This window comes from Adiantum capillus-veneris, chromosome 21 (genome assembly GCF_014529385.1).
Source record: "Adiantum capillus-veneris isolate H3 chromosome 21, ASM1452938v2, whole genome shotgun sequence".
Classification (NCBI taxonomy): Eukaryota; Viridiplantae; Streptophyta; class Polypodiopsida; order Polypodiales; family Pteridaceae; genus Adiantum; species Adiantum capillus-veneris.
The window spans coordinates 148000504-148131113 of NC_140951.1; the positions used below are offsets into that span (position 1 = coordinate 148000504).

The 130610-nt window shown below is 41.0% G+C and overlaps 1 protein-coding gene and 1 pseudogene across 1 annotated transcript; both read right to left on the bottom strand.

Annotated features, from left to right (window-relative positions):
• Positions 1 to 9536: 9536 nt before the first annotated feature.
• Positions 9537 to 13400, bottom strand: LOC147431930 (pentatricopeptide repeat-containing protein At4g13650-like). Its single transcript, XM_086494379.1, has one exon. The coding sequence runs from the start codon at positions 12683 to 12685 to the stop codon at positions 10430 to 10432; it is 2256 nt and encodes a 751-aa protein (XP_086350505.1). The 5' UTR covers positions 12686 to 13400; the 3' UTR covers positions 9537 to 10429.
• A 13120-nt stretch (positions 13401 to 26520) lies between these two features.
• Positions 26521 to 85452, bottom strand: LOC147431931 (uncharacterized; annotated as a pseudogene).
• Between the last annotated feature and the right edge of the window lie 45158 nt (positions 85453 to 130610).

Here is a 130610-nt window from a genome sequence, read left to right on the forward strand (position 1 = left end):
ATTCTTCTTCTACAAAGGATTCAACCTTTTCTATAGCACACATTGGTTCTCACAAAGAATTCAAAAGAGATGACACCACTCTAACTTTTGATTTGTGGGAGATGAAGAAAAGCTAAGTCCCAGCGTGGGCACAAAATAACCAACAAAGATTTTGGCAAATTTTCGATGGGGAATCTTGACAAAGCGGAGTACAAACATCAATTGCATGTTGAGATATGTAAAAATAATGATCAAGTACTCCAAAGTTCCAAAATATGTGAATCACTTAAAGGATTACCTTCTTGATGAGATTCACTTGAGATGGCAAGAGTCCGTCGATTCTTCTCTCAAGACAATAAAGAAGCAAAAAGAAAAGACAAGTGCAGAAGAGCAAAAATTGTACTTGCAGAAAGAGTTTGCTAAAGCTCTTGAAAAGAAGACAAAGTGGTTGATGAAAAGCTTAAAGCACTCTGAGAAGAAGAGGAAATCAACAGATTTCTCTAGCTATTTGGGCTGAATATCAACTTGCGAGGTGGCTAGAAGATCCAAGAAGCGTGTTTATTTTGTGGATGACCCAAATTTTTCTTCATCTTCAAAGAGTTTGACACTTTCTCATCCTCTATTTCTAGAGAGGATGAGAAAAAGCATAAGAAGGGGGGGAAACTCAAGAAAAGCCGATCTAAGAACAAGTCTAAAAAGCACAAAAGCCAATCTAGCAGTTCAAAGAAGGAGATTGCATCCTCTTTTGACAATGAGAAAAGTAAGAAAAAGAACAACAAGACCATGGAGTTTAAGGATGGGGGTCAAGCAATCAAGTTTGACATGTTTTTAGGCTTCTTGGACACCCATGTAGTTTGACATCGCCTTCTCGGGAGGTCGTTTCTTGGAACACTTAAAGGTACAAAGGGCATCATCTTACTTGAAAGAAAATGCACGAACATGGTGTTTCACGGCTTGGCATCATCTGAGAATGAATAAGCAAGACACTTTGGATGACTACTGCAAGAGATTTTGGATTACCTATTTGCTAGTGTCCTCATTTTAGAGGATCACTTTAAAGGACTAGAGTGAGCGGTTCTGTAGTAGATTGCCAAAAGAAATTTGATGGTATTGTTTGTAAACTTTTGACTCCATTCAAAGACTTATGGGACATGCCAAGCAAGGTTTTGGTATGCATGTTGGCTCATTGACCTATCTTATGGACAAGTTAGTGTCCACCTCAATGGGATAAGAGTTTGCCAAGAAAAAGAAAGAACCAAGGAAACTGGATGATAGTTCATTAGAGGAATCCAAAGAAGTAAGGGAATCGGTTCATAGTGCATCTAAGGGTTCCAAAGAAGCAAGGGAATCAGTAGATGGTTTATCAAAGAATTCCAATGATTCACATTGAGGTGCCAATGGATAGGGGAGGCTAGTGAGATTACCAAAACAGGTCACTTGACACAAGAAAATAACAAAAAGGTAAGCTAGGTCCACCTGATAATTTGGTTAATGGCACTTTTTGGCTCTCGATGCAAAGTGGATGGGGGAGGAGAAAATTGCAGATTCTCTTTAGTTTTGAGTTGTACCTTGAAGCTTTTGGATTATTACCATTGTCTAAGCCAAAATTTATTGATGAATTGGTAGGATGAATCTTGTGCAGTGTGGATTGTAGAAGTGAAACATCTTACAAAACATCACCTGTCTCTCTAAAAATTTTAGAATTCTTCTTCAAATGCAATGGGCGACTATTGAAACCCATTTGAGAGAGTAAGGTTTTGCATTTTCCTATGCACTCATCTGCAAGTTTAGTTGGCTTAATACAGTATGCATGATCAAGATGCAAACAAAGCATTTTGCCCAAGATGCTAATATCTACATGCAATATACATATATGTACATTTTTCAGGTCTATAAAAAAAATGGGATTCCAAATCAAAACACACAAGGGGTAGTTGACAACATTCACATTATTCCTGGATGGTTGTTTTCCAGCTTCATATTCCACAAGGCATCGAATAAAAACATGGATACTTGGTAATGGCACCCCGACATACACCAAACATGCTCTTCAATGCTTCGAGATTGGCACTTAAGTTCCATTCCATTATGAAAACACCCATGTCATCTACATGGATTTTTTCAACTACATTTTGGCTCCGTATAACAAAGGAGATGTCAGTTTGTAAAAAGAGCCACTTTAATATATCATGGCTCTCTATTGGAACTTGAGTCGAGCCAATCCACCATAGTTCCATTTATTATTGAGGTATGGGGAATCAAGCTTACCTCTTGACTATAGTTCAATGCTCTATTCATTTTTACGAATCTAGATAATCTTTCCATTTTTCGAACATTTTGAATTTGAGCCTCATCCAATTTCATAACAAATTTAAGTTTTTCTTCACAATTATCTTCTCTCATTTTATAATATCTCACCATAGCTAAGTGGATTTTTTTTATATTCATCCAAATACGATTAAATACATTGTACTCAAAAGAGGGTTTCTTTTTTTGTTTCTCATATGGGATTGTTTCCTCAATGTGGTAATATTATTCAAAATGTTTGGGTATTATTCAATTAGTATAGTTCTCACTTTCTCAACATTGTGAGGCCTTGGAAACCCAATTTGATTTTATAATACTTAAGGACCCAAAACTAGGTATTAGAGATAGTTGTATGCCCCCTTCTACTCATCCCCAATGTGCCACAAACCTCTTGCAAATATTTGGGTTGGACCAATAAGTCCATATCTTTTAGTAGATGTTGAAAGACCAGTTTCTTTTGGGTTCAATTTTTGAGAAGTTTTAGAAGTTTCAAAGCATTTGACCTATTCATTAGCTCATTCAAGAATCTTATTCTTTCTTGAGAGCATTAGACATGTAGAATCCTAGGAGGCTAGTTACATGTTCTCTAGAAATTTTCAACCTTCATCTTCACTCACTTGTTTAAAAGAGGCTATTTTGTTTCAAGTTCTATAAATCTTGCAGCATTGAAATACAAGGTATTCTGAAGATAATGAATGTATTGTGCATGGTTAATGTGTGACTGAGATAGCCTATAACTATATCCTCAACCCCATATCCAACAAATCTCATCAAATCATGGGGTGTGTGAAAAGATGGATACCTTTCAGTTCTGGAATCCAATGGATTCAAACAACCATCTATCCATAGGTCAATTGGCTTCTTTCCCTCACTGCAAAGTTGTTTTGCTTCATTGTTGTTTTTGTAAGTGGCCTTTGATAAACACTTTTCATAGTCGCATACTCCTAGTTGAGCTTAATGTTCAGGTGGAACTTGCAATTACATATGGAAGATGTATCACTCATTGCAAGGAGTGAATAGCATACAATAGAAGATTAAAGGAGCTAAAACACCAATAGAGCTATTAGCATTAGCAGAGTAGAGAGAAAGCTTGTGAAGGTGAGCAGGGTGAGAGAGAGGGGCAATGAAATCCATCAAAAGTGATGAGACCTCTATTTTCCACCAAGTCTCACTTAAATGAAGACAAAAATTGAGGTGAAATGCAAAGGAATAGTGTGAAAATGATAATTTCATAAGTATTTAGAGATTTGTACCTAGATATGCTTTAAATCCCATAGATATGCTTTAAATACCAAAAATCACCAAATTTGGAGCAATGTTGACCGTCAAAGGATCCACTAAATAGCAAGTTAACCAATTCCTTGTATAGATCTTTTTAAGCCATTTTTGGCCCTAATGTTGTTAATGATATTATGTAAAGTAGTAAGTAGCACTGATCTAATCATAAGAAAGGGGGAATGTTGAATTAGAGGGATAGCCTCAAGCAGGGGGCCAACTTCACAAGGAGAGGGCTAGCTTGTAGAGCATAGGGCAAGCTCCTCTAAGCATAGGGTTTGCTTGCCGACACACACATCAGATGAGTCCTACACATATACACACATTCTAACATACACATTTTTGAGCTTTCATTCCCACACATACTCCCTCCTCATGCTCACATGTGAGAGAGGGAAGTCACTTACAATTGAACACTCCCATGAAATCAAGCAAGAAGGTAGCAAAGGACGACAAGATGACGAGGGAGGAGGTGGAATAAGTCTTCAAGAAAGCCATTTTGGCCAAGAAGAAAGAGATGGATATTACTCTCGACATCGTCAATACAACCCTAACAGAGAAGATCATAGCTCTAGAGGTGGAGCGTGCCTCTCTCAAAATCAAAGTGGAGGCATGAGACGAAGAAATCGACAAACTAAAGGAGGAGTTGGAGGACATGTGCTCCTGGACCAAGCTTGAAGAAGGAGAAATTTAGCCATCCATGCACAAGAGCTGAAATTTAACCATCCAAGCGGTATAGGAGAAGAAGGCAAGGGAAAACTCTTCATGGGTATAGATGCTCACCCGCACCAAAAAGCAAGTAGAGGAAGAGGACCAGTGGATCCAAGTGACCAGAAAAGGTAAACATGAAACGCCCATCCCACCTCTATCATCAACAAGACAATTGAGGAAGAGAAAAGGAGGAAAGCACGTGACTTGTACATGAAAAGCACGTGCTCTACATGTACGAGTCACGTGTGTGGACACGAACAATGTGGATGAGGAAGTGAAAAGCCTCTATGCATGTATGGATATCATGGAGCCAAAACACATCGGAGTCTGGAGAGTGGGCAAGAAAGGAGGAGGTGATGGGAGAACCTCCAAGGAATGTGCTCTAATCATTAGTTTTTCTACCATAAAAGAGAGGAAGGACTTCTCCAAAAAGAGATCTACACTAAAGCAAACAGGGATTTTATTAGGATATGATCTTTCATTGTCTCAACTAACACACATGAAAGAATGCATGTGCGAGATCCTCGCTACCAGAGAGAAGGTATAAATTGCCTTCTATAGAGGAGTCCAAGTGACAAACGCACCGCATGACGATGTGCAACCTATTGGACCAACCTGAAGCTTGCGACATGGAATTGCAACGGCTCCTTCCGTTTGGATGCCGGAGCCTTCAAGGATTCCTTAAAGAGAGGGAAATCATTTTCTAATCAGAGATTCGTAAGAGCCCAAAGAGCACATGCTTGAGGGTGATTGGATCTAGATCGGAGAGCACATGTAGACAAGCGGCTTGTATAATGAGCACAATAGCAGAGGAGCAAGAGGGGTAGCACTGATATTAGGGGGGAGTTACACAATATCATCTAGGTGGTTTGTAGAGATGAGAGTGATCGCTATATGTGGGTTAGAGTTAGAGTGGAGGAGGGCAGAGTTCTCTACATTGCCATATGCTATTTCCCTCCTCCTAGCACATCTCATTATGCTTCACCTAAGGGGACAATCATCATACATGATACTAGATAAGGATCACTTTTGCAGAGAGACAAATGGAATGTATCTAGAAGAGCTGCATAGTCTTCTAGTAGGGGAGAACCCCCATAGGCCCTTTTCATAGCTCACCCAGATATTGACAGAGATTATACACACAACAGCAGTCACTGCTTTCCCACACTCTCAGCCTATCGGTAGACCACGCTTTGGTAGCACGCCTTAGAATAGTTGGTATGATGATGAGTGGCAAGAGAGGAGATCCGACTAGAGAGAGAGGTGGAAATATGCATCCTCTCTCTACACAGTAGAAGAGTAGTTACCATTGCCAGACCCTTCAGAGCCGTGTCCTCCGACTTCTACTTTCTTCACAGTAGAGACGATGAGGCAAGCTATTGACAAATTGCACACATGGAGGGCTCATGATCATGATGGTATAGTGGTAGATAATTTCATACATACTAGAGATTATATTGATGGTTAGTTGGCCTTCATTTTAAACATGGCCATGTGTGAGGGGTTTCTAGAGAATTGGAGTACGTCTACGATGTACCACTACTCAAGTGTAGGGATCCAACCCTGCTAAGTAACTATCACACTATCATGATTGGCCACTCATTGACCAAGCTATATGCATTTATACTTGAGCATGAATTGAGGAGATGGGCAGAGAGGGGGGGGGTGTATGAGCTTCAGGGCAGGCTAGATTCAGGAGGGGATTCTCTACACTTGATCATATCTTCATGCTTAGAGTGATCATTGAGGAGGACACAACACATGGAAGAAAGATTTATTGTAGCTTTCTGGAATTCCGCAAAGCCTTTGACAGAGTTTCGAGAACCAGGTTGACTACGTGACTTGGGAGTCCCACAAGAGCTTATATGGGGTATCATGGCATTGTATGAGATAGTTATAGGGAGCGTACAGACAACAAAGAGTCTTCCAGACCCTATTCACGCTACTATTGGGGTGAAATAGGGATGCCCACTCCGACTGTTTTTGGATTGTATAATGATGAGATTTTTGAGTATATTGAGACTGCAAGGGATTAAGGAGCATAGTTTCTAGGTACATGAATACCTCTATCGCTTTATGATGATGATATTGTGATTATTTCACACCCTCTAGAGGGTATGCATAGACATCTACAAGTGTTTAATGCGTATTCACATGCTAGTGGGGTCTCCATCAACCTTGGCACAACCAAGATGATGGTATTCAATACTACAACACAGCTGGTTAGAAGATCGGGACCTATTTTTACATATAGACATGAGATAATCAAGTAGTCAAACTCTTATACATATCTTTGTGTTGTATTCAGTGGACCTACTTTCTCGATGAGAGGTCTTGAAGAGGTGAGATTGACAAGGGGATATGCACCATTAGGAAGACTAGAGAGGACATGTTCAACAAGTTCAGTTTCAGGAGCCACGCACTAAGGTGTGGCTATTTGACACATTGATCACTTCCATCATGCTTTATGGAATGCAGATATAGGGGCCTAGCCTGGATCATCAAAGTAGATCATGATGCACATATGATGGATGGAAATCCATGGAAAGAACACTTGTATCCATGATCCCTAGGCTGATTGGGATGAAAGCCTCAATGCCACATGAGATTATCAGAGCTGAGATGAGTGCACCACCGATTGTAGTGGAGGCTCTTCTAGATTAGTGCTTTTCATTCGTAGCACATGGGAGCTACCACACAATAGATATGCATAGCTAGCACTTGAGTCATCGCGATAACTGACCAGTGAGGTTGATATTGGATGTTGGTTTGCATAGATATCATCTTGGTTTGAGCTACATGGATTTAGTATGGACATGATGCCCCCTTTTTAGTATTCCCTGGGTGCACTATCCCTCACCCTTATACATTCAGAGACTAGAAGGATTATCAAACATGATCTCATTCAGCTGGATACTAGAAAAACTTGGCTGTCTCCACCATCACATGAGTTGGAGACCAAGATGGCTTTTTATTGAGACCATCGTCTCTACATGGAAGATGATGGGTTTATCTCATGCCCCAAGTATATGGACACCCACCTATCTCATGGCATTAGACGTGTTATTGGTCAACTACGCTATGCACATCATCTTACCAGTTAGAGATAGAGACTAGCCAATATAGAGGTATAATCCCAAAGGAGAGATTATGCCAGGTTTGCCAGAGAGAACCAAAGATAGAGGAGCACTATATCTACAACATAATAAGAGATCGTGGGCATTTTCATTGCTTATTCTGAGAGGGCTTTGGCCCCTTATCCCATCATGGATTACTGTGATGAAAGGTACCTAGCTCTCTTCTTGCTATTATTGCTAGAGATCCATACACTCAGAGAGACTACCCTTAGGAGTAGAGGACCTACACATAGAGGATCCATACAGAGACATATCACTACCTTTTTTTATAGAGGGACTACTCGAGATGGACCACCACAGGTCACCTAGTCACACCCTCAGGCATTCTTCTTGATCGAGCCATCCAGCTTGGCAGCTCATAATAACCAAGGATGTGAGGATCTTCACACCGTAGACAAGGTCTACATCGCAGGCTACAGAGCATCATTGACCCCCCCCCCCCCCCCCCCCCCCCCCGACCCGCGCGCGGACCATGGAGGACATTGAGGCCATGCTACATAGACCCATGAGAGAGTTTATGGGATTATCACTGTCGTCTCCTTTCTCCATTGTGCACCCCATTAGCCCTCATGTGATTGTACCCTTCCCCATATGTTTTGAGCTGATGTATTATGTGATGAGGACGTTTATGATGATGAGGATGTAGGTTAGGCTTACATATCTACCCACTCTAGGTAGCCTTGTTTATTTTTATCTTTATGTCCTTGTGACAATGTACTAGAGTCGCACATGGATGTAGCCTTTTGGTCTCATATGTCATTTTGGCCTTTTGAAGATGTTAACACTAATTTTGTAATAGTCAAGTGTCCTGAGACACTAAAGTGTCTTGTTTTTTCAGCAACTTGTCACAATTATTTGGTGAAGCTAGAAAAAAATTACAGGTCATGTGCATACCTTAGGTTAGTTATGATGTGTAGAATATAGCCAAATTTTAATTTTGACAAAATTAATATCAACTTAAGATTATGGTGATAAGTTTTAAGATGAAAAAATCATAAAAAGTTAGTACAGCTTTAACAAAATTACCATAGATTGAATATAACTTCTTATCCAAATAGGATTTTGCATAGATTTTAAGGTATATGAATAGAAAAAAACTTATAATATCAAGAAATTTAGCTTTATAACTTGTGAGAGTAAATGAGTAGATTTTTGTTATAACCCAAAAAATTCAAATTTTGAAAACGTTGACAAAGCAAAAAAATTTGGTCGTTCAAGGCGTCTTTCATTAACATGATGAGTTTATGGAACAAAACTAAGGTCTATAATGTATCTATAGGCCAATATCCATCAACTAACCATTTTTCAAGGTTTCAAACTCACATGCATCTTGTTATTTAAGCTCATTTTTAATAAAAAAAGTAGTGCATAATTTCTTGCAAAAAAAAACTTTGCTATGAAAAACTAACAAAAGTCTATATATAAATTTCCCAATTGTGTCCATATTTGGTATTTGTATATAAATAAGTGAGATGAATGAAAAAATCCAAAGATGGACTTTATTTTATGACTAATCTTTGATAAATAAAAAATAAGAATTACAACATGCGCAATTTTTAAGATATGACCATCAAATAGTATCACTTTACATAATGAAGTCATAGATCTAATATATATACATCATAAGACGTTGCAAATTTAGATGAACTGAATGTTTATGTGATCGTTATTTGAATTCATAAACATTGCATATTTGACCACACGAATTTCTATGTTTAATTTTAGCCACTAAGATTATTTTTTTTCACGTGACAATTGCAAAAATGTCAAGCACATATGTAAGTAGTTATCATGTATTATTACATGCACCTTGCTAATTTTTTTCTTAGACTAGAGTATAAATTTTAGTGAAAGATGGACTATTGGTTTGTGTAGGTGCTTTTCATGACTATTGAGGTTGTGTACAAAAGTGACGGTTTATAATTTTTACGAGTGCTTTGGATAACATTTTATAAGTTTGTAAATGCATTTTTCTGGATTTCATGTACCATGTTATTTAAACTCCTAAAAAAAAGACACCAAAGTGTCCTTTTTGGTAACTAGTGTTAATATTTCATTTCATCTCATCTCTATCTCTCTCTCTCTCTCTCTCTCTCTCTCTCTCTCTCTCTCTCGTTGGCTTCGCCCTAAGTGATAAAGACATGCTTCACTCGAAGCCTCTTAAGAATTGCCTAGATACACACTCCATTTTACCATTACTCTTAACGGATCCAAGCTCCATCAGAGCAGGTGCTTAGGAAGCTTGTAACAAGGTGGAAAAAAAGCTTCCTGTTTGAGGGGTTACATTTGGCGGTACTCACACTAGGTTATTGTTTAAATAACTAGAGATTAAAGATATTGCAGAGTAGAAAGGCAGTACTGGCAAGCTTGTCTTCTCCTCCCCTAATTGGTTACCACGTGTCTCCTTTCTTGGTTGACGGTGTGTCTCTGCCACCTACTCCACATTTTTGATCTGGTGCGATCAATGATCATATTAATCATTCTGTAAACACTGTTGGGAGTTTTTGAAAAGAAAACTCCTCTGATAGAAGCCCATTTAATTCATGGGTATCCTTTGACTTACACAAGAGTGTGCAAGTAGCGCACACATATGAATGGTGGAAACTGCAACATTGAATCATGAGACACAAGTCCGCCCTCTCCTTTGCTCCAAAGTCAAGAGCTCGTGCAACTTTTGAATGTGATTTGCTCATTGAGCTTTACTGCAAGTCATTTAATTTACATTTCACCTCATACCTTTGGTTGACTACCTATCTTTGGTTGGCCTTGAAAATTGACAGAGGACCATTCAATCCACATGACTGTACAGTATACAAATGCCGGCCAATTCTACCTTGAGCTGATCGATGTGGTGTAAGAGGTCAGAATGGGATTAAAACTCCAGCAGCTGGTAACTTATAGCCTTGGGATGAGCATGACAGAGAAACCACTGTATTTCTTTCATGTAAAGTCCAAATTGTTGCAAAGGTGCCTCAGAAGATAGAGCCAATTAAGCCGTCTTGCATCACTGAGATCACACACTACGCCACTGAAGTGACCGAGTCAGATTTCTCCATCCTCTCTACATCCTCAAGCAAGCCAGCGTCAGCATATATGTTATACATAGAAATACAAGACGCCACTTCGTTGTCATCAAGTTGGAGTGCTTGCTCATATGCTTGTTTGGCAAGCTCTACATCATGCCACTTTCGACATGCGCCCAACAAAGTCCGCCACATGACAATATTGTCATAGAATGGTGTTTGTTTCATTGTTGCTACTGCCTTGCCTAGTTGGCCTGCACGACCAAAGAGATCAACAATGCATGTGTAGTGCTCAAAGGAAGGAGAAATACCAAAATTTCTTATCATGGCCTGAAAGTATGCCTGGCCCATTTCTATGAGACCAGCGTGGCTGCAAGCATTGAGAACACTGATAAATGTGATTGAATTTGGGCTCATGGCTTGTCTCATTCTATCAAAAAATGTTAGAACACTTTCAATCTCACCTTGTTGAGCATATCCTGTGATCAGGGCTGTCCAGGCTATTACATCATGAGCTGGTATGCTGTCAAATAATTCTTGTGCCTGCATCACCATTCCGGACTTGGCATACATGTCAACCAAAGCACTCTTAAGATAATTATCTGCTTCAATCATCCCATTTCGGACCACCTCAGCATGTAGCTCTTGGCCTTTGTCAGCAAGTCCACTGCTGCCACAAGCTTTTAAGCTACAAGCAAATGTAACCGAATCTGGGAGGATGCCCTCTACTTGCATTTGCTCAAAACAGACAAGCGCTTCCTCATCATATTCATGTTGAGCAAGACCTGCAATCAGTGCCGTCCAGGCAACTTCATCTTGAACAAGAAGCTTGTCAAACTCTTCTTGCGCTCTGTCCAAAAAGCCCCATTTGGCATATAAATCTACGAGTTGGCTACCCAAACTAGGATCTCCTTCAAAGAATCCCTTCTGCTCATATCGTCTATGTATGTTGATACCTTGCACACAATCCCCGACGCAACCACAGGCTTTCATGGCAGAGACAACAGTGATAGCGTCTGGAGTGACACCCTCATTTTGCATCCGTCTAAAACATTGGAGTGCCTCCCATCCGGAGTCAGTTTCTACATAGCCTACAATTAATGCATTCCACGCAACTAAATGGCGAACAGGAAGCTTGTCAAACACCTCTAGCGCTTCTGCAAGGAAACCACATTTAGCGTACATGTCAACCAAGGCATTGCAGACAAATTGGTTAGTACGTAGTAGTCCTTTTCTCCTAATCTCAGAATGTATTTCTCTCCCCTTAGCTACTGCTTTTACAGCAGCACAAGCTTTCAAAATGCTCGTGAAAGTAACAGCATCTGCAGGAACTCCCTCCAATTGCATTTGTTCGTAACAGTCTAGCGCTTCCTTAGCAAAGTCATGCTGTGCAAATCCAGAAATCAGTGTGTTCCAGGTCACTACGTCGCGAACAGCAAGCACTTCGGACACTTCCTGGGCTTTAGTAAGCAGGCCACACTTGACATACATGTCAACCAATGCATTGCCAATGATCAAATTTGTTTCGAGCAGACCCTCTCTTTTGATTTGGGCATCAATTTCCTTGCCTCTGTCTATTGCTCCAATGCTGCCACAAGCTTTCAAGGTGCATGTGTATGTGACAACATTTGGTTGAATTCCAGCCTCCTGCATCTGCTGGTACAACTTGAGTGCTTGTTCTCCATAATTGTGTTGTGCATACCCAGCTATCAAGGCAGTCCACGTTACTACATCTCGTGTAGGAAGCACATCAAACACTTCACGCGCTTTTACAAGAAGCCCGCACTTGCCATACATGTCAACCAAAGCATTGCCAATGAATTTATTCGACATCATCAAACCCTTGGCAGCAATTTCAACATAAAGTCCATCTCCCCTCTTCACATCTTTCAATCTACTACAAGCATTTAACAGGGCAACATACACTGTGTCGTTTGGTTGTAAAGAATTTTCTGTCATCCTATTGTACAAACTGAAAGCCTGGCTTGATTCTCCAAGTTTGAAATATGCACTAATCAGAGAACTCCATGAGCATTCCATCTTCAATACCAACTTATCAAACACCTTTTGAGCACGAATCACTTCTCCAGCATCACCCAGCAAAGAAACTATCAGATTCCCAACTATTGTATGGCCTTCTAGCCCGTTCTTGCCTATGTATGAATATAATTGCAAAGCTTTGGCCACAGTCTTCTCTCTCGAGAAGTGATTCACATGATTGGACAGAGTTTCAATAGAAATCTGCACCGGCATTGTTTTTTAAAGGAACCTACTCTTGGGCTTTGAATGTCTCTGTTTACTGAAAGGTGGGAAGGGGTTGTACCATGGAGAGCTATAAAGAACTCCCAAAACACTGGAAATGAACATGCTCTGTAAGGGAGCAAAACTGATTAAGGTTTTCAGCCAATGCTCGCTGTGCCTCTTGCGAGCACAAGAAGAAGTTGGGCATACATACCAACCAACCAGTGCAGGGCATAATGATGCTTTTAAAGAGCTCCTTGCTAGCAGTCTCATCAGGAATTTGTTCGCACTGGTCGACGACATTTGAAGTGCTACAGGATTTTGACATGCAAGGCGGAGAGACTGAGACTGGGCCAATGGCTTTCTTACAGTTTTCTACAAAATAATGCTACGACTTTTGTGAGCTCAACACACATAGCATACATCAAAACTTCTTGGATCCGGCCGAAGAGCTAGGGTTCAGCCAGTAGCTGTCCTCTGGCAAATCCCTCCTCTCACGAGCTCACAAAAAGCAGCTTTTGTAGTTGAGTTTCTTCTTGTCTGTATGTGCGCATCAGATGGTTGCTGCTTCCGCATAAGTTGCCAAGAGAAAGTTGAACTGCCCTTTCCATCACCCAAGTGTGGTAGATTGGTTTTCCCAGATTCGTTTTGAGTTCAGGACTCCTCGGATAGACCTGCAAGGCTGCAATGTACTTTATTAGCCTAAGGCGAAGACCTTTGAGGTCTGCCAGAGTTCAAGACTCGCTGAGGACTCTTGGGATTTTTCCAACTTCCTACTACATTAAAACTACTCTTCTTCTAATCTCTCTTTTCTCTTGAATATGAGTTCAAAACTCATGTCTTTGAGGTCTCTTGGGATTGTTCCCATGAGAAGCGAAGTTTTAACATCCTAGGAGCAATTCTAAGAGACGTCAAAGATCCATCTGACAAGTCTTGAGCTCATGATGTGTAGAGAGAGAGAGAGAGAGAGAGAGAGAGAGAGAGAGAGAGAGAATTAAAGTGTCTAATTATATTACAATAAATTCTTGTAGATTTTCTTACCTCTTAATTCAAATTTTGGAGGCAAATATCAATGTTTATGATTGGAACTACTCTAAACTTGATTCATGATCCCTCTCATGGTGGGAAGATTGAACTCTACAAGGGTGAGTTGTGGAACAAACTAATAGGTGTAATTCTTGTACAATGTGTGTGTTTGGGTCTCCTTCCATGTGGACAACCTGATTGAGCTTGCCACTCCTCTATCTACAGTAGTACGGGGACGATTAAGGAGCGAGCTCAGCGAAGCGAGCTTTGGAGCGAGCTTTTTTTTTTTTTCATCCCACCACCACTACCTCCCATTGCCGCCCCTTAGCAACCATCACCACCCACCACCCTAGCCCACCACTGGTGGTTAGTGATGCTAACTTACTACCACCATGTGCCGCCCTCACTCCTACCACCACCGCCAATTGCCGCCCCTCTCTCCAGTGGAGTGGGCCAAGGACCTCCTCTCTCTCTCTCTCTCTCTCTCCCCTGCTGTCTTCCCTCTGTGCATGTGTCTCTCTCTTGCCCGCCACCCCTCTCTCTTGTTGTCTCCCCCCCACCCCCACCCCCTACCCCCCCCCCCCCCCCCCCTCTCTCTCTCTCTCTCTCTCCCCCCCCCCCTCTTCCCCTCTCTCCCTCTCTCCCATTGCCTTTCCTCCCTTCGTGGAGTGAGCTCCACCCCTCTCTCCCCCATGTCTCTCTCTCTCTCTCTCTCTCTCTCTCTCTCTCTCTCTCTCTCTCTCTCTCTCTCTCTCTATATATATATATATATATATATATATATATATATATATATATATATATATATATATATATATATATATATGTACTTTTCTATAACGTTAAAATTCTCCTCTCTTTCTCTCTGTCTCTCTAAAAAAACCTAAAACATTAGCGATTTTGCTAGTGCCTTTGGTTTTTTTTTTTTAAATCAGACCCTCTCATCGCTCCCCTTCTCGCCCTCTCATGGTCCCTCCAACCCATTCCCCTCTCTCTCTCTCTCTCTCTCTCTCCAACCCACCTCTTTCCTCTCTTTGGCCCCCACCTCTTGCTCTACATCCGCCCTCTTTCCTAGCTCCGATCCTTCCCCCCCTTCTCTCTCTCTCTCTCTCTCTCTCTCTCTCTCTCTATATATATATATATATATATATATATATATATATATGTCCTCCTATCTTGCTCTCCCTATCCCTCTTTCTCTCTGCCCCCCTCCACTTGCCACCTCTCTCCCCACCCCCTATTCCTTTTTTCTCTCTTTACTCCCACCACACCATCCCCCCCTTGAGTCCCTCCAACCCTGGAGAGAAATGAAACGAAATGGAATGAAATGTTGTATTAAGGATTTTCATAAGGTAAAAATGACATATGAGACCAAATTGATACAATCTTGGTGGATATAATACAATGCATGGGTACAAAGGAAAATGAGAGAGAAAGAGGGGGGGGAGAGAGAGAGAGAGAGAGAGAGAGAGAGAGAGAGAGAGAGAGAGAGAGAGAGAGGGAAGGAAGGGAGGGGCCAGCGGGGGAAGGAGAGGTAGATAGATAGATTTGTTTATCGTATGACATATGGGACCAAAGTTACTTGTGATGTAGTATTTGTGTCGCTGATGAGTGATTCTTGATGGTCCAAAATTGTGGTGATGAGAGTCGCAATGGAGAGCCCACACTATGGCTGGGATTCTGTCTCCGGCTCCATTCTGCATAACTTGCAAATTCTGCTCTTAGGTGGGATTCCCCTAAATCTGCCAAATTCAATTTCTAGTTGGTGTGAGGATATACGAATCTGACCAATAGCACATCTCAAACCATGAGACAAGTGGATATCCATGTAGCTCGCGCGAATCACATATCCATCTTCAGATAGCTGTAGGAAGTTTTCTTTGTAGTCGGCCATCTTCGTGCCCAATTCTTGTGTAGGGTCTACCCATGTCCTCTTAGTATCCAGCTATATAAGATCCTGACGGATGATTTTATTAATCTCCGTTCGTGTAATTGCCAGTGATGGAGCCACAAGAGAGTATTGGAAGAGAGAGAGAGAGAGAGAGAGAGAGAGAGAGAGAGAGAGAGAAGGGGGGAGAGGGGTCCGCAAGGGAAGGGAAGGTTTGGGCACACGCGGGGGGGGGGGGGGGGGGGGGGGGGGGATTGGGAGGGGAGAGAGTGGAGTGCAGGTTTTTTTTTAAAAAAAGGGAAAGAAAGGGAGAGAGAGGAGTGCTTAGGCGACCTCGCTATTGCTTTGCATGTTTTTTTTTTTTTGGGGGGGGGGGGCCTAAGCACTCCTCTCTCTCCCTTTCTTTTCCTTAAAAAAAAAAAAAAAAAAAAAACTACACTCCCCTCTCCCCTCTCACAATCCCCCCCGGTGTGCCCAAACCTTCCCTTCCCTTGCGGACCCCTCTCCCCCCTTCTCTCTCTCTCTCTCTCTCTCTCTCTCTCTCTCTCTCTCTCTCTTCCAATACTCTCTTGCGGCTCCATCACTAGCAATTACACGAACGGAGATTAATAAAATCATTCGTCAGGATCTTATACAGCTGGATACGAAGAGGACATGGGTAGACCCTACACAAGAATTGGGCATGAAGATGGCCGACTACAAAGAAAACTCTGTACAGCTATCTGAAGATGGATTTGTGATTCGCCCGAGCTACATGGATACCCACCTGTCTCATGGTTTGAGATGTGCTATTGGTCAGATTCGTACATCCTCACACCAACTGGAAATTGAATTTGGCAGATTTAGGGGAATCCCACCTGAGAGTAGAATTTGCAAGTTATGCGGAATGGAGCCGGAGACAGAATTACACTACATATGCCATTGCACCGTATACTATGAGATACGTGGGCGTTTCCATTGCCTATTTAAAGAAGGCTTTGGACCTCTAGATAGAGTCATGCAATACCAAGATCAAAGATGCTTAGGCTTGTACCTACTGGAACTACATCGGCACAGGGATAATCTAATGAGAAGACAAAGATCACTACAGCCTCAGAGGCAGATCACAGATTTCTTCGGATCGAGAGAAGCAGGAGTGGAAGGAGAAGCAAGAGGCCAGCAGCCAGCACAAAGGAGTACCCACATTCATACCAAAGACACCCTCATTGATAGGGCGATTGAGCTTAGGAAATCGAGACGACCACGACCGAGATGCAGAAGCACACTTCACCGGAGGAGACTACAACAAAGGATTCGAAGCATTCTAGCCAGACACCCAGAATGCTCCTAAGAAGTTTATTTAATACTTTGTATTTCGTTTTTCACATTTATTTTCACACTTTCACACTTTTGACACTTAGTACTTTGGTACTAAGGTACCCAAACATTGTAACAGATTCACCACTTTTATAATAGTTCGGTCTCATAGGTCATTCTGTCCTTTTGAAGACGTTAATATAACATTTCATTTCTCTCTCTCTCTCTCTCTCTCTCTCTCTCTCTCTCTCTCTCTCTCTCTCTCTCTCTCTCTCTCTCTCTCTCTCTCTCTCCCCCCCCCCCCCCCCCCCCCCCTTCTTTCTCATTTTTTTTTGTACCCAGACATTGTATTAGATCCACCAAGAATGTATCATTTTGGTCGCATGGGTCATTTTGGCCTTTTGATGGCAGTTAACATAGCATTTAATTTCATTTGTCATTAGGATTGGAGCGACTCAAAAAGTGATCGATAAGGGGAGGGGGAGAGAGAGAGAGAGAGAGAGAGAGAGAGAGAGAGAGAGAGAGAGAGAGAGAGAGAGATTTTAGATAGATAGATTTTATTATCGTCCTCGGAGGTCAAATATGACCTATGGGACCAAAGTTACATGTGATGTAGTATGTGTATGGCTGATGAGTGACTCTCGATGCTCCAAAATTGTAGTGATGAGAGTCGCAATGGAGAGCCCACACTTTGGCTGGGAGAGGAAAGTGTGGAGGTCTAAGTTATGGCTGAAAATGTGAGAGAAGCAAGTTCGGATGTGATCAAAAGCTGAGCACTCTAGTAGTGTGTGGTACTCAGACTCTCGAACTTGCAGTGAGCATAATGTGCACAATCGATTTGACTCTTCTCCATTGCCCCAACGCCCTATCTCGCATCGAAGGAATTGGGAGCTAAGCCGAATTTCTGCGATAGTGCGTATCGCGGACAAGGGAATAGGCTCAAGCATGTAAGTGTGAGTACGGTTTCCTCTCTCAGCGAAGAACATGGTTTTGTAGTTGGGGGCAATATAGGTGGTGTAATGTATGAAGCGTGACCCACCGGATTTCTCCCAAGCCGTAATACATTGGCGTTGTAGAAAAGCTTCATTCACTTGAGAGTCAATTGAAGCATCATGTAGCAAGTGTAATGCATCCCATCTCCCAAACCACTTCTTTATGTCTTGCATCCATCCCGTGCTCAAGATCTTGCTTTTATGCGTCTTTTGAACGTTTTTGCTTGCTTCCCATGCAATTGTAGGAAGTCAATGTGAGGGGTTTTGACGCATCTTTATCATGTACTCCACAACCCTTTCCATGCCCATAACCTCAATTGGAAGAGATCCCGACTCAAGAAGTAGGAGCATATATGGTGTTTGTGTCTTGACTTGGAGAAAGTTTGTAAGAAAACGCTTTTGGACATTCTCAAACTCTTTCCAAGTAGACTTTGAGATGCTCCCGCCCCACACTTCAACTCCATAAAGAAGAACCGGTGTCACCAATGCATCAAAAAGATACTTCTTGAGAACCCAACATTTGATGTTTCCCGCAACAAAGAGGGAGAGAGAGAGGGGGAGAGAGAGAAGGGGGCGACAAAATTATGAGGAAGAGAGGTGAAGTGTATTGTTTTTTTTAAAAAGAAAGACGGGCTCACCCTGTACAACCACCCCCCCCCCCCCGCGCTTGCTTTCTTTCTCCCTCCCAGTCTCCTACTCTCTCTCCACCTGCCACCCCTCTTCTCTTGATCTCTCTCTCCCTCCCAATGCCCCCCCTCTCTCTTCCCCTCCCGCTATCACTCTCTCTTTCTCTCCCCCTCTCTCCCTCTTTCACAAAAAAACAGAGGCACTAGAGATACTGCTAGTGCTTTGTTTTTTTTAAATAGCTCTCTGCACCCCCCCCCCCTCTCTCTCTACCCTTGCCACCCTTCCCTCTCATCCTAGTGTGTGTATATGTGTGCGTGTCAGAGAGAGAGAGTCTACCCTTGCCACCCTTCCCGCTCGTCCTAGTGTGTGTGTGTGTGTGTGTGACAGAGAGAGAGAGAGAGAGAGAGAGAAGACATGGGGGAGAGATGGGTGAAGCTCACTCCAGGAAGGGAGGGAAGGCAAGGGGGAGAGAGAGAGAGCGGGAAAGAGAGAGAGAGAGAGAGAGAGAGAGAGAGAGAGAGAGAGAGAGAGAGAGGGGAGCGGGGGGGGGGGGGTAGGGGGTGGGAGGGGAGACAACGAGAGAGAGAGGTGGCAGGCGAGAGAGAGACACACGCACAGAGGGAAGACAACACAAGAGAGGGGTAGAGAGAGAGAGAGAGAGGGATAAGGAGAGGGGTTATAGAGCGACTAAGAAAAGAGAGAGGAAGAAGGGAGTAGGAGATAGGAGGACTTTAGGGAAGGGATGGTGGTTTCTAGAGGAGGAGCTGAAGGAAGGGAAGGTGGTTAGAGGAGTAGATGGAGAGAGGAGGTGGAGGAGAGGAAAGATTTTGGAGGAGGAGGCTGTGGAGGAGGAGGAAGGGAAGAGGAGGAAGCACATGGGCGGCAAGAGGAGGAAGGGGAGGTAGAGAGGGCGGCACTCCAAAAAAAAAAAAAAATCTCGCTCCAAAGCTTGCTCTGTTGAGCTCGCTCGAAGACCTAACTCCAGTAGTACTTCTCACAAAAGGAGGCCTTCAATATGTTAGTGAAGTTAACGTGGTTTGGTAACATTGCTCTCCATCTTGAAACTCATTTAGGAAGTTAGGCAATTCCAACTCCTCTTTAGTTTCACTTCTTATCTCTTCAAGAACACATGTATCTTCCTTGGACTCTTTGAAAAAAACCATGTGACAAGAAAGAGAACTTTTCATTACCTTGTCCAAAGCTTGAGTCAGTACAAGCGCTATAGTGTTACCTGCACTATTTATATCAAGTGAAAAATTCTTGCCCATATAGGAAAAGAAGACTTTTCTTTCATGAAACTTCAAAGTGGCAGCCATGCGATCAAACCGTGGTGCACCTAGGATAGCATCTTCATGTTTGAGTGGGAAGATAAAGGAATCTTATTTGCCTGCATAGCTTTGTACAAAGAGACTTAGCTTCCCAATCAACATAGTGACTAAGGCCTCTTACCCTTTGAAAGCTCCATTTGCTTTCACAACATCCCCCACTCAAAGTCATGGATTCCTAGCTTATTAGCTAGCTAGCTCAGTGTTGGGGTAAAGGCGTTGTACCTTTGCCTAGGGCAAGACGTCTGGTGTGCCCCTTATTCTTGTATATATACGTGAATAAGGAGCTCCCCACTTCTTGGAGGTTATCTCCACCCACACAATAGTGCACTCTCTCCTTCTTCTCTTCCCCGCACCACACCATGCACACACATACTCCATGCACCACGCACTCTTTCAAGTGGTATCAAAGTCATGGCGGCAACTAAGACGGCATACTCCACTTCCCCTCTCTAGTGAGCTCTCGATAGTGGCGTCAAGCTCGTTGCTCGATAGCAGTAGATCCAACAAGGAAAAGGCATATCAAAAGACATCTAGTGGAGTTTGGAGCTATGGCATGTGCACCCCCTCTGAAAGGCTTGGAAGCACAATCGAGAATTGGGCACCGACTTGATCGAGCAATAGAGCTTGAATTGAGAAAGGCAAGCACACAGGGGAAATCAAGCAGTGGCCTTGGCCAAGCAAACTGAGGCACTTTGGGAATGGCAATGCTTGGCTGAGTGCAAAGCAAGTGGGTGTGTAGCATAGCAGGGGAGGTCGTGTGTGTCATCCACACACGCACACTCACTCACAAAGTTTGGATACAACAGAGAATCTATTTTTCTTTGTGACATTAAAAGGAAGATATTTTTTAAACCTTTCAAAGCCCCCCTTCATGTAGTGGGAAAAGCGACTCAAACACATGCAAAATGCAAGTGCCCGTGGCACGTCGCATCGACGACATCAAAACAGAGCAAGGAGCGGAGAGAGAGCATATTGGCTCTCCTCTTGGTGGAGATTTGGCATCACAAGTGTCTGGATAGCACAGGTTCACACGAACAAGTAAGCATGTGTCCAGCTAACATAGGTTCATATAGGCAAGTAAGCCTGGACATCACCTAGCATCGGCATCCCCAGTGATGACGCTTCTCGACTTTGACACCAACTCGATGGCTATGGCTTCGATGACCTCAATTACAGGTAGAGAGAGAGAGAGAGAGAGAGAGAGAGAGAGAGAGAGAGAGAGAGAGAGAGAGAGAGAGAGAGAGAGAGAGAGAGAGAGAGAGGCATTAGCTCTCGGTTTGGTTTTGGCTTCAACGAGCACACTTTCTATGGCTTTTTTCTTTTGGCTTCAACATTCACATCGGCTTGACCATCGATGACTATGGCATCGACCATTTTTTTATCGGCTTTGACATAGCGAACACAAGCGAGAGTAGTTTGGCTCTCCTCTAGCGTAGCCTGGCCATTGACTTTCCTCCCATGCCCATTTCAGAGAGATTTTGCTCCAACAAATTCCCCCCATCTTTTGGACCTTGATTTAGTAGGAGACAAATGAGAGAGAGTGGCATCCGCTCTCCTCTGGCCCACATCTGGAGCGGCTCCGCTCCGCAATGTCTCCTCGACGACCCACCCCCCCCCCCCCCCCCCCCCCCCCCCCCCCCACACACACACACACACACATCAACAATGAATTGGCTTTGAAGATTTTCCATTAGGATAGTGTTTATAACCATAGGTAGTAGGTTGTGCTATGTGTCTAGATTTTGGTCGATGAGCTTTCTGACCGATGAGGTAGTGTGTGCCAGATTCCAAGCATTTTGCTCAAAAATTGCGTATTCTTTTGGTTGCATACTATGTGGCATAGGTAGTGCTCATGGGGTCATCCCAAAGAGGGTTTTAGCACGGTTTTTTGTTATTATTCTATGAATGCATATGTGAATATAGGGTGAGCTAGCTACAACTCACATGTGGCAGATTCATAGGTTTACAAGATTTTTTGGACAGACGTTGGCATCCATAGAGCCATTTGTTTAGGAGTGAGCTTCATTGCTAGGGTTTTGATATTTCTATGTATGTCGTATGTGGTTTTGCAACTAAGGTACTGAGTGTTTGTACATGCTTTATGTGATTTTGGTGAGATTTTTGAGTTTTTACTTAGTCTACAGAGAAACCTATGCCAGATTTTTCACAAATTATTGCCATGTTTTGTGCATATTTACACTTTACTCTCTGATGGTCTAGTGATCAAGTGAGACTCCCACTTGACAGTGATCAAGTTCAAACTCTCATTTTTAATAGATTTTGTCAGACGCATATGATCGTGTGGCTACAGATTATAGGCAGTCAAAAGTTTTAGAGGTCTTTGCAGACAACTTTCTTGTGGGATTCATTTTGAGCAGTATTTGCTTGCTACTTGTGTATATGGTTATGAGCTTTACACTCGGTTGAGTTGTTTGACCGATTTGTCTCACTTGGTTTAGTGATAGTGTTTATGCCTACAGATTGTGGAGCTATTTTACGCATATGTACGTAATAGTTTTGATACATTGATCATGGTTTTTATGATTGTGTAGTGGTTGAGTTGATCTCCCACTTTGACATTTACTTATGGCAATTGAAATGTGTGACATTTCAGAGTCAACAGTCATGACTCGTGAGAGACGGCGGTCTCATAGTTGTCGATATATGCGATGTTGGCATTGTGGTCACATAAGGTACATTAGGTGTTGTTGTTTCAGACGTATGAGGCAACATTGAAGATGTATGCATGATGTAGATGAGGTTTTGACACATGCTAGAGTAGTGGCTTCATATGCAAGTGATGGTGATGTCACATTTACCTTTAGCATTCCTCATGCTTACATGTCTTCTAGAGGTGACACTTCTCCCAGTTGGTTGCTAGATGAGGATGTAGTTTTCCATGTCACACCATCTTGTGAGTGGTTTATCACTTTCTCTAGTGGGAGATTTGGTTGTGTACGCTTAGTTGATGGTTCTACGTTTGACATTGCAGGTGTAGGAGATGTTTACTTGTCATTACCTAGTGGCGCATCATGTATGCTACGACATGTGTTCTATGTTCCTCAGTTGAGATAGAGTCTTATCTCAGTGAGACAGTTAGCAGATTGTGGGTGTTAGATACTGCATAGAGAGCACTCTTTCTAGATGCATTGTGAATCACTAGTGATTGCCAGAGGAGCCCACAATGGCTTGGTATATCCTATGCACATAGCTAAGGTATGAGACGACATAGTCTCCGTTTTTATTATGGCATTGAGTGAGGGATGAGACGTGTCTCCTTTACAAGTGAGCTCCACTGGAGCATTTAGTTGTGCAAGACATGTCAATAGACTCTATAGACATAGAGGTGGAGCAAGATTACTCGAGTTAAACACAACAAGTGTTGTTAGAGTCTATTCAGGCAAAGGTAGAGCATGTCTACTCCCTAGAGACATAGGCAAAGATGATGGACATGGAGTTCTTTGATATGCTCATGCTAGAAGCTGATAAGTTGATGCCAGGACACATAGCTCCCCCTTTGGGGGATAAGAGGGACGTAGCCATCCTAGTGTCGGCCATGACACATCTATACGCGATGAGTAGTCATGATGATGTAGTACATGCAGATAGGGCAGGGAAGGATAGTACAACCAGGCTTGTGTAGATTTTGCAGTGTTCAAGTGTCTCATGTACGACCTACTAGTATCGAGGCCTGACCTAGCAGCTGCAGTGGAGAATTTGCAGTAGGGATTGCCACATGTACAGTGACTAACACTAGCATGATGCATGAAGAGCTATGGAGACAAAGTTATCTACAGGATTTACATGCAAGCTCTAGCATGGATACGCATGCTCGCCTATCACTAGAGCTAACAGGCTGCATGTAGATTGATTGAGCGAGGCAATGGGCATAGGTTGAGAGAGTCTCTCACCTAGTTTCTTGTATATACTAGTAGTTTAGCTAGTAGCACCCAATTGTTGGTGCATTTTTCTTTAAGTGGGAGGTTTTTGGGATAAAGGTGTTGTGCCTTTTCCTTGAGTGATCGGTCGCCCACTGCCCATACACATACCATTACTTATATATACACATGAATAATGAGCTCCCCACTTCTTGGAGGTTGGGTCCACCCACACACTAATGCACTCTCTCCTTCTCCCCTTTTGCGCATCGCACCACGCACACACGCATCCCTCACACCACGCACTGTTTCACTCAATATAGATAAAATTGTGATCATAGTCGTGGATTCCCTAGCTAGCTCAATAGAGATAAAATTGTGAGCAAATACAGGATCAAAAAGTATGAAAGAATCATGTTTTCTTAATTTTTCCCAGGCACAAGAGAGTGGTGATCCTTTGCAAAGGCCTTCCCCTTTTGGAGCTTCCACCATAGTAGCTCTAGGAGGGTCATTACATTCACTTCTCTTAGGACATACAGTGATACCCATGAACCATATCCTTAGTCCCCACACTTGAAGCACTTGTTATCCTTACAAGAATGCTCTACTCCTTCAGGTGAAAGATTTTTTTAACCTTTGTAGCCCTTATCCTTTACCTTTGCTTTGTTGTTGTTGTTAGCCTTGGAAGAATTTCGTGTCGCATTAGTCTTCCCCTTTGGTTCAATTAGCTCCTTAGCTTCCATAGACTTGGAGCCTTTCTCAGTCCCCTATTGGAAGTGAATCCTTGAGATGACCATCGTATGATGTATAACCACCAAGATAGTTTGGTCCTTTAAGGGTTGGTGTACTCACTCATCTCTTCATATAGGTTGGCAAATAATTGTTGCTTTTGTTTTGCTAAGTCTATTTCCTTGTAGACAATGGCTTTGCGATGTAACTCCCAAAACTTATCCACATATTTTTGAATAGACTCCTAGGGTGCCATCTTCAAGCTTTTCCATTCCATAAGTACTTTGTCTTTGGCATCTCTTGAGAGGGAGTGCTTCATGATAGAAATCCTCAAGGCCTTCCATGTCTTTGGAGCTTCACCTTGGGCATGTAGGCATGCTTGCTAGTGACGGGGGACTGACTTTTGGAAATGCATGGATACATTTCATAGCTTTGAAGATTCTGAGAAATCTTCATCTCCAAAAGCCGTGTCAAATTGTTGGATAAAATCCAACACATAAGCCAACACTTTATCAATTACTTCAGAATCTCCATAAAGAAGGGGATGGGAATGGAGAGAGCTTTTGGAGGGAGCTTTTTCCAGATTTTTGCTCAATTGAGCAAAAATAAAAAAAAGCTCCCTCCCTCCAAAATAGAGCGAGCTTTTTGGAGCGAGTTTTTTTCCTTCTCTCCTTCTCTCTCTCTCTCTCTCTCTCTCTCTCTCTCTCTCTCTCTCCCCCCCCCCCCCCCCCCCCCCCCCCCCCAATTTCCTTTCTCCTTAGTGTTAGTTCTTTGTAACTTTGTAATTTCCGTACTCAGACATGGTCTCAGATTTACCAATTCTCTCTCTCTCTCTCTCTCTCTCCCCCCCCCCCCCCCCCCCCCCCCCCCCCCCAATTTCCTTTCTCCTTAGTGTTAGTTCTTTGTAACTTTGTAATTTTCGTACTCAGACATGGTCTCAAATTTACCAATTCTCTCTCTCTCTCTCTCTCTCTCTATATATATATATATATATATATATATATATATACACACACACACACATATATATATATGTGTGTGTGTGTGTGTGTAATAATAATAATAATTGGAGAGAAAGAGAGAGATGTAGAGAGAGGGGGGGGGGAGCATAGCCCCTCTCTCTCTCTCTCTCTCAATTCATGTCACTCTCTCTACCTCTATCCTTTTCCCCTTTTTATATACCTCTCTCTCCCTTTGTCCTTCTCTCTCTATCTCTCTCTCTCTCCCCTAAAAAAAGATAGTTCATCTTTCATTGCCACCGTGGCATGCACTACTCGGTTGCTTGTGTCCATGTCAATAAATAGTTCAATGTGGAGCTGGATCAACAACACTGTAGATAGAGAGCACTTTGAGATCATGATTTAGAGACAGACAACATTATAGAGAATGCAAAATCCACAGAATCTATCTCGGGTAGAACTCTTCTTTGATGTGTCTTGCATTCACCTTCTAAGGAATATCTAGGTGCATCACTTGCAATCAAAGAGCGCCTTTCATAGCTGCCATTGATGAAAGATCCTCTTTCCTCCTCTGCGAGCTCTGGAAGGCTCGAGAGCGGACTGCATGATTTGCTACTCTGATGAGGTTTGTCCATGGAAAATTATACATGCTAAACCCATCGAGACTGATTTTGGATTGACTTGCACTAATTGACTTGCCTCATATTCTCTTCCTTGCCATTGCCAACCAAAACATAACAATTCAAATGAGCTCCAGTTTACCATACTAGATTAGACGAAGCCACAATCGAGGCACATAATACGGTTGTGGATGGAAGCCTGATTATAAAAGATGATGGGCAACCTAGCAATGAGGACCACCTTTTGAATGCAACATTATATACCAGCATGGTGGTGCTGCCAGGAAGGACAAGGTAGATAGTCTTGTCCCTGTCGGTTGTTACACAAAAATCAATGCCGTGAAAACTTGCAATGACATCCTCCAAAAGATCTTGAGGTACCACAGAGACAGGCCATCCCCACTTATCGAAATCACCAAAATCTGAAGCATCAAGCTCCCAAATGGCCACCAACCTATGGCTAGCCCAAGGAAATTGACTAGAGATGGTGGCATCTTCCATTCATCACCCAAAGGAATTTAACTGGGGCCATTGGTCCGATGAAGAGTCCGATGAAGAGTCATACATCCAAGAGGTATTAACTTTCCACAAAAACTTTGTAGCTGCCCCGCGCCTGGTCAGCGCACATGGTGCAAGCTACAGTGTTGCGAAAACTCTTCCCTTTCTCTATCAAAGATTGCCAAGCATGAAGAGTGGTTCGAAGAAGATGTCTGAATGACCAAGTGAGGGCGATCAAAATCCGAATTCTATACGACACAAGGAAGATGAAGTGGTGACGAGAGAGTTTGGTGCCACAATTGGAACACTGCGCGTGCGTGAAAGACATCCATGAGTGGGAGGTGAGGCAGCACCATAGAGAAAAGGAGCTAATAATGGGAAGAGATACAACATCGGGTGGAATTTGCTCCAACAGGGCCGGAGGGGGTCACTCCGTGTTTGGGTTGCCATCGAAATCAGTGCGTCTCTGGGTCTTGGCAGCCTCAACGAGATGGGGACCCAACATCCAGTTCTGGCTGGGCCCGAAGGTAGGGTTGTGTGCCAAAATTCGCAGAGCTGGTAAGTCCCGATGCTATTGCTCGATAGCTCGAAGGGGTGAGGGGATTGGGTTTGAGGACCGAGATTCCATGAGTGCTAGCACTCACTAGACCTTTAGCTTGAGAAGAAGAAGAAGAAGAGTATTTTAACTTTGTAGGAGTATTTTATCCTTTAGCTTGAGTGAGAGTGAGAGTGAGAGTGAGAGAGAGAGAGAGGCAGTGTTCTAATACAAAATTCCTTTCCTTGATTTTGTCAAGAGGAAATTATAAAAAATCAAGTTTTTTTTTGGGTTTTTATACTATTTTTCTCTATTTTGGGGCGGAATTTTTCCTTTTCTTCTTGCCCTTAACCGACATCTTTGAAATTGAAATTGGCACCATATTAAACTGAGACACATTTTTGCCAAACATTGGAGAGAGGGGATGAGTTTTTTTTCCCATAAATACAAAGAAATTATATTAGGTAAGGTCGGGAATTACATCAAAAGGCAGCCAAGGCAGCCTCGGGATAACAAAAAACAATAGAGGGTTTGAGCTTGGGTCGCCCTCTCTCTTAGTTGGATGTGAAGAGGATTTAAAGGCATTCTCTCAATAGCCCTCACATCTTCTACACTGGATTATTAACAATGTTGAGTCAAAGCATGCTGTTACCTCGGGCTTCCTTTACATGGAATTTTGTCTCTTGAATGCATCGGTTGCATGATATGATCACTATGGAAAAGAAGCTCTGGTTGTTTTCTACAGAGGCAAAGTGAAGATTGTTTATGCGTTGTCGAGAAATTTGCGGTCTTGCCAGGAAAGCACTGGTCTTTTGGCTGTGAGAGTTTGTGAGAGAACTCCAAAAAACTATATGAAGGAGTTAAACCATAGATGCCATGAAGATTAGGGTTTGGAAGGAAGTGCAATCAAAGAAGCCCCACTCTTCTCTCTTGCACTCACACACAAAGAACGAACACAAAAGAGAATATCAAAACAACACAAAGATGAAAACATGAAGGCTATGGTCATATCGTATCATGGGTAATATGAAAGGGTTAATAGATGAGTAAATGGCGTTCAATATTTGTCGACCAAATAGGCTACGAATTGTTCTTTGGAATTGTAATTTTGTGCTTACCATAATATATATGTTTTGTCTAATGATTGGGATTAATCGTGTGTACAAATCCTCTTGGTTCATAGCAAGATAATTACACTTACATCAAAAGAAATGTTATAATCTATAAGAGGTAGTATGATGGGATCCGGCGAAAGAAGTATTTCATTGAGCCTTTTTGGGCCAAAGAGAAACACTATACGTTGTTGAAAGTGTATTTTATGGCTAATCCATACGTTAATTCTAATAGATCGCACAGAGTGGAAGCGATAGAAATTCTCATCATGTGGATTATTCATCTAAGATAGTATATGAGAAATGTAGATATGAGAGAAGTGAAGAGATGAGAAGTTTCCCTCCCAAGCCCTATTCTTGCCCGTAGGCAATAAGGATACTGCGGGGAGAGATGTACCTGTAGCAAGGAGAACCTAGAATTTGTAGAGAGAATGAATTTCTAAGAGTGAGAGAGATAGGTTTGGTTAAGGAGACAAGATTAGATATATATATATATATGTTGGATTAGAGATGAAAAAGAAAACAACAAGAAATCAACAAAATATCAATGTAGAACACATCTTACTTGTCAAACCCTTCAGCACCATTTTTGATGGAGAGAGAAGAAGAGGGAAGAACTCAACTTTGATTGATACACCAAGTCCAAGACCTTCTTTGATTAGAGTTGATCTTCCAAGGATAGCTTACAAGGATGGCTTGTCTTCCTCTAGGAGAAAGTGTAGGCTTAGGCTTGTGTTAATGGCTAAGTACAATTAGGCATTGCTACACACATTCTCATGAATTCCTCCCATCAATGGCATGAATGCTTCAATGGCTTTCAAGGAAGAAGAGGTTCCCTTTTATAGGTGAAGGGAATCCCCAAGGATTTACACAAGAAGAGAAAAGCCAGTGTGAACAGAAACTGGAAAAGTTGGAAATGAGTTATCCCTGCATGATGTGGACAGTTTAGGGTCCAATATTTTGATCATATCTCCTCAACCGTAGCTCCAAATAAAAAAGTAAAAATATGGACAAAAAATTCAGCTCATTACCTACGACCTTCATTTTATATGCATTTTCCAATTCTGATTGGAACCTTGTGTAAAAATATCATCAAGATAGGGTACAGTTTTGGCAGCAAAAGTCTTCTTGTGGTCCCCTTAGCCTAGAATTTCATTTGATTCCAATGGACACCTCATGCAATATGAAAGCACGACATTGCTCCTTGACAAAGTTTTGTAATCATGCTTGCAATAATGCATTAAAATAAGTGTATCTTTGAAATCATGCCACCTAGTGTCCCACTAGGATTTGATTCCCTCCTAGTAGCTATTTAAAAAGAAATATACATAGAATATATATATATTGGAAATTACCCTAGATATAGAATCTAATTAGGGTGTGAGATAATAATGAGATGTAGAAAGAAAGAATCAATGCTTTTTGCCCCAAGTTAAAGAGGCGGAGCTATTGACGCTTTTCCCATAGTACTTTTTGACGGTAAAGTAAGAATATGTTACCCTTGAGATAAATGATGAGAGAGAGAGAGAGAAGAAAAAAAGCTTGCTCCATTTTGGAGGAGAGGGAGCTCTTTTTCATTTTTGTTGAGTTGAGCAAAATTCTGGAAAACGCTCCCTCCAAAGCTGTTGGAATTAGGGTTGCAGAGAAACGCACACAGCTTGGAGAAGACGAAGGAAGCTCAAGGCACACAATAGAGAGTGTGTTACTTAGTGTGCAATGGAAAGATAGACAGCCCTAGAGTGATGGGAGTATAAACAATGCTCGGGGGGAAAAACCTCCTAAAGAGGGAAAAAATGCCCCGGTGGTCCTGGTGTGTTCACACACATCACTACCACATGTATATGGTAACAAATCCCCCCTGGAGTGATGCGGTGAATGAGAGGTGGCACATCAGTAAAGGGAAGTGCCATGCCCTGAGGACATGATCAGCCCACAAAGGGGAGTAAGCCCAAAGCTTTGCAGAAAGCTTCAAGCTTCTCACGAGACAATGCCTTTGTGAAAAGATCTGCAAGGTTGTCCTACGTTGGCACATAAGCCAAGTTGATCTCTCCTGCTGAGAGCCTCTTTCTGACATAGTGGTAATGCACCTCAATGTGCTTTGTGCGAGCATGAAAAAATGGGTTCCTAGCAACTGCCAATGCGCTCTGACTGTTAGTGTCTATAGTGTTGGAATGTCCTATCCAACACCCAAATCAGTCATAAGGCGTCTGAGCCATACACACTCAACCGTAGTTGTGAAGACTGCCCTGTACTCAGCCTCACAACTCAAAGTGGCCACAGTAGGTAGCTTCTTGCTCAACCATGATATACATGAACTGCCAAGCATGAAACAAAAACCACTTGTGGACACTCGCATGTCAAAACAACCAGCCCAATCCGAGTCAGAAAAAGCATGTAAGTCTGGCGGCAATGATCCCCCCTTAGGATAAAACAAGCCAAGATGTAAAGTGCCACTATGGTAGCGAAAAATCCTCTTGACAGCCTGCCAATGCTTAGACCCTGGGCTATGCATAAATCTGCTTACCTGTGTGGCTGCAAACTGAATATCTGGCCTCGTGTTGCATACATAAATGAGGCAGCCAACAACAGTTTGGTAAAGCGTGACATCAACAGGATTGCCAGCATCATGTAGACTCAACTTCAAACCTGTTTCCATGGGAGTGGCAATAGGTTTGCAATCCTCAAGTCCAAACTTACATAGCAATGTCTCTATGTAACTTTTCTGACACAAGGCAATACCACCATCACACTACTTAAACTGTATACCCAAGTAATGATGCAACAGCCCCAAATCTTTCATCTTGAAAGTAGCATTCAAATCAGCCTTAAATTCAACAATATGTCTCTCATTTGGTCCAGTGATCAGCAAATCATCGACATAAAGAACCACAATGAGAAGTACATCACCCTCACGCTTTACATACAATGTGCTTTTTGTTGGACTGTTTTCAAAGCCTCGTTTAACCAAATAAGTGTCAGCTTTCTCATGCCAAGCACGAGGAGATTGCTTCAACCCATACAAAGCCTTCTTACATCTGCAAACTTTGTCCTCTTGTCCTTTTATGACAAAACCGCGAAGCTGCATTACATAAACTTCCTCAAATATGTCACCATTCAAGAAAGCAATAACAATGTCTGATTGATGTACATCCCAACCAAAATGAGCTACCAATGCACATAGAAAACGTACAGTAGTCATACGACAAGTGGGAGAAAAAGTCTCTTCATAATCTATGCCTTTTTGCTGTGCATAACCTTTTGCAACAAGTCGAGCCTTATGGCGATCGATCTCACCATCCGGCTTGCGTTTCAACTTGTAAACCCACTTCGTACGAATGGCCTTTTTGCTAGGAGGCAAATCACATAAATTCCATGTGTCATTTTCTATAAGTGCATCATATTCTGATTGCATGGCAGCCATCCAATTTTTTGAATTCTGTGCTTCATCAAAAGACAGAGGCTCCTCAACATCATGTAAGCTAGAAACAACCAAAGCATAACAATTTGATGCATAAGATGCATGGTGAGAGCCTGAACGAGTACGACTAGACAAAGGTGCATCCAATTTACTGCCATGCAAAGTGTGCACCAGCCATTTTGGCATACCTCTAGCCTGCTCATTTTCAACCCTTTCCTCACCAAGTACATCATGTACATCTGCATTAGTAATAGGCTGATCTGTAACATTTTCAGAAACCCCCATAGGCTGTACATTTGCCTCATTGGAAATTACATTCTTATTTCCATTACTGAAAAGAGGCAACAAAGTGTCATAAATGTCCCGTGAGCTTACATTACTGTCTCTAGTACATGACAGCAAGGGCTGAACAGAATCTTCCACAAACACTACATCCCGTGAAACCAGAATACACTTTGTTTGTAGATAATATAACCTGTAACCTTTTCTTTCAGCACTATAACCAACAAAAATACATTTGACAGCCTTATCATCCAATTTTCTACACTGTGTTTGTGGCACCAAGGCATATGCCAAACAGCCAAAAACACGCATGTGCTCAATAGAAGGCTTTCTATCATGCCATGTTTCATATGGAGTAATAGACTGCAAAGCTTTCATAGGACACCTGTTAAGTACATAAGTGGCACACATGATGGCCTCAAGCCAAAAAGAATGCGGCAAAGCTTGACTTTTGACCATATATTGTGCCATTTCCGTCAGTGACCTGTTTTTCCTCTCAGCAACACCATTTTGCTGAGGTGTATAAGGAACTGTACATTGGTGTTTTATCTCACGACTAGCCAGAAATGCATTAAATTCATGAGACATATACTCCCCCCCTCGATCGGAACGGAGGGTGCCCATAGTACATTTCGAGACATTTTCAGCCATAGCCAGAAATTGTTTGAAGCACATAAAAACTTCGGACTTCACTATAAGCAGAAATACCCATGCATGCCTGGAGTAATCATCAATGAAAGTCACGAAGTAGAGGTAATTGCCCAAGGACGGAGTTTGCATGGGCCCACAAATATCACTATGCACAAGCTGCAACGTGCATGTGGCCCGAACTGAACCATCCTTTGGAAATTTAGAACGCTGCATCTTACCCAAAATACAGCCTTCACAAACATGTTTGACAGGTGCTTCAAGAGGCGGCAAAGAAGCAACCATATCAGATTTCTGCAAACGCAGCAAACTGGCAAAATTCAGATGACCAAAACGTGCATGCCAAAGTTTTGCATCTAAAATAGCTCTTGAATCTGCAACAGCATTTGCAAAATTTTGTCCACACTTGTCATACAAAATGAGCTTATACATTCCACAACACAAAAGGCCAGATGGAACAATTTGATCACCAAAACTGAGATCATGAACTGTACATCTGTCATTCACAAATTTGACTACAAGTCCAAGTCTAGCAAGTGCGAATACAGACAAGAGATTATTTTTGATCCCAGGTGCATAAAGTGCATCAACAACCGGATAAGAGGCATTGTTGGCACAAGTGACTGAATTCCCATGAGGGACAGACTCGAGAGAGGTAAACAATTCACGATGTGAGGTAATGTGCTTTGTAGCACCACTGTCAAAATACCACACATGTGAATCTGCAACAACTGACAAGCATGCATCATGGACAACAGGATTGTAAGTGCACTCTACGCTAAAAGCCCATTCTGCGTCAACATCAGCAACACAGTCTCCTTTCACAGAAGACTCAACAATAGCTGCATTTGTAGTGGAACTAGCATTTGCAGTGGAACCACCCTCTTTCTTCTTAGCCTCTTTGGCTTTCAACTTAGGACACGACTTGATCAAGTGTTCATTAGCTTTACAGTAATGGCAACGCATCTTATTTTTGCCCTTATCACCAGAATTTCCAAATGAAGTGCTTCCGATAGAAGCATTAGGAACATAATTATGTTTTGCCACTCGCAGCAGAACCATAAGAAGTGGCCGCATTGTTGTTACCACCCTTTCTTCGAGAAGCAATAAAAGCCTGTTCAAGTGCACGCTGCCTAGTTCTATTCTTTCTGCAAAGTGACTCTTGCAACAGCAATGTGCATAATGCATCAAACTTGACAACTTCAGGATTTACTTCGGTCATCAGTCTCCAAGTACTAGCAAAAGTCTGGTAAGAATCTGGTAAGGCATCAAGAACAATGTGCACAATGGAACTGTCTGAAATGACTTCACCTGTAGAAATAAGCTGCTCATTGATATCCTTGACACTAGCAAGGAAAGTGTCCATATCATCTTCCTCATGCATAATCTTCGACTCCAGCTCTTTACGTAGCAAAGCAATTTTAGCCTTATTGCGACTTGCATAAAGACCAGGAAACATATCCCAAGCCTGTTTTGCAGGTTTTGCTGAACGAATGTGAGGAACAATGGTGCACTTCACAGACAACACAATCAATGCATGAGCCTGCGCATCCTTTACATCCCAACAAGATTGTTCTGCCGTAGGCAAAACAACTTTAATAGCAGCAATCCTTGCAGCAAGACCTGCAACATCCTCAACATCGCCTGTATCCTCAGAACCAGGACATACATCAATTGTTAGGAATTGGATCGTGCTAGCTATGGTGGATGAAAGAGAAACATAGCATCAATGCATGAGTGTGTGTGTAAGCAAGGTTATCACTCAAGTGAATTAGGTTCCAAGATAGAATTAGCTTGGACTCATAAACACAATCTTGAGTATTGACTTAGCTTAGCACAAGCTCACCATAGACAAGCATGTAGTGCAAAATGGAGTTGTTGTTTATTCATTCATGAAATGAGCTTTAAGTAGCTCTACAACCTTGATAGACAGTATGTGGGATAAATCCACTCTCCTCTCCTTGACTCACACCTTAGGACAAAGCTCACACTTTACAATCCTCCCCTTGAGGTTTGGACTAAGATAAGATACTGAAGATGCATGATCCACACAAGCTAACAAAATCCACATAGGATGATGATATCCACACAGGAAAATAAAGTCCACAAAGGATAGTGATATCCACACAGGATGGTAAAATCCACACAAGAAAAATCCACAAAGGATGGTGATGTCCGCACAGGATGATAAGATCCACACAGGAACAAGTCCTCCCCTACAAGTAGAGAGTTTGCATCTTCAAAATGGGTCTTCATAAAAGACAACGTTGCTCTCTTCTTCATCCTTTTTGTCTTCTACTATGTGAGATGATCCTCTGTCAGGTCTCTTGCCTTCGTTGCTTCTGTTGTTGCTTTCAACTGCTTCATGGTCTGACTTCGTATCCTCCCCTCGAACGAGTGCTTCTGTCCCCCTTTCTGTTGTGCAATCAGGCTTTATTCCATGCGTCAGAATGACATGCAACAATATGCTAAAATATCCTATGAAAAGGTTTATGCAAAAATTAATGCTCTCTTCCATCTTGGTCATACTCCGAGAGCCCAAGCATGCGGAATTTCTCATACAATTTGTCACAAAGTCTTCACACATGGAGAGATTTTAGCAACTTGGAGACTCTCCAATGCCAATGTCTATCCCATTACAAAAGCACGTAATGTCATCCATGTAAACAAATACAATTACATACATTGCAAGATGTTGTTGTGCTTGGCTGCAAGATTTCAATTTGTACTTTGGATTTTCCCTTCAATGTGAAGCTCCTCTTCATCGTCAGTGAAGCCCCTCTTCACAGATAAGGGAAATAACTCTTTATTTTTGCTTTTGATGCTCGAAAGAACTCCTTGAAGCTTGGTAATGCCGCGGTCGGTGAGAACGGCCCCCTTGGCAGCCCTTGGATGCTCGATAAAAGTTTGAAGTTTCACCCTCCCTTAAATTGGTTGGAAATGCCTTTTGAAGCTCGATGAGATCCGCCTTTGAATGCCTTTTGGAAGGCTTTGAAAGCTTTGGTTTATTTCCCTTGGGGAAGCCCTTGAAGCTTGGCAAGGTGCTTTGCTACAGTTTGCAAGCCCTTAAAGGGCTCTCGGAGGCTTGAGGCAGTAGCGTGGGATTGCCCCCTTGAGGGAGTTGATGGTGAGCTCTTGAGGCTTCTTGAGGCAGCGCAGAAGGGGCCCCCGAGAAGGGGCTTATCTTGGTGCAACCGGGTTGTGGGAACCGGCGCTAGTGCCAATGGGCAAGGCCGGGCAGTAGGGCAGGCGCAGGCAAGGCGGTCAAGCTCCGGGCAGCGGGCAGCGCATCCGGGCAAGCGCGGGCACACCGGTCAGGCGCCGAAAACCTCCGCGTGTGATTGCTCTCCAGCCGACCCGCCCCGTTCAAAAGGTATTTTGCATGAGATTTTGGGTCCGCCCATAAAGCCCACCTTCCAATTTCGGTAATGGACCACACGTCTCCACACACTACCCCCTTAATAGGGTTAATGAGCTAAGCCAAGGGGCCCCACGGGCCTTCGTGTGAGGTAAAGCCGAAAAAACTTTACTTATGCCAGGTTCCATAGTCCCTTTCCCACAAAAACTCACACACACACCTAAATATAGGCAAAATTGAGGATGAAGCTTAAGAAGTTTTAGAGCTCGGATTTGAGTGCTTGCAGGCTCTATGGAAAGCTTGTGAGGAGAGCTTCAAGATGAGGTGATTAAAGCTTGATAAGTACAAAATAGGGAAGATTAATTGAAGATGCAAACAACTAGAAAATTGACACAAAAATGGATACTAATCTTCTCCCTAATCAAGCCTATTTAGCCATGGAGGGTGGTGGCCTCTTGGGTGTGCCAAGGACATGCCCACACATAACTAGATTAGTGCTTAATTAGTGAGATGCAACTAGTTATGAAAATGTCAATGGGCCGCAACAATGCTAATCGATCTAATGGAGATGCTAATGATTAACCCACACTAATGCATAATGACAATCCTAGCTAGCACACCATGGCTCTGATACCATATGTTAGGAATTGGATCGTGCTAGCTATGGTGGATGAAAGAGAAACATAGTGTTAATGCGTGAGTGTGTGTGTGTAAGCAAGGTTATCACTCAAGTGAATTAAAGATAGAATTAGCTTGGACTCATAAACACAATCTTGAGTATTTACTTAGCTTAGCACAAGCTCACCATAGACAAGCATGTAGTGCAAAATGGAGTTGTTGTTTATTCATTCATGAAATGAGCTTTAAGTAGCTCTACAGCCTTGCTCCACAGTATGTGGGATAAATCCACTCTCCTCTCCTTGACTCACACCTTAGGACAAAGCTCACACTTTACATCAATGCCTTGCACAATATTCCAGACGCCCTTTGACACAAGAACATGTTGCATCATATAAGCCCACATAGGGTAGTTGTCCCCATCCAACCTGTCCTCACGAGCAAACATCTTGAACACATCTGTGTTGTTGTCAGCCATGGTAAATGCTGCACCTGATGTGAAAATTGCCCAAAAATAGGAGAAACAGAGCGGGAACAACATGTGCTATATAGCACAAACCGTAGTAGACTATGAGGCACCTATTATGCAGAAAATGGCATTGATAAAAATTCTGCACAAAATGGCGAAATAGCATGTGCAGTATTGCCTGTAGTGGAAACGAAGGCCGAAATGAGCCCGAATCAAAAATCTGAGCAGACTGAGCTCTACGAGCTCATCCGAAATTTTTGTCGACTTGCGAACGCTTGCCAAAGCTCACTAAAATTGGAGAAAGTGAGCAGGCGTGTGCTGGAGCAGCTGGCAACTAAGCCCGGGAGGACGCAACCTGCTTTGATACCAATTGTTGGAATTAGGGTTGCAGAGAAACGCACACAGCTTGGAGAAGATGAAGGAAGCTCAAGGCACACAATAGAGAGTGTGGTACTTAGTGTGCAATGGAAATATGGATAGCCCTAGAGTGATGGGCGTATATACAATGCTCGTGGGAAAAAACCTCCTAAAGAGGGAAAAAATGCCCCGGCGGTCCTAGTGTGTTCACACACATCACTACCACATGTATATGGTAACAAAAGCTCCCTCCAAACCTCAACTCGGTAACGAAAGTGATATGATTTCCTCCCTCTTTGAACTTTATAAGCTTGTGTGACCTCTTCCATGTCGCATAGCTTCTTCTTTTACCTCTCCCTTTTGCATTCTTGGATGATGAGTCACTACTCTCCTTATAGGAAGATGATGATGACAAAGAGGAAGAATAAGAATAAGGAGAGGATGGTGATCGCTTCCTCCGCTTCTTCGTTCTTGGGTTTTTTTCTCCCTTATTAGGCTTGGAATTGAAGAGTGTGCTTGACGACTTTCTCATCTTCCTAGGTGGCCACCTTACCGGTCGCCTTCTTGGGAGCCGCATCACTTTTAGAGGTAATGGGGGTGTCACTTTTATATATCTCCCTTGAAAGTTCTTGACGCTTGACTTCTTCTTGGACAATTTCCCTCGGAGATCTCTCCGGCATTTTCTCTTCATCACCCAAAGAGTTTCTTCTTTTGGAGGCCTCACATGAACTCTCTCTTCTTGGGCACATGAAGGAACTTGAAGAGATATTTGGCTTTGAACCGTCACTTACAAATTAGGGTTTCCAATAGATTCTTGAAGCTTGCCAACATGATAGTTGACAATTTTTTGACGATCATCATTGGTTACACCATGTGGTAAATCTAAGGTGTCAATATTGATCCTAATCTCTTTATGTTGTGTCATGATTAGATTTCCTTATATGTGTATGCTAGCTCTTTCCTTGGAACTTTTAAGACCTTGGCTACTACTCCTCTTTTACTTGAAAATAAGTGCTCCATCCTTCCTTGATCTATACCTTTGACCTCAGAGAATTAAATAGAAATGATCTTTGCTCTTTTATAGACTTATGTCCTTTGGTCCCAAGCCTTTGACTTAACTAAGTCTATAAGCACTTTAATCAATTTCACTTGTTCTCTTTTATTTTCTCCGAACTTACTTGACCAATTCAAGATGGAAAATGCTTTTAGAAAGCTAGAAATTAATTTTCATGACAAGTTCTATTTGCAAAAAAAAGAGTTATATTTTACAAATACTTGAATAAAAAGAATAGACTTTTGGAGGGATGATCATAGTAAATACTTGAATAAATGAGATGGCTGATCATAGTAAATACACTCTCCAACTCATCTTCAACAAGTATTTTTCTTGTGGGATTTTGCATGAGCCAATTGTTTCTCTTATGTCAACAACTTTATCTATATCCTTTAATTTTATATGGCTACCAAAATACTCTATGCCAAGCTTAATAAGATTGTTCTCAAAATCTTAATCTTTTAGGGAAGGTTTTTGTTCTTCCACTCTTTTTATGCACAAAGCAAGTGCATTAGTAGTACGAAGAAATAAGTGGTCAGATGTTTGCAAATGTAGAGCTAGGAAGTCCTCATTTGACTCTTCTTCTATGTCAAAAAAGTCTTAGGCCACCTCTAAAGCTTCAAGTTGCAAGACAGTAGTCCACCTGATATTAAGTAGACATTGAATATGATGGATAGGGATATGTTCTTTCTCATTGATATATAAGAAGGGAAGGCATAGTATAGTGAGAGAGGCCTCATAAATCTCTATCTCCTCTGTAGGTTCATCAATGATAGTACTAGCCCTGAGTTGAGAAACATCAAGGTTTTTAGTTTTCTTCTCCTTTGCCACAAAATCAATCTCTTCCTCCTCCATAACTTCAATTTTCTCAAGATGTAAGATTGTGGAAACATTAGCGTTTGTTTCCTATTTGTCTACATCTTGGTCTTTACCTTTTGCATTTCAACTTTCAGAAACAAGAAGAAAATAAGGAAACTTCCTTTGGAACTTGTCACAAGGCTTCACATGGACATGACAACGTATTGTTGGTGGGAAAATGAACGATGACTTCTTGGAAAATTTTCTTAGTCTCCTTGTAACTTTTCTCTTCTCAACTGGGTATTTAGAGAATGCACATAATCTTTGCCCTCTAATAGAGAGAGCTTTCCCTCAACTGCCTCTTCAAATTCTTTCACCTTCTCTGTTAGATTGTCTTCCAACTTATCCAACATGGTTACAAGATCAAATCATGGATTAAAGATTTTAAATACCTCAGTGTAGACTCACATGTCACCACCATCCTTTAGGATATGATCCAACAATTTTTCACTTGGGTCCGTATTAACAATTTCCACTCTGCCTTGGGGAAGTTCACTCATCATATTGTCAAGCATCTTCTTTCGCATTGTAGAAGAAGAGGGGATGTGGTGCAAGCTGATTCTGAATGACATAATGGGAAGGGTTGAGAATGTAAGAATTAGTCCTATCGCACCATGCAAGAGAATAGTGTTTGACCGATGAGGCTGACGAGCACCCTCCTAGTTGACCACACCTTGTCCAAGCCCATTTTTGATGTAATTATGCTATTTTTCCGAGAAGCCTTGTAATTCCATGAGCCCAAAGCCATGTGAGCCAGCCATTGGCTATTTGAAAAGCCTTAGGTACATATTCCAAAAGTGTTAGTTTGAAAGAGACACTTTCTCTTGTTATCATATACATGTGGTAGTGATGTGTGTGAACACACTTAGGACCGCCGGGGCATGGGCATTTTTTCCCTCACTAGGAGGTTTTCTCCCTCGTGCATTGTATATACGCCTATCACTCTAGGGATATCTTATCTTTCCATTGCACACTAAGTAATACTCTCTCTATTGTGTGCCTTGAGCTTCCTTCGTCTTCTTCAAGCTATGTGTGTTTTCCTACAACCCTAATTCGAGCAATTGGTATCAGAGCAGGTTGCATCCTCCCGGGCTTAGTTGCCAATAGCTAGAGCACACGCCTGCTCACTTTCTTTGATTTTTGTGAGCTTTGGTAAGCATCAATAGCTCAACAAATACTTCGGGTAAGGTTATAGAGCTTGGTCTATTCATATTTTTCATTTGGGCTCATTTTGGCCTCTGTTTCCACTACAGGCAGTACAATACATGCTATTTTATCATTTTGTGAAGAATATTTGTTAGTGCAATTGTTCGCATAACAAATCCCTTACAGTCTTCTACAGTTTGTGCTATATAGCATGTGTTGTTTCCCCTTTGTTTCTCCTCTTTTCATGAAGTTTTCACATCAGGTGCAACATTTGCCATGGCTAACAACGACACAGAGGTGTTCAAGATGTTTGTTGCTGTGTTCCTTGTGTCAAAGGGCTTGGAATATTTCTAGGGCATTGATGTATGTCTTGGTTCTAAGGGTGTAGGCGATGTTGACAAGGTTGCAGGTTTTGGTGGTAGGATTGTTGGTGCCATAGCTGTTTTGCCTACGACTGAGCAAGCTTGTTAGGATGTAAAAGATGCACAGAGGCTCATGCATTGATTGCATTGTCTGTGAAGCGCACTATTACTCCTCACATTTGTTCTGCAAAATCTACAAAACAGGCTTGGGATATTTTGGCTTGTCTTTATACAAGTCGCCCATGAGGCAAAAATTCCATTGCTGGGTAAAGAGCTGGAGTCGAAGATTATGCATGAGGAAGATGAAATGGACACTTTCCTTGCTGGTGTCAAGGATACAAATGAGCAACTTATTTCTATAGGCGATGCCATTTCTAACAGTTCCCGTTCTTGATTCTTTGTCAAATTTGTACCAGACTTTTGCTAGTACTTGGGGACTTATGACCCAAGGAAATCTAGAAGTTGTCAAGTTTGATGCATTATGCACATTGCTGTTGCAATAGTCACTTTCCAAAAAAAAAAGGGCTAAACAATGTGTAGTTGAACATGCTTTTATTGCTACTCAAAGAAAAGGTGGTAACAACAATGTAACCACTTCTCATGGTTCTTCTGTGGGTGAGTGAAAAATCTTCTATTCCTAATGATTTTGCTGGCAGCACTTTGTCTAGGAATTATGGTGATAAGGGCAAAAAGAAGATGCATTGCCATTATTGTAAAGCTAATGATCACTTGATCAAGTAGGGTTGAAAATTGAAGGCAAAAGAGGCTAAGAAGAAAGAGGTTGGATCAACTACAAGGTCCAATACAAGTGCTGCTATTGCAGAGTCTTCTGCTGTGAAAGGAGATTGTGATGCTGATGTAGATGCAGAGTGGGATTTTAGTGCAGAGTGTACTTATGATCCTGCTTTCCATGATGCATGCATGTTAGTTGCTGTAGATTCACATGTGTGGTATTTTGACAGTGGTGCTACAAAGCACATTACCTCATATCGTGATTTGTTTACCTCTCTTGAGTCTGTCCCTCATGGGAATACTGTCACAATGTCTCTTATCCAGTCCAGGGAGTTTGGAAGATTGTACTTACTGCTACAAATGGCAATTCTTTCACACTTGTTGATTCATTGTATGTACCTGGGATCAAGAAGAATCTTTTGTATGTATGTGCACTTGCTAGACTTGGACTTGTAGTCAAATTTGTGGATGACATATGTACGGTACATGATATCATTTTCAATGATGAAATTGTTGCATCTAGCATTTTATGACATGGGTTGTATAAGATCACTTTGTGGGCAAAATTTAGCAAATTCAGTTGTGGATTCTAAGGATATTTCATGTGCAAAACTTTGGCATGCACGTTTTTGACATCTGAATTTTATCGGTTTACTGTAGTTGTAAAAACCTGATATGGTTGCTTCTTTGCCGCCTCTTGAAGCACCTATCGAACATATTTGTGAAGGTTGTATTTTGGGTAGGATGCAATGTTTGAAGTTTCCAAAGGATGGTTCAGTTAGGGCTACATGCAGGTTGCAGCTTGTGCATAGTGATGTTTGTGGGCCCATGCAAACTCCGTCCTTGGAAAATTACCTTTACTTTGTGACTTTCATTGATGATTATCCATATTATATTAGTGCGAGATAGCTTTGCTACAGATGTTTGTCGGTGTTGCCAAGGAATGATCCTTAGGTGGTGAGTGACCAAGTTGTATTTAGAGTCTTATTTTTTGAAGGTTTGTTATCCATTTCTGTGGGACGCATGTCTAACCTCACCATCCTATCTTATTGCAGTATTAGCGAGAACCACGATTAATTTGTCAAACACTGGGACGAAGCTGACTCGACTAGTGCATAGAGGCTACAAGAGGTTGTCAATCTCTTGGAAAACAACTAACAACTCGCATCTAATTCAAGCTACACTCAAGTGACTAAAATCACCAAAAGCCAATCGCTCATCGGCAAGCAAATCACATCCGTTATGGCATCAAATGACATCCAAATGTAAGGAAACTTCTAGGACAAGTTTATAAGACCTAAGCACACATGCTTATGGTCTCAAACCCCACTTTAGGTCAAGTTCCAAAATCGCGATTATTAACAACAATGGATTTTTGACCTAGTCGTTTTCAACCCAGAATGCATCTAAATGCTTAGCAATGATGCCCCAATACCCCGCCTATGCTTAGTTTTTTATTTGAAAGTGTAAATTCCTAGTTATGATGAAATTAGGCCGCGGGTCGGCGACGCCAAAAGCTACGAAATACTGTGAACTGCTTACGTCAATGCGTAGAGCTCTTACCTGCGGTTGCAATGCAACAAACGCATTCGCAATGTGACAACCGGAGAGAGAGTAGGAAGCGCAAGAAGGAGAGAAGTGAGCGCCGTTAGCTCACGTTGTGTATTGTTGAAGATGATGAAACAGGAAACAGAAGGAAGACAGCAACTCAGAGTAGGAAGAAGATGGAGAAGGAGAAGACACAAAGCTTGCGTACGAGATCTCTGTAGTCTCTCTCTCTGTATTAGAATAATAATGTATACAAACTCAGAGCTACAAAGCTTATATGAAACCCTAAGAGATAAGGTGTCCTTTCACACCGGATGTCCAGGGGGAAAAACCCAGTGGGAGAAAAGTGCCCCTGGTGAAGCGCGTATACACACTAACACTACTACATGTCTACAAATCCCCCCTGTAGTGATAGTGTGAATCCGTACAAGGTAGCAGATCATCATGTGTATGAGAGTAAGCCCAAAGCTTTTCGGAAAGCTTCAAACTTTTCTCGTGATAACGCCTTCGTAAATAGATCTGCAATGTTATCCTGTGTAGGACAGTAATTTAGTGTGATCTCCCCTGCATGTAGCCTTTCCCTGACATAGTGGTAGTGAACCTCTATGTGCTTTGTTCTTGCATGAAATACTGGATTCCTTGCAACTTCCATAGCACTCTGACTGTCAGTGAAAATGGTAGTGGGTGCCTGTTGACACTCACAAAGATCTGCCAATAACCTACGTATCCATACACAATCAACTGTTGCCGTGGAAGCTGCCCTGTACTCAGCTTTACAAGTTGATGTAGCCATTGTGGGTTGCTTCTTGCTTAGCCAAGATATACATGCATTTCCCAAGAAAAAACAATTGCCACTTGTGGAATGTCGTGTGTCAAAATCACCAGCCCAATCTAAATCGCTGTAACCAAGAAGCTGCATAGAACTGTGCTTTCCATACATATCCCTCCTTGGAAAGAACATGGCAAGATTAGGGGTACCTGAAAGGTAACGAAGTATGCGCTTCACAGTCTGCCAATGATGCATACCTGGGCTGTGCATAAATCTGCTTGCTTGTGAAACCCCAAATTGAATGTCTGGACGAGTGTTGCCTGCCAAATATATCAAGCAACCAACTGCTGCTGCATAAGTATGTACATCAAAAGGTTCTCCAGCATCGTGCATGCTCAACTTTGATCCAGTTTCTACGGGTGTAGAGATTGGTTTACAATTTTGCATACCAAACTTGTCCAAAATTTTATGCAAATATTTTGCCTGCAACATGTATATACCATCCTCTGATTGCACAAACTGAATACCCAAGTAATAATGTAGCAAACCAAGATCAGACATCTCAAAGGTTTTTCTCAAAGCATCTTTAAACGCTTCAATTTCATCTGCAGTATTGCCTGTAAGAAGCATATCATCCACATAAAGTGTTAGCATAATGAGAACTCCATCTCTCTTTTTGACATACAAAGTACTTTCTGTTGGACTATTCTGAAATCCCTGGCCAGTCAAATAAGTATGTATCTTCTCATACCATGCTCTTGGAGCCTGTTTGAGACCATACAAAGCTTTACGCAATCTACATACCTTTTGCTCTTGACCTTTTACAACAAAACCACTTGGTTGACTTACATAAAATTCTTCTTGCAAATCACCATTCAAAAAAGCAGTTTTGATATCCAACTGATGCACTTTCCAACCATGATGAGTAGCAATTGCAACTAGTGATCTAACTGTGGACGCACGAGAAGTAGGAGCAAAGGTTTCATCATAATCTATGCCTTTCTGTTGCGCATAGCCTTTTGCCACAAGCCTTGCTTTGTAACTGTCAAAAGTACCATCTTGTTTCCTTTTTACCTTAAAAACCACTTTGTACCAATAGGCTTTTTACCTGTAGGCAAGTCCACTAGATCCCATGTATGATTCTTATGAATAGAATCAATTTCTTGCTGCATAGCATCTTTCCACTGAACACACTCTAAAGCTTGTTCAAATGAATCAGGCTCATCTGCATCACAAAGAGTGCTAAAGCAAGCCAAATCTACTTGCTCTCTGCCAAAAGTAGTACCAGCACGTGTTTTTCGTGGCAACGGTGCATCCAACTTGCTATCCTGTAAAGTTTTCTGAACCCATTTAGGCAAGGTTCTTTCTTCCCTGAGAACTTCTTGCTCTTCACGCACAATTTCCTCTACATCATGAGGTGTCACATGCTGATCAAAAGATTGATCAAGATTATCAACCTGTTGTGATTCTTGATTCTCCACAAAAGAAGGAAGCAAACCTTCAAATACATCATGTGTCTGCATATGAGGTACATCAAAAGCAACCATAGGTTGAGCAGTAGTTTCTGCAAAAAATTACATCACGAATTTCAAAAATCTTGTTTGTAGCAGGATTGTAAAGTCTATAACCTTTACTTCCACTATTGTACCCCACAAATATACATTTGATTGCCTTATCATCAAGTTTCCCACATAACTGCTGAGGGATGTGAGCATAAGCAAGACAACCAAAAACACGAAGATAACTGACTGAAGGTTTTCTGTCATACCAAGCTTCATATGGAGTAATGGTCTTCAAGGCACGAGTAGGACACCCGTTCAAAACATGTGCTGCACAAGCAACTGCCTCCATCCATAGCTTATGAGGCAAGCTCTTAGCCTTGAGCATACATCTAGCCGTCTCCATTAAAGACCTGTTCTTCCTTTCTGCAACACCATTCTGTTGTGGTGTGCATGGCATAGTGCATTGGTGTTTAATGCCTTTCTTTCCCAAAAAATCCTTAAATGTACCTGACATGTATTCACCTCCTCGATCGGTACGAAGAGTCTGTACTTTGCAACCTGTTTCATTTTCAACCATGGCGACATAATGTTGAAAAACTGCAAACACATCTGACTTTGCTTTGAGTGGATACACCCAACAAAACCTCGAAAAGTCATCAATGAAGGTCACAAAATAAAGGCTGTTTCCTATAGATGGCGTCCTCATAGGACCACATACATCACTGTGTACAAGCTGCAACTTTCGTGTCCCTTTAACTGAACCATCCTGCGAAAATGCAAATCTGTGCATCTTTCCAAGAACGCAACCTTCACATACATGTCTTGGTGGCATCTCCAATAAAGACAAATCATGCACCATATTATGACGTTGTAAAGTCATCAAACTGCCATAACTAACATGCCCAAATCTAGCATGCCACAACTCAGCATCCTGCATTGCCTGAGTCTTTGTTTCTGCAATACATACCTGAATCTGCTTTTCATAACAATCTAGCACAAATAGTCCATTTTCCAGCGTACCTGTAGTGATAAGAGAATAACCATTCTCTCGATCTCGTACAACACATCTGTCATCCTCAAAAATGACCCGAAGACCATTTTTTGCAAGAGAGGATACAGACAACAAATTCTTCTTGATCCCTGGAACATATAAGACATCTGGCAAGCATAAATCTGAACCATCTGAAATGGTAATCAAAATCTTACCAACGCCTTTGATTGGATAAGAAGCATTATTTGCACATGTCACCTTGTTTCCTGCTGGAGCTGCATCCAATGAACAAAACAAATCCTTCCTTGAAGTAATATGCTTGGATGCACCACTATCAAAGTACCAAATCATTTGTGTCTTGTCAACACTGTAAGCAGAAAAATCTGAACATACTACGAAATCATAAGAATCCTGCACAAAGTTTGCAGACTCTTCTTTAGCTGTAGAAGAATCACCAGAAGCTGAAACAACCAAACTTGACTCTTTCTTCTTTTCTTTAGCAATTCGCTTTTTACACTCACTAATGTAGTGACCAGGTTTCTTGCAGTAGTGACATTTACCTTTCTTCTTGGACTTGTCGGAATCACCTTTAGACTTCTCTGAAGACTGTCTTGCACCAGACTTGGAGTGAATAGCACTCTCTTTACCCTTGTTTTTGTTCTGTACAACAAGAGCATGATCCATACCATCCACCTGTAAAGACTTGTTCTTACGTGATTGATCCTCCTGCAATAGCAAAGCCACTAACTCTTCAAAATGAAGAGGCTCAGGATTAGCTCGCAAAGACAGAGTCAAAGAAGTCTGAAAAGTCAAATAAGATTGTCATAATAATCAATATCTAATTCTCCTAAATGATTTTCTCATATTAAACTGATCATTTAATGTGGGGAAGTTCCAAGGGAGAAAAAGCTAGAATATTGGTTAAGCCAGTAGACCGGCCACAGTAGGGATCCAAAGGAGGGAAAATAGGGATCCAAAGGGGGGGCCATCTGCAAAAGAGCCAGGTGCAACAATGGGCTAAAAAGACCCTAAGGTTCAGCCCATTAAGACTTCCAAAATGCTAAGGTTCCAAAATTCAAAGGTTGTGTCCAAAGGTCAACCCTAGGGAAAATTGGATGCTTTGTGTGTGCCCTAAAAGTCTTTGCACATCCCTACATGGGAGGGGGCGAGCCCCAAAGGTAGGGGATGAGAGAGAAATCCACACACACACACACAGGCTCCCTTTACACAAAGGGAATGAGGGACACATGTCAGCTCCCTAGGCCAGATGCCCACAAGGTGTGCCCAATTCCTATTGGAAGACCCTTGAAGTGGACCAATGAGAATTAAGCTAGAGTAAATGTAGTTTAATTAATTTAAAAACATTTAATAAAAGAAACCAATGAGAATTAAGTCTCCTAGAAGACTATTGGGCAGTCTCCCAAAGGGTCCAATGAGCATTCAGAAGCCCCATGGCTTGCCTGATTTCTATTGGCCAGGAGACAAAGGGGTCCAATGAGAGTTTAGTTTAATTATTTAATTACCTAAAGCTCTCACAAAAGGGGAAAGGGGGACACATGTCAGAAGGCTATCACTTATGCTGCTTAATACCTATTGGCTTGACTTGGGGAGGTCCAATGAGGCAAAAGCCAGACCAAATTAGCAGCTAGGGCTCGCCCAAGAGAGAGAGGGGGCTGAGTTTTGCTTGGCATTGACACACACACACTCACACTTGACCATGTGTGAAGAAAGAATACTCTATCTCCTCCCAAGCTTTAATGGAGAGCTCATCACCTACTCCAAGCTTGTGAGATAGAAGCCTACATCAACACCCTCTTGGCAGGTGGATGCAAATCCAACCAAGAGCCAAGCTTCAATGCATGCTCATCTCCTCTACCAAGCTAATTACTAAGCTAAGCTATGCTAATATGAGTGATTATGTGAGGAGATGTACATATTTCTCGTAAGATACTCCTTCTTCCTCTCAATCTACTCTCATACCCTGCTAGCTCTCACCATCTTCGAAGGTGTGTGAGGTCTTGGGTCTGAGAACGGGGATAATTCAAGTTGTGTTTGATTAAGTGTTTTGCTTGGTGTATGAAGCTTCCATCTTCATTGCACTAGCTAGTCTTGAAGAAACACAAAGAATTGTATTGTACAATGTCTCTCTTGATGGGAGAAACCATAATACAAAGCCTTTTGGAGGGGGGACCGGCTCCATGCAAATCCGGTCCTCAACTGTTGTCAATAGCTTAATTTCTCTCTCTTTTGAAAGTATTGTCGATGCTATCTAACTAGGTGTTATGCTTATTGTTGCTCTCTCCACCCAAGCACTCTTGTAATTCTCATTAGGAATCTATTCTAATGAAATGCCCACTATGTTCATGCTAATTTCCGCTACACATAAGTTATTAGGCCATTAAATGTTACAAGATGGTGGTAGTGAATTGAGTGTTTTGGAAACCAAGTCCTTCTCTGGAATCACTTCATCAATGCTAAGCAATTTCTCTTTAAGATCCCTGATTTTTGTAAGATGCTCGACGATATCGTCACCTTCGTCCATCTGTATTTTGTCAAGTTGTTTCTTCAAAAACTCTATTATGGCAGCGTTTCTTCCTCCAAACATAGCTTGCAGAGTGTTCCAAGCATCCTCAGAAGTTCTGCAAGATCTGATATGTGGTGTGATTGTCCTCTTTATGGTTAAGGCAATCACAGCCATAGCTTGTGCATCTTTAGTATCCCATCTCTTTTGCTCTGGATTGACTTGTGAGGGTCCTGCACCAACAGCTGCACCACGACCAGAAGTGGCAGGTGCAATGCTACCCAGACGAACTTCATCTCCAGATACATAATCCCACAATCCTTTACCAACCAAAACATTTTTGGCCATAAAAGACCAAAGAGAATAGTTGGTACCATCCAATTTGTCTTCGGATGTAAACGCACCAAAAATCTCTTTCTCCGTAGATCGAGCCATACTGTGGATGCACACAAGAGAGCAAAAGAACCTCCAAGAGATTCACAAATCTCCTCTCCAATGCAAGCAAAACTCTACACAAAATCTCAGCACAAAGCTAAGACAAGTTGCTTCCCAAAAGAACTGTTTACCTGAAGAAAATCTGTCAAAAAGCACACCCTCTTGATCTAAACGCCTCCGAAAAGTAACTTCTGCTACGCTGCTCAGAACAAAATTTTGAGGGCTCGAACGGCTTCGAAAGGGGGATAAAAACGCAGGTCACCTGCTCAGAATACTCCCAGAACGTCGAGGATGCTCCCACGAGCAAATTTTCCGAAAACTGCGATTGCGCGCACGGACGCGAAACGCAAGTAGAGGCTCTGAAAATCACCTTGCTCTGATACCAATTTGTTGAAGATGATGAAACAGGAAACAGAAGGAAGACAACAACTCAGAGTAGGAAGAAGATGGAGAAGGAGAAGACACAGAGCTTGCGTACGAGATCTCTGTAGTCTCTCTCTCTGTATTAGAATAATAATGTATACAAACTCAGAGCTACAAAGCTTATATGAAACCCTAAGAGATAAGGTGTCCTTTCACACCGGATGTCCAGGGGGAAAAACCCAGTGGGAGAAAAGTGCCCCTGGTGAAGCGCGTATACACACTAACACTACTACATGTCTACATGTATTTCTTATCCAAAAACTTAATAAAATCTTTACAAAGTTGGCCTTTATACCTTAGCCAAGGTCTAAAATGTGTAATGTTCGGTGCCCAAGACCTTTGAGACTCCACACTTATTGTATCTGCAACCTAGGTACACTAAGTGACCTATGCTTTACATCTTGGAACTCTTATTGAGCCCGTAACACGTTACAATTATCACAATGGCTAAATAAATCGGGAATTTACAATATGTGACCATTTTGGGAAAATGTGGCAAATGTGTACCTCCAATTTACTGCTTCTTCACTTTGATCTTCGATGTTCATCCGTACGTCTTCAGTCTTTAGCAGCTTTTGTTAACTGACGTTGACTCAGTTAACATTCCTCCCTTCCTACTTTAGTACCCGTCCCCGGGCACTGTTGAAAAAGTGTCCTTGGAGGCTGTGGAAGGTTTTGATTGGTTGTTAATGGGATGATCTTCATTTTGTCATTGGATTTGTTGATGAGGTTCAATTTGCTGCAACATCTTCATTGGTCCGAGTAGTCGATTTTGAGAGATGATGTTGCATTTGTTCGTTGTAATAGCATCATGATGAGGTTGCTATTTATTTATGAAAAATATGTACAAGGGAAGTAGAATGATGAGGTTCTAAATTAGGGTCTTATACATGGATGACCAAAGGGAAAAACCCCAGTGGAAAAAAAGTACCTTTGGTAGACGCGCATTATTGGAGTACTTATTAGCATGGGAAATATTAATAAAGTACTTAAGGGATTATTTGCTGATAGATATGGAATTAAAAAGGTAGCAAATATGAAAGGGTAGCATGATGAAACATTGGTTTGCCTATTGTAGTCCACTCAAGGTGCATAGGTGGAAGCAAAAAAGAGTGTCTAATGCATATTTCCAATGGTGGGACATCCTATTTATGCATACACAAAAATGCATGAAAAACAATGTGCTCTACCAGTAAGATTTTGAGGGGTTATTCAGAAAGATGGTGTAGCTATAAAAGCATATGACATGGCTTTGCAAGCTAGCACCCCTTTAAGAATGGTTTTTGTTGACGAGGATATGTGCTCTCATCTTACTGTGCATTGTGCGTGAGTGTTGGACTCTACGACATCACCAATTGTAAGTTAATAGACTTTGACTCTTATGCTCATCTCATCCAGCATGAGCGACACGACTTTAGATATGCTCAACTCTTCCAGCTTGAGCGTAAGCCTAATAACTATGACCTTAGCACATAGTTTAATATGACTTGAAGCTTTGGGTCTAATGCTTTGCTCATTTTATGGCTCAGCAGCCCGACTCTGACTATGCCAAAGACTATTTTTTGCACCCTGGCGACTTGACTTTTTACATTCTTGTGTTTACTACAAACATTTCTTTAGGTAAAAGTAAGCTTGAATCCTCAAAAAGAGGATTAGTGAAGGACCAAGTTGGCATTGAAGGTTTCTTTTGCCATACTTGTTTTATCACCTTTGAATCTACGTTCGCGTTGGTTGGGTTGTCCTTCTTTGACCGTGAAGACTCCATTGGTTGTTTGATTCTCCAATTAGGCCCGTTGATAGAAGTATTTGATGTTGTTGGAGGCCTTTGTTCAACTTTGGCATGTGGCTTTTGACTAGGAGCATTGGAAGACTTAGGAATCCAAACCTCTTGATGACCTTTGTAACTCCTTTGTTGACTTTGTTCAGCTTTAGGTCCTGCTGAGATGTTGAGATCTTCATGCAAGTCTGGTGTAGTTTCAGCTGGCTTGTGGTTGACTGGTAGCCAAATCTTTGTATACCCTGTGTAGAATCCTTGTCCAAGAAGAATATTCTTTGATATCCATCTTTGTTCTATATCCTTTTGTGAGCTGTGGTAGACTTCAACATCATTCAATGTTGTTCTGTTGTAAACCTGCTTCGTAGGTATCCTAGGATATTGTCGAGGTTAATACCTTGTGGGCCTTCTTTCTTGAGAGGGACTTGAAGTTACTTCATATGCTCTAACCTGTGGTTTTGGCACCCATATCTGTCTGTTACCTCCATAGCACTCCTGTTCCTTTAAGCTCCATTGTGATGCTATCCATCCCATGTGTTTGTCTTTCTGTGTTGATTTCTCGTCCTTAATCCAAACCGGATCATTAACTTTGACTAAATTTCTCGGAACAAACACTTGCTTGACTTTCATTTGCTTTCTTGAGTACTTTGGCTGATATATCTTTGCTTTTCTTGGTGTCTCCTTAGAGGTTTTAGTTGGGTCAGCAATTGACTTGAAGTTTTGAAAGCTTGACTTTCTTGAAGAAGCTGATCCAAGGGGGTTCTTTGATGTAGAGGCATATGCTTTCACGTCTTCTTTGCTAATCGGTGGAAGTTCCACTTTAGCTTTACCTTTGTCTGCAATTTTGATCTTCATTCCTTCTAGCTTTGGTGGCATTTTTTGCTCCATAGCTATCGTGGTTGCTATTGCCTGATTTGCTTTTCGCTCTTCTGAAGTTCTATTCGATAGAGATGAATCATCTTTAATAAGATGTGTTTTAATACTAGTCTCCATTTTAACTGTGCTTGAGGACTTTGTACTGTCGTCCGCGGGTAACCAATCTTGGTCTTCATTCTTTGTTGCCTTTGAAGACTTTATCTTCATTGAATTCTGTATCTCTAACATCTTCTGGGCCATTGGCATTCCCATTATGATGTCTTCTTGCATATCTTTTGATGTGATCATGTGAAATTGAGCTATGATGATCTGTGAACTTACTTCAATGGTTGTGGAGATGATTCCCCACCATTCTGCTCGTTTGTTTCTTGATATGCTCACAAATTTAGAAGCATCTTTCAAATGTGGTTGGCAACATCTTTTCCAAGTGCGAAAAGACATGAGGTTCTTATCTAGTTGAAAATCTAGCTTTACTTCTTTTGACAACTTTTCTTCATTCTCACCAACAATGTTGTACTTGATCTTCTTAGAATTTCTTTTTGTATGGAGTGCTTTTGTGGTGGTGGTGTCCGTGGGTTGAACTTTTTCTACATTGGCTTTGCTTTGATCACCTGCTTCTGTTGATGTCGACTCGTATGACTGTGATACTGCACTTTTTTGCAATTGTTGAGCATTGTCCTCCTGCATTTGAGTAACCTTTGACCTTAAAAGGTCCATTGTACTGTCTGGCAAAATCTGTTTCTTCAGAGGAGATTTTGGTGGTGACCTTTGTGTAGCCTTTTGGACTTTAGCTTTCATTGATTTTGACTTTTTTGTCACCTGTTCTGGCAGCTTGAGGGTTTGCATCATCTTCAGATAGTCTTTGACTTCAGTCGTACCATCCAAATGAGTTTGTACAATGTATTGAACCTGCTGAGAATCATTGCCATTTGCATCTTGATATGCATATGCGAGCTTGGTCTCATCCAATTTCTTGAGCACTATGGGATTTTTTGGCTTTTGACTTTGACGCGTGGAGATCAACTGAAACTTTTGTCCCTGATGATCTTCATAGAATAATTTTTCTACAGATTTTGATAGTTTTTGGGTAAACTCAAAACTTACAACAACCATATGATCTTTCAATGGTTTTTGCTTTGAAGGGGTCTGCTGGCTAGAAGTTCTTGGCCTTCTAACTGGTGTAGCATTTTTTGGTACTAGAGTTGAGCTTGATGAATTTGCAGCTCCCCCCTTCCTAGGGTGATCACAATAGCCTGATTTATTGTGAGAGCTCAAAATTGTCTGGCTCTGGTTGAGTCTCACCTTTTGGGATTGTGAAGGTACACTTTGGCTAGCAGTGTTGACATTTGGTATCTGTAAACCTTCTGCATAGTTTCCTATGTATCTTCGAGAAACATGACAAATTATTCCCCAAGTCAATCTGTAGATAGCATTATCTTTGCCCTGATATTGTCTATCCCATGGGTCTCCTATGATTTGAGCTTCTGTGATTTCAGGACCCAATGCATCATAGATGCTAGACTCTCGTCATATCTACGGTTGTTTTGGTCAAAGTATATGCTCATTTGGTCACAACATCACAGTTTGATTTCCGACGGAGGGGAGTTTGGCTCTGAACAGATCTCTGGGTTCACTTGAGTAATATCCTTCAGCTCTAGAGAGGATGGGCTATAATAGATTCTTTCCTCTGAAATGAACCATCCTTTCCGATCTATCATTGGACGTACTTCTATGAATTGGTATGGGCCGTTCAAACACTGGTTGATCCCTTTTGTAAAGTTGTCCTTTTTGGTCCACATAGTGTGCATATGAATTATGGGTACCATACAAAGCTAACATCGTTCTGTTTGATGTGTCTCGTAGACTCGTGAATGATTGCACACTTGTGTCAGTGGATGAAAAATCATTTGCAAATCTAACATTCTTTTCAACGTTTGGTGATATCTCGACACCTTGACTAAATTCATGCAAGAATTTATTGTTCAAAGAATCAATTTTAAGCTTTTCAGGTGTCTGTGCATCTTTATGCTGACTTTGAACTTGCAATGCTTTTATTGGTGCTTCTAATGGTAGTGCAAAATCATCCGATTGTATAAAACGTGACGAGTTAAATGCACTTACATCGAGATTCGCATTTCCAATTTGCTCTGTACCTTGCTTGGAGGTTGATGTATCCCTGTTGTCAGGATTTCTTGGACAATCTCTAGAAAAATGTCCACTTTTTCGTCCACAATCTAAGCAATACGCCATGACTGGTGGTATTTCAACTGGCTCTATCATGTCAAGCTCATGCTGAGAAGTTCTGCTTCTATGCTTGCCAAGTTGTTGGCATCTTCTTTTAAAACACTAAGCAGCAAGCTATAGATTGCTCCATCTTGACCTTTGTACCGTCTTTGGCTCGGTTCTCCAATTAGATTGGCTTCTATTGGTTGATTTGTTGGATCTTCCATTACTGACTCTCGATTGTAGATTTGACCACTGTAATCCATGTACAATGACCCTGATTGCATATGCACTAATTGGATGCTTTGCGGGCTTGTGCAGATTTTTGGATAGCCATTTAGGTTGACTTTTTGAACTTCTACCTGCACTTCATCTTTGAGCTTGCAATACCTGGCTCCACTGAAGTCAGTGAACATCTGAGAGTTCTGTGAATCTGGCTTTACTCTGATCAATAGGATCGTGGCTCCTGTGCTGCTTGTGTAAAATTTGCTTTGTTGCACTTGTACGTATGTTACCACTGCTATTGGCTTGCTCTACTGTACTTGAACTCTCAGCTCGAGATGAGTCCATGTCGACTGGTTCTGTAAAAACTTTCTCCTAGCAAACTTTGGTATTGATTAGCAAAAAAAATTTCTGCTCAAGTTTGATAAGACTGCTTTTTCCAAAGTACTTTTGGTGGTTGATTTCTCTTAGACTCACAAGAGTTGATTAATTCTAGCTCGAAAGTGTCAGAATTGATTGCAGCCTTTGAAATGATGAAAATCTAGGCCTTGAATAACCTAACCTGCAGATTAGATTGTTATCCGTTTTTTCCACTTGACTTGAATTCATGACTTGAATTCAGCTCTTGTCAAGCTCCCAATTCTTTGTCTACAATCTGGTTCTTCAATTTGAGCTAAGTGAGTCAGCAATTGAGATTTCCAAATTCTACCCTTGCAAGGAGCTAAAGGACTAATTTGTAACTTGAAACTGAGTTAACATGTACCAATTTTGGATCCGATGGGACCCAAAATTGACCAGTGGCCTTGTATTATGTTGTTCTAGCACTGTACAAGTTCAAAAGTCCAAAATCTTGTTTTTGGGTCTCAAAAGTAAATAATCCCGATTATTTACTTTCCTCAGTTTCTACAATTTTTAGGCTTGTTTTGCCAAGTAATTACCTTGTTGTGGTCTCTAGACAAGTTTGCTTGAGTTTGATCAAGATTTGTCCAAGTTATGATCTATTTAGTGTCCGCAGACTCTGATTCCAAGAATCTGGCTTAAGTCTCAATTTTGTGATCCAAACTTCAGCAAATTTGATTTGTGGAGTCTACTTGATGTACTTGACCCTGTGGTATACTCAATTGTGCAAAATTTTTCAAATTTGGAGCAAATGTAAATAATCGCGATTATTTACTTTTGGTAATTTTTGGTCATCTGAGCATGTGTACTTGTTTAACACATCAAGATAAGCATATGAATCAAGTTGAAATTTAATTTGAACAAGATTCACCAAGTCAGACTCAAGTTCTCGACATTCAGTATAGATTTCAATTTTTATCAAGGTTTTGGTCTATTTTGTGATCCAAACTTCATGAGCCTTTACAAAAGATGTTTGCAATCATGATTAGAGTCTATGGTAGCAACCTTGGTCAGTTTTGAGCTAAAAGTTAATAATCGCGATTATTAACTTTGGACCTAAAATGACAACTTTTTTCAACTTTTTCAGAGGAGAGTCATTTTATGATCTATTTTGAGCCTATGAATCAAGTTAAAACTTAATTTGAACAAGATTCACCAAGTTAGACTCAAATTCTCGACAATCAGTACAGATTTTTGTTTTTACCAAGTTTTTAGCTTGTTTTGTGATCCAAATCTTTTGTGCCTTTATAAAAGTTGTTTGTACACGTGTAATGAATCACTGGTATCAACCTTGATCACTTTTGAGCCAAAAGTTTATAATGGCGATTATTAACTTTTGACCTAAAATGACAACGTTTTTTCAACTTTTTCCCTAAACAGTCTTTTTATGATCTCTTTTGAGTCTATGAATCAAGTTAAAACTTAATTTGGACAAGATTCATCAAGTTTATCAATTGTTTCGTGTCCGCAGACTCTAATTTCAAGAATCTGGCTTAAGTCTCACTTTTGTGATCCAAATTTCACCAAATTTGATTTGTGAGGTCTACTTGCTATGCTTGACCTTGTGGTATGCCCAAATATGCAAGATTGTCAATTTTTGGAGCAGATGTAAATAATCACGATTATTAACTTCTGCTAAATTTTTGCAAGTTTTTGTTCCAATCTTGACACATATCTCTTAAGCACCTCAAGTTAAGGTCTCTAGCCAAGTTTCATCAAGTTTGGACAACTTTTGGTCAAATGGTCATCAATTTTCTGTCCGCAGACTGCTGACTTTGCGAAATTGGTCACAAATTTCAATCCAATGATCCAAATATTACCAAATTTGGTTTGTGGGCTTATTACAACATGGTAAAACTAGTGGTATGCTGACTTGCTCAAAAAAGTTGAAAAATGGGGCAGATGTAAATAATCGTGATTATTTACAACTGGTTTTTTTTTTCATCTTTTTGATCAACTGATCATATACACTTGTTTATCACATCAATATAAGCCTATGAATCAAGTTTCATCAAGTTTGGACAAATTTTTTCCCAATTTACACTCAAGACTCAAAAAGTCAGTACAAACTTTAGTTTTTACCCAGTTTTTGGTCAGCTTAGTGATCCGAATCTTCTGTGCCTTTACAAAAGTTTTTTGTACACATGTAATGAGTCAATGGTATGAACCTTGGTCAAATCTGAGTTGAAAGTTAATAATCGGGATTATTAACTTTTGGCCCAAAATGAACACTTTTTTGAACTTTTTCACTGGACGGTCTTTTTATGATCTATTTTGAGCTTATAAATCAAGTCAAAACTTAATTTGGCTTAAAATGCCAAGAAAAAGTAAATAATCTAAGTTTTGGCAAACTTTTGAAAATTTTACCTCAAAGTGTCCTTGAGCTTACTGTTGGAATTAGGGTTGTAGAGAAACACACACAGCTTGGAGAAGACGAAGGAAGCTCACGACACACAATAGAGAGTGTGTTACTTAGTGTGCAATGGAAAGATACATAGCCCTAGAGTGATGGGCATATATACAATGCACGGGGGAAAAAACCTCCTAAAGAGGGAAAAAATGCCTCGGCGGTCCTAGTGTGTTCACACACATCACTACCACATGTATATGGTAACAAATCCCCCCCTGGAGTGATGCGGTGAACGAGAGCTGGCACACGAGTAAAGGGAAGTGCCATGCCCTGAGGACAAGATCAGTCCACAAAGGGGAGTAAGCCCAAAGCTTTGCGGAAAGCTTCAAGATTCTCACGAGACAATGCCTTTGTGAAAAGATCTGCAAGGTTGTCCTGTGTTGGCACATAAGCCAAGCTGATCTCTCCTGCTGAGAGCCTCTGCCTGACATAGTGGTAATGCACCTCAATGTGCTTTGTGCGAACATGAAAAACTGGGTTCCTCGCAACTGCCAATGCGCTCTGACTGTCAGTGTAGATAGTGTTGGCAGTATCCTGTCCAACACCCAAATCAGCCATAAGGCGTCTGAGCCATACACACTCAACCGTAGCTGTGAAGATTGCCCTGTACTCAGCCTCACAACTCGAAGTGGCCACAGTAGGTTGCTTCTTGCTCAACCATGATATACATGAACTGCCAAGCATGAAACAAAAACCACTTGTGGACACTCACGTGTCAAAACAACCAGCCCAATCCGAGTCAGAAAAAGTATGTAAGTCTGGCGGCAATGATCCCCCCTTGGGATAAAACAAGCCAAGATGTAAAGTGCCACGTGTTGCAAAGTGAATATCCAGCCTCGTGTTTCATACATAAATGAGGCAGCCAACAGCAGTTTGGTAAAGAGTGACATCAGCAGGATCGCCAACATCATGTAGAATCAACTTCAAACCTGTTTCCATGGGAGTGGCAATAGGTTTTCAATCCTCAAGTCCAAACTTACATAGCAATGTCTCTATGTAACTTTTCTGACACAAGGCAATACCACCATCACACTGCTTAAACTGTATACCCAAGTAATGATGCAACAGCCCCAAATCTTTCATCTTGAAAGTAGCATTCAAATCAGCCTTAAATTCAGCAATATGTCTCTCATTGGGTCTAGTGATCAACAAATCATCAACATAAAGAACCACAATGAGAAGTACATCACCCTCACGCTTTACATACAATGTGCTTTCTGTTGGATTGTTATGAAAGCCTCGTTTAACCAAATGAGTGTCAGCTTTCTCATACCAAGCACGAGGAGATTGCTTCAACCCATACAAAGCCTTCTTACATCTGCAAACTTTGTCCTCTTGTCCTTTTATGACAAAACCGCGAAGCTGCATTACATAAACTTCCTCAAATATGTCACCATTCAAGAAAGCAATAACAATGTCTGATTGATGTACATCCCAACCAAAATGAGCTGCCAATGCACATAGAAAACGTACAGTAGTCATACGACAAGTGGGAGAAAAAGTCTCTTCATAATCTATGCCTTTTTGCTGTGCATAACCTTTTGCAACAAGTCGAGCCTTATGGCGATCGATCTCACCATCCAGCTTGCGTTTCAACTTGTAAACCCACTTCGTACCAATGGCCTTTTTGCCAGGAGGCAAATCACATAAATTCCATGTGTCATTTTCTATAAGTGCATCATATTCTGATTGCATGGCAGCCATCCAATTTTTTGAATTCTGTGCTTCATCAAAAGACAGAGGCTCCTCAACATCATGTAAGCTCGACACAACCAAAGCATAACAATCTGATGCATAAGATGCATGGCGAGAGCCTGAATGAGTACGACTAGACAAAGGTGCATCCAATTTACTGTCATGCAAAGTGTGCACCAGCCATTTTGGCATACCTCTAGCCTGCTCATTTTCAACCCTTTCCTCACCAAGTACATCATGTACATCTGCATTAGTAATAGGCTGATCTGTAACATTTTCAGAAACCCCCATAGGCTGTACATTTGCCTCATTGGAAATTAATTTCGTATTTCCACCACTGAAAAGAGGCAACAAAGTGTCATAAATGTCCTGTGAGCTTACATTACTGTCTCTAGTACTTGACAGCAAGGGCTGAACAGAATCTTCCACAAACACTACATCATGTGAAACCAGAATACACTTTGTTTGCAGATAATATAACCTGTAACCTTTTCTTTCAGCACTATAACCAACAAAAATACATTTGACAGCTTTATCATCCAATTTTCTACACTGTGTTTGTGGCACCAAGGCATATGCCAAACAGCCAAAAACACGCATGTGCTCAATAGAAGGCTTTCTATCATGCCATGTTTCATATGGAGTAATAGACTGCAAAGCTTTCATAGGACACCTGTTAAGTACATAAGTGGCACACATGATGGCCTCAAGCCAAAAAGAATGCGGCAAAGCTTGACTTTTGACCATATATTGTGCCATTTCCGTCAGTGACCTGTTTTTCCTCTCAGCAACACCATTTTGTTGAGGTGTATAAGGAACTGTACATTGGTGTTTTATCTCACGACTAGCCAGAAATGCATTAAATTCATGAGACATATACTCCCCCCCTCGATCGGAACGGAGGGTGCCCATAGTACATTTCGAGACATTTTCAGCCATAGCCAGAAATTGTTTGAAGCACATAAAAACTTCAGACTTCACTGTAAGCAGAAATACCCATGCATGCCTGGAGTAATCATCAATGAAATTCACGAAGTAGAGGTAATTTCCCAAGGACGGAGTTTGCATGGGCCCACACACATCACTATGCACAAGCTGCAACCTGCATGTGGCCCGAACTGAACCATCCTTTGGAAATTTAGAACGCTGCATCTTACCCAAAATACAGCCTTCACAAACATGTTTGACAGGTGCTTCAAGAGGCGGCAAAGAAGCAACCATATCACATTTCTGCAAACGCAGCAAACTGGCAAAATTCAGATGACCAAAACGTGCATGCCAAAGTTTTGCATCTGCAATAGCCCTTGAATCTGGAACAGGATTTGCAAAATTTTTTCCACACTTGTCATACAAAGTACGCTTATACAACCTACATCACAAAAGCCCAGATGCAAATATTTCATCACTAAAACTGAGATCATGAACTGTACATCTGTCATCCACAAAGTTAACTACAAGTCCAAGTCTAGCAAGTGTGGATACAGACAAGAGATTCTTCTTGATCCCAGGTACATAAAGTGCATCAACAAGTGTGAAGGAACTGCCATTAGCTGTAGTGAGCACAATCTTTCCAACTCCTTGAACTAGATAAGAGGCGTTGCTGACACAAGTGACTGAATTCCCATGAGGGACAGACTCGAGAGAGGTAAACAATTCACGATGTGAGTTAATGTGCTTTGTAGCACCACTGTCGAAATACCACACATGTGAATCTGCAGCAACTGACAAGCATGCATCATGGACAGCAGGATTGTAAGTGCACTCTGCACTAAAAGCCCATTCTCCATCAACATCAGCAACACAGTCTCCTTTCACAGAAGACTCAACAATGGCTGCATTTGTAGTGAAACCAGCATTTGTAGTGGAACCACCCTCTTTCTTCTTACCCTCTTTGGCCTTCAACTTAGGACACGACTTGATCAAGTGATCATTGGATTACAATAATGGCAACGCATCTTCTTTTTGCCCTTATCACCAGAATTTCCAGACGAATTGCTGCCAACAAAAGCATTAAGAACAGAATTTTTGCCACTCGCAGGTAGAACCATAAGAAGTGGATGCCTTGCTGCTACCACCCTTTCTTGGAGAAGCAATAAAAGCCTGTTCAACTCACAGCAGAACCATAAGAAGTGGCTGCATTGCTGTTACCACCCTTTCTTTGAGAAGCAATAAAAGCCTGTTCAATTGCATGCTGTCTAGTCCTGTTTTTTCTGGAAAGTGACTCTTGCAACAGCAATGTGCATAATGCATCAAACTTGACAACTTCTGGATTTCCTTGAGGCAATAAGTCTCCAAGTACTAGCAAAAGTCTGGTAAGAATCTGGTAAGGCATCAAGAACAGTCTGCACAAGGGAACTGTCTGAAACAACTTCACCTGCAGAAATAAGTTTCTCATTGATATCCTTGACACTAGCAAGGAAAGTGTCCATATCATCTTCCTCATGCATAATCTTCGACTCCAGCTCTTTACACAGCAAAGCAATTTTAGCCTCATTGCGGCTTGCATAAAGACCTGCTAGAATATCCCAAGCCTGTTTTGCAGATTTTGCTGAACGGATGTGATGAACAATGGTGCACTTCACAGACAATGCAATCAATGCATGAGCCTGCACATCCTTAACATTCCAACGAGCTTGTTCTGTCGTAGGCAAAACAACTCTAACAGCTGCAATCCTTGCAGTAAGACCTGCAACATCCTCAACATCGCCTACATCCTCAGAACTAGGACGTACATCAATGCCTTGCACAATGTTCCAGACACCCTTTGACACAAGAACATGTTGCATCATATAAGCCCACATAGGGTAGTTGTCCCCATCCATCCTATCCTTAGCAGCAAACATCTTGAACACATCTGTGTTGTTGTTGTCAGCCATGGTATGTGAAAACTGCCCGAAAATAGGAGAAACGGAGCGGGAACAACCTTTTCTATATAGCACAAACCGTAGAAGACTATAAGGCACATGCTATGCGGAAAACGGCACTAACAAAAATTCTGCACAAAATGACGAATTAGCATGTGCAGTACTGTCTGTAGTGGAAACGGAGGCCGAAATGAGCCCAAATCAAAATTCTGAGCAGACCTAGCTCTACGAGCTTACCCAAAATATTTGTCGACCTGCGAACGCTTGCCAAAGCTCACTGAAATCGGAGAAAGTGAGCAGGCGTGTGCTGGAGCACTTGGCGACTAAGCCCGGGAGGACGTGACCTGCTCTGATACCAATTGTTGGAATTAGGGTTGCAGAGAAACACACACAGCTTGGAGAAGACGAAGGAAGCTCAAGGCACACAATAGAGAGTGTGTTACTTAGTGTGCAATGGAAAGATAGATAGCCCTAGAGTGATGGACGTATATACAATGCACGGGGGAACAAACCTCCTAAAGAGGGAAAAAATGCCCCGGCGGTCCTAGTGTGTTCACACACATCACTACCACATGTATATGGTAACACTTACCCACTAGTTCATACAACTTTTAGGCTTACTGTCCAGTTGGATTGACTGGTTTGGAGTCTTTTCGTGCTATTTCTAGCCGTAGATTTGAAACTCTGCAACTTCACATAAACAACTCACATATGATTCATTTGGAGTGAGCAATCAACTTAAATCCACCTCGGATCCTACTTACCCTACTCCTAGATTCTCATGCAATGGAGTTGTGGAAAGTGTCCACAAACACTAGTTTTCTTGTTTTTTATGGTTTCTTGAGCATTGATCTTAAGACTTGTTTCACCTTTCAATCATTCTCCAAATCCTAATCTAAATCTACTATCCTAAAATGTTAAAGGCACTCAACAAGTACGATTACTTCCAAGCTACCTCTACACAGCAAAAGATGACAATCTTAAGGTATGCAGTTTCTAAAAAGAAAGTTTTACTCTTGGTGAACCTAGAGGAAGTTAATGGACAAAGTTACACAAGACGCTCATGTTTTCTCTAGTTTAGGTCTATTCGTCCCCGGCAGCGGCGCCAAATGTGGGACGCATGTCTAACCTCACCATCCTATCTTATTGCAGTATTAGCGAGAACCACAAGTATTTTGTCACACCATGGGACGAAGCTGACTCGACTAGTGCATAGAGGCTACAGGAGGTTGTCAGTCTCTTGGAAAACAACTAATAACTCGCACTAACTCAAGCTACACTCAAGTGACTGAAATCACCAAAAGCCAATCGCTCATCGGCAAGCAAATCACATCCGTTAGAGCATCAAATGACATCCAAACATAACGAAACTTCTAGGACAAGTTTATAAGACCTAAGCACACATGCTTATGGTCTCAAACCCCACTTTAGGTCAAGTTCCAAAATCCCGATTATTAACAGCAGTGGATTTTTGACCTAGTCGTTTTCGACCCAGAATGCATCTAAATGCTTAGCAATGATGCCCCAATACCCCGCCTATGCTTAGTTTTTTAATTGAAAGTGTAAATTCCTAGTTATGATGAAATTAGGCCGCGGGTCGGTGATACCAAAAGCTACGAAATACTGTGAACTGCTTACGACAATGCGTAGAGCTCTTACCGGCGGTTGCAATGCAACAAATGCATTCGCAATGTGACAACCGGAGAGGCAGTAGGAAGCGCGAGAAGGAGAGAAGTGAGCGTCGTTAGCTCACGCTATGTATTTCTTATCCAAAAGCTTAATAAAATCTTTACAAAGTTGGCTTTTATACCTTAGCCAAGGTCTAAAATGTGTAATGTCCGGCGCCCAAGACCTTTGAGACTCCATGCTTATTGTATCTGCAACCTAGGTACACTAAGTGACCTATGCTTTACATCTTGGAACTCTTATTGAGCCCGTAACACGTTACAATTATCACAATGGCTAAATAAATCGGGAATTTACAATACGTGACCATTTTGGGAAAATGTGTAACTCCAATTTACTGCTTCTTCACTTTGATCTTCGATGTGCATCTGTACGTCTTCAGTCTTTAGCAGCTTTTGTTAACTGACGTTGGCTCAATTAACAATTTCGTTTATACTTTAGTAGTAAAGCAGCTAGATGTGTGTTTAGTGCTTGATAGACTCTAGAGTCTGACTAGCTAGATCTATCCTTGAGGGGCAAAGAGAGTTGTGAGTGAGATTAAAAAAACATTCAATATTTCAAATCTTCCCGATGCTTTCAAAGTGCCATTTTCCATTCCAAATTTAATTTGTACAGTTTTGGTCGTTTTTGTTCCTAGTTTCTTTCTAGCACATAGGAGTAGGGTAATTAGAAACCGACACCATCAAACTAGGCTGAAAAGATTAGGACAAAAAGGGATTGAAAACCATATTTTGGCAAAAAAGACCATAACTCATAAAATTATAAAAATTGATGGTAGAGACCTAAAAGCTGATCAAACTTCAAAAAGTTGGTGCCAAGGGCATTATAAAACTCATACGAAGAAATCTGATAAGTTTCATCAAGTTTTGTGGAACATGGATCGCAATCCATGCCCTCCAGAGACAGTTTGAGTCAAAAGAACTAAGACCATCTGATACATATTGCTTCCAAGCAACTAAAACCAAAATTTGGGATCATATTGAAACCAAAATCACACTCAAATCAAGGAAATTGGACAAAATCACCAAAAGCTAGTCAAATTAACCAAAATGTGAAAAATTTTAACTTTTTGTGATCCATTTTTTTTTTTTTGGGAAATAGCTTCAAAATAGCATAGACAACTAGCTGACCAAGTTTAATGTCAAAATGAGGTGAAACATGGATCGCGATCCATATACTTGATTATAGATTTTTACTGAGATTTGAGCAGTAGGTAGTTGAGACTATTTGAAACACTTTTTCCAAAGATTCATTGAAAAAGTGGATCAAAAGAGCCAAAAAAAGAAAATAGTCAAAAATCGCCAAAGCATACCCCCAAAAAATTCACATTTGGTTGACAAAAATTTATCCAAATCCAAAAATATTTTGGGGATAGATTACAAACATCATAAGCAATCAACATGCCAAGTTTCAAGTCTAGATGTGATGGAAGATGAATTGCGATCCATGACCCCGATCTGAGATATTGGGTAGAGACTATTCCAACCTGTAGGAGACAATTGTAAGAAAAACTTCCCAGAACATGGTAGCCAAAAGAGTCCAAAAAGTAATTCAAAACGACCAAAAACACTTCCAAATTGAAAAATCGCAAGTCTGACCTAGGGCTTCACTTTCAACTGACTTAATCAAGTGTAAACCACACAAAAGGCATATAGCTACTGTCAGGGAACCAAGGGCAAGTTGGGTGTCAAGTTTCATCACATTCTGCAATTAAGGTACATGAACTGCGACCCATGTCCCCTTGTCAGAGACAAAGACCAAATTTGTACCATAGCTAGATCTAGTCATAAGAAACATAGTGGCCTTCTCAAAATAGAATTTGGACTTCTTTTGAGGATCCTTCAAGCTAAAATATGTTTTGTGCCAAAAGAGCAACTGTTTTTGTTGATTCAAAATTTTTGACTAATAGAGCGGCTGTAAACTCATAGCCACTCGACTATTTTTTGTATAGACTGCAAGGACTAAAGCATAGTGGCTTGACGTGGTTTTGAGTCATTTGAAAGCATTAAAGAGGTAACATATCAAGGTTCTGCGGGAGTGCTCTTTCTTGACATTTGAGGTCAGGCAGACTAGACCAGAGTAGAAACCCCGCTGTAGAAGGCCAAATTAGAAATATTTCCACTGAAGAGAGTGTAAATCATAGACCACTGCCTACCTTAGAGTCAATCCCAGAGGAAAGTCTATCTGATATGTCATCAAAGAGATCCTATACCTACATGGATGAGGGATACAAAAGTGTGAGTTTTAAAGAGGGAACCAACATGGGAGCATGATTATCCCAATCGGCACCAACCATGAAACTATTGCACTTGAAATACCAGTTTGAAAACAAATAGAGTGCAAAGATTTACAAAGATGGTATGGATCGCTACTATGTAAAGTTAGAACTTAGAGACCTAGTGACTTCAAAGACTTAGTATCTGTGGACTACAATGGTGATCGATACTTTGATGATGAGGGTATAATATATCTAGTTGTGCAAAATCCCTATATTGTGGAAAAATGGGGAATGATTGGCACAAAGGACAAAATTGACACAGAGCCTGAGGATAAGCCGCCTCAGTTGGACATTCCAAATGCAAAACTAAGACGTGAACAAAACAACATGAGTCATCATGGACAACACTCATGTTGGACATTCCGAATGCAAAACTAAGACGTGAAAAAAACAACATAAGTCATCATGGAGTGATCATGGACAACACTCATGTGGGATTGTATAAGTACAATAATTGTGAGAAAATGCTCTATTATAAGTGCAATGAGCCCTATATTGGAGGGTTGTCAAAACAAAAATGCTTTCATGTCTTTACATACATTGAAGGTAGAGATACCCATGTAATCATGCTTGCTAAGTATGGAAGGAGATACTTGACACTAGACAATAAGGAGATAGAGAGATATACATAATTTGGAGGTCCACTCCACTAGTATTATGTCACTCCAAGCACGTTCAGATCTAATGTATCAAAGACCAGACAAGAATGGAAAGATTGAGTCATGATAGAATGAGAGTTGAAGAATCATTTAGTCAACCGTAGTTTTTAGTGGCTAGACTGTGAGAATGGTTGCCAAAACACATGGAATGTGACCATCTCAAGTAGTGAAGTGTGTTGCAAATAAGTACAATGGGTCAGGGGATCTATATGCAAATGTTTCACTCTTTAAGAAACTCTTGAGAGTTGAATAAGTGGAAGATTTCCATACTCAATACGAGGGACTTGGGTTGACATTGGAAGGAACAACCTTAACCTGGTTCCAACCTTTGAACAACAGAGATTTTCCAAACATAAAGCAACTTATGCAAGAATTTTCTGCAGAATTCTCTGAAAGGGGGTTCAAGCACAACATAGTGTCCCAAATCAACACTTTCAAGTAGAAAGAGAACAAGAAAGTGAAGGAAGCTTCGCATCGCTGCAAACAATGCATAAAGGGATGTCCTATATAAGAGCTACCGCAAGATGAGAGATTGCCAGTTCTATTCATTGAGGGATTGAGAAACAAAACTCTCAAAAAGGACTTGCGCTTGAAAGCTTGCACCATCTTTGAGCAAGTCACTAGAGAAGCATTGTATCTAGTGGATAATTGTAAGATTTACAAAGAGGTAATGGAAGATACTGACAAAACGACCATCAATGCCTCTTCTATAATAACTAAATCCCCAATGAAGTGGAGTGTTCAAGGTCTAACTGTGCCTGATCAGAAGAATGAACCAAAGCTATCAATAGAACCCAAAAATACGACAACCACCAACATTAGCAAATGTACCACATGCCTTGAAGTGGTGTGAGATTGAGATGAAGTATACCAATCACAAGACGAATGAGTGATATTGAGTAGAAAATATACCAATCACAATTATGTGAGGGAAAGGCCATATGGACCTCTAGGGGTGCAACCTTTTCCACCACCATCAAGGTACCAAATAGGCCTGAATTACACAGCACAAAGGGGGAGATAAGCCTCAACGAGTATTGGGACAACAACATCCTTTACTTCAAGACAGCCGAGCAATTGTTTCATACACATAGCCTCTAGAAACACTTACAAACGAGAAAAAGATGCCACCAACTTCATATTATGAGGACCCAAATGAAACTTACGAGTTACGAGAGATAGCTTGAGGTATTGCATATGTCGACGAAGGTTATCCTTTTTGGGTAAGCATAGATGAAGCTGATAATTAACAAAGTGACCAAAGGGAAGGGGAATTTGAGCGCAACAAAAACGAAATGGTTGATCAAACTTCATGGGCCATTGCAGATACTAGCTATAGAAGGTTCATGTATAAAATGACAAAAGAGAAGGAAAATTTGAGTGCAACAAAAATGAAATGGTTGATCAAACTTCATGGGCCATTGCAGATACTATAGAAGGTTCATCTATATAAATCCAATCTTCACCACCTCTATACGCTCTTATCATCACAAAATTTGAGTGGACCGATGAATGTGAAGAAACATTCTAGTTATTAAAGCAGATATATAAATCCAATCATCACCACCTCTATACGCTCCTGATTGGACAAAGATCTTCCATGTCCACGTTGATGCATCAACCTATACTATAGGATGCATTTTAGCACAACCTGGAGAGAACAGCATGGATTTTTTTATATGTGCAAAAAAGAATTATATGACCATGGAGAGAGAAGGGCTATGAATGGTATATGCTATAAAGAAGTTCAAGCACTACCTTCTCACGATAAGTTTATGTTTTTTGTGGATCATCAAGCACTACTATAATTGGTGAACAAACCCTGCAATATAGGATGTATTGTTTCATGGTTTATTATATTGCTTGAGTTTGATTTCATTGTAGTAGTTGAAAAAGGAACCACACATCAGAGGGTTGACCATTTGTCTAGATTGACTAATGGAGAAGCACCCAACAGAGTTGAGGATGACTTGCTAGACTCTTATCTATTAAATATTGAAATGGTGCCAAGGTAGAGTGAACATGTCATAGCTTTCACCATGGATTACTTGACCAAAGGAATCTTAACAGAGGGGTTGAGTAGATAAAGAATGAAATTTATTCAAATCAAAGCAAAGAGTTGTGAGTTGATTGACGATCACCTCTACAAGAGAAAAAGACAATCTACTATAGATGTGTGCCACATAAGGTGAATCCATTTTGATTCCTGAGCAAGCTCATGTTGGACAAGCATACGGACATTATTCTATTGACAAAATTGTGAAAGCAATTTTTGTTGAAGGAATTTGGTAGCCAACCCTTGCATATGTGAAAAGATGTGACAAATGTCAACAAACAAAAGTACCTATGCAGAGAGGCAAAATGTCTTTATGACCAATGATGGGGACAAGGGCTTTTGCCAAATGGGGCATAGACTTTGTTGTTAGAAAATAAGACGTAGCTAAATAAATATTTGAGTAGATTACTTAATGGAGAGAGATAGATTTCACACACAAAAGATTATAGAGTAGAGAGAGAGAGAGTACACACGATATACGTGTTTCACCCAATGTGGGCTACGTCCACGGGAAAGCAGCCACTCAATGGCTTTAGTACTTCAAAACAAGAAGTAGTTTACAAAGGGATTATACCCTTACAGGAGCTCCCGCCTTGCTTCACTCTCACCACCTCACACTCACCTTGTTGCATCAACTTCACACTATGAAATGTGTGTAGAAATGGCCTCCTTTTATAGGCCAAAAGGGCTGCCCTCTCTCATGAAAGGCAGCCATGCGTAGCCGCCCTTGTGTAGATAAGTCCAAATCGGACCCTTCAATCCGCCCATGTGTGGCTGCCCTTGAGAAGACAAGTCCGCTTTTGAATTCGGCCACCGGCCATTGACTTCCGACCACCGGCCCCACCGGCCATTGACTATCGGCCACCGGCCAACCGACGGTTGTTTTCCGACCACTTTCTGGCCGCCGTTCGGCCATAATATTCCGGCAATCCCTAAAGTTGCCCCTGATTTTTGGTAGTGAAAATTTTGGTTTCCGGCGAGTGATTTTCCTTCACGCACGATGGCTTCTCCTCATAATGGGGGCCTTACAAATGTGCGCTTTTACCACAGAAAATTACAAGGGTAAATCAGGTTCCATACTTAACAATCTCCTACTTGGATACTGATCTCCAAACCAAACCTGTGGTGACTGATTTCCATTCTGGCTTCTTATCCTTGAATGCCGATCGAATATGAGCAAAAGCTCAACTTCTCCTTGTTGACCACCTTTGTAAACATGTCTGGAGGATTTTCACTTGTATGCACCTTTCCTAGCTTTAGCTGTCCCTCTTCCAAAAGAGTGCGTATGAAGTGATATCTCACCTCAATGTGCTTTGTCCTTGAATGAAAGGCTGAGTTCTTCGCAAGATGGATAGAGCTTTGGCTATCACTGTACAAGACACAATTGTCTTGTTTGAATCCAAGATCTTCTAAGAATCTGTGAAGCCACATAATTTCTTTGCTTGCCTGCGTCATTGCTACATACTCTGCTTCCATGGTAGAAAGTGAAACCACTTTTTGCAGCTTTGAAGCCCAGCTTACTGCTGTGTCTCCAACCGTGAACACATAGCCAGTAGTGCTCCTTCGAGTATCTTTGTCAACTGCCATATCTGCATCAGCATACCCTTCTAGAAAAATATCAGTTCCTCCAAAATACAAAGCATTTGTTGTTGTCCCTTTTAGATACCTAAGTATCCACTTCACAGCTTGCCAATGCTCTTTACCTGGGTTGTCCATGAACCTACTCACAACTCCCACTGCATGTGCAATATCTGGCCTTGTCCAGACCATAGCATACATTAGAGAACCTACCGCTGCAGCATATGGAACTTTAGACATATAGGCTATCTCCTCTTGTGTCTTTGGACACATATCCTTCGTTAGTTTAAAATGACCAGCCAAAGGTGTAGAAAACGGTTTTGCATTTTGCATTGCAAACCTTTCTAGTACCTTCTTGATGTAATCTTCTTGAGATAGCTTTATTGTCTTCTTCTTCCTGTCCCTTGATATTTTCATACCAAGTATCCTCTTTGCAGCACCTAAATCTTTCATTGAAAAAGATTTAGACAGCTCCTCTTTTAGGTCTTTGATGTCCTGCATGTTAGCACTTGCAATCAACATGTCATCAACATACAACATTAGGATGATGAATCTCCCATCTCCCAAATTCTTCATGTAGATGCAGTGATCCGAGTTGCATCTTGTGAATCCATGATCCAACATCCATTGATCAAACTTCAAGTACCATTTTCTTGATGCTTGCTTTAAACCATACAAGCTCTTCTTTAATTTGCAAACCATTTTCTCCTTACCTTTTACTTCATACCCCTTTGGTTGAAGCATGTAGATTTCCTCCTCTAAGTCACCGTGAGGGAATGCCGTATTTACATCCATTTGCTCGAGATTTAGATCATGAGCAGCCACAAGGCTTAAGACAAGCCTAATTGAGTTCATTTTTACAAAAACGGAAAATATTTCATTGAAGTCAATACCTTTATTTTGAGAAAACCCTTTTACCACAAGCCTAGACTTGTACCTTTTCTTCCCACCTTCTTCTTCCTTCACCTTGTACACCCATTTGTTTCGAAGTGCCCGCTTACCTTTAGGCAACTCAACCAACTCCCATGTTTGGTAGCGATGTAGTGAGTCCATCTCCACTTGCATGCTCTTCGTCCATTCTTCTTTGGATTCATGTTGCATAGCTTCTTCGTATGATTCCGGCTCTCCAGAATCTGAGATCAAGAGATGGTTGAAGGAAAAAACTTTCTGGAGGTCTACTTGCTCTTGTAGATCTTCGGGGAATAGGTTGAGGCTCCTCATTTGGTTGACGTTGTTGCACATTGTCGCCATTTGCAGTCCTTGAGTCTTCACCGTCCTCAAGCTCCATGTACTCATCACCTGTTTCTTTTGTTTGTTTTCTTTCCAAGTAATCTTTGTACATATTTTGTTCGTTAAAAATTACATCCCTACTCCTTAAGATTTTACTATCTTCACGATTCCATAAGCGATACCCAAAGTCACCTTCTCCATAGGCAATGAAGAAACACTTTTTGGATTTTGCATCTAGCTTTGATCTTAGGCTTCTATCTATGTGCATGAAAGCCTCACACCCAAACACTTTGAGAAATGCATAATTCACCGGTTTACCTGTCCATGCCTCTTCTGGAACTCCCCCATCCAATGCCGTTGAGGGTGACCGATTGATTAAGTACACAAACGTACTTACAGCTTCCGCCCAAATCTCAAGCGGTAGGCCTGCATGTAGCCGCATGCTTCATGTTCGCTCCATGATTGTCCTGTTCATCCTTTTCAAAATTCCATTTTGTTGAGGTGTCCTTGGGGTTGTCCTTTGCCTCCGAATGCCATTGCTAGCACAAAAGCTTTCAAAAGCTTGACTGCAATATTCGCCTCCATTGTCGGATCTGAGGCATTTAACCTTGGTACCTGTTTCATTCTCCACAAAGGCTTTCCACCTTTGAAATATGGAAAATACATCGGATTTATTCTTCATGACATAAACCCATGTTTTTCTAGTCGCATCGTCTATGAATGTTACATAGTACAACGAGTCACCAAGTGATGGTGTACTTGCAGGACCCCAAACATCAGAATGAACCAACTCAAGTTTTTTATTTTTTCTTTCATTTCTTGATTTTTGAAATTTTACCATAAACACAATCTTCACAGAACTCTAAGTCCACTTCTTTCAAACTTGGTAGAAGCTTCTTTGTTTGAAGGATTTGCATTCCTTTGGCACTCATATACCCAAGCCGGTAGTGCCACACCGCACTGTCAACTTCTGTAGTTGCTGCACAAGCTGAAGGTTGCATGCTAACAGTACATAAGTAAAGTGTACCGACCTTTTCTCCCTTGGCAACCACCAAAGATCCCTTTGAAATCTTCCACCATTTGTTTCCGAATGCAATGTTGTGACCTTCATCGTCCAATTGTCTTGTAGAGATCAAATTTTTGCGAAGCGAAGGAACATGCCTAACATCTTTAAGCTTCCATTCATTTCCATTAGTAGTTTTGACAGAAACTGTACCTTTGGCGACAATCTCACAAGCTTCATCAGCTCCCAAGTATACATACCCAAAATTACCTTTGGTGTAGTCTTGGAAATGTTGCTTGTGTGGTGTCGCATGGAATGAAGCCCCGGAATCTACTATCCAGGAATTAGACACATTGTCTAATGAGAGAATTAGAGCATCTTGCTCTACTTTACCTGCCACATTGGCCTCCGATGTTGGCTTGTTGTCTTGAGACTCTGTCTCCTTCTTCTTCTTGGACCAACAATCCTTCTTGACGTGGCCCTTCTTGCCGCAGTTCCAACATTCAAGAACTGACTTTGTGCGTGACTTGCTCCGCCTTGAGCGATCATGACCCTTCTGGTTTTTGAACCTCTCCTTAGGCCTTCCTCTTGTTTCTACTGACATTGCAACACTTGATGATTCTCCTGTGCTTCTCCTTCGTATTTCCTCTCTTAGGAGAACACCCACAACATCATCAAACTTAAGAGTATTTGTACCAGCGATAGAATTACTTACAGCCATCACAAGGCTGTCCCAATTATCCTATAGAGATGATAATATAAGGAGAGCTCGCACTTCATCATCGAAATTTATTTTCACCGATTGAAGTTGACTTATGTTTGTGTTAAAGTCATTTAGGTGTTCTACAACTGAACCATTCTCTGCCATCTTTAGATTGAACAAGCGCTTCATAAGAAATACCTTATTGGATGCTGATGGTTTCTCGTAGAAGTCGTCAAGTGACTTCATCAAGTCCTCCGTGGTCTTCATCTCCGAAACATTGAAGGCCACCGTTGATGCCAAGCTTAATCGGATTGTTCCTAGTGCCTTTCGATCAAGGACAATCCATGCTTCATCTGCCATCGTTGCGGGCTTCTTTGCAAGACCGCCTAGTGGCAAATAGAGGTCCTTCTGGTAGAGATAGTCTTCAACCTGCATATTCCAATGTTGGTAGTTTTTGCCGTTCAACTTCTCAATCTTGAGCTTCCCTTCCTCCGCCATAACTCCCACTCAATTCAAGGAACCCTTTCCTTGAGATAATTTAGCTACGAGCAAACCTTGCTCTTATACCAGTTGTTAGGAAATAAGACGTAGCTAAATAAATATTTGAGTAGATTACTTAATGGAGAGAGATAGATTTCACACACAAAAGATTATAGAGTAGAGAGAGATAGAGTACACACGATATACGTGGTTCACCCAATGTGGGCTACGTCCACGGAAAGCAGCCACTCAATGGATTTAGTACTTCAAAACAAGAAGTAGTTTACAAAGGGATTATACCCTTAATGGAGCTCTCGCCTTGCTTCACTCTCACCACCTCACACTCACCTTGTTGCATCAACTTCACACTATGAAATGTGTGTAGAAATGGCCTCCTTTTATAGGCCAAAAGGGCTGCCCTCTCTCATGAGAGGCAGCCATGTGTAGATAAGTCCAAATCGGACCCTTCAATTCGCCCATGTGTGGCCGCCCTTGAGAAGACAAGTCCGCTTTTGAATTCGGCCACCGGCCATTGATTCGGCCACCGGCCACCGGCCATTGACTTCCGACCACCGGCCACCGGCCATTGACTACCGGCCACCGGCCAACCGACGGTTGTTTTTCGACCACTTTCCGGCCGCCGTCTGGCCATAATATTCCGGCAAAAATGAATATTCCAGTGAGGAAAAAAAAAAGTATGAGGGGCGGAAGCCCCCGAGGCCCCTAAAGTTGCCCTTGATTTTTGGCCGTGAAAAATTTGGTTTTCGGCGAGTGATTTTCCTTCACGCACGATGGCTTCTCCTCATAATGGGGGCCTTACAAATGTGCACTTCTACCACAAAAAATTACAAAGGGTAAATCAGGCTCCATACTTAACATTTGTAGCACCAATAACATCTCTCGCATATCGTACGCATGGTCACTATATTATAGTGGCCACATATTGTCTGAGCAAATGGGTTGAAGCCAAAGCTACACAAAAAAACGATGCAAAAACGACAAAACAATTCTTGTATGAGAACGTCTTTACAAGATATGAGCTACCAATTAAAATAGTGAACAACAAAGGGACTCACTTCCTAAATGAAGTGATTGAATTCTTATTGGACGAGCTCATGGTAATTCATTGTAAATCAATACCTTACCACCCTTACTGAATGAGTTCATGATAATTCATTGTAAATCAGTACCTTATCACCCTCAAGCTAAAAGACAAGCGGAGAGCACGAATAAAATTCTATGCACGGTGCTCACAAAGATAGTGAGTGAATCAAGAGAAGACTTGGACCAAAATCTACACTTAGCTCTTTGGGTATATCGAGTAGCTTATAAATCAGCAAGTGGAACTACACCTTTTAACTTGGTGTTTGGACTTAATGCTAAACTACCCATATAATTCTTGATTCCTACACTTTGAGTAGCCAAGGACTTAGAATGGCAAAGTCACAAGCTATTAAAGAGATTAGATGATCTCAAAAAGCTAGAAGAAATACGCTTACGACTTTTGTCAAAATCTATGCACAAAAACAAGGCATGAATGAGTTCCATGATTAGCATGTATTCATCAGGAAAGAAGTTCAAAAAGGGTGACTATGTATTAGTCTACACCTTAAAACAACACTCTAAGAAGTTAAAAAAGCGGGTTGGAAAAGATACACAATGTAGCAGAAAGAAGAAGACAACCCAAAGCTAATCAAGTGAGGGCTCAGGTGGAAGCGAAGTTGAAAATTTTTAAAGTGCAAAGGATAACAAACTAATATACAAATTATGCCACAAACTGCAACAAACCCTCCTCAGATCGAAGCAATTTAGATAGCACAAAATTGGCTTGGCGGCATGGATGTACGCATCTACATGAAGCTTTCAAATGGACCAACAAAGCAAGCACTTGTAGACATTTAGCATGAGCCAACATAATCAAATACTCTACATACAGGAAGATGTCAGATGTACCATTAATGACACATCAAATAGAGCTCAAACCTACAAATTAAGGGAAAATGGTCAGTTTAGGTCAAGCAAATTTGTCAATCAACATCGACGGCCATCAATACCCACATCAATTTCATGTCATGGGGGACAAAAATCTTAATGAAGCACTCATCCTAGGTGTACCATGGGTGTGGACTTACAAAGCAGTTTTGGATTGGCAAGATGACACTTTAAAGTTCAAACTTAATGACACCTCTCTTATCACTCCTTTAACACAAAGTGATCACATCTGAGAAGTACAACACATTGATACCAAACTGAAGCCAGTAATGAAGCCTGAGCTTGCACGGCAAGCAAGCAAGCCGCAATAGATGTATGGGTGAACAAATCCGTCATAACCAGCAAGCCTTAGAAAATGTGAATACCCAAGCCAACCCATCAACAAGGGCCAACCAACACAGAGAGACAACAACCACCAGAAAACTTTTGACAACCTTGATGCCGTTATACTTGGAAGTGGCAACCCAAACAACAACAAAAACCTCTAGCAAGCCAACTTAGGTATCCATGGATTCCGAAGCGCAAAAAGTCCAACCACCAAAACAACCTAGAAATGGAGACCAAAGCAACCAACAAGACTATCAACTCAACCGTCTTCACAAAAAAACTACAAGTGGGTACCCAAGAAGCTACAATCCATGGAAATCAAGCAAGTGGTACTCAACAAACCAATAATCAAAGTGAGAGCGTGCCATCTTCAAATTCTTTTGTTTGGACCCCTCAGCATAGATTGAGCCTCGCTAGCAAAATCCACTTAACAATCCATTTAGTACCCACATCTTGCACAACATATTGTTACCCCATGCCTCTCTTCTATTGGAATAATAGGACCAATTACATGGCATTGCATAGACACGGTGTTCATGTCCAAGCACAATGCACAAACCTTTTTCCGTGACAACTCAGAATGGGGAGGGGGGAGTAGTAGCCAATTGCAAAATCATGAGTTGCAAGATGATGAGAATACATGTGTATAGTCTAAAGTGTGTTTTTCGTTTAATTTTTGCCTTTTAATTTCTTTTATCAGGTTTTTATCTCTTATTAAGCATAATAATGGGCCATACGGAAAAATTAACCAAGAGAGCCAAAATTGAGTTCTAAAAGCAAACAACAAATCAACAAAGCTTCAATCATGTCAAATTTGGAAAGATTTGGTACAAATCAAATTTTGGGCCAACTTAAGATTAAATTCACAAAATCGAGGGCATCAACGAACAAATGTCCAAATGACAAGAGGTTTGAGCCGTAGGTGATATGCCATGGGCAATCAAGGCAAGGAAGATAAGTATGCACTTGGGACTCCGGGTAAATTGAGCACTTATAGGCAAAATAGGAAAAACCAGGCCTCATTTGCACTTTTTGAGCTATATATATATATATATATATATATATATATATATATATATATATATATATATATATATATATATATATATATATATATATATATATATATATATATATATATATAGAGAGAGAGAGAGAGAGAGAGAGAGAGAGAGAGAGAGAGAGAGAGAGAGAGAGAGAGAGAGAGAGAGAGAGAGAGAGAGAGAGAGAGAGAGAGAGAGCTCCTGTTTTTGAGACCTAGAGCTCAACCGTAATTTTGCTTGCTAGAGGCATTCATAGCCACCACATGGCACAAGATTCGATAGGTATGTTCATCTAACATCCCTCAACCAATGTATATGAGCCACACAGCACCAAAAACACCAAATTAGCCACAAAAATCAAATCAAAGATGAATTTTTAGCAAACTGCTAGAAGTTTGTGAAGGAGGCAAACTAACTCCAAACTCCAAAAGATATTGCAAGTATTGCAATCCATGTTCCCCCACCTCAAAATCCAAGGATTTTTCACATGGTTCTCTTGCCCATTAGAGCGTCTTTACACTTTTGCAATCAAAGATTGAAAATCCTCCTAGACATCCCCCAACATGCTAGAACACGATCAAAACTCACCCACAATTAGATCAGGGTGGTATGGGAAAATCACCCTCAAATTTGGACCAAAATGGACATTATTAGACCAAAAGACCCAAAAATCTCAAACTTTTAGTATGCAAATGGTCATTTTGACCCATGCCAAAAAAAAAAAGATCCAAACACCAAAAGTTTGTGACCAAGGGCTTAGGGAACATTTCTAGACGCTTCCCCATAAGTTTGGTAAAATTTGGACTCCAAACATGGATCCCAACCCATGTACCCCAGGAGCAGAATTGACAGATTTTGTGTCCAAACTGTATTCAAGTGCTAGAGGAATCCCAATCCTTGAGGAGAAACCGAGCAAACACATACAATAAACAAGATGGTGGTCAAGGCCTCACTAATTACTCTGTAGAGGATAGTGTAACAAATTAAACATGTTGCATCTCAAATATTCTTAAACAAAAGAACCTTACTCTTACTTTAAGGTGTTCACACGCACACATTGATAAATAGTCACAAATGCAAATGCAAAATGTACTAGCAGTGAGAGCATTAATGCTAAATGGAAGAACCTCTTAACTTGTCCTTATTAGACAAATAAACTCTTTAGGCCACATTCTAGCTCAACAATAGTTGACGACAAAATACCCCACAATGCAAAACCATTACAAACCAAGCCTACTTAAACTACTATTGTACATCTTTCCACACTCCACCCAAGGCTTCAAAGAGCTCCACTTTGGTCAAGGCTGCTTTGTGCATGAACTCATGGACTTGAGAGTCACAACCTAGAATTTGGAGAAACACACGATTGAGACTCCCACCATCTCTTGCATTGGTGTTGTCTATGGTAGAAAAAAGGGAAACTCCAAGATGTATCCTATAGTAATTAATGCAATCCTTTTGTTTTGGTGTGATAAAACCATTTTCCCCCTATGTTGTCTAAGTACATTTGGCTCTCATGATGATAAATGCTCCACCCAGCAAGTAAGAAAATCTACCATAGCTAGGGCTCTTCCTATCACAATCACTTGGCATAGAACATGATAAATTTTAAAATTGTGTTAATTTCCTCCATTGTTTTATACTGACAAAGTTATCCAAATATAAGTTGTTGAGCATTTCATGTAGATCCTAAATACCATCCAATCATCCTATTGCCAAGAAATTATAAACAAATAGAGCCATAAATATCCACCATAAACTTTAAATGCTCTATCTGATTCTTCATTCATTTGCTTGGATTATCCTCTGCTCTGAAAATCTCGCTCGCCACATGGTAAGACTCCAAGTGTTAAAGTCATCAAGTGATTAATAAATTTATGAAAATTTATTTAACTTCCAAGAGATTGGCAACTTCAAACAGTCTGAGTGCCAAAATTAGGGTTTTGCGGGAGCAAAGCCTTAAGGTGGAAATTAAAACATATGGTATGCTTCAAAGATCAAAGACTAACCGAGAAATGGGGGCAAAAAGTGTACATCTTGTCAGCAAGGCCAGAAAGGGCAATGGAAATCATACGGAAATGTAAATTAGTGGACAGGTAGAAATGGGGGTGATAGTGAGTCTCTAATAATCAAATTACCAAAAACCAATACCCACTAGCCACAAGAATCAACCAAAGTGGGAACCAAAAAACAGATATGGTCAAAAGTCAAGAAATTGGGCCATAAATTGGAAATTTAGGTTAACTTAGTGAACATAGCTCTAAATTTGAAAATATTCAACGAGTGTGCTAGAATAGGCTATAGGAACATGCCACCAAGTTTTACCCCAAACTGTGACCAAACATGGATTGCGATCCATGTACCTTATTTGCATCTCAGAACCAAAACTAAGCCATCATGTCGCACATGACCATTAAAACCTAACCCTAGAGCTTCAATACTAATTCTAGAGTTTCAAGCCAATTGAACATCAAAACCCTTGTGAAAATGTCAAACTTCTTTACATTTGTGCAAAATTTGGCTTAGAATCCAAACTAGTGATACAAATCACAAAATTTTTCACCCATAGCATCTCTTAAGCATGCTAAAATATATGGTGAAGAGATCCCTCCAAAATGTGTTTCAACATGGATCACGATCCATGTACCTCTGACCTAGAATTGACTTGAACTAGTTTTCCCTAGTGCATGTAGATGTCCTAGACACACTAGGAAAGTTTTGTCAAATTTGAAACTGTTTTGCTCAAACTATGCCCATTTTTCATTTTGAGGTCAAGTTTGCATTATTTCAACTTTTACAACAAATTTTGGATTAACTTCTAAGCACTAAACAACTAAAATTTTGGTAGGAGGATGCCGCACAAACATGCTCAGAAGGAGTGGGAAGCAGCCCAATATGAGATTATTGACATCTCAGCAAATGAGAAAGCTCATGTTACGGATCAAGCCCTTGAACAAAGACCTACCAATATTTTCATTGGCAAGTTTCAAGCAGTTGACGGCACAAAAGTAAAGGCTACAATTTTCCCAAAAGAACTTTGGGCACTCCACCAAAAATCAAAAGTCATAGACAATGCAACTTGATAGCCTTTTCAAATTACCACCATGGGGGACCAGCTCCAGAGATCCCATCAGATCATGAGCACAATTTAGTACAATACAGAATCTACCTTAACAGACAAAGATGGAGCCACGGACAGAGTGAAGATCACAAGTGATTTGATATACTAGGCACTTCACCTACTTTCATGCAGATACAAACTTCTGTTGAAGACTAAGGCTATAGATAATGATAAGGATTTCATCAAGCATCAAGGTCACAAGCTAACATTCAAGGATTTGATCTTTTTGGAGACAAAATTACCTTAGAAACTGACTAAGCTCCAAAAACCACCCTGTTACATAGAACCCCTACTACATGTAGCGATGTTGATAGCCATTGGGTTAACAGAGAGAATAGTAATCAAGTGTTACCTTGGAGAATACATTGTCAACAATCTAGTTGAAGCCAATCTAAAAAGTAGTGTGACAGGAAAAAAATGTACATGAATGCAAGGCCGATACTTACAAGAATTGCCTACAAGGCATACGGGATGATAAAGGATTACAATGAAGCTGAATCTCAGCTTAATCTAGTCCACAAGGCCAAGCATGGAATCAAAAGTGTGGGAAGCTCATCCACAACTCCAACAAAGAGAAAAATACGTGGCAATAGCACCAGCAATGGATAGTGAAGCAACAATGTCGGGGGACATGTGTTCAAAAGGTGAGCCGGAAGGCGCCGGGCCTCTACCTGTGAGAGTTGTGTGTGAGAGAGAACAATAGACACAAAAGGCTCTGACAATCACCATAATCATAAATAAATTGAATAAAGCTTAATCAATAGCCAAGGTGGGCCGTTAATGACACCATCAGTTGAATTACATAAGGATACCCAAAGCCGACCATTAACGATTGTGTTACTTGAACTAAGTGTTAATTGGGGAGTTTAAGCTCCTTACAAATTAAGCTGATTTAACACTACAATTAATAGAAAAAAAAGTCAAGAATCCACGTTTGGTGACTTTGATGATGATGGAGTTGATGATCATGGGGCCCTCCTCTGTGGGGCTCCCTTCTCTTCAATTTCCCTCAAGAGCTCTACCAAACTCCACTCTTTGTTTGCCTTCAAGAAGTCTCCAAACTTCCCTGTCTTTGTTCTTCCTTATGTCCCTCCAATGTTGAGAGATTAAACTATAGTGATTTGATTATGGTGGTGAGGTCAAAAACTCCTTGACTATGAATGCTTAGAGTTGTGAAGGTGCAAATGAGAGTTTATTCCCTGAGCATGACGGAGAGAGAGTTATGGAATTTTGGCTAACATAGATTTTATGATAACCAAAGAGGGATATTGCGGCTATGACGGTGAGGAAAGATCGGAGAGCATAGGACAAGTAATATTATGGTTACTTAAACATGAGAGAGAGAGAGAGAGAGAGAGAGAGAGAGAGAGAGAGAGAGAGAGAGAGAGAGAGAGAGAGAGAGAGAGAGAGAGAGTAGGTTGTGGGAGCTTCGGAGCCCAAGCTATGGCTTAAGTCCAAATAGGATTCAAGAGTGAGATTTGGCTATGGGAGCTTGGAGCTCAAAGCTATTGCTTATTCCCCACCAAAGAGAGAATAGTTCTAAAAAACAACTTTTTTCATGGTTTTATAACCACCCCCCCCCCCCCCCCACCGCGCCCATGTATGCACTAACTCCCACTTCTAAATATAGCTAAAAAATATCTAGCTCCCCCACCCACCCCTGCCACTAGTGCTAGCATTAGTGCAGGGCGTGGGTTCAGCCTCTTGATGACGTGGTAGGCCCAACTTTGGACAACACCAAATTGACCGAGAATGGTGCCAAATGGGATTGCCCCAACCTCCCCTACAATTATTGTCTCTTGGCCGCTCTCTTCCGAGCTTTGGAACTATCGTCTCGCGAGCACATCTCCTTCTTCCCTGCACTACTACTCATTGTTCAATGCCTTGCTTCCCTTATTTTCTCTTTTTCGCACTTATTAACCCCCCCCCCCCCCCCCCCCCCCCCCCCCCCCCCCCCCCCTCTCTCAACCTCTTGGGCGGCCATTTCAATGGCCTTAAGTGTTGGGATCGGGAATCGACTATGGGTGCAATGAGCTCATGGTGAGATTAGCTCAAGGTGGTTTGAAACTTGGAACAACCATGGCTACTCACACAGTAGAGAGAGAGAGATAAAATAGAGAGAGATTGAGTCTCACACTCAAAATTGCAAAAAGGATAAAATAGAAGATACCTTTACAGCATATATGGTATCACTCATATACAGAAGGAAGGGTTTATGTACAAAAGATCTCATAGACAATATCTGACAGCTCTCATCTCCAAGTGGTTTTAAAATGTCTACACACATATATGTATTATGTGTCACTTGAACTAGGTGTCGAAGGAGTTCCCATGCCCACCTTTCAATCCTCCCCCTGGCATATAATACATAATGAAGATCCAATTATCTACATAGGATGACACTTCACACAGGATGACAAGAACTATCCACATAGGATGCTGATAATACCTCCCCTTGAACTAGAGAAAGTAGAAACGGATGTTCAAAGTACATCTGTAAACAAAACAAACTTCCCCTTTGTCCTCAGCTTCTTCTTCTTCGACTATATGGGCTGCTCCTCTCGCTGGCTTTTTGGCTTTGTTGTTACTGTTGCTGCTGCTACCTTGATCTTTTGAATAGCACCTAGAAGGAGGATGCCCCTTCTTTAAGAGAGGTGACGGACCATAAGAACCTCTATGCATTCACATACGTAGATGCTCAAAGAGTGCAAGTTTTGATGGTAGATGAGTATGGACAAGAGTACAAACTTGTTGATCTGATTGACCTACAATTATATACATACAAGGGTACTCCACACTTACTTTTAGCCAAAACAATGCTAGAGCACATCTCAGAGAGGACTCCACCGGGATCATTCTCCAAGACAAGAAGAGAGAGCGAGAGATGTCTTTGCAAGAGACCACAAACTGGTTAGATTGGTGATTTGAACCACGAAAAATGAGACCATTTCAAGTCGCCCAATGCATCAAGAAAAATTACAATGGGTCAAGGGATCTATATGCTCATGTCTCACTCTTCAAACAAGTTTTGAGAGCTGAGCAAATTGCGGATTTTCACACACAGTACGAGGGATTTGGGTTGACATTGGAAGGACTGGCCTTGACGTGGTTCCAACCACTAAACAGAGATGATTTTCCCCAAACATAGCACAACTCTTGCAAGATTTTCATGGGAGTTCTCTAAAAGGGGAATCAAGCACAACATGGTGTCACAATTCTACATTTTCAAGCAAAAAGCGAATGAGAAGATGAAGAAAGCTTTGCTCCACTTTTGAGACATATCCCACACAAGAAATACCACAAGATGAGAGATTATCATTTCTCTTCATAGAGGTCTTGAGGAATGAAACTCTCAAAAAGGACTTTCATTTGAAAGTATGCGCGACGTTTCAGCATGTCACTAGAGAATCTCTATATCTACTAGTTGACAATTGTAGGGCTTATGAAGAGGTGATGGATGATGCAAACAATGCAACTAGTAGTGCCTCTTCTCCAAGGAGAAAATCCGCAACAAAGTGAGATGTTGAACATTTCAAGTGGCCGAGGAGGTGATTAGAAGGATAAACCAAGGATACTAACAAAACCCAAATGTACGACAATCTCAAATGAGGAGATGTGAGACTTTGTAAGGGCCTCCTCCTAGACCTTACTCTTGACTAACAGATGTAAGACATCGAAGTTTAAAAAACAAAAACAAAAAATATGTTCGGGTAAAGTTGGGCTAAATCCAAGCACCAAAGTTTACTCATAAGACATTTTAGGTTTACACTATGGAAACATGGGTATAACCAATGCATGAGAAGTTAGCTTTTCATCTCAAGATAAATAGCATAAAGAAAAAGATAAGATAAGGAAAAAGAAAAATAGAAGATAAGGATTAGGTGAGTAAGTAACATGTTGACGAAGTTTTGATGAAAAGCAAGATAAGTAAAAAGATCTTATCGGTAAGGAAGATAACCTATCAAGATAAGTGAAGGCACTTACCTAAACTGTGCATAAAAAGAGGGCTTCTCTTCTCATTTTACACTTCTCTCTTTCATTTTTCAAGGTGCAAACTTGAGAGTAAGCTGAGAAAGCTATAGCTCAACCTCTTTCACACACACACACCCCTCTCCAAGAGAAGCCATGACCAAAACCCTAATCAAGTTTGTCATAACTTGATCTCCTGCTTCTCATTACACTCTCCATGTCCTCTATCCTAGCCCTCAAGCTTTCCATAGCTTGAATCTCCCTTATCTCATTCCAAGTAGCACAATTGGTGGTCTTCAATTGAAGGTGAAAAGAGAGAGAGACGGCTATGTCAACACACTTTTCCAATAGTCTCTTGAAGTGAGGAGAAAACTCTACCATATATACATGAAAGTAAGGTTTCTTGTTTGCTATTGCACATATTAAACAATGAGTGTATTAAAATTAAATCCAAAGAGAAGTACATAAATGCTTGCTCAAGGACAATCCATGACATCATACAGATCCACAGTTCCATAACCATCACATACAACAACCAAACCACAGAAAGTTGACCCAAACTATACAGACAATAAGAGAGACAATACAACAACGTAACTACAAATTGTCAAATAGGAGAGGCTATCCCCAACAAAAGTAGACCAAACCAGATAATGTTGAAGAGATGGGGCCCAAAGTCCCCATCACCAAGATTCTTTTGAAGGTTCCACCAATAAGCAACCGTTGCCACCAGTCATCTGTTACCCCAACCAACACTCCAAAGAAAGAAGAACGCACAATACATCAAACCACATAACCATATGTCAAAACGCCCACAACCAACATCAGTCGCAGCAAGATCCAAGGACTCACCATGAAGGTGGCCAGAAACTAGGCTAGCTTTGCCACCACTGTCAGATCCACCTTCGCACAGCTAAATCATGAACCAAAGGACCCAAGCTATAATGAGAGCCATGCCCATAGAGAGAAGCACCCAAATGTAGACGATCATTATCCCAAGCATCCAGGTCCCCCAAAGGCTACCCATTCACCTCTCCAAGAAGAGGCAAGAGGGATGGCAGCTCTCGCAACTCCAAAAATGTGGTCTCGACAAAAGAGACGTGCTCGTAGTTGTGGACCAACCCGAGCACTCACCCCAGAGCCACCCGTGTCGTACACCTGCACAAGCACCATCCCCAGAATCCCCATCTGCCTCACGCCCTGCCGCAACATCTCCTAAGGAGCCCCCAGCTCTGAGGCCTTGCGGGCTTTGCGAAGACAAAGTAGGAACACTCCAGAAGCCCTAACCTAGCAAGGAGAGGAAACTTATGCTTCAATTTTGGGATTACTTTCATTCTAATTTAATTTTTTCTTAAGCTCCCATGTTTCCATAAGCAAGCTTTCCTCTTACTTAGAAGAACAAATTATTAATTTCTCTTAACTACCCACCACTAACTACGATGTTATTTCAAGTTCCATTATTTCAAGTTCTTTAGAGTACCAGACTAATATGGCCTAGAGAGAGTAGAAAGAAAGCACTCTCTTTATCCATAGGTGCTTGGAGATCATACTTATCTAAATATTATTCATGATAAATGGTAACTGATACATGATGAATGGTAACTGATATCTATACTTACCCCTAAACCCTCGTAAAATTTTTTGATTTAATTTTGAGTTACTCTTATTCTCTTACCTAAATTACTTAATAGAGATAAATGGCCTAAATCAAAGGCAATTAAGTTTTGAGAATTTTTGGAACTAACCTTAATTTTCAAAAGAGACATTATAGTTTCATGCAAAAGAAAGGCTCTTATTAAAGGCTCACAACTTTTTCTTTGACTATGTATTCAAAGTTAGATGAAGAAATAGAATCTTCTTTTTTTCCTTCTCTATAAATTAAGTGTGCGATTTTTTTTTTCTTCTCAAGAGGAACTTGAGTTTTGAAGGGTAATCTTATCATAATCAAAGGAGTTTCCCATTCCAAGTAAGGGTATGTCCCCTCTTGTCAATTGGAAAACCCCAAATCTTTAAGCCTCTCCTAGCTGCATGATTAATCCTCTCCATGGAAGCAAAGGTAAGCCTAAATCCCATCTTAAAGAAGAAACTTGTTAATCATTCATACTACATTGCATGAGCATTTTTCAAAACACTAGCATGTCCACTCTTAGGAATTTTGCAAATTACTGTTACACTACCATTCATCTAAGGATTCTACTCTTGCATAAACAATCATCTATTCTTGCATAATCGATCAAAGAAAGTTTAAGATTATTTGTCTTAAGATTACAAGATGATTCATTCTAAATGTTTGTGTTTACTACTCATGGTTCACACCCAAGCAAGGGTCATTGTAGAGAACGTATGCATTGTTCATTTCAATTTTGTCTTGCAACTACGAAGGGGGTGGGGGAGCTTCACGGAAGTGATGATCGTGTTTCTTGAACATAAAACTCCCATCGCTTCCATGGAGATGGTCCATGGATGGCAAATGATGCAAAGAAAACAAAAGGGATTCGTCCAAAACTAAGTTAACTTGAAACTTACGTTGAGACAAAACCTTAACTCCAAAGAGACTTGTTGTTTTGTTAAGGTCTTGTTCGAATAGACATTAAAAGAAATTAGGAACTAAGAGATCATAACTTAATGAACCTAATTTTAAATTTAAACTAGGATTAAAAAATTTACCGAGAAGATTTGACGTGGATAGCCCTAGCACAACATAAAAGTTTTAAGTGTGAAATTTATCTTACATGTTTGGAAAATGGCTGGTGCAGGTGTTTACCTGCGGGATGCAATGGGGGATGGTCCTTTCTTGCTAGGAGTGATAACCATTGGTCTACATAATTGAGCTCGAGTTAATTCAAGTCCCTATAACTTGGATTGAATGGGAGTGAGTCCCGGTCGGGTGGGAGGACCCACGAATGCGTCTGGAAATCAGCTTAGTCCGAGTAGGCCTGATGCCGAGAGAAAAGAGAAAGGAAAATGGATCCAATAAGGGATTGGATAAGCGAGGAATATGTGATTTAAATTAAAAAATCTTCTAATTGTTTGATAAAAAGTAACCTTAGAAAGGCTAGGAACCTAAATAGGCTATTCCACAATTGTCCTCATCAGCCGGACCTTTGCTCCGCTTCTCAAATTATTTATCTAAAAGAAACATAGAGTAGAATTGAAAATTGTGTAAAGGTGTTTCCTTCACACGTGGCAAAGGAGAGAGGATACCCAAGTCCTAGGATGAGAATAGAGATATGCCTAGAGAAGTATATGTGACTGCTTTGAAAGATAACTAGATAACTTTAATAATAGTACAGAAAAATGGAAGTAAAATATTCTAAAAAGAAAAGAGGTGGGAACGACCTGATAAATGCACACTTGCAAGGGTATGCAACAATTTGCATGCTGCTTTCAAATGCTTGAAATGTGGTTCGACATGTTTGGAATATCGCTTTCTAGTACAACATAATAGTACCTTGGAAAGGTTCATTTATCAAATGGTTTGGTGGGAGGGTGGATTCCAGAGGGTAAATTTGTTGGCTGGAAAGTTGAACCTAATTTTATGTTGTACATTAAGATAAGTCAAGAACGGAGAAAGGGATTCCAATCTATGGATTTGGGATCAAACTTGGGAACGAGGGATTCATGTAGTTAGTAATTACTCTCATCATAGGGGAACACACTGATGGCTATGCTTGGTCATAACCAGAAAAAAGCATCAGTGACCTTGAACCAAGGATGAATTAAAGAACTCCCCTCAGTTGGCCTTGGAAGGTTGAGTTCAAATTTAGTCTGATAACTTCGATTGGAAAGTTGAACCGATAAGGAAAGGTGTTTTTGGGTTAAGGGATCCATATGAGAAAAGTGAATGTTAACACCCCTTTGAGTTGGCATCAAAGAGCAGGAGGAGTTTTGTCTTATTGTCGGTCTCAAGTGGAAGGGATGTCAAGAATTGTGGTGTACCTATTTGAAGATGGTGCAGCCAACGGTCCCTAGCATGGCCCTCATAGACTTGTGGAGGGGATTGTTAAACTCCCACGGGATTCACTCTATATACAAAATGGGACACCACCTGCCGAGTGGACAAATTTGATAAAACCCCTATATACCACTCATATTAGGAAATATGACCCCTCTTTCTATGCTTATACGAAATTCAATGCAAAAAACCATCATACTCCTATCTTGTATATAAAATTTAGGTCTCACATGATCTAACTGAGTAAAACTAGTCAAAGAGCGTGTAGCATAGTGACTAGCAATATACTAAAGAACCACTTTTGTTGATAACTAGATGTACCCTCAATGTGTCTTAGTTTGACTTTCAAACTATGTGCTCATTCAGCTTGCACTCTAGCTACTCGTCCAATTCTAACCCATCTCTTCAAAAAACATGGTTATAAAGTTGTGTCAGGTTCTTTGTGTAAATTTGCATCTATACAAACTCTTTAAAGCTTTCATCCCTTATCAAATGAACTATAATAACAAAACAAGCAATTAATACAAAGCAATGTTGGTTCTTGCATGTATCTTGGTAGCTATTGACTCACAAGTTTGAGGGAAGACTCTTTTGGGAAGCCATGATTTTGAAACACAAAAACTTCCTTTCATTTTCCCCTTTTCTCACTTCCCACCCCGCCTCCCTTATTTTTAAGCTTAAGAGATAAATTATTGGGGGCCTACCCCTAACTTATGCAATTATGTAACTTGTAAAAAAAAAAACCCTCCCCTGCACTTACGTGGTGCGGTAAGTTTTCCATGGTGAATCCCCCGGGATTAAACCATAATATATACAGTGCACTATTCCCTAAGATTTACACTAAGGACTATAGGAGAATTCAATGGTTGCCTAGGAGGAGGCACTAAAGGGCATGTGAAATCTATAAAAGGAGTTTATTGTTATAATCAAGGAATCAAGGAATCAAGCAATAATGTGAGAAGTTAGTTTCATGTCTCTCTTGTGTCTTTATCTCTCTCTCCCTCTCTCTCTCTCTCTCATGCTGGTGCTCTAACCACCACCATCTCTCTCTATCTCCCCCTCTTACACTTGGCAATCCTGCAGTGGTGCTTGCATATATGTAGGAAAAATGAACTTGCTTGCAATGTAAGGAGGATGGCAAAACAATTCCGCATTTCCAACATTATCAAGATTTGAACCTGCGATAATGGATTGCTACATAGAGGTGGAACCATTAGGGTAACGGCTTCTCGTGTTTACAGCTCTCATAATTTAATCTTACTATTATTTTTTATTGTGAGGGTATCGTAATCTTCCCGTTTGCAAGAGAGCAATCAATTGCATCAAATCTCGAGCAGGACGCGGTGTTCACTATGCTGGCAAGAGGCACAGCCATTACGGTAACACCACGTTGTGTACATAATAAAGTTATGTAGCTATTTTTTGTTGTTGTGAGGGTTGTGTTGCAATCACCTGCACAGAAGGCAATCGGCACTCCTCTAGTGCGGCGATTAATATCTTCTTGTTAAGCCCGAACGGTGCAACCGTGGAGTAATGTCGAAGCATGCCGGCAAAGGGCTGTGTTCAAGCCTGTGATACTACAAGATGGTTGCCGAGTTTTTTTTTGAAACCAGTTTTTGCTACTGCACGCTCAAAGGACTTGAACCTGTGGAATGGCACAACTTGCAAAGGAGCCAACCAATCTAGTAACGAGACTGTGTGTCCACACCTTGCAATTAGGCACATACATTGTGTGTTATAGAAAAGCTCAACTGCATCGTTTGCATGCCAAGATTTAAGGCTTCAAGATCTTTTTTCATGAATTAAATGCTTACATAGAATGCATTCACACTCGGATAGAGAGATATGATATTTTTTGCATTCAACAAAAATATCGTTTGTAGAGCAGCAAAGCTCGGGTAAATTTCCAGTGCAAAGCTTGTTTTAACACAAGTTTTGGAAATAAGGAGCGTGATACGTAATCTGAAGTACATTGTTGATATACAATGACGTTGTGGGGAAAATGAGCATAGACGGGAAAATTGTCGCAATAAACCATCATCACAATGCGGTCATGAGGACCATAAAGCCCACCATTGCTCGTTGATGTTATTAGAGGAGTTTTACATTTTAGAGCATGACATTGCACAAAACAATTCGCATAAACCCAAGGCATGGGTAGCAGATTTTGTCAATGAAGTACAAAAAGCATATACATGGTTTTGCAAGCATGGAGGAACAGACACAATACATATCTGCATTTGAATCTCATCCAAGAGTTGCACCAAAACACTCAAAATCTGCATGAGTTGCTTCATCAACAAAGGTTTCTTAAAAATTTGTTGAGAGCATGGCATACCATAGTCGAGGAGGAAGTAGATGATTACTCAATTGATGATGATGATCGTAATGAACATGGGAATGGGATGGATATTGGAGTGAAGAGAGAGGACCCTATGAGCCAAGAAAGCCAAGGAGAGTCCCCGAGTAGCTCTATACTCACATCTTGCACCATCAAGCAAAGCATTGCGGGTCAAATTCCATCAATTTTTTATGGTGAATTACATAATTTTGATGATGATGATGACATGTATTTGTTTGTTGATTATCATGAGATGAATTTGAAAATAAATGGTTGCAACTCTAAAGTAAATGAATGCTTTGATGATCTTTGTGATGAAACATTGAAGACAACTCATGATGAAAATGATGAACTCTCACTTCTTGTTGACGAAGAAAATGATGTGATCAATGCTTTTGTGAATTCTCTTGCACTAGGAGAAGAGTTTTGTGTTGCTCATGATGTTGAAATAGCAACTAACCAAAATGAAGTTCTTCTGGATGAAATGTCCAAACATGAGAAACAAATTGTGATGTGTGTGAAGCAACCTATTTCACAAACTGAGGGTATGCTAAATGTTAGCAGTAAGCTAACTCGGATACCATTTTTCGGAACTCTCATTGTAAAAACATTTATTATTTTGATGAATTGGGAATATTGTAACTCCTATTTTCCAAATAACTATTGTAATGGATGAGCCAGGGCTACAAGCTTCCAGATTGTATCAACCTGTAGAGCTTCTAGATTATTAGTTTTGACCACCAAAAACCTTGGCTAAGGTATAAAAGCCAATTTTTGTAAGTTTTTCATAAGTTTTGGATGATGAAATACAGCGTGAGCTAACGATGCTCACTTATCTCCTTCTCACGCTTCCTAATCCCTCCCCGATTGTCACATTGTAGTCGCATTTGTTGCGTTGCAACCGCAGGTAAGAGCTCTACACATTGAAGTAAGCATTTCACAGTATTTCGTAGCTTTTGGCGTCTTCAATCCGCAGCCTAATTTTATCATAAGTAGGAATTTAAGCTTCAAAATAAAAAACTAAGCATTGGTGGCGTATTAGGGCATCATTGCTAAGCATTTAGATGCATTTTGGGTCGAAAACGACTAGGTCAAAAATCCACTGCTGTTAATAATCGTGATTTTTGAACTTGACCTAAAGTGGGATTTGAGACCATAAGCACTTTTGCTTAGTTAGGTCTTATAAACATGTCCTAGAAGTTTCCTTACGTTTGCATGTCATTTGATGCTGCAACGGAAATGATTTGTTTGCCGATGAGCGATTGGCTTTTGGTGATTTCTATCACTTGAGTGTAGCTTGAGTTAGATGCGAGTTGTTTTTTTGTTTTCCAAGAGATTGAAAACCTCTTTTAGTCTCTATGCACTAGTCAAGTCAGCTTCGTCCCATGGATTGACAATTTATTCGTGGTTCTCGCTATGTCTGCAATAAGATAGGAGTGAGTGTTGGAATTAGGGTTGCAGAGAAACACACACAGCTTGGAGAAGACGAAGGAAGCTCAAGGCACACAATAGAGAGTGTGTTACTTAGTGTGCAATGGAAAGATAGATAGCCCTAGAGTGATGGGCGTATATACAATGCACGGGGGAAAAAACCTCCTAAAGAGGGAAAAAATGCCCCGGCGGTCCTAGTGTGTTCACACACATCACTACCACATGTATATGGTAACAAATCCCCCCTGGAGTGACGCGGTGAACGAGAGCTGGCACATGAGTAAAGGGAAGTGCCATGCACTGAGGACAGGATCAGTCCACAAAGGGGAGTAAGCCCAAAGCTTTGCGGAAAGCTTCAAGCTTCTCACGAGACAATGCCTTTGTGAAAAGATCTGCAAGGTTGTCCTGTGTTGGCACATAAGCCAAGCTGATCTCTCCTGCTGAGAGCCTCTCCCTGACATAGTGGTAATGCACCTCAATGTGCTTTGTGCGAGCATGAAAAACTGGGTTCCTCGCAACTGCCAATGCGCTCTGACTGTCAGTGTAGATAGTGTTGGCAGTGTCCTGTCCAACACCCAAGTCAGCCATAAGGCGTCTGAGCCATACACACTCAACCGTAGCTGTGAAGACTGCCCTGTACTCAACCTCACAACTCGAAGTGGCCACAGTAGGTTGTTTCTTGCTCAACCATGATATACATGAACTGCCAAGCATGAAACAAAAACCACTTGTGGACACTCGTGTGTCAAAACAACTAGCCCAATTTGAGTCCGAAAAAGCATGTAAGTCTGGCGGCAATGATCCCCCCATGGGATAAAACAAGCCAAGATGTAAAGTGCCACTAAGGTAGCGGAAAATCCTCTTGACAGCCTCCCAATGCTTAGACCCTGGGCTATGCATAAATCAACTGACCTGCGAGACTGCAAACTGAATATCTGGCCTCGTGTTGCATACATAAATGAGGCAGCCAATAGCAGTTTGGTAAAGAGTGACATCAGCAGGATCGCCAGCATCATGTAGACTCAACTTCAAACCTGTTTCCATGGGAGTGGCAATAGGTTTGCAATCCTCAAGTCCAAACTTACATAGCAATGTCTCTATGTAACTTTTCTGACACAAGGCAATACCACCATCACACTGCTTAAACTGTATACCCAAGTAATGATGCAACAGCCCCAAATCTTTCATCTTGAAAGTAGCATTCAAATCAGCCTTAAATTCAGCAATATGTCCCTCATTTGGTCCAGTGATCAGCAAATCATCAACATAAAGAACCACAATGAGAAATACATCATCCTCACGCTTTACATACAATGTGCTTTCTGTTGGACTGTTACGAAAGCCTTGTTTAACCAAATGAGTGTCAGCTTTCTCATACCAAGCACGAGGAGATTGCTTCAACCCATACAAAGCCTTCTTACATTTTCACACTTTGTCCTCTTGTCCTTTTATGACAAAACCGCGAGGCTGCGTTACATAAACTTCCTCAAATATGTCACCATTCAAGAAAGCAGTAACAATGTCTGATTGATGTACATCCCAACCAAAATGAGCTACCAATGCACATAGAAAACGCACAGTAGTCATACGACAAGTGGGAGCAAAAGTCTCTTCATAATATATGCCTTTTTGTTGTGCATAACCCTTTGCAACAAGTCGAGCCTTATGGCGATCGATCTCACCATCCGGCTTGCGTTTCAACTTGTAAACCCACTTCGTACCAATGGCCTTTTTGCCAGGAGGCAAATCACATAAAGTCCATGTGTCATTCTCTATAAGTGCATCATATTCTGATTTCATGGCAGCAATCCAATTTTCTGAATTCTGTGCTTCATCAAAAGACAGAGGCTCCTCAACATCATGTAAACTAGACACAGCCAAAGCATAACAATCTGATGCATAAGATGCATGGCGAGAGCCTGAACGAGTACGACTAGATAAAGGTGCATCCAATTTACTGTCACGCAAAGTGTGCACCAGCCATTTTGGCATACCTCTAGCCTGCTCATTTTCAGCCCTTTCCTCATCAAGTACATCATGTACATCTGCATCAGTAATAGGCTGTTCTAAAACATTTTCAGAAACCCCCATAGGCTGTACATTTGCCTCATTGGAACTTACATTCGTATTTCCACCACTGAAAAGAGGCAACAAAGTGTCATAAATGTCCTGTGAGCTTACATTACTGTCTCTAGTACATGACAGCAAGGGCTGAACAGAGTCTTCCACAAACACTACATCCCGTGAAACCAGAATACGTTTTGTTTGCGGATGATACAACCTGTAACCTTTGCTTTCAACACTATAACCAACAAAAATACATTTGACAGCCTTATCATCCAATTTTCTGCGCTGCACTTGTGGCACAAAAGCATATGCCAAACAGCCAAAAACACGCATGTGCTCAATAGAAGGTTTTCTATCATGCCATGCTTCATATGGAATAATAGACTGCAAAGCTTTCGTAGGACACCTGTTAAGTACATAAGTGGCACACATGATGGCCTCAAGCCAAAAAGAATGCGGCAAAGCTTGACTTTTGACCATACATCGTGCCATTTCCATTAGTGACCTGTTTTTCCTCTCAGCAACACCATTTTGCTGAGGTGTATAAGGCACTGTACATTGGTGTTTTATCCCACGACTAGCCAGAAATGCATTAAATTCATGAGACATATACTCCCCCCCTCGATCGGAACGGAGGGTGCCCATAGTACATTTTGAGACATTTTCAGCCATAGCCAAAAATTGTTTGAAGCACATAAAAACTTCGGACTTCGCTTTAAGCGGAAATACCCATGCATGCCTGGAGTAATCATCAATGAAAGTCACGAAGTACAGGTAATTGCCCAAGGACGGAGTTTGCATGGGCCCACAAACATCACTATGCACAAGCTGCAACCTGCATGTGGCCCTAACTGAACCATCCTTTGGAAACTTAGAACGCTGCACTTTACCCAGAATACAGCCTTCACAAACATGTTTGACAGGTGCTTCAAGAGGCGGCAAAGAAGCAACCATATACGATTTCTGCAAACACAGCAAATTGGCAAAATTCAGATGACCAAAACGTGCATGCCAAAGTTTTGCATCTGAAATAGCCCTTGAATCTGCAACAACATTTGCAAAATTTTGTCCACACTTGTCATACAAAGTGAGCTTATACAGCCCACGGCACAAAAGCCCAGATGCAACAATTTCATCACCAAAACTGAGATCATGAACTGTACATCTGTCATCCACAAACTTGACTACAAGTCCAAGTCTAGCAAGTGCGGATACAGATAAGAGATTCTTCTTGATCCCAGGTACATAAAGTGCATCAACAAGTGTGAAGGAACTGCCATTAGCAGCAGTGAGCACAATCTTTCCAACTCCCTGAACTGGATAAGAGGCGTTGTTGGCACAAGTGACTGAATTCCCATGAGGGACAGACTCGAGAGAGGTAAACAATTCACGATGTGAGGTAATGTGCTTTGTAGCACCACTGTCGAAATACCACACATGTGAATCTGCAGCAACTGACAAGCATGCATCATGGACAGCAGGATTGTAAGTGCACTCTGCGCTAAAAGCCCATTCTGCATCAACATCAGCATCACAATCTCCTTTCACAGAAGACTCAACAATGGCTGCATTTGTAGTGGAACCAGCATTTGCAGTGGAGCCACCCTCTTTCTTCTTAGCCTCTTTGGCCTTCAACTTAGGACACGACTTGATCAAGTGATCATTGGCTTTACAATAATGGAAACGCATCTTCTTTTTGCCCTTATCACCAGAATTGCCAGACGAAGTGCTGCGAGCAGAAGCATTAGGAACATAATTTTTGCCACTCGCAGCAGAACCATAAGAAGTGGCTACATTACTGTTACCACCCTTTCTTTGAGAAGCAATAAAAGCCTGTTCAACTGCACGCTGCCTAGTCCTGTTTTTTCTAGAAAGTGACTCTTGCAACAGCAATGTGCATAATGCATCAAACTTGACAACTTCAGGATTTCCTTGGGTCATCAGTCTCCAAGTACTAGCAAAAGTCTGGTAGGCATCTGGTAAGGCATCAAGAATTGTCTGCACAAGGGAACTGTCCGAAATGACTTCACCTGCAGAAATGAGTTGCTCATTGATATCCTTGACACTAGCAAGGAAAGTGTCCATATCATCTTCCTCATGCATAATCTTCGACTCTAGCTCTTTACGCAGCAAAGCAATTTTAGCCTCATTGCGGCTTGCATAAAGACCTGCTAGAATATCCCAAGCCTGTTTTGCAGATTTTGCTGAACGGATGTGAGGAATAATGGTGCGCTTCAAAGACAACGCAATCAATGCATGAGCCTGTGCATCCTTAACATCCCAACGAGCTTGTTCTGCTGTAGGCAAAACAACTCTAACAGCTGCAATCCTTGCAGCAAGACCTGCAACATCCTCAATATCGCCTACATCTTCAGAACCAGGACGTACATCAATGCCCTGCACAATGTTCCAGACACCTTTTGACACAAGAACATGTTGCATCATATAAGCCCACATAGGGCAGTTGTCCCCATCCAACCTGCCCTCAGCAGCAAACATCTTGAACACATCTGTGTTGTTGTTGTCAGCCATGGTAAATGCTGCACCTGATGTGAAAACTGCCTGAAAATAGGAGAAATGGAGCGGGAACAACTTGTGCTATATAGCACAAGCTGTAGAAGACTATAAGGCACCTGTTATGCAGAAAACGGCACTGACAAAAAATCTGCACAAAATGACGAAATAGCCTGTGCAGTACTGCCCGTAGTGGAAACGGAGGCCGAAATGAGCCCAAATCAAAATTCTGAGCAGACCAAGCTCTTCGAGTAGTCCCAAAATATTTGTCGACCTGCGAACGCTCGCCAAAGCTCACTGAAATCGGAGAAAGTGAGCAGGCGTGTGTTGGAGCAGCTGGCGACTAAGCCCGGGAGGACGTGACCTGCTCTGATACCAATTGTTGGAATTAGGGTTGCAGAGAAACACACACAGCTTGGAGAAGACGAAGGAAGCTCAAGGCACACAATAGAGAGTGTGCTACTTAGTGTGCAATGGAAAGATAGATAGCCCTAGAGTGATGGGCGTATATACAATGCACGGGGGAAAAAACCTCCTAAAGAGGGAAAAAATGCCCCGGCGGTCCTAGTGTGTTCACACACATCACTACCACATGTATATGGTAACAGTGAGGTTAGACACCCGTCCCACATTTGGCACTGCTACCGGGGATCGAAGAGACCTAAACTAGGAAAAAACATGAGCGTCTTGTGAAGTTATCCTTTAACTTCCTCTAGGATCTCCTAGAGTCAAAACTTTCTTTTTAAAAACCACATAGCTTAAGATTGTCATCTTTTGCTATGTAGAGGTAGCTTGGAAGTAATCGTACTTGCTGAGTGCCTTTAGGATTGTAGGATTAAATTAGGATTTTGAGAATGATTGACGGACGAGACAAGTCTTAAGATCAATGCTCAAGAAACCATAAAAAAAAAGAATACGAGTGTTTGTGGACACTTTCCACAACCCCATTGCAGTAGAATCCGAGGTGGATTTCATAACATTTCTCTCGCCAAAAGAATCAATTGTGAGTTGTTATTTGAAGTTGCAGAATTTCAGGTCTACGGCTAGAAATAACACGAGAAGACTGTCAACCACTCAATCCAACTGGAGAGTATGCTTTAAAAGTTGTATGAACTAGTGCGTAAGCTCAAGGACACATTGAGGTAGAAATTTCAAGAGTTTACAAAAACTGAAATTATTTACTTTTTCTTGACATTTTAGGCCAAATTAAGTTTTGACTTGACTTAGAGGCTTAAAATAGCTCATGAAAAGACTGTCCAAGGAAAAAGCTCAAAAAAGTGTTCATTTTAGGCCTAAAGTAAATAATTGTGATTATTTACTTTTGGCTCAAAAGTGACCAAGGTTGATACCAGAGACTCTATGCATGTGTACAAACAACTTTTGTAAAGACACATAGAATTTGGATCACCAAACTAACCAAAAACTGGGTTAAAACTAGATTCTGTACTGACTTTCGAGAACTAGAGTGTAAATCGGGAAATTTTTTGTTCAAACTCAATGAAACTTGACTCATAGGCTTATATTGATGTGATAAACATGTGTACATGCTCAGTTGACAAAAAAGATGCAAAAATTTATCAGAAATAAATAATCACGATTATTTACATCTGTCCCATTTTTCAACTTTTTTTACCAAGTTTGCATACCACCAGCTTTACCATGTTATAATAAGCCCACGAACCAAATGTGGTAAGATTTGGATCATTGGATTGGAAATTGTGACCAAATTTACAAAAGTTAGTCTGCAGATACAAAATTGATGACCATTTGAACAAAAATTGTCCAAACTTGATGAAACTCGGCTAGGGAGCTTGTGTTAAGCTACTTAACAGGTCTGTGTCAAGATTGTTGCAAAAACTTGCAAAAAAATAGCAATAATAAATAATCGCAATTATTTACATCTGCTACAAAAATTGATATTCTTGTACATTTGAGTGTACCACAAGGTCAAGCATATCAAGTAGACCACATATATCAATCTTGGTGAAATTTGGATCACAAAAGTCAGACTTAAGCTAGATTCTTGAAAACTGAGTCTGCAGACACGAAACAGATGATAACTTGAACAAGTTTTGTTCAAACTTAGTGAAACTTGTCCAGAGACCTTAACAAGTTGTATACTTGGCAAATCCAGTCAAAAAGTACAAAAAGCTGAGAAAAGTAAATAATCGTGATTATTTACTAACTGCTACACAGAGACACCATTTTTTACTTTTGGACTTGTACGATGTTAGACCAACATAATACAAGGCCATCGAGCAATTTTGGGTTCAATTGGATCCAAATTAGTACATGTTCACTCAGTTTCTAGGTTGCAGATTAGTCCTTTGACTTTTTGCAAAAGTAGAATCTGAAAGTCTCCACTACTGACTCACTTAGCTTGATTTGAAGAGATACACATAGACCAATCACAATAGCTAGCAAGAATTATATAGTCTTTGTGAAAGAATAGCTAAATTGATTAAAAATGATACAGGAATCAGGTTGCAGACAAGGAATTGAAAGCTTGACAGAAGTTGCAATCAAGTCAAGTGGAAGAAGTTGACAACAAGTCAATCCAACGGTAAGTACTCTATCCAGGGATTTACAAGTCTATATGAACCTTAGATCTGGTCGTATACTAGCTAATCAAGGCATATTTGGAGAGACCGCTAGTAGAGTATCCATCGAAGAGAGTGTTAATCAAGGACATCACTTGCACACTATCCTTGAAGAAGTCTCAGACACTTTTTCAGATTCAACATTTGAAATGTCTTCCTATTCGACTCATTCAGAAACCGGAACGACAGTGCGCTATAAGCATATACTCTCTTTTTACAAGACCAATCCCCATGGAGTTCAGGTTTACCTGGATCCTAATGAAGAGTATGCTATACGCATTGATGACCATGGTATTGAGTTTGAAGAGGAAATCAGGGCAAACAAACAAGGAAAAATATACATGGATAGAAAAGGAACTCAGTATTTACAAGTTGAAAACCCTGACGTGATAGACAAATGGGAGTTAGAAGTAAATACCATAATTCTAGATATGGCAGCAAAAGGACCACCAAATTTAGGGATACTATCAAGTTGACTAGAAGCCTTTGAAACGGCTTAGTACGGATAATCCTAGTATCGGAGTCTATTGTTGGGAGGATAGAAACGTAAAAGATCTTCTATGGACTTCTCATGCCAAATCAGGACAGCTAACACCCATGAAGATCATTTATATCTACAAAATCAAGGACAAGGGATCAACAGATCTACCGACCTACCTGTTTAGGGATTGTTATAACAATAACTTTGATATGATGACTCCTGAGGAGGTGGAACAAACCAATATCAAGGGTACTCCATACGAATTGGATAGTGGGCCAAGGACCAGAAACTATTCCAAGAGATGAACACCGTGAGGAAACTATGGGAAGACCTCACCTTGCGACCACAACCATAGTAGTGAAGATGTGCAATGGGTCTATTGTTAAACCTATTGGGATGCTAGAAGATCTCAAGATCAAGGTCTTTGGACATAAAATAAGAGTTACCTTTATTGTTATGGATTTCTCCAAGCACACTATGGCATCGGAAATGATCTTAGGACGTCCTTTCATGAGGGAAGCAAAAATGGTGCATGACTGGTCTAAAAACCATGTCTACTTGCAGTTCCAAGATTCCATCATTCGAGTGGATCTTGTAACTGGTCGAGCACATCCTCTAGGAAACAGGTTTATAATTGATCATAGATCTGACACCACAGTTCACTCGGCCCCATTGCAGTATTGTTACACGTGTAAAGTGGACACTGATGTTGTGGAAGATTCTCCTTATATGGATGTACTACCTGGGATGACTGAGTCGGACAATGTGGATTGGGTCCACCTAGCAGCAACCATAGACACTTGGGGAAATAGGGGGACGACGTGGGTAACACTTGAGGGGAATGAAATGCCACCACTCATACCCTTAAATATGCTAGAAGCAATGCATATAGCTTCTGACAAGACTCATCCTAATATAATGAAGAAAACATACAAGTGGGTCCCTAAAGCTTCTTTAGCGACCATAGCTAGTGTTAAAAAATAGAAGCCTTGTAAGAAACGTTCCACTCGCCCTAAGAAATGTAAAGAAACGTTGCGTTGGATTCCTAAACGACTATTGGAAGCCCAAGGCTACTATGAAGGAAATGATCAAATCTGGGTGCCAAAACTTAAATCGTGTTCTTACCTGTCACCTGACCCATGTGCGCCCAATCCTATAGCTCCAAAACCAATTGGCGATCGTGGAAAGAAAAAAATCACAGAATGCTACACACCCGCTCCAGAGCTAGTTTGGGTACCAAAGAAAGAACGATTTTTTCCACCTAGCTCAGGAAGGGGGGAGTCTCATGAAGCTTCTAGCTCCTCATGTAATGCATCCATAGAGGTAAAAGCTTCTCCACAGCCTCCACCTACAATAGTGGACCTCCATAAAGCTACAAAGGAATCCACACCTCCCAGCGTTCAAGAATCACCTGATGAACCAGTTCAAGTTCAATCCTGGGAGAGTACCTTACCACCCTTGCAACTTGACTAGGCACCTAAGGTAAGAGAAAACTAATGGCAAAAATCCTCACCTATTACCAACTGGAACGATTGGTTTCAAAGGATGAAGAGCTCATTTCAAACGGTATGATCTACCGAAGGAAGGGGGCAGTGTTTGCTGACAGTCATCATTCACTTGCTTCCCTCTCAACCTTCCTCCCTGACCTCTTAATCTCCCAATCTTAGGGGATGTATATATAAAGCCTTATACTCACAAAAAACAAAAATAATAAAGAGCAAGAGCAATTAGCAAACGAGTATGCACAATAAAAGTCAAAATATTGACTCAGACCTACACATTCACATCCGGTACATTGAAACAAAGACCTATGTCATTAAACACCTTTGATCCTCATCACTCGCGTGATGGAGGGTAGGTAAGATTAGTACGATAGGAGTGTTTTTGTTTTAGAGTTGAGTGATTAGCAAAGTTCCTTTTTCCCACTGATGTGCCTCCTAGAGGTATTCTTTGTGTTTCCTTGTGTGTACAGGAACGTGTTGTTGTGGTTAGGATTTGGACCTTCATGGAATCTTTCTCTCGTTCACACTTCAAATCAAGCGCGATCGTCAACACAAACAGGTGTGTCTTGTATATTAGCATTGCCCCTTATCTTTTTTGCATCTATGTTTGTCTGCTTTGATTGTGATTGGTAGCATAATATTCATCGCATTTGCTTAGTATCAAACATTTAATTCAATGTAATTTTTTTGTCATAATTACTTGTCTAGGTTTAAAAATCAAGCAGTCCAACTAAGCTAGTTTGACCAAGCTAGGCATTAGAGATATTCTCTTAATACCATGGGGAATCCATTCCTATTAATCAATGGTTACTTAGGTTCTTAATCTGATTTAGGTAGTGTGAAATGTACTAGGGCTTTCTAGTGGGCTTAGTCCCTATTGACCTTTAGCTTAAGTATTATAAAGGGAGTTTACTAGTGTGATGAGCCTGGGGAGGGTAACAGTGTTATATGACCCCCCAAAGTTACAAAATTAAAATGCTGAAAATGAACAAACAAAAATTTAAAGTGCCACAATGTAAAATCTTAAGTTGGAAGAGAAATCTCAGGTTGATTTGGTACTTCACTCACATGTATCGCCTATGGTACTAGAGCCCTAGAGGTTCCCATTGTGGGCACTTTTCCTTGAAAAGCAAAAAACCCAAGTCATACAAAATAAGCACACATCAAAATTGAATCACTGTGAAAAGACTTTGGGAGGTCAAAGAAAAAGTAATCAGTCAGGCGATGATTTCATGAGAAATTCCTTTTATCGTAGCTTAACTACAAGGTCTTCTAGGTATAGCCTCTAGTCAGCCCTCGAACATGAAATACTTGGCTCTCGCGATTAAACAACTTAATTGACCAGAGAAAATTGAGAAGCTTACCCATGGTATTAATAGTCAATCTTTAGTGCCTTTCTACCGTTAAATTAACGACCCCATACTTGTTTAATTTTTTACCTTTACATCTGTTTATGCATTTGATTATATTGCAATTTAATGTTTATTACTGACAAATGGTTTAAAACTCTGTTACCAATCACATTGTCTGCCTACAACTGCATATGCTTTTTAATTCTATATGAGAATGCAATTACTGTGCCAATGTTGTTTGATTTTGCAGTGACTGAAGAAGGCTAAGGACATTCATCTCAAATGCTCTTCCACCTCGACGAACGAGCTTCAACTCAATAGCTTTCGAGGACGGAATCTACATCAGGAAGGGGGGCATGTTAACCCTCACGGCTCACGGACACCATATCACCTACGACGGACGTTGTATTATTTACTTGGTAGAGTCAGGTACCGGGCTTGTCGGTCCAATAGGAAAAGGGTAAGAGTGATCGCTGATGAGAGGCGCACTCTAATTGGAACATTCAAGGGATTAGTTGGCTAAGCATGGGCGCCCAAGTGTGAATGGAGTGAGCTCATATAAAAGTCAACTAAACCTAAAATTCACTCATTCTCTCATTTGTGCAATTCAAGAGTGATCTTGCTCCATCGCCATCTTCTTCTTCTTCATCTCCTTGTGTGTGTGTGTGTATGCGAGAGAGAGAGAGAGAGAGAGAGAGAGAGAGAGAGAGAGAGAGAGAGAGAGAGAGAGAGAGAGAGAGAGAGAGAGAGAGAGAGAGAGACAGAGAGAGAGTGCGATCGAGCATTGCGGTGGCACGACGGCGACAAGGCGGTTGAGCGCGGCGTAGCGGCATCTCCCTCTTCTTCGCGGCGAGGAATCCTCCACGAAGCAAGCGTAGAGCAATGAGTGACACACCATCGTCATCTTTGAGCTTACTAGTTTAGGCTTGTTGTGTGCTTGGAGACATTTGTGGCTCGCACACGGTGTATCGGCAAGTTCCTTGAATTGACACGTGCGACATACGCGCACAATACCTCATGTGACATTATTCCAAATGTTGCATGTTCCTAAGTGGAGTAACTATCTAGTTACTTACTTATCAAGACAAACATTTTTTGAGGTTATGAGTAAAATCTGTCAAAGAGCAATTGAAATGGAAGCAAGAGGCTATGCTCTTCTTGGAAACCAATGTATCGGAGAGGTAAGGATCAACACTTGCGTCTTTGTGCAAATGAAAACGAATACATTCCTATTATAGAACAAGCACATGCTGGATTAGCTAGAGGTCACTTTTCTAGTGAGACCACCGCAAGAGCAATCTTAATGGCAGGCATACGGTGGCCAACACTTTTTGCAGATGCCAAAGAATATGTTCGAAGGTGTGATGCATGTCAATGAGCAAAAATGCCAACCCGTGCAAATAGCATGCCCTTAAGACCAATGATGGGGGCTAGAGCTTTCACAAAACGGGGTATAGATTTTGTTGAGCCGATATAGCCACCTACTTATAGAACCCAAGCTTAATATCATTGTAGCTACAGACTATTTGACCAAGCGGGCCGAGGCTAAAGAAACTCAAAAGAATGATGCCAGAACCACAATCGCATTCTTATATGAGTACGTGTTCACAAGATATGGATTGCCAATAGAAATTGTCAGTGATAGGGAACTCATTTCCTCAATGAGGTAATTGAGTATTTTCTTAATGAATTATGGTCATCCATAACAAATCGGGTCCTATCACCCACATGAAAATGGACAAGCTGAGCATACAAATAAAGTTCTTAGCTTGGTATTGACTAAAGTAGTTAGTTCAGGATAAACAGATTGCTAAATGAATCTCCATGCTGCTCTATGGGCTTATCGAGTTTCATTCAAAACAGCTTTAAATGCTACACCCTTTAACCTTGTTTATGGTCTTGATGTAATACTACCAATAGAATTTCTATTGCCAACACTAAGGGTAGCTAATGATCTCGAATGCACTGGACATGAATTGTCAGAGAGACTTGAAGATTTAGAAAAGCGTGATGAACAAAGGCTTAATGTTGATCCTTGCAGCAAGACCTGCAACATCCTCAGAACCAGGATGTCGCCTACATCCTCAACATTGCCTACATTCTTAGAGCCAGGACGTACATCAATGCCCTGCACAATATTCCAGACACCCTTTGACAGAAGAACATGTTGTATCATGTAAGCCCACATAGGGTAATTGTCCCCATCCAATCTGTCCTCAGCAGCAAACATCTTGAACACATCTGTGTTGTTGTCGGCCATGATGAATGCCTGCACACCTGATGTGAAAATTGCCCAAAAAGAGGAGAAATAAAGCGGGAACAACATGTGCTATATAGCACAAACAGTAGAAGACTGTAAGGACCTGCTATGAAAAAAATGGCAATGACAAAAATTCTGCACAAAAGGACAAAATAGTATGTGCACAGTACTGTCTATAGTAGAAACGGAGGCCAAAATGAGCCCAAATCAAAATTCTGAGCAGACAGAGCTCTTCGACCTATCCCAAAAAAAATTTCAAGTTGCGGACGCTTGCTAAAGCTCACAAAAATCGGAGAAAGTGAGCAGGCGTGTGTTGGAGCTGCTCTTGACTAAGCCTAGGAGGACACAACCTGCTCTGATACCAATTTTTGGAATTAGGGTTGCAAGAAAACACACAAAACTTACAATAGCTTTCTTGTTTGGTGCGATGAGGGTTTCCACTGACCAGAATTGAAACAGAATTTCTCTAATTTTGGTTGTTAAGATGCTTCCTCTATGCAATTAACGGTGACAAGCGTCTAAGAGAAGTGCCCCATCCTCCACATCATGTTGCAACCAAAAATTGGCAGCAAAATGACATTTCTTCAATGAAGTCCTAAAGCCTTGGCAACATCTCTACTGCTTATTTGATTGTTACCCCCACTTGCTCCATTGAGGCATGCCATGATAGTAGCCCGTTTCAAAAACATCTCGTTATCTGAAGAGGTGTCTCCACCTCATATAATGTATGACAAATGTTAGAGAAAATGACTCTCTCAATTATTTCTGATGTGCGTTGCAACACTGAGTATGTTGAATGAAGGAGAAGTTGTTGTAGATTGTTTTTTTGAAGACCCTCAAAAAGCCCATTTATTTGAGTATGCCAGCACTTAGCAAGTGCCCTACAGATTTTCTTTGCTTCTTGCTGATCAATGTCACCATCTTTGTGCGTTTATCATGTGATACCATGCGGAAAGAGTAATAAGGCGATTGATACAACAAAGAAGACCGTCAACACACAACCATAGTACTCAGGGGGGGGGGGGGGGGGAGAGAGAGAGAGAGAGAGAGAGAGAGAGAGAGAGAGAGAGAGAGAGAGAGAGAGAGAGAGAGAGAGAGAGAGAGAGAGAGAGAGAGAGAGAGAGAGGGTTTAATATATTTACAATATACATAACACATGAGACAAATTACAAAGACCAATGTCTAACAGTCCTTAGTACAAAATCATGTATTCCTTCCGACTGAATATCGAGAAAAATACATCTCAGTATCATGCCATATTAGGGGAAGAAGGTCTTGATTAATGTTATAGTATAAGTGTACATCATTTCATCCTCTCAAATAGCAGCCAAGGAAAGGACACCCTTACCTGCATCCAAAGTAAGAAAACAAACTATTCGTTAGTCTTCAGACCGCATAACAGGTAACTGGGGTGACGTAGTTGTCATCCACGTCACCCTGGTACTAGCCTAAGAAGAAAGCCATGCTGTTTAGATATAAGTGATGTGTAGCAGTTCCCATAATGCAAAAAAAGAAAATTATCAAAGTGTTAGGTCAACTCTTTTGCATTGTACATCCCTCTATTAATTTCAAGTGTAAAATAAAGTATGAAAAAGGTTTTTCCAATTTTTCCTTATCATTATCTAAATAAGGTTAAAGCTTTTCAAAAAACGTAAGTTTAATGCAGTTTTTGAAGTCAAAATCTTCCTAAGATTAGCAATTATTCAACAATTTATCAAATTTTAAAATTATATCAGTCAAGTTTTAGTATCTGGCAATCGTATCCCGGGGTCGACAGGAGAATCTCGCAAAAGACCAAGACAATAGATCCATTTTTCCATCAATAGTGAGTCAATAAAACCAACAAATCTGCAACACACCAACCATTAGCATACTTCCAAGTTAGATGCACCGTAGCAAAGCCCAACAGCTTAACAAAAGTATGAAACCAAACCATGGTTGATTACGAGCCCATATAGACCAAATAAATAAGTCTTTGATATATACAGGCAGTATATACCAACCAGAAGTACTCCAAAGGTATATTTACATAGAGAAGAGGTGAATCTTAATGTATATATGGTCTATAACATTCCTGTACACCAAAGAGTAGAAAAAAAGAAACAACGATAGCCTATTGTTGTGTCAAATCCATTGAATTAGCTGGATACTAGGTCCATAAAATCAAGCCTGATTACTGCATATCAGCCCTAAGTGAAGCCAGTTGTAGTGAAACCAAAACAAAGTGTTTGTTATTAGTATCCTAAGCACCAATTTGTACAATCCTATACAAAAAAGCAACCAGTATCCCGTATCTACTGCCCGAAAAACAGACCGAAAGCCAACTATGATTAGGGTAAGTGATGGGTATTCTCAACTGAGATGCAGTTTTGAAATAGAAACCTGCTCTCATAAGCCATACTATCCCTACAGTTTTCTTACCATATTCTGTACACGACAAAAGAGAGAACCAGTACAACTACTGTAGAAGTCCCATACGAGCAAGATTATCTATCCAAGTCAAAGACCAGTATCATTCCAATAGGAACAATATCAGAATACCATTAATGAGAGATAAAACTGCATTTGTAATGAATTTAATCAGAAAATCCAGTTTTACCTATGTACATTCAGGTCACCACATTCTTTTTCCCAAAACCAATCAGTGAAAGACCATACCTTCTCAAGTACCTGTCAAAGCTAGGTGGGATAATGGGAGAAGATCGGCTAATCAGCTGGTATAGACAACAAACCTATCCAATGTATATGCAAAATTCCTTTTAATTAGCAGGTGTGTTAAATTTGAACCGTAATTCGAGCCCATCATTGCATGCAATAGGATATAATTAGGCAATTTTCGAGCCAGTAAAAGAATATGCAAATAAGCTGGTCTTTTCTCCTACATCATCAGAAACTAGAAAAGGAGTTATCATTCCCCTCCATAAGGCCATGCATCCCAACACCAGTAAAACCGGTAATGAATCGATCGGCATGTCCAACCGTAACCAGCCCAATCATATGCCTCAAATTCTCAGAAGAAAGCAAGAAGCAGCAATAAGAGAACATTTCTCAACAATTATTAATGCTTATGTTCAATAGATACTTTATGACCAGTACTAATCCGTAGAGAACAAAACAAGTAGAATCATTAGTGAGAGATCCATAGATTAACCAGCAAAACAAGCTTCAACCATATGATGCTTTATGCAACCTACTTACAGTTTATATTCCCAGCCATAGCATTCTATCAGTACCAAGTTCTACTCATCTCAGCAAAGAGGGGGAGACAAACCCATAAAGATAAAGGAAAAAGAATGTTTATACCATGCAAGCTAGCTGCCCGTAAAGACCAGCTAGCAAATCAATCCTCAGATTGCTGAGAAGACTCATACCAGAAGAGCATTGGCAAGATTTTACACCGTCATTTCCCAAAGTCATGCTAAGCCAAGCCTTAACTAGATCTACCCAAATAGGAGCAATAAGAGCAGCTTTAGCCGGTCATACTAACCCTTATGTCATCAATACCTATGGCACTGGCTGTCCAAAACCACCCAGAACCATCCCGAAAATAGTTCCCAGTATCAAATTATCCATGCTAGTAGATAGTACATCATAATACGACCCGAGATCCGAAACAAAATCCCTTACAATCGGTCTGTATACAGTAGTAGTAGCTAATATGTTGTGCAAACCGTAATCGATGCCAGCTTAGTTGGCCCATCTAACCCCATTAAAACAGCTTCATGCAATAACAACTCAATCCAAACAGAATTTCCAAGAGCAGCAGTACAAGGTCAAAACATTAGCCAATAGCTGGCAAATTCAATCCCAACCCTACGAGTTTATGCAACTCAAACCTTCATAAGAAAAACCAGTGAGCAGCAATACAACAACCTGCCCCAATTCCCAACCATAAGCGCTTAATAAATTCCATTCAATCTATCTGAAAGTTTATATGTTCATTTAACCAATGCCCATAGTTAGAGATGTTAAATTCAAACCAGACATCATCCATTTGGGAGAGCACAAAAAAACCATTATAATATTTTTGCATCAAAAAAGCTTTTTCTAACCTCAGTAGAATCCACCACGGATTTCCTGTTGGGGGCCATGATTCGGAGCCCTCAGGTGTTGCTTGAAGAATGTATTTAGTGAAGGGTTATGCACACAATGAGAGGACACAGACACACACTTTCTTGCAGAACGAAAACTAAGTGATCCTGTGGCTCACCTTATAAGGCTACGCAACCGCTTTGAATCAGCTCATTAGACCTATATTCAAGAGAACATCACGCAGCGGCAGAGAGGCTTTAACTCGCCACCGACTTCCTCAAGCATTGCGCGGCATCTAGGCTATCATCCTCCCCAAATAGAGCACGTCAAAAATGGGAGAGAGAGACAGTAAACTCACCCACATTCAGATCCCTCAGAGAAATCAAGTATACACATTGACCAGATCCACTATCAAGGTCATTTTAACTAAGAGGTAGTTCATGCATAAGACCCATTTAATGGGGTAACCAGTAGATAGCAGTTTCTATCCCCAAGGAGAGCACAATGTATTATGTATAGTTGGAAAACCAAGCAACTCCATGATTGCTAAGGGTCAAAGTATATCCAAGTGATACACTATGGCAATACTAGCTACAGAGTCCGATTATTTCTAGAGAGATAACCAGATACACAGAGAGGGAGAAAGAGCAAGAGAGAGAGAAAGAGCAAGAGAGAGAGAAAGAGATATTTTATCAAGGTTGAAATCAACCTGAGAGAAATAGAATGATAATGCAGGATAGAAAGTCTGATAGACTCTACCAGGATGTAGAGTGAGAGAGAGAGAGAGAGAGAGAGAGAGAGAGAGGCCTTTCCCTCCTAATCCACAAATGTTGTGGTTGGAAGCTCTATGAGAGCAAGATATATTCCAAATAGGTGAGATATTTTTTTGTAGTCAATGATTGCAAAGGGTGAAAGCAAATCCCAGGATAACACCATGGATGAAGAGTCTCATATCCTCTAGAAGGATAAAGAGAGAGAGAGAGAGAGAGAGAGAGAGAGAGAGAGAGAGAGAGAGAGAGAGAGAGAGAGAGAGAGAGAGAGAGAGAGAGAGAGAGACCCTTACCTAGGGAAAGGCCTACCATCTGTTGAGGAGGGTCATCACCGGGTGGTGAGACCTCCCCTACAACCAGTGTATTAGTGAATAAGTTCCAAAAGTTCAATAACCGTCTCTTTTTTAGCCAAGCATAATGGCCAAGAGTTTTTATTAAGAAAATGCATAATAGTGCCAACCAGCTCTTTCATAGCAAACCCATTCGCTACATACTTCTTCATAAGATGACACACTGCCTGAAACACAACGAAAGAGTCTGAGGATGAATACATGATGAGATATATCATGCCCAGACAAGTTTTTATTGCTATCTTTCGTGGATGATTACTCTTTCTTCTGACAAATTCAATCATGCCCCGGTGTAGCTTGTCTCTCTTCTAAGAGAATTCAATGATATAACTCCTAATAAACAGAGAACAGAGTGTCAACTCCAGATTTAAGAAAATTGTTTTAGTAACAACAATTTTGTTGTCAATATTAAGGTACTCCATAAAGGTTGGTTCAATCTTAAGAGTATCGGGATAGATTATTGGTAATCATTGTGCAAAGCTGGGATTGTTTAAGCTTAGTAGATCATCCATATATCTATAAGCGCGTTGAAATTGTGTAAGATCAATGGTAGTGTCAGTTGTCTCCAGCTGTTTAAGTATCCATTTATACTCAAAAAAAGCCAGGTATAGATTGCACAGGACTGGTGAACATGAGAAGCCCATCGGGATACCATGGATTTGTTGAAAGCATTGTTCACCTAGCATAACAAAGCAATTCTGAAAGAGCCATTCAATAATCTCCATAGATTATAGAGATTATAATGGGTGGGTGGTCCTTTTTGTATGTTTTTTACCCATCTTGGGCTTCTGGCTAGTGAAATAGTTTGGTGTCCCATCTCATTCCTCCTTGCGAAAACCATTTTGCCGATCTGCTGTAGAACGAAGAAAAGCCTAGAAGGCCCAAAGAGGGATATGTTTTCATAACATTGTGTGATATCAGCTGAAAACATTGAAACAATGTTATGTGGTAGATTAATGAATACCTCAGTAGAGTTCTTCACAAGCCAGAAGTTATTAATCATAAGTCCAGTTAAGGTCTTCACTGTTAGAAACTTTTCTTCACAAATGTTATTAAAGTCGGTAAGAATAAGATCGAGGCAAGCAGTGATCACATTAGTGGCATGTAACATGATACTACACTTGGAGGCATCTGAAATCCATATGAACTTATGCTTGTGACTTTTGTAAGTGGGAAAAAGTATAGGCAGTTTCGAACTTTGAGTATCTAATTTAAAGTACCTCAGGGAGGAATCTAGATAACGAATGGCTTCTTCAGGACCCATTTCAGAAAGCAAAGATTCTGGTCCTTTAAGCCTTGACTGAGCCATAATCCTGGCTAAGTGGTTACAGACAATAGTGGGTATATGAGGGGTTTTGTCAAGTCCTACCACAAACCAATCCTTTTTGAGTTTATGTATCAAAGAGGATAGTGAGGGGGAAAGCCATGTTGTTTCCTGACTAATCCATGCAGGTGGGATTGTATCAATACACGTTTGAAAGCGAGCAGATAAAGAATCAGCAAGTCTAGTATGTTGTAGACTGTCCAAATTCAGTATCTTGACTATGTTAGTCAAGCAAGTAAGTAATGCGGCAAATGCCAAGTGTGGATTTAGTGGTTGGAGTGGGATATGATTCAGACCTTTACACAATAGGTCCTTGATTTCCCTAGAACTAATAAGAGATAGATCCATAGTGCATACGTGCTGTCCAAAATCTTGGAAGTTAGAACAAAAATTTCCAAAGATAGAGCACATACAAGATGGTTGTTTGCCTAAAGTGAGAAATTCAGTGGAATATATAAATTTTTTCAAGGGAGGATCAAAGGTCCAACCAAAGGTTAGTTCATCCACCTTGTCGGTGTTGTTACACACATGTAAAAAAGCATACTATATCAAACTTTTTGGAGTAAACAATCCAGAATACGATTCGAAAAATGGCAATGAACAATTCGCTTCTTTTGATTCTCTTCCTTGCATAAGCTTTCCAGGAGCAGTCCAATTGATCTGAAAGAGCAATACAATTAAGAGTTAAACTTTTTCTTGATAGGGAGATTCTTCCCCCTGCCTTTGACATAGCTTCTAGCTTTATTACGTCCTCCAGAGGACCCTGATGTAGAAGAAGGGGATAAAAAAGATGTGATCGAGTGTGAAGCAGAACTCGTTAACAAAGGCCTTTTGAGGTTAGGGGACTCCTCTACATCTAGTGAAGGTTTGAGAAGAGATAGGATATGTTTGATGCCTTTATAAGCACTTTAAATTAGAGAGCAAATTACTAGGTGCATCTAACTTTAGCTCTTTCAAAGCCTCGTACATGAAGTTCCTGAAGTGAAGGTAAGCGATCTGGGCTTGCACAGCTTCCTTAGCCTGATTCCCAAGCCAAGAACAAATATTAGGGATAAAATGCTCCTCTGTGTGTGATGGGAAGAGGTCCTCCAGATGGTTGAGGAGGAACCAAATTGCATGATCAAACCAAAGGATGTTACTTTCACAATCAGCTTTTGCATCCAAAGCTATGCAAGCACATTTGATGTAGGGGTGGTAGATGTTCTAGATTGATTCAGAATAGAATTCACTGCTTTGTTTAGAAAAGGTCATTGCTCCCTTGGTTCTGACATAAATGCCAGATAAGACAGGGCATTTTCTTGAATCTAAGAAATGCATACTAAAGGGTGCTTTGATGACATCACCTTTATCCAAGAACTGAACTCCCTTGAGGGTCTCCAGTCGACAGTCTTCACTAGAGGCAGGTAGGGCTGCAAGAAAAACCCAAGTCTCAATCGAGATGGGTGCCACAAAAGATTTGTTTTGAAGCTCCCAAGGTTGATGGTCAAGCTCTATTCCTTCGATAGCAATCTGTCTCGGAGGTCAGAAGGGAAAACACTTCGAGACTTTTGGAACCATGTCTAGTAAAGAAGTTTTCCTAGACGAGCTGAGTCCTTTATAGCTTAATCCAGCCTTGCTAATTAAGAAGGATTAGGCTAATTACCGTTTAAGTTAATCAACTAGAGTTCAATCTCTATTGATTTCTGTGTAGCGGTCTCTCTAGATGAGAGAGAGTGTCTCAAGGCTCCGAGTCTCTCAAATTATGAAGCAAGGGGTCCTATTTATAGTTTTCTGGCACTCACAAGCTCTCACAGGCTGTAAAAGGCAGTTGCTTGAACTTCAAGCAGCCCCCAGCAAGTCAAAAAATGCCCCCTACTGTTAAAATGAGTCCCTGGCAGGTCAGTGATGACCCTCCCATTACCTGCCAGCTTTTAAAATATCAATTCTGCTATATTTTGATCTATTTTTGCTTAATTGGTAAATATCTTTTAAATATCTAAGAGGACTTTAATAAATTCTATGCTTAAATGATTACTGCAACCCTTAAATTTTACCTATTTTACTCAATTCACAGTGTAAACTTCCAGGGGTCATAACTATGCCAGTTTTTATCGGAATTCAATTCTGAAAATTTCTAGCCCGGGGTTTGTTGTGCTTAAGATTCCAAAAATACCAATATTTGCCATGATCAGACAATTCTACATTGCTTTTTCAATAATCATATCAGTTTGATTAAGCTATATACAACCTCTAAGGTTTCAGAAACTGGAAACCTTACAATCCAGGTTTACCTATGTACATTTAGGTCACCACATTCTTTTTCCCAAAAACAATCAGTGAAAGACCATACCTTCTCAAGTACCTGTAAAAGCCAGCTGGGATAATGGGAGAAGATCGGCTAATCAGCCGATATAGACAACAAACCTATCCAATGTATATGCAAAATTCCTTTTAATTAGCAGGTGTGTTAAATTTTGAACCGTAATTCGAGCCCATCATTGCATGCAATAGGATATAATTAGGCAATTTCCGAGCCAGTAAAAGAATATGCAAATAAGCTGGTCTTTTCTCCTACATCATCAGAAAATAGAAAAGGAGTTATCATTCTCCTCCATAAGGCCATGCATCCCAATACTTGTAACCGGTAATGAATCGGTCGGCATGTCCAACCCTAACCAGCCCAATCATATGCCTCAAATTCTCAGAAGAAAGCCAGAAGCAGCAATAAGAGAACATTTCTCAACAATTCTTAATGCTTATGTTCAATAGATACTTTATGACCAGTACTAATCCGTAGAGAACAATGGGGTAACCAGTAGACAGTAGTTTATATCCCCAAGGAGAGCACAATGTATTATGTATAGTTGGAAAACGAAGCAACTATATGATTGCCAAGGGTCAAAGTATATCCAAGTGATACACTACAGCAATACTTGCTATAGAGTCCAATTATTTCTAGAGGGATAACCAGATACAGAGAGAGGGAGAAAGAGCAAGAGAGAGACAAAGAGATATTTTATCAAGGTTGAAAGCAACATGAGAGAATCAGAATGATAATTCAAGATAGAAAGTCTGATAGACTCCAGCAGGATGTAGAGAGAGAGAGAGAGAGAGAGAGAGAGAGAGAGAGAGAGAGAGAGAGAGAGAGAGAGAGAGAGAGAGAGAGAGGCCTCTCCATCCTAATCCACAAATGTTGTGGTTGGAAGCTCTCTAAGAGCAAGATATATTCCAAAGAGGTGAGATATTTTTTTGTAGTCAGTGATTGCAAAAGGGTGAAAGCAAACCCGAGGATAACACCATGGATGAAGAGTCTCATATCCTCTAGAAGGATAGAGAGAGAGAGAGAGAGAGAGAGAGAGATGGCACATGAACAATTCTAGGGAGGGAGGGACCCATTGAGTAGAATTAGTGGTAGCAAGAGAATGTTCAATAGCCTTTAATCGTCCAAGTCAACTTTCTATACGTTTAAAAATTCTAAGCCTGTCCACATTATTCCCTCCCTCTCTACCAAAGGTCTTTATAATTTTACTTATAACATTTTAAATCCAAAAATCCACACCCCTTTCTCTCTCTCTCCTTTCAAAGGGGTGTCCAAGACATTGTACCACCTAAACATGCTTTCACCCTGTACATGAGCTTATGCAAATAAGCTCATGCAAATAATTCTATAGTCTATTACATGAGCTTATGCAAATAATTCTATAGTCTATACTACCAAATTTTGGTACTAGTTTTCATCACTTTGGTAATGGTTAGCTCCCATTTGCTACATGAGAACTCTATAATAAAAGTGCTGGTGCTGCTTGTCATCACTTTGGTGCTAGTTAGCTCCCTTTTGGTACTAATTAGTATTATTTTTGGTACTAGTTAGGGGCAAGTTTGTACAGAGCTTGATAGTTAATGTACAACAATCTCAAATACTGAACAGAGGAAGTGAAGAATAGCAAGAAAAATAGTAAATCATGAGGAGAAAAAGATGTATTCTATCTAGGAGAAAAAGCATTCACTTCCCTGTTACCATATACATGTGGTAGTGATGTGTGTGAACACACTAGGACTGCAGGGGCATTTTTTCCCTCTTTAGGAGGTTTTTTCCCCCGTGCATCGTATATACGTCCATCACTCTAGGGCTATCTATCTTTTCATTGTACACTAAGTAATACACTCTCTATGTGTGCCTTGAGCTTTCTTCGTCTTCTCCAAGCTGTGTGCGTTTCTCTGTAAACCTAATTCCATAAATTGGTATCAGAGTGGGTTACATCCTCCCGGGCATAGTTGCCAGCTGCTCCAGCACACGCCTGCTCACTTTCTTCGATTACAGTGAGCGTTGGCGAGCGTTCACAGGTCAACAAATATTTGGGGGGAGCTCATAGAGCCTAGTCTGCTTAGATTTCTGATTCGGGCTCATTTCGGCCTTCATTTCCACTCTGCATAATAGGTGCCTTATAGTCTTCTACGGTTTGTGCTATATAGCATGTGTTGTTACCGCTTCATTTCTCCTCTTTTTGGGAAATTTTCACATCAAGTGCAGCATTTACCATGGCTGACAACAACGCAGATGTGTTCAAGATGTTTGTTGTTGAGGACAGGTTGGATGAGGACAATTACCCTATGTGGGCTACATGATGCAACATGTTCTTGTGTGAAAGGGCATCTGGAATATTATGCAGGGCATTGATGTACGTCCTGGTTCTGAGGATGCAAGCGATGTTGAGGATGTTGCAAGTCTTGCGCAGGGATTGCTGCTATTAGAGTTTTTTGCCTACGACAAAACAATCTCCTTGGGATGTAAAGGATGCGCAAGCTCATGCACTGATTACGTTGTCTTGAAGCGCACCATTGTTCCTCACATCCGTTCAACAAAATCTGCAAAACAGGCTTGGGATATTTTGGTTGGTCTTTATGCAAGTCGCAATGAGGCTAAAACTGCTTTGCTGCATAAAGAGCTGGAGTCGAAGCTTATGCATGAGGAAGATTATATGGACACTTTCCTTGCTAGGGTCAAGGATATCAATGAGCAACTTATTTATGCAGGTGAAGTCATTTTAGACAGATTCCTTGTGCAGACTGTTCTTGATGCCTTACCACATTCTTACCAAACTTTTGCTAGTACTTGGATGTTACCATATACATGTGGTAGTGATGTGTGTGAACACACTAGGACCGCCGGGGCATTTTTTCCCTCTTTAGGAGGTTTTTCCCCCCGTGCATTGTATATACGCCCATCACTCTAGGGTTATCTATCTTTCCATTGCACACTAAGAAACACACTCTCTATTGTGTGCCTTGAGCTTCCTTCGTCTTCTCCAAGCTGTGTGTGTTTCTCTGCAACCCTAATTCCAACAATTGGTATCAGAGCAGGTCATGTCCTCCCGGGCTTAGTCGCCAGCTGCTCCAGCACACACCTGCTCACTTTCTCCGATTTCAGTGAGCTTTGGTGAGCGTTCGCAGGTCGACAAATATTTTGGGTAAGCTCGAAGAGCTTGGTCTACTCAGAATTTTGATTTGGGCTCATTTCGGCCTCCGTTTCCACTACGGGCAGTACTGCACAGGCTATTTCGTCATTTTGTGCAAATTTTCTGTCAGTGTCGTTTTCTGCATAACAGGTGCCTCATAGTCTTCTACGGTTTGTGCTATATAGCACAAGTTGTTCCCGCTCCATTTCTCCTATTTTCGGGCAGTTTTCACATCAGGTGCAGCATTTACCATGGCTGACAACAACAACACAGATGTGTTCAAGATGTTTGCTGCTGAGGATAGGTTGAATGGGGACAACTACCCTATGTGGGCTTATATGATGCAACATGTTCTTGTGTCAAAAGGTGTCTGGAACATTGTGCAGGGCATTGATGTACGTCCTGGTTCTGAAGATGTAGGCGATGTTGAGGATGTTGCAGGTCTTGCTGCAAGGATTGCAGCTGTTAGAGTTGTTTTGCCTACGGCAGAACAAGCTCGTTGGGATGTTAAGGATGCGCAGGCTCATGCATTGATTGCGTTGTCTGTGAAGCGCACCATTATTCCTCACATCCGTTCAGCAAAATCTGCAAAACAAGCTTGGGATATTCTAGCAGGTCTTTATGCAAGCCGCAATGAGGCTAAAATTGCTTTGCTGCGTAAAGAGCTAGAATCGAAGATTATGCATGAGGAAGATGATATGGACACTTTCCTTGCTAGTGTCAAGGATATCAATGAGCAACTCATTTCTGCAGGTGAAGTCATTTCGGACAGTTCCCTTGTGCAGACTGTTCTTCATGCCTTACCAGATTCCTACCAGACTTTTGCTAGTACTTGGAGACTGATGACCCAAGGAAATCCTGAAGTTGTCAAGTTTGATGCATTATGCACATTGCTGTTGCAAGAGTCACTTTCTAGAAAAAACAGGACTAGGCAGCGTGCAGTTGAACAGGCTTTTATTGCTTCTCAAAGAAAGGGTGGTAACAGTAATGCAGCCACTTCTTATGGTTCTGCTGCGAGTGGAAAAAATTCTGTTCCTAATGCTTCTGCTGGCAGCACTTCGTCTGGCAATTCTGGTGATCAGGGCAAAAAGAAGATGCGTTGCCATTATTGTAAAGCCAATGATCACTTGATCAAGTCGTGTCCTAAGTTGAAGGCCAAAGAGGCTAAGAAGAAAGAGGGTGGTTCCACTGCAAATGCTGGATCCACTACAAATGCAGCCATTGTTGAGTCTTCTGTGAAAGGAGATTGTGATGCTGATGTTGATGCAGAATGGGCTTTTAGCGCAGAGTGCACTTACAATCCTGCTGTCCATGATGCATGCTTGTCAGTTGCTGCAGATTCACATGTGTGGTATTTCGACAGTGGTGCTACAAAGCACATTACCTCACATCGTGAATTGTTTACCTCTCTCGAGTCTGTCCCTCATGGGAATTCAGTCACTTGTGCCAACAACGCCTCTTATCCAGTTCAGGGAGTTGGAAAGATTGTGCTCACTGCTACTAATGGCAGTTCCTTCACACTTGTTGATGCACTTTATGTACTTGGGATCAAGAAGAATCTCTTGTCTGTATCCGCACTTGCTAGACTTGGACTTGTAGTCAAATTTGTGGATGACAGATGTACAGTTCATGATCTCAGTTTTGGTGATGAAATTGTTGCATCTGGGCTTTTGTGCCGTGGGCTGTATAAGCTCACTTTGTATGACAAGTGTGGACAAAATTTTGCAAATGTTGTTGTAGATTCAAGGGCTATTTCAGATGCAAAACATTGGCATGCACGTTTTGGTCATCTGAATTTTGCCAGTTTGCTGCGTTTGCAAAAATCTGATATGGTTGCTTCTTTGCTGCCTCTTGAAGCACCTGTCAAACATGTTTGTGAAGGCTGTATTCTGGGTAAAATGCAGCGTTCTAAGTTTCCAAAGGATGGTTCAGTTAGGGCCACATGCAGGTTGCAGCTTGTGCATAGTGATGTTTGTGGGCCCATGCAAACTCCGTCCTTGGGCAATTACCTGTACTTCGTGACTTTCATTGATGATTACTCCAGGCATGCATGGGTATTTCCGCTTAAAGCGAAGTCCGAAGTTTTTATGTGCTTCAAACAATTTTTGGCTATGGCTGAAAATGTCTCAAAATGTACTATGGACACCCTCCGTTCCGATCGAGGGGGGGAGTATATGTCTCATGAATTTAATGCATTTCTGGCTAGTCGTGGGATAAAACACCAATGTACAGTGCCTTATACACCTCAGCAAAATGGTGTTGCTGAGAGGAAAAACAGGTCACTAATGGAAATGGCACGATGTATGGTCAAAAGTCAAGCTTTGCCGCATTCTTTTTGGCTTGAGGCCATCATGTGTGCCACTTATGTACTTAACAGGTGTCCTACGAAAGCTTTGCAGTCTATTACTCCATATGAAGCATGGCATGATAGAAAGCCTTCTATTGAGCACATGCGTGTTTTTGGCTGTTTGGCATATGCTTTGGTGCCACAAGTGCAGCGCAGAAAATTGGATGATAAGGCTGTCAAATGTATTTTTGTTGGTTATGACCCAAGGAAATCCTGAAGTTTTCAAGTTTGATGCATTATGCACATTGCTGTTGCAAGACTCACTTTCTAGAAAAAATAGGACTAGGTACCATGCAATTGAACAGGCTTTTATTGCTTCTCAGAGAATGGGTGGTAACAGTAACACATCCATTTCTTATGGTTCTGCTGCGAGTGGAAAAAATTCTGTTCCTCATGCTTCTGCTGGCAGCAATTCGTCTGGAAATTCTAGTGATAAGGGAAAAAAGAAAATGCGTTGCCACTATTGTAAAGCTAATGATCACTTGATCAAGTCGTGTCCTAGTTGAAGGCCAAAGAGTCTAAGAAGAAAGAGGGTGGTTCCACTGCAAATGTTGGTTCCACTACAAATGCAGCCATTGTTGAGTCTTCTTTAAAAGGAGATTGTAATGCTCATGTTGATGTAGAATGGGCTTTTAGCGCAGAGTGCACTTACAATCTTGCTATCCATGATGCATGCTTGTCAGTTGTTGCAGATTCACATGTGTGGTATTTTGATAGTGGTGCTACAAAGCACATTACCTCACATCATGAATTGTTCACCTCTCTCGAGTCTGTCCCTCATGGGAATTCAGTCACTTGTGCCAACAATGCCTCTTATCCGATTCAGTGAGTGGGAAAGATTGTGCTTACTGCTGCAAATGGCAGTTCTTTCACACTTGTTGATGCACTTTTTGTACCTGGGATCAAGAAGAATCTTTTGTCTGTATCTGAACTTGCTAGACTTGGACTTGTAGTCAAATTTGTGGATGACAGATGTACAATTCATGATCTCAGTTTTGCTAATGAAATTGTTGCATCAGGGCTTTTGTGCCGTGGGCTGTATAAGCTCACTTTGTATGACAAGTCTAGACAAAATTTTGCAAATGCAGTTGCAGATTCAAGGGCTATTTCAGATGCAAAACTTTGGCATGCACGTTTTGGTCATCTGAATTTTGCAAGTTTGCTGCATTTGCAAAAATCTGATATGGTTGCTTCTTTGCCGCCTCTTGAAGCACCTATCAAACATGTTTGTAAAGGCTGTATTTTGGGTAAGATGCAATGTTCTAAGTTTCCAAAGGATGGTTTAGTTCGGGCCACATGCAGGCTGCAGCTTGTGCATAGTGATGTTTGTGGGCCCATGCAAACTCCGTCCTTGGGCAATTACCTTTACTTCGTGACTTTCATTGATGATTACTCCAGGCATGCATGGGTATTTCCACTTAAAGTGAAGTCCAAAGTTTTTATGTGCTTCAAACAATTTCTGGCTATAGCTGAAAATGTCTCAAAATGTACTATGGGCACCCTTCGTTTCGATCGAGGGGGGGAGTATATGTCTCATGAATTTAATGCATTTTTTGGCTAGTCGTGGGATAAAACACCAATGTACAGTGCCTTATACACCTCATCAAAATGGTGTTACTAAGAGGAAAAACAGGTCACTTACGGAAATGGCACGATGTATGGTCAAAAGTCAAGCTTTGCCGCATTCTTTTTGGCTTGAGGCCATCATGTGTGCCACTTATGTACTAAACAGGTGTCCTACGAAAGCTTTGAAGTCTATTAATCCATATGAAGCATGGCATGATAGAAAGCCTTCTATTAAGCCACAAACACAACGCAAAAAATTTGATGATAAGACTGTCAAATGTATTTTTGTTGGTTATAGTGCTGAAAGCAAAGGTTACAAGTTGTATCATCCGCAAACAAAACGTATTCTTGTTTCACGGGATGTAGTGTTTGTGGAAGATTCTGTTCAGCCCTTGATGTCATGTACTAGAGATAGTAATGTAAGCTCACAGGACTTTTATGACACTTTGTTGCCTCTTTTCAGTGGTGGAAATACGAATGTAAGTTCCAATGAGGCAAATGTACAGCCTATGGGGGTTTCTGAAAATGTTACTGATCAGCCTATTACTGATGCAGATGTACATGATGTACTTGATGAGGAAAGGGCTGAAAATGAGCAGGCTAGAGGTATGCCAAAATGGCTGGTGCACACTTTGCGTGACAGTAAATTGGATGCACCTTTGTCTAGTCGTACTTGTTCAGGCTCTCACCATGCATCTTATGCATCAGATTGTTATGCTTTGGTTGTGTCTAGCTTACATGATGTTGAGGAACCTCTGTCTTTTGATGAAGCACATGATTCAAAAAATTGGATGGCTGCCATGCAATCAGAATATGATGCACTTATAGAAAATGACACATGGACTTTATGTGATTTGCGTCCTGGAAAAAAGGCCATTGGTACGAAGTGGTTTTACAAGTTGAAACGCAAGCCGGATGGTGAGATCGATCACCATAAGGCTCGACTTGTTGCAAAGGGTTATGCACAGCAAAAAGGCATAGATTATGAAGATACCTTTGCTCCCACTTGTTGTATGACTACTTGCGTTTTCTATGTGCATTGGCAGCTCATTTTGGTTGGGATGTACATCAATCAGACATTGTTGCTGCTTTCTTGAATGGTGACATATTTGAGGAAGTTTATGTAACACAGCCTCGCGGTTTTGTCAAGAAAGGACAAGAGGACAAAGTGTGCAAATTTAACAAGGCTTTGTATGGGTTGAATCAATCTCCTCGTGCTTGGTATGAGAAATCTGACACTCATTTGGTCAAACAAGGCTTTTGTAACAGTCCAACAGAAAGCACATTGTATGTAAAGCATGAGGGTGATGTACTTCTCAATGTGGTTCTTTATGTAGATGATTTGGTGATCACTGGACCAAATGAGAGACATATTGCTGAATTTAAGGCTGATTTGAATGCTACTTTGAAGATGAAAGATTTGGGGTTGTTGCGTCATTATTTGGGCATACAGTTTAAGCAGTTTGATGGTGGAATTGCCTTGTGTCAGAAAAGTTACATAGAGACATTACTATGTAAGTTTGAACTTGAGGATTGCAAACCTATTTCCACTCCCATGGAAACAGGTTTGAAGTTGAGTCTACATGATGCTGGCAATCCTGCTAATGTCACTCTTTACCAAACTGCTCTTGGCTGCCTCATTTATGTATGCAACACGAGGCCAAATATTCAGTTTGCAGTCTCACAGGTCAGCAAATTTATGCATAGCCCAGGGTCTAAGCATTGGCAAGCTATCAAGAGGATATTTCACTACCTTAGTGGAACTTTACATCTTGGCTTGTTTTATCCCAAGGGTCATTGCCGCCAGATTTACATGCTTTTTCGGACTCAGATTGGCGGACTCAGATTTGGTTGGTTGTTTTGACATGCGAGTGTCCACAAGTGGTTTTTGTTTCATGCTTGGCAGTTCATGTATATCATGGTCGAGCAAGAATCAACCTATTGTGGCCACTTCGAGTTGTGAGGACGGGTACAAGGTAGTCTTCACAGCTACGGTTGAGTGTGTATGGCTCAGACGCCTTATGGCTGATTTGGGTGTTGGACAGGACACTGCCAACACTATCTACACTGACAGTCAGAGTGCATTGGCAATTGTGAGGAACCCAGTTTTTCATGCTCGCACAAAGCACATTGAGGTGCATTACCACTATGTCAAGGAGAGGTTCTTAGTAGGAGAGATCAGCTTGGCTTATGTGCCAACACAGGACAACCTTGCAAATCTTTTCACAAAGGCATTGTCTCGTGAGAAGCTCGAAGCTTTCCCCAAAGCTTTGGGCTTACTCCCCTTTGTGGACTGATCATGTCCTCAGGGCATGGCACTCCCCTTTACTCAAGTGCCAGCTCTCGTTCACCGGATCACTCCAGGGGAATTTGTTACCATATGCATGTGGTAGTGATGTTTGTGAACACACTAGGACCGCCGGGGCATTTTTTCCCTCTTTAGGAGGTTTTTCCCCTCGTGCATTGTATATACGCCCATCACTCTAGGGCTATCTATCTTTGCATTGCACACTAAGTAATACACTCTCTATTTGTGCCTTGAGATTTCTTCATCTTCTCCAAGTTGTGTGCGTTTCTCTGCAACCCTAATTCCAACATTGCCCACTTAGGGGTTTTGGAATTGTGTTTCAAGCAACATGGATGCACCTCATTGCTCTCATCATCATCATATGGCATGCTATTGTATATGTTCTCATGTACTTTAGTAGATAACTTGAATTGATTAAGGACTCTTGCATTAGGCTCCATCGGGAAATGTGTGGTCCTTACAAGATGTGAGTAGATCATGACTAGAGATGTTTGATTCAATAGGCTATATGTATCAGCTTTTCCTTTGACTTGGCCATAGTAGAAGCCTTCAACAACCTTTCCGCCTCTAACAATCTTGTTATTCCACTTATCCTTATGTGCTCTCACCGTCTAGTACAACACTTTCATGCATTTGATAAGATAGAAATCCTCTTTAGCCTCGGCTGCTTTGGCTACAGAGTTATCCCCAGAGAACATTCCACATAACATTTTCAAGGCATCCTTCATACCGTGGTAGGATAGAAACTTGTCTCATTGGCATAGAATTTGAATATCCATCATACTCTTTGTCATCCCTTCCTATATTTAGAGACTCCACTAGTGGTTTGATGGAAACATATTTCCATTCTTGTATGTGCATTCTATTTTTTCATCTTCTTTATAGCCCAATAATACCTGGTCACAAAAGCATGAAAGTGTTCCAAAGCGTACGATGCACCGATTGCCCTTTGAATACCCATTTTAACACAATGAAACAAGTGGGACCCCACGATGCACTCATAGTCCCACTAGAGATTGCATTGCACATCATCCACACCAATAATCCAAAAGACTCTCTGTGTATTACACTTGTGAGATTGTTCTCTTGGCTGAAAAGTTGCATTCAAAAAGTTGACCACATCAACCACACACTTCATAGGCCAACCATCTGGTTTCAATTTCTAATGCATCAAGGTTCTTTTGATAACTACCCTTGCATCACGTGCAAGCCTATCATTCGATAGTAATTGGCCACAAGATAATAAGGTCTATGGGCTTTGAATTGTGAAGCAGCACCATTTGACCACACCCAATGGTGCTGCAAACAATGGCCTTGTTGTTTCAGCCACTTGTCATGAAGCATGGAACAATGATATACAAACAATGTATCATGCTACCTGTCATCTGATATGTAAAAGTGTAGCATATTTTGAACACCACCTGCTACATTTCTTACATAAGTGATGTGCACAAGTATTGTGACTTGAGTAGACCACTAATGCATTGAATGAATCTCATTCTGAATTTTAAAAGAATAATTCTTTGCGAAGTCAATAACGGATACAACGACATTGCTAGGAGAATTGAGCAAACAATCTTTGAATTGTTGGGCTTGGCAGTGGAAGACAAAGTTGTGTTGATGAGCTTGTGAGGTGGGCTAAAAATAGGGTAAGAAAAGCCGCACTTTTCATTTGTTTTACAATCAAGTTCTTTCTCGTCTTCTCGCTCCCACATGCATCAACTTGTCGCATTCCAACATCCATGAAAACATTCACAAACACCTCCCTGCTATCCTCTGCTATCTCATTTGTCATAATAATGAATATCTAATTCTCCTAAATGATTTTCTCATGTTAAACTGATCATTTAATATGGGGAAGTGCCAGGGGAGGAAAAGTTAGAATATTGGTTAAGCTAGCAGACTGGCCACAGTAGGGATCTAAAGGAGGGAAAATAGGGATCCAAAGGGGGGGCCATCTGCAAAAGAGCCATGTGCAACAATGGGCTAAAAAGACCCTAAGGTTCAGCCCATTAAGACTTCCAAAATGCTAAGGTTCCAAAATTCAAAGGTTGTGTCCAAAGGTCAACCATGGGGGAATTGGATGCTTTGTGTGTGTCAAAAAAGTCTTTACAAATCCCTACTTAGGAGGGGGCGAGCCTTGCTTGTAGGGGATGAGAGAGAAAGTCACACACACACACACACACAAGCTCCCTTTACACAAAGGGAATGAGGGACACATGTGAGCTCCCTAGCCTAGATGCCCACAAGGTGTACCCAATTCCTATTGGATGGCCTTGGAGGTGGACCAATGAGAATTAGGCTAGAGTAAATCTAGTTTAATTAATTTAAAAACACTTAATAAAAGAACCAATGAGAATTAAGCCCTCTAGAAGACTATTGGACAGTCTCCCAAGGGGTCCAGTGAGCATTCAGCAGCCCAATGGCTTGCCTGATTCCTATTGGCCAGGAGGCAACGAGGTCCAATGAGAGTTAGTTGAATTATTAAATTACTTAAAGATCTCACAAAAGGGGAAAGAGGGACACATGTCAGAAGGCTATCACTTATGCTGCTTAATTGTCATTGGCTAGCCCTAGGGAGGTCCAATGAGAGGGTAGCATGAGCAAATAGCAAGAGGGGTCGACCAAGAGAGAGAGGGGGCTGATTTTTGCAAGGCATTATCACACACACACTCACACAATCTCATGTGTGAAGTAAAGAAGACTCTCTCTCCTTCTCAAGCTTTAATGGAAAGATTACCACCTACTCCAAGCTTGTCAGAAGGGAGGCCTACACCAACAACTCTTGGATTTGTGATGCAAATCCAACCAAGAGCCAAGCTTCAATGCATGCTCATCTCCTCTACCATGCTAATTACTAAGCTAAGCTATGCTAATATGAGTGATTATGTGAGGAGATGTACATCTTTCTCGTAAGATGTACAACCAAGAGCCAAGCTTCAATGCATGCTCATCTCCTCTACCATGCTAATTACTAAGCTAAGCTATGCTAATATGAGTGATTATGTGAGGAGATGTACATCTTTCTCGTAAGACTACTCCTTCTTCCTCGCAATCTACTCTCATACCCTGCTAGCTCTCACCATCTTCGAAGGTGTGTGAGGTCTTGGGTCTGAGACCGGGGAGAATTGATGTTGTGTTTGATAAGTGTTTTGCTTAGTGCATGAAGCTTTCATCTTCATTGCACTAGCTAGTCTTGAAGGAACACAAAGAATTGTATTGTACAATGTCTCTCTTGATGGGAGAAACCATAATACAAAGCCTTTTGGAGGGGGGACCGGCTCCATGTAAATCCGGTCCTCAATTGTTGTCAATAGCTTAATTTATCTCTCTTTTGAAAGTATTGTTCATGCTATCTAACTAGGTGTTATGCTTTTTGTTGCTCTCTCCACCCAAGCACTCTTGTAATTCTCATTAGGAATCTATTCTAATGAAATGCCCACTATGTTCATGCTAATTTCCGCTACATACAAGTTTCTAGGCCATTAAATGTTACATCATTGGGACAAAATGTGAATTTTTGTACACCACATTGGGAGCAATCCCCCAAGCATTTCTTGGCATGGCAAAACAGTCTCCTATATCATCACTTCTACAACATATGGAGCAAGTGAAAAGATGAACTTTCTCGTGATGCTAAAACTTGCTTTGTTGCATCAAATTAAAAGGCTCTTTGAAGTAGAGCATCTGCACATGGGATACACAGCAGCAAGTATACCGCTCTTTCAACTTCCAAACAAGATATGGATTTAATGCCTCAAAGCATCTAAGAGACTCGACCATTGTAGAGTGAGACTTCTTGAATCTTTGGTATAGCTCAACCTATGGTACTAAAACAAAAAAAGTCTAGAAAATTCCAACTTCATGTAGATGATAAAATGCCACTCGTGCAGTAGTGCCAAAACTGGTTGTAGACAATACCAAATATGGTACTTTAGAACCATCTTTGGTAGCCTACTAAACTTTAAAAATCCAAAGTACCAAAATGATTGGGTAACCAAAATGATTCATTTCTACCTTCTTTGGTATGTATAGAACCAATACACATCAATACACAACAAAATGGGTTCTTCTAAGAGCCTTTGGTAATATACAACCATTGCCCCATGAAACAAAATAGCATTTAAGAGCTGGATAGCACCAAAACCAATCAAATTTGAGAACATTCAGAGAGAATTAGGTGCTATACAAGTCCACTGCCATGCAGTGGAGTACCAGATTGTGTCCTTCATTAAGGCTTTGGTCCAATACAAGTGTCTTTTGGTATTGTTAACAACAATTTGCATTTAATGAGAGGTTAGAATTTGTCAGTATCTTTAGGCACTTGGTGCTATGTGGAACTCCTGCAATGTAGGAGAATACCAAATTGGGTAGTTCAAAGATGCTTGGGTTCTATTCATGCAACCTTTGGGTACTATAATAGACGATTTCCATATTTGGTACTATCTTTAGGCTTTTGGTACTACAACCATTGGCATGCAGGAGAGTACCAAATTGGGTAGTTTACAAAAGCTTGGGTACTATACAAAGACCTTTGGTACTAGGACCATTGCCATATAACAAAAAGTCATATTTGGTATTGTCTGTCTACTTTCAACGCATATTAGAACTCCATGCAAAAGAGTACCCATATGGATACTTTGCAATTGCTTTGGTGAAAAACAAGAATGCTTTGGTACTATACATGGAGTAGGTTTGGTATTGCACAAAGACTTTGGTACTACATAATTAGGCTTTGGTTTTTTAGGCTTTGGTACTTTATAGATAGGCTTTGGTGCCTCTAGGGAAGGAAAAGGTACTATACATAGGCTTTGGTACTCTATAGATAGGCCTTGGAATTACTACTATACAATTGGACACCAAATTTGGCACTAGAAAGGGGCTTTGGTTCTATGCAGAATAGCTTTGGAACTACATAATAATTCATTGGTATTGTATATAACCTTTGTAAGGTACTATACACACCCACTACCGTCTAGCAGATTACCAAAATTGGTATTATACAAAGAATTTTGGTACTGTGAAGGACCATTGCCATCTAACAAAAAGTCAGATTTGGTATTGTCTGTTTGCTTTTGACTCATAGTAGAGCTCCATGCGGAAGACTATTGGGTACTTTGAAAATGCCTTGGTACTATGCAGAGAGTAGGTTTGGTATTGCACAAATACTTTGGTACTACACAATTAGGCTTTGGTAAAACAGAGTGAGGCTTTGGTACTCTATAGATAAGGTTTGGTGCCTCTAGGGAAGGAAAAGGTACTATATAGAGGCTTTGGTACTCTATAGATAGGCTTTGGAATTATTAGTATACAATTGAATACCAAATTTGGTATTGCATAGGGTCTTTGGTTCTATGGAAGATAGCTTTGGAACTACATAGGAATGCATTGGTACTGTATATAACCTTTGTAAGGTATTGTACACACCCAATCGTATAGCATACTACCAAATTTGGTACTTTCTTGACCAAATCAGCCTTAAGGATTACCAAAAAAATTACAATTTCTAAGAGTTGTTGGTACCTGAGGGTCATCAAGTAGATGCACAAGATGTTTGACGACACTTTTCCTTCCGATTCTCTTCTTACATATGTCCTTCTTGTTAGGTGAAACTCTGGTCTCTAATGTCCAAAAGGCATCCACCAAATCTCTTGTTTCATTGGTGATAATGGTTTGTTGAGGCAATTGTCTCTCACACTCAATGGCAACACTTCATCCTCATCTTTATTCTCCAGCCTTCAGCTTGCAATAGCTATATTCCTTTGATGGATACCCAGGACACTAGCAATTTTAGATTGGTTTACTAAGGTCACACCTATATTATTGTTCAAGATCATTGTCAAAGAATTTCTCTTCACAAAAGCTTACTTGTTGAGTGCAAGACCTTAATTTGAGTCAAAGTGTTGCGCACACCCAATAGAACGGTGTCTTCGACATTGCTAAAATTTGATTTTTGTAGATTTAAAAATGTCTAGAGGTCCAAGAGTTACTGGAATGTTTCCTTCTGATCATTCCTTGACATCCCTAGTGTTTCCTTGCGGCAACATCGTGCCACCACTACACAAATGTTCTTCCTTGTCCACAACAGAAGAAGGATGTCTTTCTTTGCTTCTCTATTTGCATTTCTTTGCAGCCCAATAATCACATTAGTGATACATGTCTAAATGGAAGTGTTAATGGAATGGCTTTGCATCTATTCATACATGCTTGGACCACCTTCCAACTCGTAAAAAGAGAGCAGTTGTGGATCACCCAAGTAGAAATATCTTGCCCTACTATCCACTGACAAGGAGAGAGAGAGAGAGAGAGAGAGAGAGAGAGAGAGAGAGAGAGAGAGAGAGAGAGAGAGAGAGAGAGAGAGAGAGAGAGAGAGAGAGAGAGAGAGAGAGAGAGAGAGCTGATCATGGCTATGGAGCTTGCTGGACCTTATTGCTTGCTGGTTGTGGCTATCTCCAACCATGAAGAGAGAGGGAGAAAGCAAGAGATATCACATTATGCTTGGCTTTGTCGGGGACTCTTATCACCAGGATAGTCACGTTATCTCTTTATACTATCCTAATTGTGGCCACTTCAATTATTGGAACAATCTGTGAAACCCAGGTCGTCTGCTAACCATCACCATGTAGCTACAACACACACACACACACACACACACACACACACACATAGAGAGAGAGAGAGAGAGAGAGAAAGATACCACAACAACTTTCGTGGCTATGGAGCATCAGGGTGCAGGATGCCAAACTCAGAGAGAGAGAGAGAGAGAGAGAGAGAGAGAGAGAGAGAGAGAGAGAGAGAGAGAGATTTTGGTGTCAAAGCACCGAACCATAACCCCCCTGTCCCGGCCTCACCCCCCCACCTCTTCTTGAGAGTGGCCTGTTTCAAAAGTTAAAAACATCTATAAACACAAAGAAATTTATGGCTCCTCCCCCATTCCAATTAAAAGGTCCTCTATTTTCACACATAAACCACCAAGCCTATGTTGTGTCAAGGATAGTCCTTTTTGTACCACCAAACCATGCTTTCAGCCCGTACTAACCTTATCTCTATTCATTGGTAATGTGAATCAATAAGAATTAGTAAGGGATGCCAATCCTCACACTGAGATCCACCCAAAATGCTTGTTTTTCTTCCTCGCACAACATGCCGAGCACACACGCATCCGTGCATGTCTACTGCCAAAAAATATGGCAGGCAAGTTCTTACACTTTGGGAATAGTGATGCATCCATTGTGGGTTGCACGGATGTGGATTATGCGGGTTGTGTGGATATGCAGAGATCCACGTCTTGTTATCTTTTCTTTTTATTGGAGCAGCCATGTCATGTAGATCATGTCTCTATAATAAATGTATGTCATCTTTCACCACAATGGTAGAGTATGTAGTAATTTCTGATGCTAGCAAGGAATCTATGTGGCTAGCTCACCCGGTGGGAGATATTGGCATTACTTTGACTCCAGTGTTGCATTGTGATAGTCAGAGTACCATTGCATTAGCAAAGAATCCCATGTTTCACTCCAAGTCAAAACACATACCGTTATCATATGATACAGAACATATTGGCCACCAGGTGCATTGACGTAGTCAAAATTCATATGGATGAAAACCTTGCAGATGCTCTCACGAAAAGCGTACCCTCAGAGCGGTTTGTACATTGCATGGAGATGATGGGTGTAGGGTGAATCCACTTGAAAGCTTCATGGTTGTACGGATGTACATGCTTACACACATTAGC

Excerpts from the sequence above, each read along its gene's own strand:
- LOC147431930 (XM_086494379.1), bottom strand. The coding sequence starts at position 12,685 with ATGCCGGTGCAGATTTCTATTGAAACTCTGTCCAATCATGTGAATCAC.